Genomic DNA, 131,459 nt, shown 5'->3' with positions numbered 1-131,459 from the left:
GCTATGGGCGAGCTCATTGCAGCTTTGCCTGAGACCCTGGGAGTCAGAGGCACCCTGGGGCCCAGCAGGGGAACAAAATGAGGTGGACGCCTGCACAAAAGCTCAAAGTGTCAGGTTCAGTGAGCATCAGTCAAGAGTAAAGCAGCAGATGTACAGCCCACTAACACGCGTGTGTCCATCAGCCCACTAACACACGTGTGTCCATCAGCCCACTAACACGCGTGTGTCCATCAGCCCACTAACACGCGTGTGTCCATCAGCCCACTAACACGCGTGTGTCCATCAACCCACTAACACGTGTGTGTCCATCAGCCCACTAACACACGTGTGTCCATCAGCCCACTAACACACGTGTGTCCATCAGCCGTCTAACACACATGTGTCTATCAGCCCACAAACACAGTATGTGCATCAGCCCAGTGACACACGTATGCACATAAAAAAGTAACGTGCACATCTGGCATCACTGCGTGGCTCAAAAAGATACGTACACAGTCAACACCACAACCAAAAACACGGATCCTATACATTATTAGCTCAGCTGTCCAAGTGAGTCGGGGTTGGTGGTTCCAGAGAGCATCCAGTGGCGAGGTCTGGGTTCTGTCTCTGACACAGGAAGAAGCCGATGGGGCAGGCATTGCACAGCAGGCTAAGGCGCCACTTGGGACACCCCATCCCATATCCAAGTGCCAGCTCAGGTCCTGACTACACTGCTTGTGATCCAGCTCCCTGCTGAGGCATCAGGAAGCAGTAGATGCTGGCTCAAGTGTCTGAGCCGCTGCCACCGTCTGTTCAAGCATTTCAGCTCAGCTAACTTCTTCCCACAGCTGCCGTGTCCAGAGCTGAGGGGTCCGTGGCATTTCCAAAAAGCCACTCACGTGCCCCTTCCCGGAGGCAGGGCCTCCACCGTCCCCTCCACACCTCCCTCCCATCAGTCAGACTTCCTGGGACCGTCCAGGACCCCCACCCACCTCCTCCAGTCGGTGTCTCTGCTGAGGTGCCCCTGCTTCCACAGGCCTCCTGGCTTTCCTCTCCCACCCAGGGGCTGCCTCTGTGCCCTTCCGGGCTCTCTCCTCTGCCATCCCCACAGCTTCCACGGCCCCACCTGGCTCCGTTCTGTCGCCCTCACCCTTGCTCCTTATGCTCTGGCCTCCTTCCTGGCTGTTAAGACGTCACCTCCTCCTCTGCCCCAGGCCCTCCTCACTCCCCAGAGTTACCCCACCTGGATTATCTGTGCTTCCTCCTGTTTCCCCTTGGAGAAGAAGTCCCTTGAGCTCAGCAACGCTGCTCTGCCCCTGGTGAAAGCTGGGGCTGGGGAGGGCTGGGAACAGGTGCAGCCCCCCCAGCAGCCAGCGGCTCTGCGCGTCTCAGAACTTGCCGGAATGCTTCAGAATCGCACCACGGACAGCACAGCACCCACCCGTCTTAGCCCCTCTGGATTAGCTACATTTTGCTGCAAAGAAATTTTTAATTCACTTTTTTCCTTCTGAAGGCTCAAAAAACTTTAGTCTATCCTCGCAGAACAACCTACCAGACTCATTGGGGGAGTGTCCGTAAGCCCCCAGTGGGGGTCACCGTGCTGAGTGCAGGTCTGTTGAGGGCAGGCACACAGGTTAAAGCAGATCAGGTTTGTGAACTGGAAGACCACACCTTCACCACGCCCCTGTGTGACCTCATGTCCCCACCTGGCCACTCCTGAGTGCCCACCGGTTAACCACCCCCTTTGGAAGTGGATTAAAAGCCTGGGACACAGTATGCCTGCCCTCTCCTTTCCTGTAGGAAGATCCTTCTAGGCGAAGGTACATGCATCTCTGTCCCCTAAATAAATCCAACTGGATGGAAATTTCTTTACAGAAAGGAAGTCTTTCAGGGCCATTCCTGGGTCTGCAAGAAGTTGTGGTTTCTCTAAAGTCCCATCTGGAAACACACAGGAGAAAACATTTGGGGCAGTCTGTGTTGGGCTCCGTGTTGGGCTCCGTGTTGAGTTTTGTGTTGGGCTCCGTGTTGGTTTCCATGTTGAGTTCTGTGTTGGGCTCTGTGTTGGGTTCTGTCTTGGGCTCTGTGTGGGTTCCATGTTGAGTTCTGCGTTAGGTTCTGTGTTGGGCTGTGTTGGGCTCTGTGTTGGACTCCATGTTGGGTTCCGTGTTGAGTTCTGGGTTGGGTTCTGTGGTTCTGTGTTCAGTTGTGTGTTGGGCTCCATGTTGGGCTCCCACACCATCACACTTTCAACACGCGCTTCCTGTCTCACAGTTGCTGTGCATCGGAAACAGGATGCAGTCTGCAGGCTTCAGATCTACCCTCGGTTCCTATCCAGGGTCGTGGTCTCTTCTGAAGGTTTGTTAGGGGAACTCCACTTCTTCCTGAGACTCTGGCTGTGGTCGCATTGCTCCGTGATGAGACCCAACCCCTGCATGAGTGTCCCACAGCCCAGGAACGCTGTTCACACTCCTCCAGCGGAGCTGCACAGCGTGGCACTCGGCTTCCCCGGGGTGACAGGGGACCAAGATGGGGACTGTGGTCTCTGTGCAGCCTCTTCTCAGAAGTGAGGCTGTTCAGCTCGTGAGTCCCACTTGGCTGCAGGCAGGGGGCACTGCACAGAGCATGGGCACCAGGAGGGTCCCACTGAGTGGCAGAGCCGGAGGGGTACAGCCCGTAATGCCCCTCCCCCCACCCTTAGCAGAGCAGGAATCCTGAGACTGAGACGTGAGGAAGCAAGTTCCACACAAGAGCGCGAACGTTTATCAGCACGACTCACAGGGTCTCAGCTAGGGCCGCAGACAGCGGGGCACCGCTGCCAGTTCTGTGCAGGGCCCGGAGACAGCTGCACCGTCACAAACGCACGGGGAGCCTGGGGTTTCACCATCTTTCCTGCCCATCAGGCATCCTGCTGAGCAGCCCCCCCTGCTGGGGCTGGGGCTGGGGCTGGGGCTGGAGAGTGGCTGGCAGGTGGCCCGCCTCCCCCTGAGAGCAAGTAACACGAGACGGCCTCCGTTTGCTGCGTCACGGGCACCCAGTATTAAAGCTGAGTGAGCACACGTGTCTACCACATGGGCTGACATGTCCAACTCACTCGTCGGGGCCAGCCTCCCCACCCCACCCCACCTGCTTCTCCTCAAGGCCCAGCTCACACGCCCTGCAGACCCTGGAGCCTCAAGTTCAGGAGCCAGGGGTGATGCTCTGTGGAGACCCCGGCTAGGCCCTGTGTTGCTTATTTTTACAATAATTCATACAAATGTGAAGATTGAAACTTTCGCTGGAAAAAATGTTTCTTACAACCTCAGAGATGACGTGGATTGGGGTCCCAGGTCCCAGGCCTCTTCCTCAGCCTGTTGGGCAGAAGTGGCCACCAGAGGCCACTCATTGAGGAAGCAGACACCCAAAGAGCGTGGATCCCAGCTGCCAGGGCTCTCGGCTCTCGGCCACATCCCGTGTCTCTCTTTGAGGTCACCTTGGACGGTGCACAGTGGCCAAAGGCTCAGGGTACGTCCATGAGCACGGTGCTAGCCGTGGGGGATGCTGAACCCTGAACCCCAGGCCGGGGATTCCTGAAGCCAGGAGTTCAGCTGGGAACCGAAAGGCAGAGGAGCAGGGGAAGGCCCTGGCTTGGCGCCAACACACACAGATTTCTCCTGAGCCCCGTCCCCCCTCGGATCTGTTCCCAGGTCACCTGTCACTCCCACCACTCCACAGCTCGGCCTTTCTTCAGGTCACCCCCAAGAAACGTGGCCTGAGGCTCGGTTGGTTGGTGGGCCCCTGCCGCTTCCTGCACACGGGGGTCCCCTCTCCAATCCTGGGCGGTGAGCTTTCCCACACCTGCAGTACCCTCACTGAGGCCCAGCGCTCAAGGCCGCTACAACACAGAAAGCTCCAAGTCGGCCACCAGGGGTCGCCACTGCTCCTCCCTAGATGTGCAGACCCCGAGGGAAGCCCACGGCTGCGGTAAGAGCGCGTGGGCAGCAAGGGTGAGCAAGCAGGAAGCTTTTCCAGAAAAGGCAAACCCAGCAACGCCCAGGCTCCCATCGCCCCGTGCTCACCCCGGGCCCAAACCCTCGCATGAGGCTCAGGTGCCAGCAAGGGTCCGTCCTTGGACGTTTGGTTCTGACTTCTGCTTCCACGTCAGAGTGACATGCGTGGGACGTTGAGCAAAAGTCATGGCAACAATTTTTTGGAAAAAAAAGGACTAAGTGGAAGTGAGGTTTGTACCAATTGTGAGTGAAGTAAATGCCACTGGAAGCGCTATTTTCATGTTACATGGATTTCATTTCAATACAGTAAATAAATTAGCAATGCCAGCCACATATGCCTGCCACACTCAGCCGTCCAGCCGTGCGTGAGTCCCCAGAGCCATTTCCTGGGAAACTGGCCCTGTAGTCCTCACAGACAGGTCAGCACCCTCCAGATCTGCGCCCAGGGCTTCCCCAGCCTCCCACACACAGGGCCCTACCCTTGGCCACTTCCAGTCTCCCTCTGTCCTGCATCCAGCCCCATGGAGCCCCACAGGCCACACTGCTGTCAGTCTGCCCGCCCTTGCGTCTCCCTGAGCCCATGGTGGGACCCTCCCCGCCCCCACCACTGCCCTTCCTCCTCCCCTGCTCCCCACAAGTACTCCTGCCCTTGGCCTGATGCTAGGTATCCCAGCCCCTCCTAGGGCTCACCTTGTTCCTTGGGGAGCGTCCTTCTGAGACGTCAAGCCCTCCAGTGAAGAAGAACCTGGGTCCTGAACCAGCTCAGGTTGGAGAGGCAGCGACTCCAAGCCTCATCCACCCTGGCCAAGCCTCTCAGAGGAACAGCTCCCAGGTGCGTCTCACCCTAATGCCTCCTACTTACCCCAACCTCGCCAGCCCTGCCTTTGACTTCTGGGTGGCAGCTGGGGGGTCCATGGTCCAAGGCTCCCTTCCCAGAACAGCGGGCTCCCCTCCTCGGTGAACCCCCTCTTGCAGGGAAGCCTGGCATCAAAGACTTTACCTTTTCATAGGTGGGCCTGGTGGCCAGAGGAGGGGCAGGGGCAGATCCCGAGGGGACAGCACCTGCCTGCCCTTGTCACCCAGAGGGAGTGCCAGCTCGTGTGCGTCACTTCCTCAGGCTCAGAAATTCCAGAAGAGACAAGGAGTGAGAAATCTCGGGGGTGCCTGTGTCAGGCCTGACCTGAGCTGCACACCGTGGGCGCCCTGGTTGGGCATTGACCCTTGTCTCCACCACCATCAGCTGTGGCTTCATCACACGTGTGATGGTGTGTGCAGCCAGGGTGCCCACCATCAGCTGTGGCTTCATCACACGTGTGATGGTGTGTGCAGCCAGGGTGCCCACCATCAGCTGTGGCTTCCTTGCGTGCTGATGGTGTGTGCAGCCAGGGTGCCCTCCGTCAGCTGTGGCTTCATCACACGTGTGATGGTGTGTGCAGCCAGGGTGCCCACCATCAGCTGTGGCTTCCTTGTGTGCTGATGGTGTGTGCAGCCAGGGTGCCCTCAGTCAGCTGTGGCTTCATCACACGTGTGATGGCGTGTGCAGCCAGGGTGCCCTCAGTCACCCTGGCTTTCGAGAGCCCATTTCTCAGGTTTCCTGCTCAGCAGCATTGTGGGGTCCTGGGCCAGCAGCTGCCAGATAGACTCTGTCCACCTAGGAAGGGGCTGGACACTTGGCCAGCTCTCCAGCCCCTGACCCCACCAAAATGCCTGGGGGCAGGCAGACAGCAGAGGCCAGCTTCACAGGGGATGTCTCGGCCACAGGTTCAGGCAGCATCTGAGATGACACCTCTCCTCTTTTATTTATTTTTATTTTTATTTTTTTGACAGGCAGAGTGGACAGTGAGAGAGAGAGACAGAGAGAAAGGTCTTCCTTTTTCCATTGGTTCACCCCCCAAGTGGCCGCTATGGCAGGCGTGTTGTGGCCGGCATACTGCGCCAATCTGAAGCCAGGAGCCAGGTGCTTCCTCCTGGTCTCCCATGGGGTGCAGGGCCCAAGGACCTGGGCCATCCTACACTGCACTCCCTGGCCACAGCAGAGAGCTGGACTGGAAGAGGAGCAACCGGGACAGAATCTGGCGCCCCAACCAGGACTAGAACCCTGTGTGCCGGCGCCACAGGCTGAGGATTAACCTAGTGAGCCATGGCGCCAGCCGAGATCTCTCCTCTTACCACCAGGTCTGCCGCCGTCTCCCTGTCAGGAGACCCTGGTGGAGCAGCTGTGCGGGCTCTAGCACAGCTGGGCCGGTAGGAGCCGTTCATTCTGCCTGTCCTGGGTGACAAAAGTCCCAAGACTTTTCTGCCATCCCTGGTACTGGAAAGCCTTCTCTTCTTTCAAGATGCTCTTATAATTCTCTGTTGTGTGATCAGAATGCCACCCCCGTGTGGCAGTTCAAGCTGGCCTCTTATTTGATTGTATTTAGTTGAAAGGCAGAGTTACAGAGACAGAGAGAAGGCAAGACAGATATATTCCATCTGCCAGTTTGCTCCCCTAATGTCTGCAATGACTGATGTTGGGCCAGGCTCAAGCCAGGAGTCTGGAACTCCAGCCTGGTCTCCCACATGAGTGGCAGGTACCCAAGTACTTGAGCCATCTGCTGCTGCTTTCCCAGGCTCATTAGCAGGAAGCAGGATCAGAAGTGAAGCAGCTGGGACTCGAACCGGAGCCCATATGGGATGCCGGCATCACAGGTGGTGGCTTTACTTTGTGCAGCAAGAGGGTCTTGGCTCACAGCCAGTCTGCTTGGCTCCTTGAGGGTCGGTGAGGGGTAAGTATTGAAGTCTTTCCTTATTAGAGTGCTGAGTCAACATTTTCTGGCTCGGGAGTGTCTGGAGTCGACTCTTCCTCCAGAGGACCTACAGACACACCCCAGCCCCCAGGAGACCCCTGTCCTGCAGACAGCACCCTGGGGACCCATCTGATCAGCAAGGGGACTGCAGCTCCTTCCTCAGAGCCAGGTCTGGGCCACCTTGCCTGCCCTGGTGCCCTCCTACCTGGCCAGGACTCAGATCACAGGCGACTCCCAGTCGGAGCAGCAATGGAGGCACTTGCCCTGTTCCAGCCACTCCCCTCCACTCTCCCCAGGTGACTCTCAAGGATGCTTTCTTTTTTTTAATTTTTATTTTTATTTATTTTTTTTTTGACAGGCAGAGTGGGCAGTGAGAGAGAGAGACAGAGAGAAAGGTCTTCCTTTGCCGTTGGTTCACCCTCCAATGGCCGCCGCGGCCGGCGCACCGCGCTGATCCGATGGCAGGAGCCAGGTGCTTCTCCTGGTCTCCCATGGGGTGCAGGGCCCAAGCACTTGGGCATCCTCCACTGCACTCCCGGGCCACAGCAGAGAGCTGGCCTGGAAGAGGGGCAACCGGGACAGAATCTGGCGCCCCAACCGGGACTAGAACCCGGTGAGCCGGCGCCGCAAGGCGGAAGATTAGCCTAGTGAGCCGCGGCGCCGGCCCCGCAGGTGATTTTTTTAAGGTTTATTTATTTATCTGAAAGGCAGAGTTACAGAGAGAGAGGTTTCATGTGCTGGTTCACTCCCCAGGCCAGGTCGAAGCCAGGGTCCAGGAGCTCCATCCAGGGCTCCCACACAGGTGCAGGGGCCCAGCACCTGGGCCGTCCTCCACAGCTTTCCCAGGCGCTAATTAGCAGGGAGCTGGATGGGAAGTGGGGTGCTGGGGGTCACAAGTGGCACATTAACCCCCTGTGCACAGCACCTGCCCCTGCAGGTGAATCTTCTACACCTTGCCGTGCAGAGGGACTGGACATGGTCCAAAGGAAAGCAGGACCTACAACGGGTGTGAGAGTCCATGTGTGTGTGTGTGCCCATGTGTGCCTCTGTGTGTGTGCGTGTGCCTGTGTGTCCGTGTATGTCGACATGTGTGTCCGTGTGTGTCCATGTGTGTATGCCTGTGTCTCTCTGTGTGTGCATGTGCCTGTGTGTCTCTGTGTGTCTCTGTGTGCGTGTGTGTCCTGTGTGTCCATGTGTGTGTCTGTGTGTGCGTGTGCCTGTGTGTCTGTGTGTGTGTCCTGTGTGTCCATGTGTGTATGCCTGTGTCTCTGTGTGTGCATGTGCCTGTGTGTCTCTGTGTGCGTGTGTGTCCTGTGTGTCCATGTGTGTGTCTGTGTGTGCGTGTGCCTGTGTGTCTGTGTGTGTGTCCTGTGTGTGTCTGTGCGTGCTGTGATGCTCTGGGAGGCTGTAGGGCTGGAAGGAGCAGCCGCCAGGAAAGAGGAGGCTAGCGGTGGGAGGGAGAGCTGGAAGGCTTCAGCCACTGCTGGGAGGGGTCCCGTTCAGCCCCTCTTGCTGACTGGGCAGTGTGCGGGGCCTCTCGGAGCCTCAGCGTCCAGAAGGAAGGAGCGACTTCACGGAGGCACCCAGCACAGCAGCCCTAGTGAGAACCGCGCAGCTGGGAGGAAGCCGGGAGGAAGCCGGGCTGGGCCCGGCTGCAGAGAACCCTGCGGAGAAGCAGCCCTGCTTAGCCTGCAGCTCGCCCAGAGCCAGCTGGCTGCCGTGACTCCCCAGGCAGTGACCAAGCCCAGGTTGCCCTGGCTGCATGCGCTCCAATGAGGTCTGACCGCGCCGGGGAGGAAAGGGTTAAGCGCGCGCGGGCGGGGTGCCGCCGCGGAGTCGCCGCGATTGGCCCGGGCGCAGGACCCGGGGGCAGCCGCGGGCGGGCGGCCGCCCAGACTTCCCGGACGCGCCTGGCGCCTCCGCTGCCGCCGGCGGCCTCCGGGGACGCGCTGCCCGGCTGCCTGGGGACAGCTCCTCCGCGCCAGCGCCCCCTCCCTTCGCCCGCGCGGCTGGGGGTGGCGGGACGGCTCCCTTGTGCTTGTCAACCACAGGGGCAGTGAGGCTGTCAGCGCTGGCGGTGCCACTAGGGAGATGGGGACAGCGTCCTCCAGCCTGGGCAGAGGGGCAGGCAGCAGGGCTGAAAGTGGCTGTCCTGATGTCCAGTAGGGAGCCCTTCCTGGGGCATAGAGCCAGAGTAGGGGCCTGGGTCTCCATTCCCTGGGGACCCTGTGAGGTCCAGCACCGTCCTGCCCAGTCCTGCAGCCACCCACTGTGGCCCAGCACCTTGGAGCTGGGGAGCAGCCAGGCTCAGCTGCAGTTCAGCGTCCCTACCTGGAATAGCTGAAAGAGAGGCCCCAGAAAACTCACCAATGTCTGTGCAGGTGTGGATGGAGAATTCTACGCAGCTAACGGGCAGTTGGCATTGCTGGGAAAGGCTGGACGTGGCTCAAAGAATCTACTCCTCTGCCCCGGCATGGGGGTCACCCCCCCTGCTTGTCCCAAGACCCACACCACGGAGGGCCCTGTGGGCCTCCAGCCTCCTGGTGGGGACCCTTCCCTCCTCATCCGGCCCCTTCCTTCCTTCTTTTTTTTTTTTTTTTTTTTTTTTTTTTTTTTTTTTTTTTTTGACAGGCAGAGTAGACAGTGAGAGAGAGAGACAGAGAGAGAAAGGTCTTCCTTTGCCGCTGGTTCACCCTCCAATGGCCGCCGCTGCAGCCGGCGCACCGCGCTGATCCTGGCAGGAGCCAGGAGCCAGGTGCTTTTCCTGGTCTCCCATGGGGTGCAGGGCCCAAGCACCTGGGCCATCCTCCACTGCACTCCCTGGCCATAGCAGAGAGCTGGCCTGGAAGAGGGGCAACCGGGACAGAATCCGGCGCCCCAACCGGGACTAGAACCCGGTGTGCCGGCGCCGCAAGGTGGAGGATTAGCCTATTGAGCCACGGCGCCGGCTCCCTTCTTTTCTTTTATTAAGATTTATTTTGGAGCAGCCGTTGTGACCTACAGGTTAAGCTGCTACCTGTGCCACCTCCAACACCAGCATCCTCAATGAGCTCCAGTTCGAATCCCAGCTGCTCTGTTTCTGACCCAGCTCCCTGCTTAATGCACCCAGAAAGGCAGCAGAAGATGCTGCACCCACGTGGGAGACCCAGAAGGAGTTCCAAGCTCCTGGCTACAGCTTGGCCCAACCCTGGTTCTTGCATGCATTTGGGGAATGAACCAGCAGATGGAAGATCTCTCTCTCTCTCTCTCTCTCTCTCTCTAACTGCATTTCAAGTGATGAATCTATATCTGAAAGGCAGGGTAACAGAGAGAGGAGGAGAGAGAGATCTTCCATCTGCTGGTTCACTCCCCAAATGGCAGACAAGGCCGAGGCTGGACTAGGCCGAAGCCAGGAGCCTGGAGCTCCACCCAGGCCTCCGGTGTGGGAAGCAGGGCCCAGCACTTGAGCCTGCTCTCCATCTCTCCTGCCTTCCCAGCTGGATGGGAAGTGGAGCAGTGAGGATTTGAGCCTGGGTGCGACCTAACCTGCTGTGCAGTGGCTGGTCCCGCCCCCTCCTAAAAAGGCGACGTCTCCTCCCATCCTCCCTCTCCAAGGTGGGGGGGGAGGGTCAGTGAGGCAATCACCTGCCCCCACTCCCTCATCCATCACCCTGAACTGTGCTTCGTGATAAAATTACTCATCCTCAGCCAGTGATAAATGAAATCAGTCTAGGGACTGCCATGCAGAGTGGGGGCTGGGAGCTCCCCCTCAGGGTCTCCAGGCCCAGGTGAAGGGGACCTGGTGAGCTGTGTCTCTGTGTAAGTGCACAGCCTGGTAAGGGGCATCAGTAGGTCTGTGTGCCTGCTGCATGCCCTTGTTTGTAGAAGCACACACGTGTGGGGTTCCATGTGGAGGTTGGGGCCTGGACTTGGAGGGAGATCTGGGAATGGGAGCCAGGGTGGGAGCAAGGCCGGTTGCAGAGTGAAGAGGCTGGAGGAATCGGAAAGCAAGCGTGAGCCGCAGAGTGACGTGCTGGGGTCATGGTGCCCAGGGGGACACGGTAGCTCCTGGGGACAGAGGTGGGCTGGCCTGTGCCCTGTGTCTGCAGCAAGCTGGCAGCTTCAGAAATCAGGACAGCCCGCTTCCTGGAGCCATGGAGCCCGAGGCAGCTTCAGCACCAGCAGAGCCCGGCGGCAGTGGCCCCTCTGCACCCTGTGGACTCCTGCTTCCTCTGCTTGCAGCCCAGATGTCTCTGAGACATCCCTAGCTAAAGCTGTGTTAACAATCCCAGAACGGACTCTGTCAGAGCCCAGAGGTGCAGGAGGACAGGCCTCAGACCCACTCTGGCACCTGCCGGCTGCCGCCTGAGATTAGGCCTGTGAAATACCGGGTCCTGGGTGCTGCTGGCCCCGAGAGCCCCCACACCAGGGAGAAGGGGCTGTGTGGGCTACTCGTCTGTCCCCCTGGGCTCAAAACGCTGTGCCTGGCACCGAGGCGGCTGGTGATGGCTGAGCTGAACCAGGGAGGACTAATGAGTGTGTGCTGGCCCTGCAGGCGGCGGAGCCTGGAGTTAACGAGTTAGGAAATGACAGGTCGAGCAGTGCTGTGTGTGAGGCCAAGGAGAAACAGCAGGACGGCTGCCAGTAGTTCCAGGCCTCAGGGAGGACGAAGGCACACGGGGAGCAGCTGTGGGGCAGGGGAGGGCTCCTCAGAGACAGCACAACTGCGTCCTGGGCACAAGCTTCTGCCCCTCAGGACAGCGCCTGGCGGGGAAGGAGGCCACAGTATGGGAGTGACCCTGGGCTGCCCGCTCCTCTGAGATGGCCAGAGGCAGCGCTCCCAGCATGGCTCTGCAGAGCCCTTCACTCTCTTGGCTGCACTGAGGGTGGATGGCATTTTGGACGGAGGCCTCTTCCCAGGTACTCTCTGGGCAGAGTGTTGCCTGGGGGGCAAAAAGTGTCCCACCAGGGCCTTCCAACAAGAGAAACACACCCAGCTTAAGACCAATCATGAGGAGGACCGGCCTAGAACCAGGAGGACCAACCTAGAACCAGGAGGACTGACCTGGAACCAAGAGGGCCTACCAGGAACCAGGAGGACCAACCAGGAACCAGGAGGCCCAACCAGCAACCAGGAGGCCCAACCAGGAACCAGGAGGCCCAACCAGCAACCAGGAGGCCCAACCAGGAACCAGGAGGCCCAACCAGCAACCAGGAGGACTGACTGAGAACAAGGGGTGTGCCTCCATGCCCCTGCTCTATCTGTCCACTGCCCCCAGTCCTGCTCTGGGTACCATTCCTGACCCTCCTGCCAGTCTGTTTGCACAGCTGAGAGCTGAGGCCTGAGTCCCTTTGTCCATCTGAAGCAGACCATGCCCGTCCCAGGCTACACCTTTGGCCACAGCACTAGTCCTGGACAGCTCCCCCAGGCCCTGTGTCAATAACACCCTCTCCTTGAGTGCCTGGACATCTGAGCTGAGACCTGAGACCACCTGCTTCAGACGACATCTGCTCTAAGCCACAGCCAGACGCCTCCAGCCCTGCTCGTCTCTCCTGTGCACCTGTCCCAGCTGTGCCCTGCGGGGCACCTGCATGTGCTCGCCCTGCAGCCCACAAGTGCTCTTCCAGGCATCGGCCTCACCCCTGCACTGGGGTTTCTCCAGGACTCGGTTTGCTCTCCCATGGCAGCACCCATGACCAGTGGTGGAGCCATCCCTGAGGACAGAGGGATCCCGCTCCAGGGCCCACAGTACACCAAGCTCTACTGTAGGCCACCCAACCCTGGTCCTCCGACTCCTGCAGTAGTAGCCTCAGGTCGGCTCAGAGTCCTGGAGAGAGTGGCCAGCCTGACAGTGCTGCAGGGAGCCATGGCTCCCAGGCCCTTGGCGCAGGGTCCCCTCTGACTCCCTTCCCTGGGCCAGCATTCAGGATGTCAGAGTAGTGGAGGCAGCTGGCAGATGATGCAGCTGAGGGTTTGTTATTCGAAGCCATGGGGTCACTCAGAAAGCACTGGTGGGGACCCCTCTGTGCCAAGATCTGTCCCTGGTATAGGGATCCCGTGAGCACACGTGTGCAGACAGGAGTTCAGCTGCAGCAAAGTAGCCAGACTTACCCTGCCAGAAACAGCAGGGGAGAGGTGGGAGGGAGCCCAGGGAGGTGATTTCCAGCTGTGGTGCAGAGAAGGGGCCCCTAGGGGAGGGTGTGGAGTGGGAATCTAGGGATACCCAGGCAGGGAGCACAGCATGGAGTAAACTCAGGGTCCACAGAGCCCAGGCCAGCCCATGCTGTGCACGTGACAGGAGAGGCCAGGAAAGACTCAACCAAGAGGCTAGGAGGAGCCGTGGCCAGAGCCCGTGCAGGGCCATGCAAGGTATGCATTGACCTGCCAGGCCAGAGAGCCTGGGCCCACGGGCAAAGCTCCGCAGGGGTCAGTCCTCCCAGCAAGGTCACAGGCTGGACCTAGAAGGGCCAATCCAAGGGACTTCACGAAGCCCAGGGCATCCACTTGATCGAAAGTCACCAGGGGTGCAGAGTAGCAGATGTGACTTGTAACAAGAAGGAAAACCAGTTGATCGACGCTGGCCCAGAAGTGAGGAGGACAGGACAATGAGTGGATGGGGACACAAAGGCGCCCAGTACCACTGCATCCAGATGTTCACAAGCCAAGCACACATGGCACTGAGACATGTCTGCAGCAGTGGGGGGCTCCAACGGCCCCATGCCGTGGGAGGCCATGGCAGCCAGTACCTGGTGCTCAGGAGATGCCCAACAAACACTGGTTTTGTCTCATTGAATTCTCACTCCCAAGGCCACAGGCACAGGAAGTGCTGAGTGCAGAGCCCCGCCATGGCTCGCCATCCTCACAAACTCAAGGTTGGATTGGGGTTAGCACCAGTCTCCCCAGGGAGCAAAAGCTGGGTCTGGGAGGCCCCTGAGAGAAGTTGGGTCCTGCCGGTGTCTTCTCCCCTCCCAGTGTCCACCCTTGCCTTGGCCCCAGGGGACCGGCTCAGGCAGGCTGGGGACCCTGCTCAAGGGGCTCATTCTTGTAATTCCCACAGTTGCCTTAATCACCATCCTGATTGGAGTCCTCTGGGTCTGTGGGCTTTGGGTTCAGCCCCCACCTCCACAGACCTTGGCAGCTCCACCTGGGGGTGCAGGCAGCTGCACAGACCTCAAAAGGCTCCCGGCTGCCCCAGCCCAGACACGCCCACCCCAGCCAGGCACCAGCGTCTCCTGGGCACCAGCCCTGCCTTGGAACAGTTTGCTGGCTGCTCCCTTGCCGAGTCAAAAGCCAGGTCCTGGCACAAGAAGACAGAGAAGCCGTTCCTGCAGGTGCACACTGGGCACAGGTGCTCTGGATCCCCCCACAGGGGCACCGGCACGGGGACACTGTCTCACTCAGAGGCCACCTCTGCTTCTGACCTGGCCAGGGGTTGTGGGGCCTTGGAGAGCGGACATGTTGCTGTGTTGAGGACGAGTACTGCTGCCCTGCTCGAGCAGGTGCGGTGGCCAGGTGTGTGAGGGAGACTTCAGACAGGGATGGGCTTTGCTTACAGAGACGGTCTGCATCTCAGAGGACAGGGCTTAAAGCCCCAAAGCTTCCTGGTTTTGTGTTGGACCAGGGGCTCACTGCAGCCAGAAACCCCGGGCTGGACCGGAGGGTCATACCCGGAGGGCTTAGGGGGCCCTACCCTGAGTGTCCCTGACCAGCGGTGGCTGAGAGCCAGGCCAAGGCGGGTGGCGGGGTCTCCGCCAGCTCCTGCTGGGCCCTGGCAGCATGAGCGATGGCGGGCCGAGCGATAAGAAACTAATAATTTATGTTTCCAGCTCCACAGCCGGCGCCGAGGGAGGGCTGAGCCACAGCCTCTCCCTCACTGGTGCGCCCGCAATCTTTTATTGCACAAATTATTAACGACCAGAGAATGAATGACTCTGTAATCAGATCAGGGCTGCCAGCACTTTTTATTTCGTTTATTTGTATAAATTCTGAAGTCAGGGTCTGCCCAGAGCTCAGAATGCCAGCCTTGTGCTGGCAGGATGCCCGGGGAGCCCCTTGACGGAGCAGACCCACCCCCCAGGACCCCAGAGGGTGACAACGACAGAAGCTTGGGCGAGGTCTGAGCTGGAAGCTGTGGTTGGAGGCAGACCCGCAGCAGTCCTGTCCAGCGGTGGCCCTGGAGCCAGGGTCACAGCTCTGCCTTTCAGTTGCTCAGGGACAGCTCCCGCCTGTTCCAGAGCAAGCCTAGGCACAGGGAGAGAATGCACAGCTCCCTCTACTAACTCAGCTCCCCAGAGCCCTGGCCCAGCCCCAGCCCCACACGGCTCCCCTGGTGGCCCCGGCCCCACTCTTACCTGCCCCCCTTCCTGTCCTGAGGCAGAGCTGGGCTGTCCCCTCCCTTGGGTCTGGGGTCTCAGGCTGCGAGGCTTTCTGTGGTGGCGCCGCCGGGTGAGCCTGCCTGTGGTCCCCTCATGAGCCACTTTTAATCTCATTAACCTCTCGCTATGCTACAGAGCATAAATCCAGACTTGGAGATCTTATGTCCATCATAAATTGGGCTGGCAGACTTCCGATCAACGAGATAAAGCTGTCTCCTGTGAGGTGGGTGTTTTATTGGTCTTGGCCTCAGAGCTGCAGGCGGGGTGGGGGTTGGGGAGGGGCCTCCGCTCTGGAACCCTCCTGTGCTGCTCAGGGAGGCCAGATGGGGTCCAGAGCCCCAAGTGCCTCCTGTCATCACAGGCAGGACCCTAATCATGGGCTGCATCGATGCCAGACGCCCAGAGCGACCCACTCCCCGAGCGAGCGGCCAGGCTGGGCACCTGATACAGTGTGGTCAGGGCAGAGCCCACCCATGTCCACCTGCAGGGGGCAATGGCCATGCCCGGGAGCAGGGAGCCACTGGGCTGGAGGAAGGGGGTACGGAGGGGAGGGGGCTCAGGCCTTAGGCTTACAGCGGGGACCTCATCTAGCTCCACCTGCCAGGGGAGATGTCCCCCAGAGATGCCAGAGGAGGAGCCAGGAGCTCCTAGCAGCCACCAACCCAGGACTGGCCCTGCCTGCCACCTCCTGCAGGCTGTCTTTCTACAGAAATTCTGCCTGCTGGGGGTGGGCATTTGGCCTGGTGCTTGAGAAGCCTGAGTCCCACATCAAGTGCCTGGGTTCGATTCCTGGCTCTGGCTCCTGACTCCAAATTCCTGCCAATGCAGACCCTCCAAGGCAGCCCCGATGGTTCAGCGAGGTGTGTTCCTGGACGCAGCTCCTGTCTCCCAGCTTCAGCCTGGTCCAGCCCCAGCTGTTACAGACATTTGGGGAAGGGAAACAGTGTCTCTCTCACCCCTCAAATACATTAAAAATGTTTTTAAAAATTCAGCCCGAGGGGGCGGGGCCGTGGCTCACTTGGTTAATCCTCCGCCTGCGGTGCCAGCATCCCATATGGGCACCGGGTTCTAGTCCCAGTTGCTCCTCTTCCAGTCTAGCTTTCTGCTGTGGCCCTGGAGGGCAGTGGAGGATGGCCCAAGTGCTTGGGCCCTGCACCCGCATGGGAGACCAGGAAGAAGAACCTGGCTCCTGGCTTCGGATCGGTGCAGCGCCGGCCATAGCAGCCATTTGGGGGGTGAACCAACAGAAGGAAGACCTCTCTCTCTCTCTCTCTCTCTCTGTGTGTGTATGTCTATAACTCTACCTCTCAAATAAATAAATAAAATCTTAAAAAAAAAATTCAGCCTGGGGCCAGCGCTGTGGCATAGCAGGTAAAGCTGCCGCCTGCAGTGCCAGCATCCCATATGGGTGCCGGTTCGAGTCCTGGCTGCTCCACTTCTGATCCAACTCTCTGCTATGCCCTGAGAAAGCAATAGAAGATGTCCCAAGTCCTTGAGCCCCTGCACCCGTGTGGGAGACCCGGAAGAAGATCCTGGCTCCTGGCTTTGGATCAGCGCAGCTCCGGCCATTGTGGCCAACAGGGGAGTGAACAAGAGGATGGAAGACCTCTCTCTCTCTCTCTCTTCTCTCTCTGCCTCTCCTCTCTCTGTGTAACGCTTTCAAATAAATAAATAAATCTTAAATATTTAAAAAAAAATAAGAAGGAGAAGGCTCAAGTCCTTGGGCCCCTGCACCCACATGGGAGGCCTGGAAGAAGCTCCTGGATCCTGGCTTCGGATCGGCGCAGCTCTGGCCATTGCAGTCATCTGGGGAGTGAACCAGCAGATAACAGACCTCTCTCTCTCTCTCTCTCTGTTTCTGTCTCTCTGTAACTCTGCGTCTCAAATAAATAAATAAATCTTTTAAAAAAAAAAATTCAGCCTGGCTGTCACCGTGGTGCGCTAGATTAATCCTCTGCCTGCAGCGCCGGCATCCCATATGGACACTGGTTCTAGTTCCGGTTGCTCCTCTTCCAGTCCAGCTCTCTGCTATGGCCTGGGAAAGTAGTAGAAGATGGCCCAAGGGCTTGCACCCCTGCACACGCGTAGGAGACCAGGAGGAAGCACCTGGCTCCTGGCTTCGGATCAGTGCAGCTCTGGCCGTTGCGGCCATTTGGGGAGTGAACCAATGGAAGGAAGACCTTTCTCTCTGTCTCTCTCTTTCACTATCAATAACTCTACCTGTCAAATAAATAAATAAAATCTTTTTTAAAAAATTCAGCCTGCTGTCAACACTACCCACTACCTGCAGCTCACCTCTGGCCAGCCCTGAGGCAGAGGGTCCCCAGCAAGAGAGGGGACACCCAGGGTGGTTTGCTGAGCCCTCAGTAGGTGGTAGCAGGACCCACGTCCCCACCAGGTGCAGCGAGCATAGCACCTGGGCCTTAGGTTCAAATTTCTTTAACATCAGAAGAAAAAAGTATGTAATAATAGTGAATCTGGTATGGATGACATTTTTCTTTATATCAGTACAGTTGCAAAATATGATTCAGATTTTCAACTGAGTCAGAAATGCCACAGGAGTAATAAGGCCCCGGGCAGCTGCAGGACACGACACTGGGGGTAGAGCTTCTTGAAGGGGAACCACGCAGCTGTGCGGGCCCTGGGAGGTGCAGGAGGACCAAACCCCAGACCTTGGAGCAGAGGTGGGGCCTCGCTGCTCCCCCAAAGAGCCCCTGGATTCAGGTTGGTCACATGGGCCCACCAGGAGGCAAACTCTGGGGGCATCCCAGAAACAATGGGTGTGAGTGGGCTGGGTTACATCACTGGGGGTGGGGTTTCTAAGAGGCTTGCTGTGAGGGGGACTTAACATGGTGACAGGAGACAGACGGCTGGTTTGGGTAGGGAGCCTGGGGATGGGGAGATGAACACACACGGCTGGCTGCAGACTCACGATCTGTAAAGGAGACCACAGAAATGCACACGGAGAGAAGTGTGCTCACGCACCCCACTGTCCAGCCACTCCGCGTGTCGGTCAGCTTCCTGCCACTGCAGGGAAACACGGCCACTCTGAAGGGAGTCTACTTTGCTCACAGTTCTGGAGGCTCAAAGCGCAGGCACTAGGGCCTCTGGGACCCTAACCCATCATGGCAGAGTGTTCACGCCCGTCGCCTCTCCTGATAGAGCCCCCAGGAGTCCACCATGGGGCTCTATCCCAACAACCCAATCCAATCCAATCACTTCCCAAAACCTCCTGTCTAAATTCCATAGTTGGATTAAGTTCCCCCTTCTTGGTACCGTTAACATAAGACTCTGGGGACAAAATTCTGCATGAGTTCAGGGGCACAAATATTCAGATCATAGCACCCATCCATCATCCACCATCCATCCATCAATCATCTGCCATCCATCCATCTACCCATCCATCATCTATCATCCATCATCCATCAATCTACTCATCCACTCAGCCATCAGCCATCTATCCACTCATCCGCCCATCCAGCATCTGTCTACCCATCCATCCATCCATCATCTCCCATCCACCCATCCATCCATCCAACCACCCATCAACTCACTCACCCACCTACCCTCTACCCACTCATCCATTCACCATCTATCTATCCACCCACCCATCTACCACCCATCATCTCCACCCACCCATCATCTACCCACTTATCCACCCATCCACCAGCCCACTCACCCACCCATAATCCACTCATTCATCTTCGTCCATCCACCCACCTACCCACCCATCCATCATCTTCCACCCATCCATTCTTCTGCATCCATCCATCATCCGTCATCCGTCTACCCACCCACCTACTCAGCCAGTCTGTGCTGGAGGGTCACTCAAGCAAAGGCAGACCCTGAAGAAGGGAATGGGAAAGGAGGCACTAGGGGCTGAGCTGAAAGGGCATGTGCCCACCAGGGCAGTTCACTTAATAAGCAGTAAGCACTTAGTACTGAGTCCTCAGAAACATCCCAGTGTGCCCGGGACGGATCAGAGCAGAAAGAGGAAGCGGGCCATCAGCACAAGCAGCACCGGGAAGCTGGCTGAGGACCACGCTGCCAGCGGAAATGTGACGATCCAGCCCACGTGCTGGTTTTGCCCTTAGCACTGAGGAATCAGCCTGTCGCAGCTCTGTGGCCGGGGGCTCGGGAGGCTGCACACACCGCCACTGCAGCTCAGATCTAACTACCCAGCTCTCCAACGAGACAGACTGCAGCAGGGCTAGTCAGTCCAGGAAGGCACCTGCCTGAGCAGAGCATCCAACTCCTCCAAGAGCTAAAAATGCCTTCAGTCCAGCCCCTCTTGCTGGCTGCCTCGGCTTCCACACCTCAGGGGCTTACAAGCAGCCACCTGGTTCCTTGTCTGCAAGCAGGAAGCCCCGGGGGCCAATCTGGGGCTCCTGCACACCCTGCGGGAAGCACCGGGTTGTGATGGGCTGTACAGCCCTGCCCTGCCTGTGGTAGATTCAGGCACAGCCTCCACACAGGGATCTGGGGGGTCTCAGCAAACCCCAGGCTGCCTGGCCATGGCCCATCCCCTTCTGCAGCCGTGCCCCAGGCCACAGTGTGGGGGTTCTGTTCTCAACTAACAATATCCCAGGCACAGCAGAGAGGGTGTTCCCCTGGGAGAGCGGTCAGCCACAGAGACACCGGGACTCTCACACCCAGACAACAGTGACACCACCCACAAAGGACCCGTGCACCCTGAAAGCGTGGCACCGACTCAACCTGAGCCCAGGGAATGGGCCCACTGGCAGTGGGCGATTGGCACTCGGCCTTGGTCAGGGTCAGGCTTAGTCTGTGACCTTGGGAAGCCAGTCTGAGACTGGATAGACTTGTGGTAAGAAACAGAATCAAACTCATTGTCCACCCAAGCTTGCTGACCCTAAAAATACCTGCCTTGACCAAAAAGTCCCTGCCAGCCTCCAAGGGACCCCTCAGTGGAGTCTCAATCCCATGCCTCTTCCCGAGCTGTGCCAACGCCAACTACGTAGTGGAGCCTGTGTGCACTGTGTGGGTGCAAGTCTCATTCCACCAAGAATTAACGGGAACCCAACTGGGGTTCACTTCAGTCTCTTCAAGCAGATCCCACCAAGACCCCTGACAACAGGGCTGGGGCTCACAGCTGTGTGTGAGGCAGCGTGTCCCACAGCATGCACCTGTGTGCACACTGCCAGACTGTGCTGTGCATCCACGCACCCTTGCTGCTGCTGTGTCACATGCTGTGTGCCGCTCCCACACAGCCACGCTGGGGCCAGGGCTGTGCACCGGCAGGCTCCCTGGGGCTGGGCCATCAGCTTCGTCTTACACATCCAGGGACACAGCCCAGCAGGGAGTCACCAGGCAACGCTGGCTGTTTTTTCTTTGTCCTGAGGCGTCACACCCTTGCCTGACCTCTGCCCCCCAGAGCCCCAGAGAACAAGACTGCTCCACGGATCCTCAGTGCAGCTCAGAGGACATGCCAGGAGGCCTCAGGTCCTCAACACCGGGATGCTGGCGCTCAGGGGCCACAGCACGGGCCAGGGTCCGGTCTCTGTGCAGGCGTGGCCCCCAGCCACGTGGAGTCCATCACAGGGACGTCAGCACTGCTCCTGGGCTGCCAGCACTGTCCTCGAAACACAGCAGCCACGGCATTTGGCAGCCTTACCGCGCAGCGTGGGCACCACCAGGGTACTCCCGGTGCCGAGCAAGAGGAGACCTGTGGTCTACGAAGCTTCTGGAGCTGGGAGAGTCTGCTGGGGAAAGTGGTAGGAGCCACAAGGCCGGCTTGGCTGAGAATGGCCAGCAAGCCCAAGAGCCCTCTGTGACCTGGGGCCCCCAGATAGCATGGGGTGGTCCCCTGGTGTAGCCCTCACACACTGAGCACTGAGCACCGGCGGGGCCAGGCACGTGGGCGGTGGTGGGTGAACAAGAGCTCGCAAGCAGCGTGCACCCCAGCAGGAGACGCACAGCCACTTCTGGGGTCCCCTGGAAGCCCCTATGCAGTCTGAGAGTCTCCTGTGGCTACCTGACCCCACCCAGACTTCTCCCCCCACGCCCCCCAGTGCCAGGTCCCATCAGCAAGGTTTGCTCTGCGTCCCACCTGGACGTCTCTCTCCTCTTTCAGTGTCCACCTGGTGTCCCTGGGCAGGAGCCTTCCTGTGCTCATGCTCCCCCTTGGCAAGGGACAAGGACAGGAGCTGACTTCTGTGGCAAAGTCCAGCCTGGCCTCGCGGACTGTCTGGTGACCCGTGGTCCCGCTGCTTGCCGTTCTGCCCAGGCTGGGGCAGGGAAGCTCACAGAGTGGGCGTGCGACAGCACAGCTGGGACCGGCCCTCACCTAGGGTACCTGCGATCTGTGCTGGGGCTGTGGCCAAGGCAGGAGGAAGGGGCACACACGTGAGCTCGCAGCCTTCCCATGCAGGCCACCCCTGGAATGTGGGGGTGGGTGGCCCCGAGTGCTGGGCGCTGGCTGTGTGGCCTTCCTGGAGTGGGTGCAAGGATAGCGAGGTGCATGGAGTGAGGACCAGCAGGGTCCTCCATTGAATCCTCCACATTCACCCCCAGGGCAGCAGGGCGTCCGCGAGCTTTCCTGGCCCAGGGAGAGGAAGGGCTGAAGCCACGGCTCTGAGAGAAGTCCTCATGTTTGGCCCCTGCACTGCAGGCCCACTGAGCTGTGTGTCCAGATGGGCACGCATGTGTCGCTGAGCTGTGTGTGTATCCAGATAGGTACACGTGTGTCACTGAACTGTGCATGTGTCCAGATGGGCACGCGTGTGTTACTGACCTGTGTGTGTGTCCAGATGTATACGTGTGTGTCACGGAACTGTGCGTGTGTCCAGATGGGCACACGTGTATCACTGAGCTGTGTGCGTCCAGGTGGGCATGCGTGTGTCGCTGAGCTGTATGTGTCCAGATGGGTACACGTGTGTCACTGAGCTGCACATGTGTTGTGGAGCTGTGTGTGTGTGTGTGCGTGCGTGTCGCTGAGCTGTGCGTGTGTCTTGTAACATGGTGGGTTACATGTCAGCATCACAGCAAGGTCTGCATGGGATTACCTGGCAGGTGCCCACTGGAACCCCAACACGCGTGTGTCTCAGACCAGGCCTAACTGCATCCTGGACTTTGGCTCCTTTGGGAGGCACAGGTTAAGCTCAGTGGACAGACGGGCCCCAGAAACACCTTCCCATCTCCTAATGCCAGCTCCTAGCAGGCAAAGGCCAGGGGTCCAGCAGTGCAGTCCTCACTGGTCTGATCGGACATTCCTGGAGGTTCTGGCCACTTTGCAGGAATGTGTGAGGGGCCCCAGCTGGTTTACCACTGGGGTCTGGGTCTGCATGGTGCAAGGTACTTGCTGGGGGCTGCCGAGGGGCAGGCAGGCTGAGGGGGGCAGCTCCACCTGTGCTCTCAGGGGCTGGTGTCCTCTGCTCCTCCGTCCAAGTCCGGCATGGAGGGGGCAGTCTGCTGGGGGGAGTGGGAGGGTCAAGGCCGGCGGGCCTGAGCATGGGGCAGCAGGCTGGCCTCGCGCTCCCCCAGGACGTCTCGGGTCACCGTCTGTGCAGCCCGCGCCGCCCGCGGTTATTTATGACCCCTCCCCCCCTCCCCGGCGGCGGCAGCGGCGGCTCCGGCCTGAGCCCGGCGGCGGAGGGCTCCGAGCGGGGGGACCACGAGCAGCGACGGCGTGGCGCCAAGACCAGCGGTGGGCCGATTTGGTCCACACAGCCTGCTAACATGCAGGCCAATTCTAGGGTTAAACCCCCGGGGAAATTCTAGGGTTAAACTCTGCCATGCCCCCCCCTTCTGCCCTTCTGAGAGATGCCAGAAAGTGTGGCCCCCGCTGCAGGGGTTGGGGAAGGGGGGGCGGGCAGGCCAGGAAACAGGCAGGTCCCATAGGCAGGAGACCTGGGCCCTTGGGCAGAGGGTCCACTTCCTCTAGAGAGGTGCAGCCAGCAGCAGGAGGGGCATGAGGGAGCCCCACCCTGCCCCCTCCCCAGTGCTGTGGACAGGTGGCCACACAGGGCCTTCCACCTGGCCTCTGGTCAGTTCTGACCACTGGTTCCCACACCTCCTGGGAGGAGCAGCCATGGGGACATCACACCTGAGAGCGATGGCTGTCACATGTGGGGTCATGCACTGTCTCCGCTGACCCCAGACGCTCCAGGAGGAGCCCCAAGGGAAGCGGCATGGGGGAGGGAGCAGGCAGCTGCATTTGGGCTCCGGTTCCTGCGCTGAGGGGAGGTGGGCAGTGCCTGCCCGTGAGGAGCAGCAGAGTGGACACCATGATCAGCTTCCTGGTCACCAATGGCCACTTCATGTAAAGTGGGAGCTGCTGTCTGGGGCTGCCCCCTCACTCCAAGCTCCTCCCTTGAAGAAGGTGCTGGTACCCACAGGCTGTAGTCGGCCCAGTTCAGCCCCTGGGGCCCGGTGAGGCTGGAGGTGTGATGGGGTGGGCACAGCCAGGGGTTCACAGAGGGGAACAGAAACGTGCTGGCGCCACTTCAGGGACCCCTCCCACCTCTCGGTCCCATCTGCCACTGGAGTTCCCTCCCGGGTGCAGCAGCCCTGACCCGGCTGTGAGTAGGGGAGGTGCCAGGTGCAGGGTGAGGGGCAGCGGCCTCAGGAGAGGTCCCTCACCCGGGACCAGATGCCTCTCAACCCGGAGACCACAAAAGGCCCTCCCCAGCACCCAGGCTCCCGCCCACGCCCACCGGGGAGGTGGCCCCCCTTCCCCGGCCCCACAGCCAGAAGTTTCTCACTAGTGGGTGCCCATGTGGAGTCCAGCTGCCCCCAGCAGCGACACTGGCCACGAGGGGCATCCGCGCACTCACTCGGGTCCGCCCTGCTCCCGCCCTCGCCCGTCAGGGATGGGGCTGGGGGTGTCGCGCCGCGCCCCCGCCCGCGGGAACCCGGTCGGCCGTCACGCGCCCCCCGCGGGAGCCCGCGCCCGCCCGCCGCGCCGGGGCCGTTTAAATGGGCCAAGTTGTGGCGGCGGCGGCGGCGGCGGCGGCGGCGGGAGTCTCCGAGTCCCCGCCGGGCGGGCGCGCGCCAGTGGACGCGGGGGCGCGGCGGGCGTGTGGGGCGGGGCGGGGCGAGGCGGGGGCTCGGGACCCCCGAACAGGGCGGGAGCAGGGCCGGCGACTCCGGGACTCTCCACGGCCCGGCGCGCCAGGCCTCGGGCTAGCGAGCGGGCGCAGGTGGCCGGGACGCGGGACCCCGGGCGCCCCGCTGAGCCCCAGCGCCCCGGAGGCGGCGGCGCTGGGCGAGTCGGCTCCCGCAGCCCAAAGTCTCGCCTGCCGGCCGCGCAGTAGTGCGGGGCGTCGGGGCGCGGGGACAGGCAGCGTGGGTCCGCCGGCCGTGGCGACCCAACTCCGGCCCCGGCCCCGACCCCGGCCCCGGCCCCAGCCCCGACCGGCGTAAGTTGCGCCGGAGGCGGAGAGCCGGGCTCGCGGCCGGCGCGGGCCATGCCGGCGGTCAAGAAGGAGCTCCCGGGCCGCGAGGACCTCGCCCTAGCCCTGGCCACCTTTCACCCGGCGCTGGCCGCCCTGCCGCTGCCGCCGCTGCCCGGCTACCTGGCGCCGCTGCCCGCCGCCGCCGCCCTGCCCCCGGCCGCCTCGCTGCCCGCCCCGGCCACCGGCTACGAGGCGCTGCTGGCCCCGCCGCTCCGCCCTCCGCGCGCCTACCTCAGCCTGCACGAGGCCGCCCCGCACCTCCACCTGCCCCGGGACCCGCTGGCCCTCGAGCGCCTGGCGGCCCCCGCGGCCGCGGCGCCGGACTTCCAGCCGCTGCTGGACAACGGCGAGCCCTGCATCGAGGTCGAGTGCGGCGCGAACCGCGCGCTGCTCTACGTGCGCAAGCTGTGCCAGGGCAGCAAGGGCCCGTCCATCCGCCACCGCGGCGAGTGGCTCACGCCCAACGAGTTCCAGTTCGTCAGCGGCCGAGAGACGGCCAAGGACTGGAAGCGCAGCATCCGCCACAAAGGTGCGGGGAGGCGCGGGCCGCCCGCTCGCGCGCGCTCCCTGGGGACCCGCGGCCGCGACCCGGAGGGGGCGCTGCAGCCCCAGGGCCGCCCTCGCCCCGCCCTCGCGCGGATGCCGGGGTGGACGCGGGCAGCTTGCCCCGGGGCTGCGGACGACCGCCGGCCGGCCGCCCCGCCGCGTTTTCCCCTGCGAGGTTCCTGGGCATCGAGGCCCAGAGGAAGTTTGCGGGAACTCGGGAGCGCAGGTGGGAGGCGGGCAGGAAGGGACGCGGAGCCGCGGGTTACCGCGGGAATGGAGGGGCGTGCGCGCGGGGGAAGCTGTGAGAGCAGGTGCGGGCCGCGCGTTGTGCGCGCGCCTGCGGGAGTATGCGGGCGCCTGGCTCCCAGAGCGTGACCCGGGAGCGCTTGGAAAGTTGGGGCCCGTGCTCGCTGCTCCGCCGCCGGGTCCCCGCGGCTCCGCTCACCTGCTCCCCAGCCCGACCGACCTCCTCCGCCCGGCTCCCGGCTCCAGCGCGGCCGGCCTGGAGAGGGTGGAGCGCGGGAGGAGGGGCTCGCCCCGCACTGGAGTTTCAGAGCCCGCGGGTGGCGTCCGGGAGGGCGCGGCGGCGCGGAAGTTAGGAGGAGGCGGTGTGGGAGGCGCGGTGTGAACGCCCCACAGCAGCCCGAGGCTCCGCTGCCTGCCGGCCAGCCGCTCACCGGCACCGCCGCTCGCCTCGCAGGGAAAAGTCTGAAGACGCTTATGTCCAAGGGGATCCTGCAGGTGCACCCTCCGATCTGCGACTGTCCCGGCTGCCGCATCTCCTCCCCGGTGGTAAGACGCCAGCGACGCTCAGGGGACCTGGGTGTGGGGGGGGGGCTCCTGGGAGGGGTCGGCGGGGGAGGGGCCGGGCATTGTGCTCCCAGAGGGGGCGGGAAGCCCCTGTCAGGCTGGATGGGTAGTGGACCCTGCCTGCTCTGCGGCCTCTCCCCCTGTCCCCAGGACATTCGGGTTTCACCGCCCTCCCCGGGTGGCGACCTTGGAGCCGGCATCTGGTCCCAGGGTGTGATTGTCCTCTGGCCAGGGTTTGCCTTCCAGGTGGCGCCAGGATGGGGGTGAGTGATGTGTGTGTGGGTGCTGGGCCTGGTACCCCCGCAAGGGCTGGGGTAACCCAGTGTACTGTGGACACAGAGCCTCCTGAGTGTGGGGTCTTTGCATTGTGGGCCTTCAGAGTGCAGAGAACTGGAATTGTGGGCTGGCTCAGCCTCCTACCGGGGGCAGACAACCTGTGCACGTTGTCTCTGGCCTGGGGAGCATGCGGCATTGGGCTGCTGACTTCTAGGCAGGTGTGCCTGGCCCTGGGCAGGTGTCCGTGGAGCTGGGCAGGTGTGTGTGACTTCTGGACAGGTGTGCGTGGCCCTGGGCAGCCAGGCTGGGCAGACTGGTCTGAGAGTTGCTTCCCGGGGGCCAGGATCTGTGCCCTCCCAGGAGGTGAGGGAGGTCCCCTTGGCTTGCCTACTCTGGACTGGCGGTTAGGGGTGCTGTCTGGGTTCCTCATGGCAGCCTAGGAGCCACGGACGTGAAGAGAGGCTCTCAGACATTTGGCACATTGGTCGGGCACGCCCACAGCCGGTCTGACGCTAACAGCCTCGCACACACTGGAGTTCACGCGAGCTCATGACACACACGGGCGCGGCCCTGTGCCCTGGCTGTTCGATGGCTGTGCTGGAACTGTCACCACCCCTGCCTAGGCTGAGCTCCCTCTCCACTGGAGAAGGGTCCTGTGTGCTCTCATGGGCAAATCGTGGGGAAGGAGGGGGCAGAGCCTGCAGAGGCCCTGGCGCTGGTCTGCAGCGGGCGGGACTTCCCAGCACAGCGTGCTCTGCAGGCCACTGACTGACAGGCAGAGGCCCGGGCACAGGCAGCCCTCCCGCCTGCCGCCTGTGCCCTGCTGTCACTGGATATCTGGGCCCTTGGCCCTGGCAGGGTCTCAGGAGTGGACACTGGGCTGCAGGCCTCAGGCTGTGCTACCTCAGCTGCACCAGTGCTGCTGGCCCTGTCTCACTGAGCACTGCAGATAGAAAAATACAGGGGCTGCTCAGGTGGGCCCAGTGGGTTCTCGAGGCATGTGTGGGGGAGGTCATGGCTCCTGGACCCTGGAGAGAGGATTTCAGCTTCCAGGTTCCCAGACCCTGGCGGGGGGGGGGGGGGGGGGGCAGGTCCACCTGGAGGTGATGGTAGTTCTAAGTCGCAAGTGCCTTTCACCTGGAGGTCAGCACAGCGGCCACCCCAGCTGACCTCTGAGAGTGGAGTACACTAGCTCAGGTGGTGCTGTGGGGGATAGCGAGCCCCTCTCTGCCACCCCCTCCTCAAGCTCATGGGTGTGGTGAGAAGAGAGGGGTCCCAGGAGGCCCCAGTGACGGAACAGAGGAGACGGATTTAGGTGCCGGCAAGGCCTGTGCTGCCTGCCCGAGCCAGCAGCCCACTAGTGAACAGGGAAGCGCTGTTCTGTGTCTGCACCTGGGCTTTGAGCTGTGGCAGCTCTGTTCCTCCTAGCTCAAGGCACCCCAGCTGTTTGCACTCACCCAGCGGGGGCAGGGGACAGGGAGAAAAAAACCTACCCACCACAGCCTGAGGGGCAAAGGGTCTGGGTCAGGTGACCTGGTGGCCCTGTGACTGCAGAGGTTCAGCAGGTCCACTTTCCAGTCCTCCCAGGCCCTGGGATGGCCTGAGCTGGGCCCTGCAGGGTGTTCGCAAAAGAGGGGCGGGACTTTGTCCACATGGGGGTGGATTTGGGTGTTCACACAGAAGGCTGGGGTCGTCAGACTGGCACTCACTGAGACAGCTGTGGGCTGAATGGACATCCGCCAGGGTCAGCCCTCAGAACATATCCCCAGGGCTTTCTGAGGCTGTGCAGGTGGGGCTGCCTCACATGTGGGCCCAGAGAGTGGCCACACCCGTCCTTCCGGCTGGGCCCCCACCCACAGGCCCCCTGCATCTTGACCCAGCCCGGGTAGGGTGGGGCAGGGAGGAGCTGGTGTGTGTGCAGGGGTCCTGACTGATGCCTTGTCTCTGGCCAGCTGTGGCTCCTGATCAGGAGGCGAGTCCTCCAGACTTGAGGGTCCCCCCACTGTGGGTGGGGGTGGTGGGAACAGCAGTCAAGGACTGTTGCACACCTGAGCCCTGCGGGGGGCCGCACCTGGGGTGTGGGCCGGGGTCAAGGCCCAGGAGGCCGTGTCTGTGCAGCCCATCCCCCCTCTCCTCCCACCCACCCAGAACCGGGGACGGTTGGCAGACAAGAGAACGGTTGCCCTAACACCCACACGGGTCCTCAAGAAGGAACGGAACCCCAGCTTCTCCGCCAGCGATGGTGACAGTGATGGGAGTGGCCCAGCCTGTGGGCGGCGGCCAGGCTTGAAGCAGGAGGATGACCCCCACATTCATATCATGAAGAGAAGGTACTCACACCAAGGCTTGGTGGGACGCACTCCCTCCCCTCCTTCCGCCGTGCAGTGGTCACTTGGCAGCAGCAGCCCCCGGGGCCTGCACCGCCTGGTGGGATGCCCCACTCCTCCAAGCCAGTGGCTGCTGCAGACGTCACTCTGATCTGGTCCCCACCTGGCCAGAGCAGCGCCGGCAGCTGGAGTTCTGCTTCCCTAGCGGAGGGGCTGCAGCGCCTGCCTCAGCAGAGCTCAGCTCTGAGTGGAGCAGGAGGGGCAGTGAGTGGTCTCAGCATTGTCCTTGCTGGTGCCCCCGGGCCTGTCCCGGAGGAGCTGCCCCATGCCCGCCCTAGAGACAGGTCCCACCCACCTGTTGTCCAGCTGTCGGTCCCGGAGGCCAGGCTGACTCCTCTTCCTCTCTCTGTAGAGTCCACACCCACTGGGACGTGAACATCTCCTTCCGAGAAACCTCCTGCAGGTAGGCGTCCCCAGCCCGGGCTGTGCTGCTCACCCGCTCAGGGACAGGAGGCAGCTGGCTGAGGCCCCTCCGGGCTGGGAGTGTGCTGGACGCTCCAGGGTCTCAGTCATTTCGACCGAGTGGTTGCAAGCACTGTCTGCCCAAAGCCGTGGTCTGCCCTCCAGGAGGTGAGAGTGGTGGCGGGAGTGTAGCGGTTCGCGAGGGAAAGGCCACGTTTGGAATGAGGGAGGGGCATGGCTGGTTCACCTGGACGCTCGAGGCCTTGGTGCTGGGCTGTTGGACATCGTCCTCCAGGCGAGGGGCTGCTAGGAGCTCCTTGGCAAGGGAGTGACCAGCTTGTTTCGGAGGCATGCGAGTCCCAGGCCCTAGAGGGGCAGGGGTCGGTCAGTCCACCCGCAGAGCCCAGCTGAGGCTTCTGGTCAGTGGGGTCCTGTCTCTCCCCGTGGCCTCCAGGTGAACACAGCAAGGACCCACAGGCAGGCAGTGGGCGCCTGGCAGCAGGACCAGCTCTCTGCGACCCCGGCTATGAGGGGCCAGGTGCTCCTCCTGGCTGTGCACCAGATGTGTTATTATTTATGTCTCTGAGGTCTTCTGGATCCTGGAGCCAAATTACAATAAAAACATCTTTAAACTTATTTCCACCTCATTTTGGAGTTGCCAGCTCAACTGATCATTTTTATGAACTGTCATGAACATTGATGACATTTTATGAGCCTTTTACTTGGGATGCTATAGGATAAATTGGTTGGCAAGGCCTGTAGGGAAAGCCAGGGGCCATTCTGCTCCAGGAAAGCTGCTCCTGTCCCGGCCTGGGGTGTGAGGGCGGCACTGATGGCCGGAAACAGGGCCTGTGGCAGCCTGGGAAGAGGCCAGGCCTGGAGGGATTTGGGCCTTGGTCCTGCGTGCTGGCAGGGGCATGGCTCGCAGGCCTCAGAGGAGCTGGCTGACGGGTGGCATTGGGCCCCCTGCCTGGCTCTGTCCCCCACCTGTCTCTGTCCCCCACCTGGCTCTGCAGAAGCTGCCTGTCTGTGCCTCCTTCTTGTGCCCCACGGAGCCCAGCAGGTGTTCCCTACAGCTGTAGTTGGCAGGTGGGGACGTGGCCCCCTTCTGAGGTGTTTAGGTGGCAGGGACTGGGCAAGGGCTGTGCTGAGGGAGCCCAGGGTAGGGATGCCCGTGGGGAGTGGGGTCTCTGTCCCACCTCCCTCCGCTTCCCCACGGGGCCTCCTGCCATTGTCCTCCTGTCCCTCCCTTTCCCTGCACCGCCTCCCCCACAGCCTCCCCGACAGGACCTTGTGTGTGTCGGGCACAGAGGCTGTTTCATGGCTGCAAGAACCTACTGCTGGATGCCTGGGACGTCCCAACCTGGTGTGTGACAGTTTACTTTGTGGATGCTATTTGTCTATTTGTTTATTTACCTATATATATATATATAAGAAACACTGAGAAAGTCAGATGGACGGAGATCTCCCATATACTGGATCATTCCCCAAATGCTTGCAACAGCCAGGGCTGGGCCGGGAGAAAGCTGGGAGCCAGCAGCTCCATCCAGGTCCCCGAGCACTTGGGCCGGCACTGCTGCCTCCCAAGGGGCACGTTAGCAGGAGGCTGGAATTGGGAGTCGGAGCTGGGACTCGTGCCCAGGCGCTCCGGCCCGGATGCATCCTGACCCGCTGCACCACCGTGCCTGCCCCTTTGTGGCTCTTTGAGTAAAGCCAGAGAGTGCCCAGGTGACCAGAATAGGTTTCAGGACCAGGCCTTCTTGGGGCCCAAGGAGCAGACTCCCAAGATGGAAGCCAAGAACGTGGACGAGACGGTCGCCTGCACAGCGCCTTGGCCCGAGTGCCCACTCAGTGGGTGGCAGAGCCCCTGGCTGTGGCAGTGGCTGCTGTGGACAGAGAGGACGGACGGATGGGCTGCCCCCGGGATCTCAGAGGGGCCAGTTCCCCTCCTGCAGACCCTGGGCACGGTGGGAGGTGGTTTGTGCAGGGGTCTCTGGCAGGCATGGGCCTGCTTCTGGGCCCCCTCAGCCCCCTCCACCTGCTGAGGACAGCACTTCTGGCTCCAGCTTCCCCGCAGGGACGAGACTCCTGCCAATTAATCCTGTAAAGGACTTACCCCCACTTGACGTCCTGCTGCACGGGCTGTCTTTCCCGAGGAGGTGGGGGTGGGGAGCAACGGTGCATCTGGGTTTCCTCCGAGGCGCGGGGGCCCAGCCCGGATGGAGTCTTTGGTGCCGAAACTGATCTGCTTAGGGGCCAGCCCTGGATTAGCCCAGCTCCAGCCAGCCCCGGCCAGGGGGGCTGGGGGCTATTTAATGAGGTTTAGGGTCGGTGCCCAGGTCACTGATGGAGGCTCCACCGGGCCACTAGTGTCACTCAGGAGGCTGCTGCGTTACAGGTGGGCAGGGGCGGGCGTGTGCAAGGGAGGGGTGTCTGTGTGATGGGTGAGACACCGGCCCTGCTGCTTCTGGGTCCCTGACCCTGTGGCGCCCTTCTCTGCTGCCCGGGGTTGCCCACAGAACCCCAAGAGGGAGGCAGGTGGCCGCAGCTTCCTCCCTCTTCTCTCTGGAGAGTCTGTGGAAGAAAATCTGGGACAAGAGTTAAATGCACATTCATTGCTTCCCTGCGGCTGGCTGTTGAGGCTCCCACCTGGCCCCACACACCCTGGCCCCCGCGGCGGGCTGTAGGACCTTGGTCTGCACTGTTTGTTCATCTGAGGGGACTGCAGGTTCCACTCGCTGTGAGCACACAGGGGACACAGTCCTCTCTGGGCCTGTCCCGTGGGGGTGACCCCCACCCCCGTGCAGGTTCCCCTCTGCCTGGTGGGCGCCTGGCAAGGAACGGGGCTACAGCCGTTCCCTCTGTAGAGTTCCGTTCAGACGGGCCACCCGGCTCTACACACACCCTCTGGGGGCAGTGGTGGGGTTTGTGTGCGCGGTGCCACCTTGCTTTGGTCTTCTCCATGGTTGCGCATTCGTGTGGTATCACAGAGGACCCACGTGGCATTGCCTGCTCGCCCGGCCAGGCTGTCTGTCCACACTGGCCCCGGCGGCGCTCAGGGACTCTGCTTCCCATCTTGCTCTGCAGCCAGGACAGCCTTCCTGCCCTGCTATCCAGCGTGCATCGCAGCCGCCACCTCGTTATGCCCGAGCACCAGAGCCGCTGTGAATTCCAGAGAGGCAGTGTGGAGATTGGCCTGGGACCCGCAGGTGAGGAGCCTGCCCTGCCCGAGTAAGTGCTCAGAAGCCCTGGCTGCCCTGGCCGGCTGCCAGAGAGGCCTGCAGAGGAGGCGGGAGGTGTGAGGCCGGCTGTCCCCTGGGGCCCCGTGTGATGGTAATTGTGTTAATCCCAGCCAGCCAGCCTGGCAGGCAGGAGGCTCTACCCTAGCTGCTGTTGGGGTGGCTTTGGAATTGCCGCTGCCTCACAGGGGCTCAGAAATGCCCCACCCCCACCCCAGAAAGGCTCACGTGGGCAGGAGTGTGTTCACCCCCATGCACCAACCCCAGAGTTTGCCAGCTCCAGTCCTGCTCCTCCAGGCTCCCAGGAGGGAAGGGGCCTGTCCCCAGAGAGGGGGCTGCGGCCCGGACCTTGAGGGTGGGCAGGGGCACTAGCCCAGGAGCTCGGAGGGAGGGGCACAGCTCAGCTCCAGCTGAACGCAGGGCAGGAAAGGCGCTGGGGAGCTGGACTCGGAGACCCTGGGCTGGGCCGCTGCTGGCAGGAAGGCTGGGTGGAGGCCCTGCACCCCCACAGGACGCCTGGGCACCCCCACCAGGGGCCCCATGTGCCTGGGGAGGCCTCTGTGGGTGGAGCGTCTTGAGGCGGGTGAGCAGATAAAATCTAATTGCCCCATCGATCAGGCAGAACCAGGAGGGCCCCACATGATTGAGATATTCTGAGCCGCAGGCCCTCCCCTGCCGCCCACACACAGGGAAACCTACTCAGGTACACGGCATGTGCCTGTGTGTGTGCACAGACGTGTGCAGCTGCTCCCAGCTGGGGGCCGCATGCTCCATGCTGCAGACACACGTCATCCACACCCATGTCACCCTGCAGTGCTCACACGCGCATGCCCCATGTCAATCCCATGCCTGAGGCTTCAGTCCTGGCCCCGCCCCAACACTGATGCCCGGGACCCTGGGCAGGACAGGTGGGGCTGGGAGGGTCCTGACGCCACGGTCAGCAGTGCATCTGCCCGTGGGTGCACGTGTGCTGCTGTAACTGCAGAGCAGTGTGCCCTCCTCGTGGAGCCAGCCGGGGGGGCTGTGCCTCGCTGTGGGTCCTCTCCACCCCCCAGTGTCACCTCTTCCAAGCTGTGACTTTCTCGGGCTTTCTAGGAACAGAGAGGAAGCCCCCGGCCCCCAGTAGAAAGCCTAGGGGGAACTTCCACTGTGGAGAAAGGGAAACAGATTGTGGCAAACTGAGCTGTCTGGACCCTGCGGGTTGTGCGTGTGTCCAGGTTCCCACAGCAAGCGTGGGCACGGCCCCTCCTGCCCGCTGGGCTCTGACACCTGAGGCCGAGGGGCTGACACTGGCTTCCTCAGGGCCCCTGTGCAGCTCATGCCACCCCCGCCTCAGCTGGCTCCATATGCCCTGAGCTGGCGATGGGGTGGGGTCCCTGTCTGGGGCAGGGCCTGAGGCTGGGTCGGGGGCCAGTGGCAGTGAGGTGGCTGAGATCAATAAGTTATTAGCACCATTCTGTCAGCTGTAATGTGCAGATTGATCGGGCTCTCACTGCAGCAGCACTTCCCCAGCCTGATAAAAATGACAGATTAAGGGAATAAGAAGAAGGAATTAGGTTCTGGAGCTGACGGCAGGGCTTCCGGAGGGGGCCCAGGTTTGGAAGCCCCAACCTGCCGAGACCTCCTGGCGGGCTCGGGTCACACAGGGCTGCCCCTCACCCCACCCACTCGGAGGCCTCCTGAGGGTAGGGGGTGCTGGAGGTCAGACACCCAGACCCTGGGCACAGGGGGCTAGGAGCAAGCTGGGCTGTGGTCTGGGATGCTGGATGTATGACCTGAGACCTGGGGCGGGGCCTCGTGGCCAGGCAGGCTGGGGCTGTGTGGGCTGGGAGGCTGCTCGGGCTCCCTGCGGAGTTTGGAGTCTGGCTGAGCAGTGAGCAGGTATGTGACAGCCAAGGCCAAGTACTGGCTCTGGCAGGACCGAACAGAGAGGGACTGCGGTCTCCTGGGGGCCTCAGGGTGCAGGCAGTCGGGGTGCGAGCAGTCGGGGTGCAGGCAGCCGGGGTGCAGGCAGTCGGGGTGTGAGCAGTCGGGGTACGAGCAGTCGGGGTGCGAGCAGTCGGGTGTGAGCAGTCGGGGTACGAGCAGTCGGGTGTGAGCAGTCGGAGTGCAGGCAGTCGGGGTGTGAGCAGTCAGGTGTGAGCAGTCAGGGTGCAGGCAGTCGGGTGTGAGCAGTCGGGGTGCAGGCAGTCGGGGTGCAGGCAGTCGGGGTGTGAGCAGTCGGGTGTGAGCAGTCGGGGTACGAGCAGTCGGGGTACGAGCAGTCGGGTGTGAGCAGTCAGGGTGTGAGCAGTCGGGGTGTGAGCAGTCGGGGTGTGAGCAGTCGGGTGTGAGCAGTCAGGGTGCAGGCAGTCGGGGTGCAGGCAGTCGGGGTGTGAGCAGTCAGGGTACGAGCAGTCGGGGTGCGAGCAGTCGGGTGTGAGCAGTCAGGGTACAGGCAGTCGGATGTGAGCAGTCAGGGTGCAGGCAGTCGGGGTGCAGGCAGTCGGGGTGTGAGCAGTCGGGGTACGAGCAGTCGGGTGTGAGCAGTCAGGGTGCAGGCAGTCGGGTGTGAGCAGTTGGGGTGCAGGCAGTCGGGGTGCAGGCAGTTGGGTGTGAGCAGTTGGGGTGCAGGCAGTCGGGGTGCAGGCAGTCGGGTGTGAGCAGTTGGGGTGCAGGCAGTCGGGGTGCAGGCAGTCGGGTGTGAGCAGTCAGGTGTGAGCAGTCGGGGTGCAGGCAGTTGGGGTGCAGGCAGTCGGGGTGCAGGCAGTCGGGTGTGAGCAGTCAGGTGTGAGCAGTCGGGGTGCAGGCAGTCGGGGTGCAGGCAGTCGGGGTGTGAGCAGTTGGGGTGCAGGTAGTCGGGGTGCAGGCAGTCGGGGTGTGAGCAGTTGGGGTGCAGGCAGTCGGGGTGCAGGCAGTCGGGGTGTGAGCAGTCGGGGTGCAGGCAGTCGGGTGTGAGCAGTCAGGGTGCAGGCAGTGGGGTGTGAGCAGTCAGGGTGCAGGCAGTCGGGTGTGAGCAGTCGGGGTGTGAGCAGTCGGGTGTGAGCAGTCAGGGTGCAGGCAGTCAGGGTGTGAGCAGTCGGGTGTGAGCAGTTGGGGTGTGAGCAGGACTTTCTTCCTTGCCTCTCCAGCAGGCCCTGAGCAGGGCTTGCTGATTTGCCCAAGAGCCTGGATGGGCTGGCTGGGGACAGCAGGGCACCTGTGGGGCCCTGAGCTGCTGCCTGGGATTCCCGTGACTCCCCTCAGTTCTGCAAGCGCACCCCAGGGCCCAGGGCAGGGCCATCATGCTGTGGCACCCTGAGTAAAGGTGGGCACCCCTCAGGCTGAGCCAGGTCCCGCCCAGCCCAAGCCACGGTGGGGCCACTCTGCCCATCACAGGTGACCTGTTGGGCAAGAGGCTGGGCCGCTCCCCGTACGCCAGCAGTGACTGCTCCGCGGAGAAGAAGGCCCGAAGCGAGTCCCCTCCAGGTGGGAGCCTGACCCGGAGGCGGGGCACAGGTCACTGGGAGAGGGAAGGGCTCCTCACCTCACTCCCCTGCACAGAGGCCCTGCTGCTGCCGGACCTGGGGCCCAGTATGGCCCCCGAGGACCACTACCGCCGGCTCGTGTCAGCCCTGAGTGAGGCTGGCGCCTGCGAGGACCCTCAGCGGCTGTACCACCTGGGCCTCCCCAGCCACGGTATGTGCCCTGCCCAGGAGGGATCCCCACAGCCCCCAACACCCATGGGTGCTGGGCAGGGGCCGGCTGTGTGGATGATGGGGTGGGAGGCCGGACCACCTAGGGGTCTGCTTTATTCCTGGGGAGTCCAGAGTCCAGGAGGTGCAGGGTCAGAGCACAGTGTGGCCGTGGACTGTGGCCCCCAGAGTGAGACTGGGCAGGATCCACACCGGGAAGCCCAGAGAGGCAGCACTGGGCTGCGGTGGTCTGGCCGCTGCGGCCCCAAGAGTTCCCAGAGAAGCCCCAGCTGGAGGGGGGCTGCCTGGCCCCTCTGTGCTGTGGCAACCCCCTGGACGCACAGTGTCCAGGGCCCCAGCGCCGGCTGGCGGTGGGGAGGGGGCAGGAGTTCCTCTCCTTTCACAAGGCGCCGTCCCCCAGGGCAGCTCAGGCACCAAGAGCCTGAATAATTCACCAAATGTTAATAATTTAAAAATCTTCCTTTTTAATTGCTTTGCCTGCCCTGCCTGGGGCCGGCTCGCTGGCCCGTGCGGGGGAGGGGGCGCGGCCGCCGGGGAGCTGCGAGCCGAGCAGGCTGTCAATCTCCGTCCGCGCCGCCGCCCCCGCCGCGGAGCCGACGGTAAATAACCGCGGCCGCCGGGCGGGGGCCCCGCTGGGATCGGCGCGGGCAGCCGCGCCGGCCGGGCTCCGAGGGCTGGCAGCCGGCCCAGGGCAGGACCCACCTCCGCTCTCCGGGTAATTAATTTATAAACAGAGGCGGCGGCGGCGGAGCCTCGGCAGGCGGGGACTGCCGGGGGGGGGGGGGGGGGGGCGCGGGGGGCGGGGGCCTCGGCGGGTCGTGCTGGGCCGCGTGGTGACCGCGCCTGTTTGTGTGGGCTCGGGGGTCCCCAGGGAGGGTTGCCCGCGCCCCAGGCCCGCACCGCGCCCGCCTGTAGGCGGAACCCCCACGCTGCAGGCCCAGTGCTCGGCCTCAGAGCCCCCTTCATGTCCGGGCAGCCTTGCTCTGCTCGCCTCCTGACCCCGGCTATCGGGCACCGCCTGGCTCCTGTGCGGGGCGGGGGCTTTCCCTGCCACCTCGCTGTGGTCACCCATGCTCCCGAGCCCCTCCAATGTCTCCTCTGCCCTACAGCGCAGCCGGCGCCCCCTCTTTTCTCCTTGGGGTCCCTGGGCCAGGGATGGGGGAATCCTGGGAGGCCCCGCCTCTGGGTCACTGCTGCCCCCCCCCCCCCAAGATCTCCTGAGGGTTCGGCAGGAGGTGGCAGCTGCCGCGCTGAGGAGCCCCAGCGGCCTGGAAGTCCACCTGCCGTCATCCCCAGCAGGCCAGCGCCGGAAGCAGGGCCTGGCCCAGCACCGCGACGGCGCTGCTCCAGCTGCTGCCCTGTCTTTCTCCGAGAGGTACTGGGGTGGGGCTGCCCCTGACCTCCGCGCCGGCAGGCGCCCCGTGACGCCTGTGCCAAGCCCGCCTCGGCTGTTGGCAGGGGGTCCTGAGCAGGGACGGGATGGGGGGGAGGGGAGGACCAGCGTCCTAGGCGGGAGAGTCAGGGTTGGCTCTGGTTTCCCAGTGCAGCGACTGGGCGCCCCCCCACCCCCGACCTCGGTGGGGAAGAGGTGCTGAGGCTGACCGGGGCACCCGCAGAGAGGCTGCGGGGAGTGGCTCCCAGCCTGGGGACCTGCACGTAAGTCGGGGCTCGCAGACGGCGGAGCCGTTCACGGCACAGACCCCTGAGCCGCTACCTCCCGCCGCCCCCATCGCGGCTAATCGCGCACGGGCCCGCGGGGGTCGGAGCAGGCGGGCGGCGGCGGTAATTACTGCAGCAGCCGCCTCCCGCCCGCCGGGCCAGCGCCTCCGCGCTGCCGCCGAGATTAATTGGCGCCGCCGGCGGGGGCGGGGGCGGGGAGCGACCCGGAGCCGCCATGAGCTGCGCTCTGCCTGCCCGCGGGGCCAGCAATTAGCGGAGGCGGCGGCGGTGGGCGGGGGCGCGCGCCGCTGACCCGGCTACGTCCACAGGGAGCTGTCGCAACCGCCCCCACTGCTGTCGCCCCAGAATGCCCCTCACCTCGCCCTGGGCCCCCACATCCGGCCTCCCTTCTTGGGGGTGCCCTCGGCTCTGTGCCAGACCCCAGGTGAGGAGCGCACGCGGTCCCCTATGTTTACCCGACCCCGCGGGTCCGAGTGGCGCCGAGGACGCGCTCCCACGGCCCTAACCCTAACCCTAACCCTAACCCTAACCCTGCCCACCAGGCTACGGCTTTCTGCCCCCCACCCAGGCCGAGGTGCTCGCCCGGCAGCAGGAGCTTCTGCGAAAGCAGAGCCTGGCCCGGTAGGTACTGCCGCAGCCGGCAGACGGGTGGGTGGCGGCCTGGCTGCCCCGGATGACGCCCGCTGTCTCTTCTCGCGGCCAGACTGGAGATGTCTGCAGAACTGCTTCGCCACAAGGAGCTGGAGAGCACGCACCGGCCACAGCTGCTGGCGCCCGAGGCCACGCTGCGCGCCCCCGACAGCGCGGACGAGCTGCAGCGGCGCGGAGCCCTGCTGGTGCTGAAGCACAGCGCGGCGCCGCTGCTGGCCCTGCCGCCCCAAGGGCCCCCGGGCCCCGGGCCCCCAACCCCGCCCCGGGACCTGGCTCGCCGAGCACCCCGGAAGGCAGGTTCGGGCTCCGCTGATCCCAGGCCCAGTGAGTCCAAAGACACCACAGGGTCCGGACTCTGGGCTCAAGATGGGTCGGAGGATGAGCCCCCAAAGGACTCCGATGGAGAGGACCAGGAGGTGGCAGCCGCTGGAACCCAGGGCTCCACCCCAGGCCAAGCCCCAGGCGCAAGGATTGGAGCGGAGAAGGGGCTTCTCTCAGGGTCCTCGCTGCCCCCTCCATTACCCTTGGGCTTCCCCTACTTCCACACAGGTGGGCACCTTCTCTCTCTCAGTGGGGTGGCCCCGGGAGAAGTGGTCTAAGCAGCAGTCTGTGTGTAAACAGCCCGGCAGACTGGCTGAGGCTGGGTGTGGGAGTCAGCAGGACCTCCAGTAACACCACACACTCCTGACCCAGGCGCTGTGGGGGGGCTCTTCGCTGATGGTGAGGCCACAGCCCCCGAGGACGTCAGCAAGTGGACGGTGGACGACGTGTGCAGCTTCGTGGGGGGCCTGTCTGGCTGCGGAGAGTACGCCAGGGTGAGGGGGAGCCCCGGGGGAGGGGGTGGGGCAGTGCCAGACGCTAGTCCCTGGAGTGGAAGGTTTGAGGTAAGCCCCCTCCCCTCACCACGCATGGAGCACCTGGCCTGTCCCCACCCCCAAGCGTGCTGCAGGGGCGTGGCCCTTCTTGGTTCTGCCAGGCTGAGCAGAGTAGCAGGTTCTGAGCCTGCTCCCCACTCCCAGGTCTTCAAAGAACAAGGCATAGACGGGGAGACCTTGCCACTGCTGACCGAGGAGCATCTGCTGACCACCATGGGGCTGAAGCTGGGGCCTGCCCTCAAAATCCGGGCCCAGGTGAGCACAGCTGGGCCACGTGGGGCAGCCCTGCAGACTCCTTCCTGGCAGGCGCCCCATCCAGGCCCCTGTCTCTGCAGGTGGCCAGGCGCCTGGGCAGAGTCTTCTACATGGCCAGCTTCCCCATGGCCCTGCCGCTGCAGCCGCCAACCCTGCGGGGCCCCGAGCCGGAACTTGCCACAGGAGAGCAGCCTCTGTCCCCAGCAGCCACCTCCCCTTACGGGGGCACCCAGCCCTGCGCCAGCCGAGACTCACCCAGGCAGGAGAACGGCTCTGGGGCTTTGCTCCCTGGAGCCCCAGACCCCTCCCAGCCTCTGTGCTGAGCAGGGGGAGGTGGGGCCCCTCAAACTCCCCAGCGCCAACCCCTTCCCCCACCTATTTCTCCTGGTTTTGGACGAAAACACACAGAATCTTTGAGAAGAAAGGAGCACGTTGCCGAACACTTTCTGTGGTGCCTGCAGAGCCTGGCGCTGAGGCCTGGCTGGGTCTGCAGATGAACCAAAGACAGAGGTCGACCGGAGCAGGTGACGCCTCCCTCTGGAGCTGGCACTGTCCCCGGAGATTCCCGACCTCAGGGTCAGCTTCCTCCACGAGGCTGAGGGGCAGCCGGCAGACTGCTCGGTGCTGGTCCCTTCCCCCAAGTCCCCACCGGGTCTGTACAGCGCTTGGCCTGCTTGGTCTGTTGTGCTATGAAAATAAAGCCCTGTGCACCCTGCGCAGAGATGTGCCAGGGCCTCGGGGCACTGGGCCCTCAGTCGTCCTCAGAGAGCTGCAGCTCCTCTAGGTGGTCTTCAGGCCCCTGGGCCAGCAGCCACAGCTCCCCTGGGGCCAGCCCCGCCGCTACATCTGGGCCTCCATCTGCAAGGAGAGACCCAGGCCACATAAATTCTGCTTTATCAGGAAGAAGCCAGTCTTGGAGGTTACTCATCACTAATTAATCACAGCACTAATTAATTTATCAGGGCTGCTGCCAGAGCCAGTGAGCACACAGCAGCTGGCCTGGCATCCCCAGGGAGGGGCGTGGGCCTGGCTGAGAGCTGCCCTCCCCAGCCTGGCCCTGAGTCCCTGACAGCTTTGTGCTCAGGCAGCCACAGCCCCTCCTCCCCAAGGACCACTCACCCTCCGAGCTGCCGCTGCCCTCGTCCTCGTCCTCGTCTCCATCCTCACTCTCGTCCTTGTCCTTGTCCTCACCCTCACCCTGCGGGGCTCTCAGGGACACCAATGTCTCTGCAGGCCAAGGACAAGAGTCCACGTGTGAATCTGCTCCCAGGAACACCAGCAAAGTGGGGGCAGCTGAAGCAGGAGTGTGGGCTGGGCTCACGGCTGGGCTGGACCCCCACCCCCACCCCCGTGCTGTCAGTGGCTGGGGAGGCAAAGGCATGCAAAGGGGACCGACTGGTTTACTGGACACAGACTTGCTGGCCGCACAGCTGCGCACACCGTGGGCCCCACCTCTCTCTGGGTCCTGGGCGTCGTCTTCACTGTCCAGGTCAAAGAGGTCTTTAAATTCCATCCTGTCCTCGTGCTTCCTGTCTCCCACCTTCCGCCGTTTGACCTCTGGGAAGTTCAGGTCCTCCAGCTGGACACCAAAACCAGAGCCACAGGCTGGGGGCGGTGGGCGCGGAGGCTTGGGGGACCAGGCCCAGCCCCAAGTCTCAGTCCTGGCCCAAGGGTGGACAGCAGCTGCCAGGCCTTGCTCAAGTCCCTGGCCTTGCTCTTCACCCCCTCCTCTCTCAGGCCTTACCCCCACACACCCCCCTCACCAGCACCCTGCCTAGCTGCAGTGGACACGGGTGTGTTCCTCTCAGCACAAGGCTGTCCCCAGCCCACCTGCAGTTGGTCCAGGGTGAAAGACAAAGCCCTCCCTGCCCTCTTGTGGCCACAGGGTGACAGCGTCCGTCCAGCCAGTCCACTCACCGGAAGCCCCAGTCCACCAGGTCTGAGAGGGAGTGGCCCCTGGTCTGAGGCTCTGGGCAGTTGTGTATGATTCCTAGCACCCCACCAGCCCAGGCACTGGAGCCTCCAGGGACCCCAATCTCTCCCCAGCCACCCCTGCCCTTTCCCAACCTCATGGTCACGAGCAGCTGGCCAGATCCGAGTCCAGCCCTGCGTACCCGCTCCTTGCCGCTGATCTCCAGCTGTATCTCACGGTCCCTCAGCTTGCGCCAGTGGCTGTAGTACTTGGCCAGTGGGGTCCCCTCTTCCCGCATCTGCTTCTCCCAGGCATCCTACAGGAGGGCGAGTATAGGGTCAGGCAAACCCCCAAGCCCCAGCCACACTTCAGGCAGCACCACCTCCCAGGGCCCCCAAGGCTGGCTCCCAGCTGACCACCGCGTGGGGGCTGGACACGCCGAAGGAGACGGCCTGGCGGCGGCTGCACACATGCTCTGCGTTCTCCTGCAGCTTCTCCAGCAGCTGGCGTGCCTGCCGGCAGTAGTTGGCCACCTTGCATTCCCGGAGGAAGGACTTCAGCTGCAGGAGGGGAGAGGCTCAGCCACGTCCAGACACAGGGCTGTCCTGCACCAAGACTGGCCCGGGGGATTCAGCTGCCACTCGCAATGCTGGCACTAACGATCCAGCTCCCAGCTGACATGCCTGGGAAAGCAGCGACTCATGGCCCAAGTGCTTGGGCCCCCACCAGCACATGGAGAATCAATGCAGTTCCTGCCCCCCCGCCCCCGGCTCTGCCTGGCCTACCCCTAACCCTACGCCTGGTCTATGCCTGGCCTAACCCTAACCCTACACCTGGCCTATGCCAGGCCTAACCCTAACCCTGGCCTATGCCTGGCCACTGCAGCCACTTGGGGAGCGGACCAGCAGGTGGAAGACCTGTGTGTCTTTTCTGTGTCATCCTGCCTTTCAGATAAATAAAATGCATATTTAAGGAAAAAAGATTGGCCCAGGACCCATGGAAAACCATACTGTTGTCCACCCAAGTGTGTGTGGGAGGAGGGGCAGCAAGGGCAGCCCAGGCGAAACCGAGCCTCACTCTAGGCCAAATACTGCCGTTACCAAGCACCCTGAACAAAACTTTAGCTCATGGCTAGGGCCGCAGTTCACTAGGCTAATCCTCCACCTGCGGTGCCAGCATCCCAGGTTCTAGTCCCGGTCAGGGCGCCGGATTCTGTCCCAGTTGCTCTTCAAGTCCAGCTCTCTGCTGTGGCCCAGGAGTGCAGTGGAGGATGGCCCAAGTCCTTGGATCCTGCACCCGCATGGGAGACCAGAAGCACCTGGCTCCTGGCTTCAGATCAGCGCGGTGCACTGGCCGCAGCACGCTGGCCATAGCGGCCATTAGAGGGTGAACCAACGGAAAAAGGAAAACCTCTCTCTCTCTCTCACTGTCCACTCTGTCCAAAAAAAAAAAAACAAAACTTTAGCTCATGGCACTTCTACACCTGCCCCTGGAGAACAAGTGGCTAGACCTTGCTTGTGTGTAACCTGCCTTTCACAGACAGAAACATCAACAGGAAACACACAACCTGCAAAGCCTAAAATATTTCCTGTTTGCCTCTTCATCAAAAATGTCTGCTGACCGACGGAGCCTTGGGTCCCAAAGCACAGCTGTCCTGACTACTGGGCAACACAGGCCAGGACACACCGTGCGTGTGCACGGCTCCATGAGCCTACCTGAGAACAGGTGAGCTGAGCCAGGTGCAGCTCAGGCATGAGCTCTGACTTGCTGAGCCGACTCCACCCCCCACAGCTGCGAGGTCCACACCCCACCTCCTCAAGACGAGAACGTGGGGCCGTCAGAAAGGAGGGCCCCAATTCTGCCTAAAGTGAGGCTGACTCAATCCCCAGGGGGGCTGGCTGGGCTTCCCGAGCCTGCCCGGCTTCTCTCTCGCACCAGGAGTACAAGGGGCAGGTGGGCATCGTGTGCAATGGGTTAAGCCACCGACATCTGCATCCACATGAGTGCCAGCTGAGTCTGCTGCTCCACTTCCAATCCAGCTCCCTGCTCATGCCCCTGGGAGAGTGCTCGGCCCCTGTACCCACATGGGAGACTTGGACGGAGTTCAGGCTGCTGGCTTTGGCTTGTCCTGGCCTTTGCAGCCATTTTGGAAGCGAACCAGCAGATGTTAAGATGTCTGTCTGTCTCTCTCTCTCTCCCCATTCTCCCCCTCCTCCCCACATCTAACTCTGGCTTTCAAATATACCTTAAAACAAAACAAAAAAACTACTAGCAGAGTCATAGAGTCAGAAGAGTGGGCAGCCCAAGCCAGGGTCATGGGGGCTGGGGCTGGCTCACTCCATCCCAGTACCCAGGGAGGAGCCAGCACGTTCCTAGGACCCTCGGCAACTCACCAAGCCCCAGAGCCCCTTAGTGGCCACAGCCAACCCATGGTTCCTCCAGGAGGGGTCACTCCCCTCCCCTGTGGCCTCAGGGTGGAGTGCCCAGCTGCCCGGCAACATCAGCGTGGGAGCCCCAAGCTGGCCAGGCCGTGCTGCTGGCCCTGTGAGGCTGGGCCAAGGTCACCTCCTGCTTTGGCCCCTGAGCGTGTGAGCAGCTGAGCTGTTACACACTAGATGGTCAGCTATGAAGTGGGGCGCCAGGGGTCTGGGCAGAGGCAGGGCCACCAGGTAGCAGCACGCACCTGCAAGACAGCCGGCAGCACCAGCTCGGGGAAGGCAATGCTGTGGGCGTGGCTGTGCAGGTGCTCCAGGGTGAGGTCACACAGCTGCTCCACCAGGCCATCCTACAGCGCAAGAGAGGAGGGGGACGTGGCTTCTCAGGATATTCCCATCTCGGGCTGACAGGCAGGAGCCACAGGAAGTGGCCCACAGCTTCCCAGAAGCTACCACCAGCCTCAGGCAGCTGGGAGTGATGAACCCCTAGGGCCCCACCCTGGACACCCACAGAGACAGCCTCACCCGGTATGCCTTCTCCTGCAGGTTGACGTTCGACAGCTTCAGGATCACGGAGAAGTTGATAGGCCTGGAGCTCATGCGGCCTGGCCTTCGGTTGAAGTCAACCTGCTGGAAAACCTGCCCCAAGAGGGAGCTGTGTCGGCAACCCCAGCCACATGCTGGTCCTCAGGCCCGCACCCAGACCTCAGACCTGCACCCTGCCTGAGACTCACACCTGGGCCCCAGATCCGCACCCTCCCTCAGGCCTGTGTGGAGCTCATGCGAACCCCGGGACCTGCACCCGGGCCTCAGACCCATCTGGAGGTCAGGGACAGGCAGCCTGGCACAGCCCCATGGCCGTCCAGCATCTGCCCGGGTTCCCACTGCCACTGCAGCCTCCCTTTCCAGCGATGACAGAGGCCTGGTCGTGGGGTTCGTGGCCGCAGCCGGGGCTGCGGCAACAGAGAACACAGCAGGGTCTCTGAGGAGGCCCTGGCAGCTTCCCCTCTACATCCTCCCCAGAAACCACAGCTGAGCACCAGGCGTGGCCTTTCTGAGCGCAGGTCAGCAGCCCAGCCTGACCCTTCCCAGCCCCAGGAAGCCGTCACGCAGGTCCTGGGCAGGCGAACCTGGGAGGGCAGGCTGGTGGGGGAGGGGCCCACGCAGGAGGGCAGCTGCCAATAGCTAAGCCACGGATTCACACCCAGGCAGCGACTGATCCGCAGGGGTGCCCAGGCTGAGTGGAGGCTGGCTCCCCAGACCTCCCTGCAGGCAGACACAGAGGAGCAGGCTGTGCCCTGAGTGCTGCGGGGAGCCAAGCACACTTCAGGACGAGGGCTTCCAGAGCAGGGCCGAGACGGAGGGTGCAGGCCGTGCAGCCAGGGCGGCAGACGGGGTCTCTGCACAACTCCTGCCACTCGGGGGCCTTGGGGGAGGCGGAGGTTGTCTGGCCTGACTGCACACCACGCCCCTTTCCCTGAGTGGCAGGTGTGCACACACGGCCCCGGGCACTCACCTCGAGGATGAAGGGCAGCACTGGGACAAAGGTGCCCGTGTGCTCCGACAGCAGCGTCAGGGCGCGTATGCAGTGCATGCGCAGGGGGTAGAAGCGGGCAGTGGGCACCAGCCTGGGGGACAGAAAGGAACAATAAGCAGAGGCCCCACACAGCCTGACTCCTGGCCCAGAGGGGGCCTCCAGTGCTCCTGTCAAAACTAAGACACAGCCCCAGGGGCTGGCACCGTGGCACACGAAGCTTCCGCCTGCAGTGCCGGTATCCCATATGGGTGCTGGTTCGTGTCCTGGCTGCTCCACTTCCCAACCAGCTCTCTGCTATGGCCTGGGAAAGCAGCAGAAAATGGCCCAGGTCCTTGGGCCCCTGCACCCATGTGGGAGACCTGGATGAGCTCCTGGCTCCTGGCTTTGGATTGGCACAGCTCCGACCGTTGCAGGAGTGAACCAGCGTATTGAAGACGTTTCTCTGTCTCTCCCTCTCTTTGTAACTCTGCCTCTCAAGTGAGTAAATACAATCTTGAAACAAAAAGAGGGAGATGGGAGACCAGGAGAAGCACCTGGCTCCTGCCTTCGGATCAGCGCGGTGCACTGGACGCAGCGCGCCGGCCGTGGCGGCCATTGGAGGGTGAACCAACGGCAAAGGAAGACCTTTCTCTCTGTCTCTCTCTCACTGTCCACTCTATCAAAAAAAAAAAAAAAAGAAAAAAAAAGAAATAAAAAGAGGGGGAGGGCAGCACGAGTCCCCCAAACACAGCAGAGCCTGATTCAAGCCCCAGCGCTAAGGACACGCCTCCCCGCTCTGCCACTCCTACACAGGGGCCACTCCCTCCTGCCTCCCTTCCCAGCCCTGAGAAGCCAGGGCTCAGGAGGACAGAGACGCCCCCTCCTGGCCAGAGGGACACACAGGCTGCTGCTCCAGCCTCCCAGGCCCCCCCAACGATATGCTCTGGCCCACAAACCCCACAAAGCTCACTCGGCCTAGCACCAGCGTGCTGGCCCCATGGCTAAGCCACCTGTAGGAGGGTGGGGACCCCGGCCCGTCCTCCTCTCTGCCCTTGGGACAGCCCCACTGGCCCAAAAGACTCACTTGATACAGCCGATGATGACCTGGGAGAGGGGGTAGACCAAAGGCCGGAGGGCTTCGCCAGGGCCGCTGGAGCTGAGCACACGGCACCACAGGTAGAGGCAGTGCACGTACTGCCAGTTGTACACAGACTGGTACGTGTCCTGCTTGGGACAACGACACCCCTCAGCAGGGCAGCCCCACACTGCCACGGCAGCAGCCCCGCAGGGCGTCTCTACCTCGCACAGGGGTCCCGGCAGCAGCAGCCCCACCCACGGCCCCATGAACAAAGGCCAGCCCCCACCAAGGCCCCGGTGGGCAGACTCCTGGCCTGTACCTTCCTGCGTGTGGTCATGGCGTTGCGTAGGTGGATGGCAAGCTGGCGGATGTAGAGGAAGGCCAGCTGGTAGGCCAGGCCAGGGTCCAGGGCCAGCAGCTCGGTCAGCGTGCGCTGCATGAAGGTGATGAGCGGCAGGCTGCCGGGAGACGTGAACCTGCAGTTCCTCACATACGTGAGGTACATGTGCTGCGGGGAGACCCTGGTCAGACGCCAGCCCACACCTGGGCCCAGGTAGGGACCACTGCCTGGCGAGAGCCCAACACACGTGTGCCCTCCAGCCTCGGTCAGGTAGCCTGGCGTGCACCGTGAGGAGTGGTCTCGGGGAAGCGGGCAAGGAGAGGAGGCCCTGCACAGGCTGGGCTGTGCGGGGGCCCCGCGGGTCTCATGCACTGGAGGAGCCCTGGCTCGGGCCCCCTGCGATCCCCCTCAGTGCCCGACACCCTCACCCACCGAGAGCTGCACAGCAGACAGCTGGGCGGTGCCCGAGCAGGCCCAGGGGCTCCTCCCGTCCGTCCCTGCCCCCAACTTCTCAGTAAGCAGCCGTGACCCAGGGGCCTGTCCTGCCCCGAGCCACAGTGGGACCCAGCAAGGGGCATGGACTGCAAAGGCAGCAGCCGCAGCCCTCGAGCAGACCCCCCCCCCCCGACCCTGGCCCGCCTTACCTTGAGCACCGGGCTCAGGAACGGGTCCTTCTTGTGGCGGCACACCCTCAGCAGGACCAGGAAGGCCAGCACACGCAGGGACTCCTCACCCGTGCTCCACAGCACCACCATCCTCTGGGGGCAGGAGGTGTCAGGTGGCCCCCGAGCCAGCACCAGAGCTGGGCCCCTGCTGGCAGACAGCCCTTCCCCCACCCTTCCCAGAGCCTCAGAGAGGCTGGGCCTCAGGTTGGTCAGAGAGAAACCAAGACACACGACCCCACATGGACCGTGGGCGGGCAGGGGGAGGGTCGTCAGGGCTCTGCGGGGCCATGGGGCCCTGTGGGACGGGGACAGGCAGGCCCACCTTGAGCAGCATGCGGCACTGCTTGGGGAAGGTCAGGAAGTAGGGCACCAGGCCGCTGACGTGCTGCAGCACCGCCGCTGTCACCGTCGCTTCCGCCAGGCAGGTGGCCAGCTGGGGAGGCAGAAGGGGACAGTGAGGCCCACACACGCCCAGGCCCGGGACCCAGGAAAAGCCAGGGACGCTGTGCACCTGCACGACGGAGCTCAAGTAGGCCTTCACATCCACGCGGAGCTTACCCCACAGCGGGCTGCTGGACGGCTGCAGAGTCCTGCAGGGAACACCCCCGTCAGCACAAGGCCCCGGGCCTCAGCCCGCGGCGGCCTTGGCGAGCCCACACCTCGGCCCACACCCACGACACGCGGGCAGACAGGGCCTCTGAAGTGTGGCCAGGGAATGGAGACCAACCACACTGCGCACTCTCGAGCCCTGTGGGACCCCTGCCCTGGGGGCCTCTTTCCGATACAGCCTCTTCTGCGGTCCCTTTGCCCCACCCCCACCAGGTCAGGCACCCCAGCTCTGCAGGGGCCCTCGAGGGTGCCACCCGCAGCTGTGAGCCGCTGTCCTCGGCCTAGGGAAGCAAGCAGATGACCCCTGAGTTTCTTGGGGCACTGACAATACCCATGCACTGTGCTACATGAAATCCACGGAAACACGGGCACAAGGGCAGAGGCCCCTCCAGAGGCTGCACCGAGCTCTACATCCCAGCCACCCCCTCACAGTGACCGCTGCCCACTCAGCTCCTTGTCCCTCTGTGTGCCCTGCACAAGTTCACACCCTGCTGACGGCCAGTAGGGTCCAACCACTACCAGGTGCTCCCAGCTCCAGGCTGCTGCTGCTGCACCCCAGAGCCCCCGGAGAACTCTCATCCTCCCCTGCGAAGCCCCTGCTGCTGTGTGGCCGTGCACCCCCAGCCCACCACACCCTACTCTCCCAGGGCCATGGCCACGCTGCTACCCTCTCCACCTTCCACTGCCACTCCTGCGCTGGCACCAAGGCCCCTTGCACCCGTGCCGGCCTCCTGGGACAGGCCGGCACGAGCAACACGCAGCATGGAAGACTTGCGCTGTGACCTGGGAACACGCGACAGAGTTGAGCACACACCACCCTCTTTGGGAAACGCAGGGAAAGGAGAGGGTAGGGCCACCCCAGCCGACCCGAGTGCCTCTTCTGGGGGTCCCTCATGCCAACGCCCCGCCCCCACCACGCGCCCCTTTCCGCTCACCTGCTTCTGTCCCTGGGTGCCCTCCCGAACAGCAGCTTCTGCAAACAGCCACAAAGGTCTCGGATGCAGAAGGTGACCAGGGCGTTGAACACTGCAACAAGAGGGACCCAGACGTCACCGCCAGGACGGGGGTGACAGCGCCCGGCCCGGGGGCCCTGCCCGGCTCACCAGCGCTGTCTGTGACCCGGAACCTGCTGCCCTCGACAGCTTCCTGGTCGCCTTGAGTGGTGGCCACTGCTGCCCGGAACGCCTGCACCACTTGGCGGAACAGCTTCGGAGTGAGGTTTTGCTGGGGGAGGACATGGAGGACGATGGGCAGCCGGCCTGCAGGCCCTGCCCTGAGCAGCTCCCCACCCACAGCCAGCTCCTCATGAAGCGCCAGCAGGCCGGTGTGGCTGGAGTGCCCCAGAGCTCGTGTCCACAAGCAGAGCCCTCAAAGGTGCGGGTGAATGGGGTCTAGAGGGGCTAACGGGTTAGCAGCGGTCACGGGCGGCTTTGTAGAGGTCTGGTTTAGCACGCTCCCGCCGCCCAGGCCACGCCCCCCACCGGCACCGGCACCGGCACTGGCACCGACTCTGTCCCCGCGTCCAGAGCCGAGAGCCAGCAGCCTTCTTCCTGCCTGAGACGCTCAGTTACAGCAACAGAAGCCATCTGAGGCCACCCAGGGAACTGACCCCGGGGCACGGGGGCCCCGACACACAGTGAGGGCAAAGGCAGAGCCCCTGGACCCACCGGGCGTGGGGGGCGGGTCGTAGCCACGAGAGGACGGCACTGAATGGGACTGACTGGTGGGCTTGGGGCCTCAAGCGAGGCCAGGCAGGCTGCTCAGGGACCCCCGCTGCCCCCACCCAGTGCCGCTCCTCACCTTTGCTGCCTGCTTCCATCTCTCAACCAGGGCGAGGGTCACAGGAACAGAGCCCTCCTCCCCCTGCAGGCCCCTGGAGGGCCCACCCTTGTTTTCTTCCTCTTCTGCCCCGTCCTCCTCGCCACTCGCTTCCTGCAGTCAGAGGGCCAGGCTGGGGCAGGGCAGAGACACAGGCGCCCCCACCCCAGCCTGGGTCTGCCTGGGCCTCACCTCCAGCCTGTCGGGCAGGGAGTGGGACGGCTCCACCTCGTCCTCGCTGTCCGAGTCGCTGAAGTCCAGCAGGCTCCGGTCGTTTTCCTGTAGAAACTTGTAGAACTCGGGGTCTCTGCTCTCCAGGCGAGACAGCTGCTCCTTGTGCTCGGAGGCCCGGCCTCTCCCCCTCCTGAGAGGGTGGCGGTCAGTGGGTCCAGGGGAGACCCCCCAGCAGGGGCAGGGTGGGGCTCCTCGTCCCCCACACCGCCAGCCTCCCCGGAGCCTACACCTGCCCCTGGAGCAAGCACGCAGACAGTGCCCCAGGAAGTCAGTTTTCAGGGCGCAGACTCAGGGTCCCGGGCACTGCTTCAACACGGTCACCCCAAGCCCAACGCACAAACACCAAATGCCGCCCCAGGCAGGCTGTGCTGGCCTCGGACGGGAGCAACTCCTCCCTCGCAGGGTTCAGCCCACCACACCCCCTGCACCCCGTTCTCAGCGTCCCACCTCCCATGAGCTCCGGGATAGGGGCCTGGCCCCAGGTCCAGGCTCCTCCCACAGCGGCTCGCCTCCACTCTGCCATCCCCACCATCTGCCCTCATCCCACCTCCAGCTTCTCCTCCCACAGCCACGCGGGGTTGGGGGGCGACGCGCGGGGGGGGGGGCCGGCACTGGGGACGTCAGCGTCCCACGCCTGCTCCCTGCTGACGGCCCAAGTGCTTGGACCCCGGCACCGCATGGGAGACCCAGATGGAGCTCCGGCCTCCTGGATCAGGATCGGCCCAGACAAGCCTGCTGCAGCCATTTGGGGAGTGAACCAGCAGATGGAAAATCTCTCCCTCCCTCCCTTTCTTGCCCCAGCGCTCAGATAAGCGGCAGAAAGCAAGCAAGCAGAGAAAAGCAGCAGGAGCAGGACGCCCGACGCTGCCTCCACCGCCCGCTGTCTTCCCTCTCGTGGCTGCCGCTTCTCCCTCCCACCGGCCAGCCGCCACCACCTGCCTGAGACGCAGACCCCTGCCCGTCGCAGAAAAGGCCTGCCGTGGAGGGAGGCCGGGGGGTCGGGACCCCGGGCGGGGCGGAGCGGGCAGGGGTCGGGACCCCGAGACGGGGCAGCAGCCCTGGGGCGGAGCGAACGGGGATCGGGACCCCAGGACGGAGCAGCGTCCTCGGAGCGGAGCGGGCCGGGAGTCGGGACCCGGCGCGGGGCGGAGCGGACCGAGGGTCGGGACCCGGCGCGGGGCAGCGGCCTCGGGGCGGAGCTGGCCGGGAGTCGGGACCCCGGACGGGGCGGAGCGGACCGAGGGTCGGGACCCGGCGCGGGGCGGAGCGGACCGAGGGTCGGGACCCCGGACGGGGCGGAGCGGACCGAGGGTCGGGACCCCGGACGGGGCGGAGCGGACCGAGGGTCGGGACCCCGGACGGGGCGGAGCGGACCGAGGATCGGGACCCGGCGCGGGGCGGAGCGGACCGAGGGTCGGGACCCGGCACGGGGCGGAGCGGACCGAGGGTCGGGACCCGGCGCGGGGCGGAGCGGACCGAGGGTCGGGACCCGGCACGGGGCGGAGCGGACCGAGGATCGGGACCCGGCGCGGGGCGGAGCGGACCGAGGGTCGGGACCCCGGACGGGGCGGAGCGGACCGAGGGTCGGGACCCCGGACGGGGCGGAGCGGACCGAGGGTCGGGACCCGGCGCGGGGCGGAGCGGACCGAGGGTCGGGACCCGGCGCGGGGCAGCGGCCTCGGGGCGGAGCGGGCCGGGGCGAAGGGGGCTCTGCGCGCACGCCCTCACCTGACGGTGTTACCGCCGGGTGCACCCAGGCTCCGGGCAGCTCCGCGCGCCTCCCGCATCTCGGCTTCCAGCGCAGCCTCGGGCTCCGACTCGGACTCGGACTCCGACTCCGCATCGAAGCCGGAAGCCAGGAACTCGTCCACCGTCAGCTCTGCCAACCGCCTGCGGGCGACGCTGCGGTCACAGCTCGCCCCCAGCCGGGCTCGCCCCATCCCTACCGTGCCAGCACCGCCAAGGGGAGGAAGCTGCGCTCCCTTGCGCGGGAGGCGAATCCCCTCACCTCTTACGACTCCGCGATGCGGCCATGACACCGGCCCGCCGCGTGCGCCCGACTTCCGGCCCCAGAAGGCCGTGCGCCGGACGCACGTCCTCCGGACGGCCCCGCCCCGGCCCCGCCCTCTCCCCGCCCCTAGGGGCGGCTCTGTGGTTCTCGGTCCACGACACCGGCGGCCCTCGAGCGGGAGGGCGCGTTCGTGCCGCGCGCCTGGGGCCGGACTCCGACGGCCGCTCGCGGTTGCTTGTCCTCCTCCGTGGGGCGCGGCGCCCTGCGAAGGACGACGGCGGAGATCCCCATGCAAAGAGCGCAAACACATCAATAGCAAACGAGGGACGGGCGTGGACGAGCGCAGCGCGGGGCACCGGCGCAAAGCGCCTTGCGCCCTCGGGGTCCCCGACGGCCAAGCCCCCGCGGCGACTCTCTGGGCGCCCCGCCCACGCAAGCGCAGAGCGCGGGGCTGCGCGCGGGCGTCCCCCCCGCCTCCCTGTCGGTGCGGGCTGCGCCGGGGCCGTGACGCGGAAGCAGAGAGGCTGGGAAGCGGCCCAGACAGAACCCCGCTCGGGCGCGCCCCCGAGCCTGCGGAGCGGGTGGGCTCGCGGGCAGGCAGGCAAGCGGGGACCCTCGGCTCCCCCGCAGGGGCGCCCAAGCGGGGCTGCAGCCCGGGGCGCTTCCAGGAGGAGGCGGCGATCCCGCGTCCCTTCCCCGGGTCCCTGACGCCGCCGGGAACGCCGCGGCGGGGCGGGCGGCGCCGAGAAACAGCGGCTGCGGGCGCTCAGGCGGCGGCGGCGGCGGCGGGCGACGCGGGGCCGGCAGCCCTCCGGCCGGCGGTGCCTCTCAGCGCGCGTCCTCCGCGGTCCGGCGGCCGAATCCATGCAGCCGCGCAGCGAGCGCCCGGCCGGCAGGACGCAGAGTCCGGAGCACGGCAGCCCAGGGCCCGCGCCCGAGGCGCCGCCGCCCCCGCCGCCCCCGCCGCCGGCGTGAGTAGGGGTCGCGGCCGCGGGAGCGAGGGTGGCGGGCTGCAGGGACTCGCGGCGACCTTGAGCCGGGGCGCCGGGGGCCCCCCGCGCGCGGCGCTGACCCGGCCCTGCCCGCCCGCAGCCCTGAGGCGGAGCGCGCGCGGCCCCGGCAGCCCCGGCCCGCCGCCCCCATGGAGGGCCACAGCGTCGCGCACAACTCCAAGCGCCACTACCACGACGCCTTCGTCGCCATGAGCCGCATGCGGCAGCGCGGGCTGCTGTGCGACGTGGTGCTGCGCGTGGCGGCCACAGAGATCCGCGCGCACAAGGTGGTGCTGGCCTCGTGCAGCCCCTACTTCCACGCCATGTTCACGAGCAAGTACCGCAGGGGCGGCGCGGGCTCCCAGGGCTGTGCGGGACCCGCAGGGCTTCGGGGGGTGTGCGGGCTCCTGCGGGGAACGTGCGGGGCTCCCGCGCGCCCTTGACCCGCCATCCCCACAGACGAGATGAGCGAGAGCCGCCAGACGCACGTGACGCTGCACGACATCGACCCGCAGGCGCTGGACCAGCTGGTGCAGTTCGCCTACACGGCCGAGATCGTGGTGGGCGAGGGCAACGTGCAGGTGAGGGCGTCGGGCCGCGACCCCCGCGGCCGCCGCCGCCCCGGGCCTCCCCAGCTCCTCTCCTTGCCCCGCAGACGCTGCTGCCGGCCGCCAGCCTTCTGCAGCTCAACGGCGTGCGGGACGCCTGCTGCAAGTTCCTGCTGAGCCAGCTGGACCCCTCCAACTGCCTGGGCATCCGGGGCTTCGCGGATGCGCACGCCTGCGGCGAGCTGCTGCGCGCGGCCCACAGCTACGTGCTGCAGCACTTCGCCGACGTGGCCAAGACGGAGGAGTTCATGCTGCTGCCCCTGAAACAGGTGCGGGGCCCGGTCCTGCGTCCAGTGTCTGCCGGGGCCTCCGTGCGGGGCCGCTCCTGCCCCTGAACCCCCGCCCCTCCAGGCCTCCCTGGGCCGAGGAAACGCTTGGCAGCCTGAGGTCTGGGCGCCCCCAGGTGCTGGAGCTGGTCTCCAGCGACAGCCTGAACGTGCCCTCGGAGGAGGACGTGTACCGCGCTGTGCTGAGCTGGGTGAAGCACGACGTGGACGCGAGGCGGCAGCACGTGCCCCGGGTGAGGCTCCCACGGTGGCCCAGCCGCGTGTCCGGGCCCTAGGTGGGGAGCGCCCTGCTCCTGTCCCGAGAGTCCGTGGCGGGGCGGGTGTCAGCCCTGCAGCCAGCTCTGCCCAGGGTCCTGTCTGACCCTGGTGCCCCCACCCCCACCCCGCTCCCCAGCTGATGAAGTGTGTGCGGCTGCCCCTGCTGAGCCGAGACTTCCTGCTGGGCCACGTGGACGCTGAGAGCCTGGTGAGGCACCACCCCGACTGCAAGGACCTGATCATCGAGGCCCTCAAGTTCCACCTGCTGCCCGAGCAGAGGGGTGTCCTGGGCACCAGCCGGACACGGCCCCGGCGCTGTGAGGGCGCTGGGCCTGTGCTCTTTGCTGTGGGTACGCCGCCCCTGCCCATGTCCACCCAGGGGCCCCAAGCATGCACCGCACCCCGCCTCCCCCCGCGCTCTTCGCTGCACTGGAGCCGCATCACCACCCCTTCCCCAGGAGGCGGAAGCCTGTTTGCCATCCACGGGGACTGTGAGGCCTACGACACTCGCACTGACCGCTGGCACGTGGTAGCCTCCATGTCCACGCGCCGGGCCCGGGTGGGAGTGGCTGCCGTTGGGAACCGGCTGTACGCCGTGGGCGGGTGAGCACAGGGCCAGCCTCGGGTCAGGGCTCTGCACCTGCCCGCCTGGCCTTGACCGGTACCCGGCCCCTCCCCAGCTATGACGGGACCTCAGACCTGGCCACTGTGGAGTCGTACGACCCCGTGACCAACACGTGGCAACCCGAAGTGTCCATGGGCACGAGGCGGAGCTGCCTGGGCGTGGCCACCCTGCACGGGCTCCTGTATGCAGCAGGTGGCTATGACGGGGCCTCCTGCCTCAACAGGTAGTAGCTGGGGTGGGGGTGGGGGCCCTTGGCTTTCAGGCTGCCAAGGTGAGGCTGCCTCTGCCCAGGGGAACAAGGAGGGATTCCCGAGGCCTCTTGGGCCTGGACACTTTCCCGAGGCCTTTTCCACCACCTAGGGGCTGAGCACAGGTGCACACCCGGCCAGATCTAGTGGCTGTGCCCCCCGGTGGTTTCCATCTGTTAGCTCAGGTGGAAAGCTGGGAGCCGTGCAGAGGGAGAGCAGGTCCCAGGTGGGCCCGCCGGCTCTGCCGAGGGTCAGCGGTGCTCTGGCGCCCACAGTGCCGAGCGCTACGACCCCCTGACCGGAACGTGGACGTCCATTGCTGCCATGAGCACCCGGAGGCGCTACGTGCGTGTGGCCACTCTTGGTGGGTGACAGGGTCCCTGTGTGCTGTGCCTACCCCCTGCCCCCCAGGCTCCCACACCCAGCAGGAGCACCAAGGTCCATTGGCTTCCTGCAGATGGGAACCTGTATGCCGTGGGCGGTTACGACAGCTCGTCACACCTGGCCACCGTGGAGAAGTATGAGCCCCAGGTGCATAGCGCACCCCCGATACAGCTGCCCCGCCCATGTCCCCCAGCGGTTCCCTCCCCTGTCTCACAGAGACGCCAGGGAGGGGCAGGCTGCCCAGGGAGAGTCTGCCTCCAGCAGGTGCTGTGCCCGCCCCAGGTGAACGCCTGGACCCCCGTGGCCTCCATGCTGAGCAGGCGCAGCTCGGCGGGCGTGGCTGTGCTGGAGGGAGCCCTGTACGTGGCGGGGGGCAACGACGGCACCAGCTGCCTCAACTCGGTAGAGAGGTACAGCCCCAAGGCCGCAGCCTGGGAGAGCGTGGCGCCCATGAGCATCCGCAGGTGGGTCTGCGGGCCAGGGTCGGTGGTCAGGGCTCACCCTGCGCTGCCCCGGGGCTAACCCCCGCCACCCCCAGGAGCACGCACGACCTGGTGGCCATGGACGGCTGGCTGTACGCCGTAGGGGGCAACGACGGCAGCTCCAGCCTCAACTCCATCGAGAAGTACAACCCCCGGGCCAACAAGTGGGTGGCCGCGTCCTGCATGTTCACCCGGCGCAGCAGTGTGGGCGTGGCCGTGCTGGAGCTGCTCAACTTCCCGCCCCCGTCCTCACCCACGCTGTCTGTGTCCTCCACCAGCCTCTGAGCCCCGGCGCCCCGCACGGAGGCCTCCCACGTGCCTTACGCCCCCTCTCCCGGCCCCCCGCGCCGTCTGTCAGTGTCTCGGTGTTCATCTCTGTGTGTGCCGTTTATTTATTGGTTATTTATTGGTTTATTATTTATTTGCGGATGAGCCGTTTGTTTACTTTTAAAGCGTCGCCGTCCTTTGGGTCTGGGGACCGAACCACCCTGGGTGACCTCCTGAGAGCCTATGCTGGGGGGAGGGCCAACCCTGGCCTGCTCTGCACACCGCCTGCTCCTGGCCTCGGGGTGCCGTCCCCATGTCCTGGGTCTCGTGCCAGGCTGGGCACACAGATCCTACACAGCAATACAGCCGATGTGGACAATAAACGTGTTTCTGGGGCTCCATGGGCTTGCGGCTGAGTGTCCATCCCTGGCCCCCTCTGTCCCCATGTCCTGCTCTGTGGGTGGGGTGCAGTGGGCTGTGAGGCCCCAGTGGCTGGCTGCCCACGCCCAGGCCTGGGTGCAGCTGCCTGCGCAGAGTGGGCCCCGGCTCACCCTTACATCCTGGGCACCTTTGGGATATGGATTGCAGCCTGGGGTTGGGGGCGGGGGGACAGGTCCTGGTTTCCCCTCCCCTCCCTGCTGCTAGCACACCCTAACCCTATCTCCCCTCAGCAGTGACTCAGACCACCTGGGGTTTATGTGGAAACAGAATGTTGGGGGGCGGAGCTGGAGGCTGAGATGAGGCCTCGCCTCTCTGGGGAGGTGGCCCCTGGCCTCACACCTGAGGCTGGCTGCGGGAGCCAAGTCCCTCCCAGAAGGGCTCCTCCCAGCCTGGCTCTCAGGTAGGGGTAGGACCGCCCAGAGCCCCGCCCCCTGGGCAGGGTGGGGGCTGGAGGCTCAGGACAGGGACCCAAACTCGGCGCCCTGCTCAGCCTTGGCTGGTCACTGCCACCCATGGGGAACAGCCAGTGCGTCCCCCAGGCCCCCAGGAGGCTCCGGGCGTCCTTCTCCAGGAAGCCGTCACTCAAGGGAAGCAGGTGAGAGGCGGGGCTGGGGCCCCCTGGGTCTGTGCCCAGCTGGCCGGGCTCTGAGCCCCTGGGCTTGTCCACAGGGAGGACGGCCGCAGGCAGCTGGCCAGCCTGCTTGGCGCCGGGGACAGCGCAGCCGACAGGATCTTCCACTACCTCCCTGGGCCGGTGAGCACCCCTCTGTTGCCATGTCCCCGCGTGTGGGCGACTGTGTACTGTGCGGTGCCTGGCTGGGGTCGGCCTTGGAGGGGGGCTGTGGCCCAGATCACAGTGGGAGGGAGAGGCAGCCCCGCCCTGGGGAGCTCCTGTCCCGAAAGTCGGGAGAGCGAAACTGAGGCGGGGCTGACTCAGAGATGAGCACCCCGCAGGGGCGGGCTGTGGGCGGGGCCTCCCTGCCACTGTACCAGGGTCTGGACTGCAGGCAGCTCGGGCTGGCCAGTGCCTGTACAGGGCCTCACGTACTGCAGGCGGCTGTCCACAGACCTGGTGGAGGGCACTGAAGCCCCCGTGGGACCAAGGGCTCCTCAGCAGAAACCCCATCCCCAGGTGGTGGTGGACTCAAGGAGGAACCAGGGACACGCCCACCGGGTGGGCAGGTTCCACCTGGTGCCTGGTTTCCCTGGCCCCCTCCCACTGCCCCTCGTGGCTGGGGAGCTTCTGCTGGCCGTGCCAGCCCTGGGTAGGGTCACCCCCTGGGCCGCATCTCAGACCCCAAGTCCATCTGTCCAGACCCACATTACATGGTCACCCCTGAGGGGCTCCCATAGTGTGCGGTCCCTACTGACCCTACCTTGCCAGGTCACAGCAGCTGGAGAGGGGCCTGGACCCGGGACGGGGGCCGCCCGGGGTGAGGGGATGAGCTCTAGGTAGTTACAGAGTGTTTTCTCCTGGCTGAGCCTCGGCTCCTGTGGTCAGCTCTGTGCCAGGCTTCGTCCCCTGTGCGGCGGGGACAGCTGTGTGGCCCTGCCCACGGATGTCCTGTTTTTCATGGGTGCTATCCTGGCATGAGCCCCCACTCGGCATGGGTGCAGGAGGCCCCACCCACAGGCAGGGAGGCTGGGGAAGCTGTGTCTGTCCGGCTGTCCGCATTCCTGGGCTTGTCCAAGAGGCAGCTTAGTTTGACCAGAGCACAGCTGCTGAGCAGGTAGCCCTTGCCTACACCCAGGGGCACGTGACCCCTGGCAGCGAGCCCCTCGGCCTCCGCAGCCCCAGCCGGGGCACAGGCCCTGGGGAGTGCCCAGTGGAGGGCTGTGTGAGCACCACCCTCCTGCCCGCCACTGGACACGTGGGCCTTGGCACCCCGCACATCCCAGCCCTGTCCCAGGTCCTAGGGTCACAGCAGCCAGGAAGACGGGCAGAGTGCCCAGTTGCCATGGCGTCTGGTTGTCACGGTGCTCCCATTGCCATGGCCAGACCGACGATGAGACACAGGAAGTCAGAGTGTGGCTGCCACGGAGGGGACAGTGGGAGAGGGGCTTACTGGGGTCTGCAGAAGCGGAGAGGGGCCCAGGTGGGGAGCTAGGGCTGAGTGGGCCTGTGCCTGCGTGGGGAGGCAGTGGGGAGGGGCACAGCTCCAGGAGAAGCCCTCCGACCACTGCCAGGATCCTGGCCTTTGCTGAGACCTGGGGTGCCCCATGGGGAGCTGGAGCAGCGGCACAGGCCGGCAGGGGCTGACCGGGTGGCACCCTTACTGCTGCGCCAGAGGCTTGACCAGGGCTGTGCCAGGAGTCGTGGCATCTCTGTGTTATCTGTGGGACTCTCCATGTGTGTTGTGTACTTACCCTGCACTGTGCTGCGTGAAAGGTGGTGGATAGGGTCTGCACCTGCACGTGTGTCCCTGTGCAGTGTGTGTATTCCCTGTGCAGGTGTGTCCATGTGCACCTGCACGTGTGTCCCTGTGCAGGGTGCATCCTTGTGCACATGTGCATGTGTGTCCCTGTGCAGGGTGCATCCTTGTGCACATGTGCATGTGTGTCCCTGGGCACATGTATATGTGTGTCCTCATGTACATGTGCATCTTTGTACATATATGCACGTGTGTCCCTGTGCACACATGCCCTTGTGCACATGGGGTGTGTCCATGTGTGCATCTCTGTGCATTGTGTCCTTGCGCGTGTGTGTCCCTGTGCAATGTGCATGTGTATCTTTGTGTATGTGTGTCCTTGTGCAGGTATGTGTCCATGTACACGTGTGCACGTGTGTCCCTAGACACGTGTGTCCCTGGGCACTTGTGCACGTGTGTCCTTGTGCATGTACATGTCCGTGTGTAACGTGCATGTGTGCATGCGTGTTTCTGTGCACATTATTGAGCTGCAGGTTAGTGTCTGTGGCCATGTGTCCCCCTGCTGGGCTGCTGGCTCTGGTCAGGCCGCATCCCTGAGCTCTGCCCCCTCAGGACACCCTGGACCCGGAGGACCAGGAAGAGAACCTGGAGCCACCCTTCCTGAGCGTGTACAAGAAGGCCAGGCGGAGGGTGCCCGTGAGGGCCCTGGGCAAGGTCGTGCACTACGCAAAGGTCCAGCTGCGGTCCCAGCACAGCCAGGTGGGGGCCGGGCTGGGGGGCCGCGCCCTGGGGCCCAGATGCCTTGAGGCCGGGCCCTTCCTCAGACCTGCAGCACTGCTCCCCCCAGGACACCAGCGACTGCTACCTGGAGCTGTTCCCTGCCCACCTCTACTTCCAGGCCCACGGTTCTGAAGGACTCACATTCCAGGTGAGGGGAGCACCGGGGGAGGGGGCCGTGGCCTCTGGGAGCCCCTGCAGCCCCTCCTCCCTGTGCCCTGGCAGGGGCTGCTGCCGCTGACCGAGCTGAGTGTCTGCCCACTCGAGGGGTCCAGAGAGCACGCGTTCCAGATCACAGGTGCGGGGTGGGGTCTGGCCAGGGTCCCGGGTCTTTCCTGCAGGTGTCTGGGGGCTCCAGGCTCAGCCCACCCAGCCTGCTCTGCCCCCTTCCCCAGGCCCCCTGCCTGCCCCGCTCCTGGTGCTCTGCCCTGGCGAGGCTGAGCTGAGCCGCTGGCTGTTCCACCTGGAGAAGCAGATGGCCCTCGCCAGGGGGCTGCCCCGCTGCCATTCCGCGCCACCTCAGGTCAGTGCCAGGAAACCCTGCACCTGTTCCCCACCCCCACCCCTGCCTGGCCTGCCCTAGACCTCCCTCTCCCCAGAGCCCCCCTGGGGACGAGCCCCCCTGGACACTGCACCAACATCTGACCCGACTGCGGACAGCGCCAGGGCCGGGACCAGCAGGTGCCCCCATCTGTGCCTCCAGGGTCAAGCTGCAGCATCTGCCCTCACAGGTGCACAGCAGGGGACGGGGGGGTCCAGGTGGGGGCGCCAAAGCCCTCAGCCCTCACAGGTGGACAGGAGGGGATGGGAGGGTCCAGGTAGGCGGGCCCCCTCAGCCCTCACAGGTGGGCAGGAGGGGACAGGAGGGTGTGGGTGTGGGGTCCAAGCCCCACTCAGGGCCCAGAATCCTCTCTGATCCCCCTGCAGGAGCAATGGGACCGGCTCCTGGTCCTGTACCCAGCGTCCCTGGCCATCTTCTCGGAGGAACCAGACGGGTTTAGCTTTAAGGTAGGCCCCTCCCACCCGTGGTGGAGCCACCCAGGGAGGCGCCCGGTGTGTGGGGGTGGGAGGGGGCAGCAACTCAGGAGGAACCTGTATTTCGGGGCCTGTTGGGACAGAGCACACGGGCCCTGCCCACCAGGCCCCACTGCCCTGGTCAGTAAGTCTGGTCTTGGTTCCGGTGGGGAGAGAGGATCCTGATCTGAGTGACCCATCTCACTCTGGAGGGTGCCCAGCCAGCGGTCTGTCGTGCTGGGACGGGTGCAGGGGTGGGGCTCACTCCAGGTGCCTTTGAGTGATGTCTTCCAGGCGCCTGAGGGGCGTGTGTGTGTGTATGCGTGTGTGTGTGCGCGTGTCCTCTGGGGCCAAAGCCTGTTGGCGGTCTGCACTCACACCCAGGGGCTGCCGTACCACGGCCCCATGGGGTGGTGAGGCCCCACCAGGAGGCTGGGTGGGAGGGGGCAGCCTGGCCTCCTTCAGCCTCCATGCCAGGCTGAGTGCCCAGCCCGGCTCCAGATGGCAGGATGGAGGCCCTGCCCTTAGTCACTGCCCCCCAGGGAGAGCTCCCCCTGAGCGCCATCCATATCAACCTGGAGGAGAAGGAGAAACAGATCCGCTCCTTCCTGATCGAAGGTGGGTGCTTATCTGGACCCTGCCCCTCCTGGCGGGGCCACGGGCGGGAGGCCAGAGCCTGCTGGGGCCCCGGCTCTGCTGAGCGGGCCCTGTGTGGTACACCCGCCCTGCCAGGCTCTGGCCTCATGTGTCCATGCAGGCCACCTCATCAACACCATCCGTGTGGCGTGTGCCAGCTACGAGGATTACAGCCACTGGCTGCTCTGCCTCCGGGCAGTCTCCCGCCGGGATGGGGCCCCCCTGCTGTCTGGCCCTGAGGATGTCCTGGGGTCCCTGGGGCCTGCGCAGGTGAGAAGTCAACAGGGACCCTGCAGCCAGGTCCTGGACAGTGGTAAAAGCCAGAGGCAGAGGGCGGAACCAGACATAGGTAAGGTGGGGAGAGGGGTCGAGGCAGCTGGCTCCACGCCCTCCTGCCCGGGTCACGGGGTGGCCCAGATTCACGCTCCTGATCCTCCACGAGCCCCCTACCTTCACCAGCCACACTCTGCCCCCAAGGGCTTGGTGCTGTCCAGCCTGAGTGAGGACTCCAGGGGGTCAGGAATCCATGAGGCATGGAGGGGCCTGGGTCCTCCCCCATCTGGACTGGATTCCTCGGAGGGGGGAGCTTGAACTGGAGGGTGCTCTAGACATCCTCAGGGACTTGTGTGGGGAGGGTCCCACGGAACTTTGGGGAAATTTCTCAGTCTCCCCAGGACCAGGCCAACCCTGAGTGCACCAGCATCGGCTGGCGGAGAGCAGAGCTGAGACGTGCGGGCAGCAGCCGGTTACCCAGGGGGAAGGCCTGGGTGGAAGGGCCGGGCCCAGCCGCACCACGGCACCTGCACCTGGACCTGAGCAAGGTGGGCCCAGCGTGCAGTCCTACCCGGCTCCCTTGCACTCCGCCTGCTGGCCACTGTCTCTCAGACTGAGGCTGTCTTTCCCGTAGGTGAGCAGGCTGGGCCTGGAGGGAGAGCCCCCAGTGGAGGCACCACACTCCCCACTCTATGCCGACCCCTACACACCCCCTGCCACTTCCCACCGCAAGATCATGGATGTCCGCAGCCTTAATGAGGTCAGTCCTGTGCCGGCCGTGCCCACAGCCTGAGACGGGGGAGGATGTGGGGAGCGCAAGGGTTGGAGCCTGGGCTGGACGCTGCACGTCACCCTGGGCTCTGCTGGGAGGCCGAGCAGGTCAGAGTCCACGCTCCAGTCACCCGCGCTCTCCTGGCAGTTCCTCAGTGCCGCGCGGAGTTCGCCGGGACGTGAGCCCTCCAGCCCCTTCCCCGCAGTGCCCGTGTCTGTGCCTGTCTCTGGCCCTGGCTCTGGGCTCCCCAGCTCCCGTATGCCCTCTAAGAAGGGGGTCCTGCAGCCCCGAGTCCCTCAGAGGCATCAAGGCTCCACCAAGGACCGAGGGCCACGGCCTCCAGGGTCCCCTCAGCTCGTGAGTTGCAGCCCCAGCCTGGCGAGAGGAGGCCCCGGTCCCTGGGTGCTGGGGTGGAGCCATGGGGGCCTCCTGGGGCTCTGAGCAGCAGGAGAGGGGCACGTGGAGGAGGGGCCGCAGAGAGGCTGAGGGATGGGCAGGGAATTGCCAAGCGCCCAGCCCTGCCGGGGCCTCAGACTTGTGGTTTGGGTTCCCAGGATTCTTCTGCCAGGGAAGACCCGCCCAGCCCCCCACCGCCTCTCCCAGGTGAGTGAGGGTCCCACCCCGCTGAGGGTGGGCTCCAGGTGTTGCTACCCAAAGGCTGACTCATCTCTGCCCTGTCCACCAGATGGCGGGCCTGAGGGCACCAGCTACGACAGCGTCTGGGACCAGGCCCCGTCTCCCTCCCACCAGAAGTGGCCCCGGCTCAGAAGGCCTGAAGCAGAGGGTGGGCTCACCCAGTGGATCTGAGGCCCTCTGCAGGGGCACTGCCCACTGTTCCCAGTTCCCGGCCAGCCCCAGCCAGGGACATCTGCAGCTACTCCGCCCCTTCCACCTGCACCGATCCTGAGTCAGGCTCTGGCCCCTGAGTTCTGAAGGCTCTGCCGGGCTCTGTGGGGGAGAGGGGGCATGTCCTGGACACTGTGACTGACCAGGACTCGGGGGAGGCCCTGGACTCCCTCAGCTCTGCCCCCTACGCCCAGGCTCACCTGGAGCTGGGGGGCAGTGAGGGTGAGAAGCAAGGTGGGGAAGCCCAGAGGCCTCGGGGTGGGGCTGGCAGGGTCAGGGCCGGGGTTTGTGAGGTTAAAGGGCATGAGGGTGACGAGTGGGTGTGGTGTGACCTGAGGCACGAGGGGGGCTGGGCCCAGTGTTTCCCAGGCGGGGGCTGGGGGGCTGGGGGGAGATACTGATACCATAAACCAGGAAGAAAGAGATTTATTGGTGCTCTGTTCCCTTCCAGCAGCCAGGGGTCCCTCACTGCCCTGGGCCAGGCCCCACTCAGCCCCTGCTCTACCACCACGGCCCTCACCCACCTTCCCAACCCGCCTCCGACTCACCTAGACCCTCAGCCCCAGCAAGCTGCCCCGAGGGGCCCCTGGGGCCGTCCCAGGGATCCTTCCCCCATCCAATACCATCTTTTCTGCTCGCTCTCTCTGGCTGCAGCCCAGGGTCCCTGGGGATTCTGGGATGGGAGAGGCCTCAGAGGCCCCGGCCAGCCCAGCCCAGTGTGTGCAGGCAGAGTCCCTGGAACGCACCCATAGGCAGCTTCGAAGACACGGGCGTCCCAGCCCTGCCAGGACCCCGGGGGCCTTGCTGCTCTGCACCTCTGCCTGCCATCTGCAGGATGCCCAGCTAAAGTTTCTTTCAGATCAGTAACTGCAGGGACTCCCCAGCATGGCGTGTCTGGAACTCAGGTCTAACCGGACACCCGAGTTTCTGCTTGCTCATCTGGCCCCCCTGCTCCACCCCTCAGTGCCCAACTTCCAAACTGCCTCCCTTCCAGGTGTGAGGAGCAACCATGGCCTTGACCCCTGGCTGCACCCTTAGGTGGGATCTAAGGCCACTGGCCCCTCCTGGGGTCAGAGGGCAAGGACGAGGACAGCACCTTGTCCGGGCACCTGTGGTCGTCTTGTCCCCGTCTTCCTGGGATAGGGCTGGCTTCTAGGAGCTGGGGCTGCGGCCAGGGCTGGGGCTGCGGCTGCGGCTGTGCCTGGGGCTGGAGCTGGGGCTGGGGCTGGGGCTGGGGCTGGAACGCCCCTGCCCCACCTGCCGACGGAAGTAGCGGATGGCGGAGATGGTGCCGATGTTGGCCAGCAGGACTGCAAGAGGAGCACAGGTTCTGAGGGCCAGCTCTGGCCAGGGTCGGGGAAGGTCAGCCGCGCAGAGGCAATGGGCCAGCAAAGGCGGAGGTGAGGCCAGGGGAACCACGCCCCCCACTGCGTACCCGTCCGGCTCACAGGCACAGCGCCCTCTACCCCCCGCCCTCAAACCTGTTTTCCAGGCGTCTGGGGTTTGTAGATCTGAGGTCCTCACAGCCCACGTGGCAAAGGCCACAAACACTAGGCACATGTCTTTTTGGCTGAAGGTGAACGAGGTCAGGGGACCCCGGAGCTCCCCTAGGAGAGAGAAGCAACTTTCCAGATCAGCCGCTCTGCCCCGGACACGCCTGCCCCGCACTGCTCCCCAAGACACGTCTGCAGGGGACATGCTGTCCTGAGGCACGTGTGTCCTGGACACACTTCTGAGTCACGTCTCCTCCAGGATGGGTCATCCCTGAGACGCCGGGTGGTGACTCAGCAGTTTGGGGGAGTTGCCCTGGGTGCTGTTCCTGGCCTGTGGTCGTCTCGGAGGGGCTGAGATGTCCTCTCCTGGAGCCTGAGCCTGAGGCTGCTAGAGGCCGGGGCAGCAGGCCGTATAGACCAACCCCCGAGCAGCCACAGTGCCGGCCCTGGGCTCCCGCCTGTGTCCAGCAAGCAGCAGCAGCTGGTCCTTCCTTCCCGACCTGGCTCCAAGGCCCTCCCACTGGCGGAAGACCCAGGGACTTGCTCTGGCCCTCCCCAGTGGCCTCCTGGCTGAGCTCCCTGGACAGGGTGTTCCCGGGATCTGGACGGGGCTGTGGGGCCCCAGCAACACGCACCTGCCTGCCGGACCACCAGGCTGAGCTGCTCCGCTGCTCCAGGGCTGGGCTTTGGTGGGGGCCCAGGCCTCAGTTCCCAGGGGGCCAGCCTGGGGGGCTCCAAAGTGTGCAGCTGAAGTGGGCTAGATGGCCCCAGCACACCCCCACATCTGTCCTCTCCAAAGAAGTGTTCATAGGCCTCGGGGATGGACATGGGCACAGGGCTTCCGGGGGGCGGGGCCGGCACAGGCTCGGCCTTCGGGGCCGGGGCTGCCGGGGAGCCCTGCTGGGACTTCGGCCTCTGGCTGCCGCAGTCCCGGAAGAAGAACTCACACATGTCTGGCCACTGGGCCTCGGCCAGAGCCTGGCTGCCCACTGCCTCCCCCTCTGTATCTTCATCCCCCTCTTCGATGGTGTCGCAGAAGAAGAACTCGTAGGCTTCCGGGAGAGTCACCGCAAAACCCATCCCAGGCCCCGAGCCTCCCGGGGAGGAGGGGGCAGGGGGCGGCAGGTGCTTGAGGATCCGAGGCTGTGGGGGGTGGGTCCCAATGGCCGCAGCGTCCCAGGTCCCCAGCCCCCGGCGGCCCCCAGCCATGGTCCTGGCGACTGGCGAGCGTGGGCTCAAGACCCCTCCAGACCCTGGCTCCCCAGGGCTGGGCGTGGCCACGGAGAACCGCACCTTCTTCCTCCTGGGACCTGGAGCAGGACCCAGGGAGGGCCCCCCCGAGTGCTGTGCAGGAGCCTCTGCCGAGGGCGCCCCTGTGGCCTGCTCCCTGACAGCACCCCCTGTCTGCAGCCCGGCCTGGGGAGAGGGGGCTGGGGATGGTGCTGCAGCGTTTGCCCTGGGAGCAGCTGCAGAAACACCCACGTACGACTCCACCTCGGAAACGGAGTGAGGTGGAGCGGTTGGTAACGCTGCCACCGAGGCAGGTGTAGGTAAATCCTCTGGCTTGACCACAAGGCAAGCTGTGGGCAGATCCATATCCAGTTTAGACTCGGAGGCAGGTGTAGACCCAGCCACATCGGGTTGAGTCTTGGATGCAGGTGTAGACCCAGCCACATCAGGTTGAGACTTGGATGCGGGTGTAGATCCAGCCATGCCAGGTTGAGGCTCAGAGGCAGGTGTAGACCCAGCCACGTCAGGTTGAGGCTCAGAGGCGGGTGTAGACCCAGCCACACCAGGTTGAGGCTCAGAGACGGGTGTAGACCCAGCCACACCAGGTTGAGGCTCAGAGGCGGGTGTAGACCCAGCCATGTCAGGTTGAGTCTTGGATGCGGGTGTAGACCCAGCCACATCAGGTTGAGTCTTGGATGCGGGTGTAGACCCAACCATGTCAGGTTGAGGCTCAGAGGTGGGTATAGACCCAGCCACATTGAATTCAGTCTTGGATGTGGGTGTAGACCCAGCCACGTCATGTTGAGGCTCAGAGGCGGGTGCAGACCCAGCCATGTTGGGTTGAGGCTCAGAGGCGGGTGTAGACAGAGTGACATCTGGCTTCGGCATTGCAATGTCTGCGTGGACCTCCTTGACAGGTGTGGATGATGGACACAGCTCAGTCCTGACGGGGGCCCTGAATGGGCCTGCAGGGCCCTCCAGCACACAGTCTGGTGCCGGCAGCATCAAGTCCGGCTCTCGCCGCGTGCTTAGCTCAGGAGCTCCTCTGGAGTCTGTCTGCAGCCGGTCCTGCCCGGCTCCTGCTGTCAACGCTGCTGTCCCCGCCCTGAGTCCCTTCCCCTTGGGCCCAGTCAGGCCAAGGCCTTCATCCAGGCTGGCTTCAGTGGGCAGCAGGGGGCCCAGCTGGGCAGGACCTGGGCCCAGGGCTCCCACCCGCCCACCCCCCTTGGCACCCATGGTGCGCCTCTTCTTTCGGCCAGGGCTCCGGGGTGGGGGTCCAGGGCTGTCTGGGGGTCTCTGCAGGGTAGTGCTGCATCCAGTCGGTTCCGGACTCCTTGGGGGCTCGCCAGGGGGGCCGGGGACCGGGCCCTGCAAAAGCCTCTGCATCTCGTGTCCCAACGCTGGCCCCAGCAGGGATGAGCGCTGTCCGGGAGCAGTGGCGCCGGAGCCGAGGGGCGGCCAAGCTCTTGACCGTGCGGACGTGCCGAGTGTCTGCTGACCGGGCCCTGGAGCCAGGGCAGGCTCGCACAGAGACCTGCTGACCAGCCGCCGACTTGCCACGTCGTCTTCCTCCTCACAGCCCTGCCAACAGCTCCCCACTGGAGCCAACTGCCCAGAGAGGAGGGGCAGGGGCCCCGGGGGACTGCTGCCACTGCTGTCCCCTTGGTCAATGTCACTGGACAAGGGCTCGTCTCCAGAGGCCAGGCTGGCCTGCAGAAGGCCACATTCATCGGCAGTGGCTGAGAACTCAGCCCAGTCCTGGTCACTCAGCTGGACGCTGTACTGGAAGTTCTCCATGTCACATCAGCAGAGGTGTGCCAGGGGCGGCAGCCCCTGGGGCCGGAAGGGGGCTGAGGCCGCCCCGCCTGCCCCTGGGGGCTCCATCCCCCACCTGAAAGGAAGCAGAGCTGAGTCCCCAGGCTCGCCTGCTGGCTTCCGCCCAACTCTTTCCCTATTCCCAGCGACAGTGGCCTGCTGCCCGCCCCTGAGGTCAGGGGTCGCTCACGAACAGAGCACGGTCAGAAGAGGACTTTCATTCCCAGCTTTTGCTGCCAGAGGTATGTTCCCCGCCTCCCTCCCTCCATGTCCCCCTGGACCTTACAGGACAGGGCCAGTCTCAGGGACTGCCACCGGAGGCCGGTTCCCTTGCATGGGCTCCCCAGGTGTGCCCCAGAACAGCTAGCCACGGGGAGGGGTACAGTGTCCAGCAGGTGACCAGCCCTCCGTGACCTTGCAGCAGCCTTGGCAGGGACAAGCTGACCAGATGGCCCCTGTGCCAGGCTCCCTCTGAGCTCACTGAGGTTACGCTCGGTCTGGCAGGAACCAGCGCCGGGGTCGGCGGGAAAGGCCCGTGCCAGAGACCATGGAGCAAGGAATGACCCTGCAACCTGGGCCAGGCCTGCCCAGCTGTGCACTGCCCCTTTCTTGCCCCTGTCCATGAGTTGGGCCCCCTGCAGGGGCTGCCTTTTGGCTTTTGGTCACCCACCACTGCCCAGGAGGTCGGAGGTCACTCGAGACAGTCCAGGGGATTCCGGAGGCCCCTGGCCCCTCAGAGGCCTAGGGGAGGGGCTTTCCATTCCAGGGTGCCCTGGGAAGAAACGCGCAGCTGATGGTGTCCTACCTGGGTGGGCGGCCGGCTGGTGCAGTAGAGCCGGGTGTCTGAGACGTCCCAGGGCGGCATGGTGCTGGGCTCCACCCCTATAGCCAAAAATACCTCGTCCTTGTGGCCACGTGGGCCACGTGCCAGAGCCAGGGTGCAGGCCACAAATAGATGGCATTTGTGGGGCCTCCGGCTGAGTGAGGGACGTCCTCCCGGCACAGGGCCAGTCTAAGGTCAGCGCAGACATCTGTCAGAGGACACTGGGCAGGCACTGGCAGCCTCCTGTGCCCTGGGGTCACTCCAGGCCTCCCCACCTGCACCCAACCCCAGCCTCTGGAACTTCTCTGTCCTGCTGACCTGGGCCTCGGGCGGGGTGGGGGAGGGGAGGGAGCCTTTCTCCCTGGAAACTGGGGGTCTAGGCACGAGGCCCCCTCAAGCCCCTCTGTCCACCTGCTGATGGGGTCTGGAGCTTCCTCCTCGCAGAAGCTCCGCGCAGGATCGCAAATCAGTTCAGGGCAGGGCTGGGTCCCAAGCGGCAGAGTGGGCCCCTGCCCCCACCCCCACCCCCAGCACCCTGGCCTGGGGCTCACAGGCCCAAGCAGGGCCCAAGCTCAGGGCAAGAGGCCAGCACAGGGGTGTGGGGGATGGGGTGGCAGCAGGCAGTGAGCACCCAACAAGGGGTTGGAAGGGTGCTTTGCTGAGGAGGGGCCAGGAGGGGGAGGCCGTGGGGCAGAGGCTTACAGCTGCCACGGCATGACCCACCCCAAGGTCAAGTCCACCCCACAGCTGCCCACAAGCAGCCAGCTTGGCTTGGCCTGGAAGCCACACAAACAGGATGGAACCCATGAGGCCGTGCATATCTGTGCCCCTCACTCCTGCCTCACTGCCGGGGCTGCCCTGCTGTGGGTGCTGTGGCCTTCTCATTCCACCACAGATGCCCTCCAGTGGACACTACGTGGACACCCTCCAGTGGGCACTACGTGGACACCCTGTAGTGGACATTATGTGGATGCCCTCTGGTGGACGCCCTCCTGTGGACGCTACGTAGATGCCCTTCAGCGGACACTCTGTGGTGGACACTATGTGACACCCTGCAGTGGACGCCCTGCAGTGGGCTCTACCTGGCTGCACTGTTTTCCATGGACGAGGATGGAGTTGCTCCTCTCTGCAGCTGTGTCTGCAGCGGTGCTGGGGTGCTGGGTGAGCCTTGCTGCTGCCTGGGGTTTTCCCAGGGGTGAGATCTGATCAGAGGCCCTGGGCTTGAGACCGGCTTTGGCTCTGGACTCCCCTGCTAATGCAGACCCGAGGAGGCAGCACCAATGGCTCAAGGAATGGGTCTTTGCGCCCACATGGGAGTCCTGGACCGAGTTCCTGGGTTCTGGCTGCAATCCTGGCCCAACCCTCACCATTGTGGGCATCTGGGGAGTGAACCCGTGAATGAGAGCTCACACGCTCTTTCCCTGCCTCTCAAAGAAAAAAAAAAAAAAAAGCCAAAAAAGTCCCTGAGGCCAGGCTGTGATGCAGAGGGCAAAGCCTCCCAGACAGGCTCCAGCTCAGGTCCCGGCTGCTCCACTGCCGACCCAGCCCCCTGCTGTGGCCTGGGAGAGCAGCAGAGGAGCGGAGAGTGCCCAAGTGCCTGAGACCCAGGTGGACTCCTGGCTCCTGGCTTCTGCCTGGCCCAGCCCAGCTGGCTGTTGGGGGCACTGGGGAGTGATCCATATTCATTCATTCTCTCTCTCTCTCCCCCTGTGTAACTGCATTTCAAATAAATAAATCTTTTTTTAAAGGATAGTCCACTATACAAAAGCCTGAAATGATTTTCTCCAGCATATTTGTGGTGCCTTCTCCCTGGCTCGAATGTCCACTTTCTTTTGATGGACAGCAGCTTTAACCCTAACTCAGCCCAGGGTACCCCTTTTCCTCTGTGGACAGCACTTCTGTTCTGTTTGGAGTAGGAACCCTTTATAACTTTTTCTAAGCCCTTTATATTTTTAATTTTTAACAGGTTCAGTATGGTTTGTAGACACAATTCTGAGGACATAACACTCCTCCCTCCACCCTCTCTCATTCTTCTGCCCACCCCAAAGTGAAGACTTACATTTTGGGGAGTGCTTCCTAGTTTTGTGATGGGGCAGGGCCAGGCCACACATGCTTTTCCCATGTGGACCCCAGGGCTGTGTCCTGGGTCACAGAATGAGTGGGCTAGCCCCCAGAGTATCCATCCTTGGGCTGGCTGAGACCTGAAGCTTTGGGGGGTCTGATCTGATGTCCCCGTGGGAGAACAGGGGCCCAGCTGTGGGAGTTCTGGGAGGAGGAAGCAGAGGTCAGTGTGGGCCTGGCTGGGGAGACCCCCATGCTCCCAACCTAAGCAGGAGCCTTTGGCGGGTCGGGGGTGTGTTCTCAGGTTCACCCAGGCATTCGCAGGGCGCCACCGTGCGTTCTTGGCAGAGAGCAGAGCTGGTGCCGGGCTGTAACCGGTGGGTGGACAGGTGGACAGATGGACTGCATGGCCTGGAAGTGGGTAGAGAGATGGACAGATGGACCGCGGGACCAGAATGCTATAGGGACTCCAGGACAAGGCTGGAAAGGGGAAGAGGCGCTCACCTACGTTACCGCCGGGCGCCACTAGAGGGCAGCAGGACTCCACTGGGACTCGCCAGCAGCTCCCCTGGCCCTGCCCGGGTCTGGGAAATCCAGGGTCCTAACCCCCAGGGGGAGGAACAGAGCGGGATGGGCCCCCCATCATGAAGCCACGCGGCCCCTTTCACACCGCTGACCTTGAGACCAAAAACCCCAAACCAGGAGCCAGCTTCTCAGGACCAAGTCTTGGGTGCCAGGCACAGCCCAGCTGAACCTGTAGCCAAGGAGCCTCCTCCCCTGCAATGGTGTTACTGAGTGAGAAGCCAGAGACACTGTGCACGCCGGGGGCCCCACCCACGTACCCCTGCTCCTCCTGCCTGCCCTCCTGGGAAGCTCACGACATCCAGAATTGTATCCAGTGTTTCAGAAATGTGGAGAGTGGAGCTTGAAGTTGAGTTGCTTTGGATGGACGTGGACAGTCCTGTCCCTGGGTCCCACTTTGGGCAGCCCCAAGGTGCGGGAAGCCCCCCCAGAGAAGCCAGTCTGCCCACTGCACCATCATCAGGGCCGCGACTGGACTCGGCCTGGAGACCCAAGACGACCACACGCTATTCACTCCGATGTCCAGGGTGATGAGCACCGGCCAGGCGGGCTAGGGGCCAGCCACTCTGAGGGCCAGGGTCAGGGCTCTGAGGGGCCTGGAGCAGACAGGCTGGTGTGTGGGCCGTGGGCCTCCGTGTGTGAGCTGTGGGCCTCTGTGTGTGGGCCGTGGGCTCCTTGTGCGGGCCGTGGGCCTCCATGTGTGGGCCGTGGGCCTCCATGTGTAGACCGTGGGCTTCCATGTGTGGGCCGTGGGCTTCTGTGTGGGCCGTGGGCCTCCGTGTGTGGGCCGTGGGCCTCCGTGTGTGGGCCGTGGGCTTCTTGTGTGGGCCGTGGGCTTCTTGTGTGGGCCGTGGGCTTCTTGTGTGGGCCGTGGCCCCTGTGTGTGGTGCTCCAGGTGCTGCCAGTGAGCTGCAGTCACCCAAGCCGAGAGCGTGTGAGCTGCGAGCGCTCAGCTCCCAGAAGCAGCTTGGGGCCGGCATCCCGGTGCAGCGGTGCAGCTGCCCCCGCAGCACACACCGAGCCCGGCTGCTCCTCCCCCTCCGGCTCTGTGCTAACGGCCTGGGGAAGCAGCCAGTGCTCGGGCCCTGCACCACGTGGGAGACCCGAATGGCGTTCCCAGCTCAGCTTCAGCCCGGCCTGGACCTGTTTTGGCCATTTGGTGGATGGACTGGAGGGTGGAGGACCTCTGTCTGTCTCTCCCTGTCTCATCACTCTGCCTTTCAAATAAATCCATCTTTTCTGAAATGGAAGCAGTAGTAGCAGCAGCTAGGGGTGGAGAGCGACAGGGAGCCACCCGGAGCCCATCCCCCTGCCGCCCCTCGAGGGTGTGGGAGGGCCCTGTGGGGGGCACCACATTGGGGTCACAGCCCTCACCTCCAAAGCACCCCTGCAGAAGCCCACGGGGCCCGCCCCGCTCAGCCCAAGCAGTGGAAGGGAAGCAGGTCCCTCGGGGATCCTGGCTGTCAGAGACCCCACCACCCTCGACAGCTGACACGGGCAGCCTGGGAGGGGGCGCACACAGCCCCTCGCGTGCTCCCCTCAGGCTGCCCTGTGCTTGCTGAGCCCTCCCTGGGGGGCCCCAGAGCAACCCAAGCCTGCCAGCTCCAGCTCTCAAACTCGCCCATCCGGCAGGTTGGTCAGGACTGGGTTTTGCTGTCTAAGGCAGGTGCTGAGCACGAGGTGGGGGCGCAGCCGGCTGGCAATGCACCAGGGAGCCTGCAGGGCAGAGCTCTGCCGAAGAGCAGAGGTGAGGAGGTGCCGAGCACTGTGGCTCCCCAGAGCCTGAGAGATGACAGGGCTCCCCACTGCAGAGGGCTTTGGTGACAGCAAGCATGGGGCAGCCCGAGGGGCGCACGAAAGAGGCTGTGTGCCCCCCTCTGCAGGCAGTGGAGGGTGGCTGGGTGCCAGTGTCCAGGGCAGACTGCTGGGGCGACAAGGAAGGGGCACCCCTATCCCCGAGGGTGTGTGGAGCCCAGCCACGAGCAGGCCCAGACCACCCCATGCCCACACAGCTGCCCGGTGCCAGTGTCCAGGGCAGGGAGGGGATTGGTCAGACAGCTGGGCTCACCAGGCTCTTGGGGTGACTGCCGCTGTTGGGGGAGGCATGGACCAGCCCAGGGTGAGTGGTGACAAATGCCCCGTGGTCTCAGTGCAGCTGGGGTTGAGACCCCGCCCAAGCTCCTGTGCCTTGGAGGTCCTCATTGCACCTGCTGCCCTGGCCCATTCACGGTCACTGGCTGGGGGAGGGGCGGGACGCTGGCGCCTGGCCCTGTCTGGTACCCTCGCCACACCCGGAAGCAGGTGGCTCTGTGGAGGAAGCGGCCCCACTCCCTGTCTGCCGACCCGACCAGGGGATCCTGGCAGGCTCTGTCCTGGCTGTGCACGCAGCTGTGCTATCCAGAGGGAAAAGCAGGAGGCCAATCCCTAACCCTTCTCCTCCGCCCAGGACTGCGGGTCTCTGCCTTCCAGGGCCCCGGGGGCCCCAGCCCAGCCACACAGCCCTGCTGCCTCCCAGCACTGCACAGCCAGTGACAATCACCTTCTGCCCATCTGGGCTGCGGGGCGGGGTGAAGCCTGGGGGTGGCAGTGGCACCGCGGTCTGTCCAAAGACCACACAGCCCCAGGGGTGAGGTCCCGGCCAGAAACTTGGGACAGCGTGGGCCATGACCGCGGTCCCAACTCCAGCAGGAGCCCGGCTGCTGTCTGGTCTGAGGAAGGCGCCTCCACAGCCAGGCCCCGCCGAGTGTGCGGCCCCTCAGGCTCAGTCCCAGCAGGCCGCGCCGGCAAGGCCCGCAGGGAGGCGGGGTGGCCGAGCTGGCGGCAGCGCGCGGCGGCCCGTGTGCCCTCGAGGCCGGCCAGGAAGCGCTCATCGGGCAGAGGCAGGCTGTGCACCTGCCCCAGGCGGCTGCGGGAGCGGCAGGCGCCGGCGGTGGCGCGCACGAGCCGCGGGGTCTGCGAGGGTCGCACACGCCTCTCTGGGACCTCTGCCTTCTCCTGGCGCGGCGACCAGGTGGGAGCGGCGGCCCCGCGTTCCGGCTCCGGACGCGTCCGAAGCTGAGCGTGGCGCCGCGTCTTCAGGACCGGCTTGGAGGGCTGCGGGCGGGCGGTGGCTGAGCCCGCATTCCTCCGCCCTCCCCGCACGCCCCAACCCGGTCAGGTCCCCACCCGCCTTGCGGTGCGCTCTGAGGCTCGTTTGGGATCCTCCCCGCCGTCTGCGGGCCCGCGGAGCCCGCAGTGCCGGGCGTGCGCCCCGCCAGGAGCCCCCGCCCGGCTATTTAAGGCCGCCCGCCGGTTGTGAGAGCCTCGCTCCGCGTTCTTTCCCACACTCGCCAGCCAATGCGCGGCCGACCCTCGGCTGGCGGCCACCGCCGCCCGTCGGTCACGCCGTGGCTCCCCGCCCGAAGCCCCCGACGACAAAGCCGCGCCGCGCCCGCCCCCCGCAAGGCGGCCCCCTCCTCTGCCGGGGGCTCCGGGACGCGCGCCAGGAGGGGCCGCAGACCCCGCAGCTGGCGGAGGCTCGGGCTCCCTTCCGCGCTGGGCTGGCCGGACGGCGGCGACCCCGGGTTCCCCACCTCCCGCTCCGCCGCCCTGCCCAGCGCGGCCGCGGGCCTCCGCGCGCCGGAAGGTCCCTGGGGAGCGTGTGACGTGCACGGGGATACCCCGCAGCGGTGACCGAGCCTGGTCCCACGGAGGCGCTGTGGCCGCAGGGAGGGTGACGTCGCCAGCCGCGCCGCAAGAAGACGAGGCCGGCTCTGGGCTTTCTCCAGGGCCATAGTGGGAAAAAAGCAGCGCCGTGGTCTTCGTCGTGCTGTTTCACTTTGAAGCACGCCATGGGGGCGCCACCGTCTTGGGGTACCCAGGGTCGCGGTCTATCTGGTTTCCTGCAGGCCTCCGAGGGGAACAAGCCAATCGCAGCCCGCAAGGGGGGAAGGAGGTGGGTAAGGGGAGGGGCAGACGCTGCGCAAGGCCCAGGGGCTGCACGGGGTCTGGGGAAGCCTTGTGTGGGGGTGGGGGTGGGGTTGCTTTTCTGAGCAGGATCGCCGGGCCCATGGAGTGCCGGAGGGGCCCAGGGTGGCAACTCCGGGGTCTCAGGCAGTGCCTGGCCCAGCCCCAAGGTGCCCGAGACCTCACCTGCCAGTCATGGCCTGAATCCTAGGCTGAGCCCATGCTCCTGGACTTTCTGTGTGCTGAGGTAGGCAGAGGTGGCCAGCCCCCACCCCACCCCACCCCCGCACACACACCTGGTCTGCACAGTGGTCGGGGGTTCTGGCCACAAGCAATGCTGCCCAAGCCAATCTGCAGATGAACATGTGAGGTGGGGACCCCAGAAAGCATGGGGAGGGGCAGGGCTTGGCCAGAAACCCATGGAGGTGCCCCTGCTGGCACCCAGAGCCCAGGAAGTACCCGAGGACCTTGCTCGCTGGCGGAACCCTTGCTCAGGCCCCCAGCTGTCGGGTGGACATTTCAGGTGGCCCCACCTCCTTACCTGCAAGTGGGTTCCTGGGAGCAGGAATAAGATCCCCGCAGCCAGTGTGTCCAGGGACTGGCACAGAGCACAGGGAACCACCAGAGCCAGCGATCAGACTGTGGCCTGCAGCGGCAGCCAGTGCTCACCTCTGCCTCAGAGCCAGCGATCAGCCTCATGGGGCAGCCGGGAGACTGGCCTGCAGTGGCTGCCGGTGCTCACCTCTGCCGGGCACCTCCTGGAAGGGGGCAGATGCCTTCACCCTAGCACCAAGCTCTGGGCAGAGCAAGGTGAGCTCACCTCCTCCCACCTGCTTTCCTTGCTGCGCCACTGCTGGGATTCTGCCCAGGCTGTGCCCCTACCGTCAGCCCCTCAGCTCCGCCCTGGCCGCCTCTCTAGCCAGTGCTGGGAGGAGGGTCCTGGTGCTGACTCCCTGGGACCCAGTGTCCTTGGTGAGACTTTGCAGTGGCCTGACCAGTAAGGGCAGGGGCAGCAGCAACAGCTGACTCCTGAGGCTGCTTTTTAGATTGTTTATGTGAAAGGCAGAGTTCCAGAGGGAGACAGAGCACCATCTTCCACCTGCTGGTTCACTCCCCAAATGACTGCAACAGCTGGGGCTGGGCCAGGCCTAAGCCAGGAGCCAGGAGCTCCACCGGGGTCTCCCATGTGGGGGCAGGGGTCCAAGCACCTGGGCATTGTCCACTGCTTTCCCAGGCCGTCAGCAGGGAGCTGGATGGGAAGTGGAAAAGCCAGGACTTGAACTGGTGCCCATATGAGGTGCTGGGATTGCAGGTGGAGGCTTAACCTTCTATGCCACAGCGCCGGCCCCGAGACTGGGGTTTAAATTAAAGATGCTGCACACGTAGGCTTTGCTGCCACGCTGTGAGGAAGCCCATGGAGAGCCCTCTGCCCCCGACAGCCATTGGTGGTCCCAGCCAACAGCAGCGTCAGACCCAGACGTGGGAGGGGGGCTCGCCAGGGCTTCCTGGCTGTGGCTGCTGTCCCCACCTTCCAGTCTTCCCGGAGGAGGCAGCCTCTGTGCCGGTCCTGTTGTGTGAGCCGTGGAATAGGACTGTGGCTGGCCAGGATCTGGAGGCCGCTTGTTGGTGTCGATAGCTGGAAGGGGAGGGGTGATCCTCGACCCCCAGCAGCCATCCTCACTGCCTGGTCCCCCTTTCTCCAGCAATGTCCACTCCACCCTCTCCCACCTGTGCCCCAGAACCCGAGAGACCTGTGCTCTGCCCTCTTCACTCAGGGGCTGGCCCTCCTGCCGGGGCAGCTGGCAGTGGACCCGGGAGCGAGCAGCGCTGGATTGGCTCCGTCTTGGGGAGCAGGATGGATCCCAGCAGGGGCTGCGGGGTTTCCAGGAACTGTAAAGTGACAGAAGTGAGGGCTGAAGGAACCGGGGATGCAGGAGACAGCGCCAGGCCCCGGCAGCAGCAGCCCCAGGCGGCCGATGTCCAGGTTCCCTTTAAGTTCCCCAGTGGGCCGGGGGTAGAAACGCCCCTCCCAGCCTGCACAGCCTCTGAGCAGTGACTATACATCCCCCACAGCCCCTCACAACGGCCCCCCTGTCTGTGGGCTTTGCTGCCTGCTGCCCTGTGCTGGGTGCGAGTCCTCCTGCTCAGCCCACACAGGCTCCTCTTCCACATGAGCCCTCAGACCTCGGCCGCTTGGAGCCAACCCTGCAGGCCCCTCCTCCCCTGAAGGTGCTGTCCCTGGCCCCTGGCCGCTGTGCCCAGCCTTGCCCAGCCTTGCTCTCTGCAGCCTCGAAGCCCTCACAGGACCTCGGACGTCCTCTGCTCAGCAGCCCTGACCCCAGCCCCCTGCTCCCCTCACACCGAGCCCAGTCCCCAGACCTGAAGACCCTGCCCCAGGCCCCTGGTTACAAGAGGCTGACGCCTCTGCACATCCATGTGGCCAACCCAGCACCCTCTGCGGCTACAGTGAGTGCATCTGGGTGGTGCCAGTGGCTGCCCAGGGCCCCAGTCATGCAGCCGCCCCTGGCCACAGGTCAGCTGGGCCTGCAGGGGCCAGTGTGGCACTGCTGGGTGCTTGCTGCTGTCCCTGGGCCGCCCGGCTCCCCATGGGGTGTCCAGGAATCCTGCCGACTCCCTCATGAGGCTTGGCCAACATCCCGGGAGCCTGCAGTGGAGACCTGGGCTGCCACTCACACAGCGAGACTTTCTCCACACTCTGCCCACCAGAGCAGGCTGCAGGCCAGCAGGACGCCAGGGGAGGAGCCACAGGCCACCCCAGGCAGTGGCTGTGTCCACCACAGGAAGCCCACCATCCCTGCAGCTGCAGGTGCCCAGAGGGGCCTGCAGGCCAGCAGCGGCCTCCCGTCAGGCCACAGCTGTGACTGCACGGGATCGTGACTTCAGGACGGGGCCTCGGCTCCTGCCCCAGTCAGGAGCCCGCGGCTGCCCGGTGTCTCCGTTGCTCTGCCTCCGGCCCCCTGCCTCCCACCAGCACCAGCCTTCTGGGTCTGGATTGTTTTGTTTTTTTGTTTTTTGTTTTTTTTTTTCAATTTTTATTTATTTGCTTTTTTTTTTTTTTTTGAAAGGCAGAGAGAGAGATGGATCTTCCATCTGGTGGTTCACTCCCGGATGCCGGCAGCAGCCAGAGCTGAGCCAGGCACTCCACCAGGTCTCCCACCCAGGTGGTGGGGCTCAAGCACGTGGGCCGTCCTGTGTCCACGCACGCTGGGCAGACACGGCTCTTGCAGTGGGAGCTCCCTGTTGTCCTGGACACCAGCGCACCCTGGAATGAAGAGCGAGTGAGCGAGTGAGCGAGTGGGTAGAGGGCCGACGACGGAGCCGTGGTCCCAGCTCCCAGGCAGTGGTGTCACCTGGGAATCTCGGTGGAGACGGCAGCCCGTGGCCATCGAGCGAGGTGTGTGTGACAGCTGCGGCCACACAGGTCTGAGTCTGCGGGGGTGGCCAGGAGATGGCCGCTGATTCCCTGGGAGAGAAACTTCTACTTCATCCTGTCAGACTCGGGGCGTCCCAGTGCGGGGGGCTCCTGGCCTGGTGCTCAAGTCCGGGGTGATTTTCCCTAACGCTGGGCGCTACGGCCGCCTGCACGTCCGGCAGTGGAGACCTTGCCCCACAGCTGTGGCCATGCTCTAGGCTGGGGACTCTGGCCTGGGCCCCTCCTCCCAGGGGAGCAGGGCTGGCCCCCTTGTCTAGGGGCGGGGCTGGCCTCTGTGCTCCCATGAGCAGCTCTGGCCACGCCAGGCACCCCAGCAAGCACGAAGAGGCTGCAGGAGGCCAGGGGCAGGCGGTGCCTTTGTGGCCTGGGCTGCCCACTGTCCAAGCTGCAGCTCCCCACGGCAGCGCCCCCAGTGGAGTCCCCATGGGAGTCTGCATTCAGAAGATCCTGGCACCCAGTGATTGGGCAGGGTTTTGGGGGTGTGTGGCCCCCAGCTCAGCCTGTGCTCACATGGAGTCCGATGTCCAGTCTGGGTGTCTGCAGCTCTTCCCCCTCCCTGACCAGGCTGCTGTAGATCTGAACCATGGGTCCTCCTGCGCAGGGTCCTGGGCTCTGGGTACCACCCCCGCCCCACCCTCCGCACACCTCTGCAGCCTCCCCAAGGGCCAAGCCCCACCAGGGCCTGCTTTGTCAGGAACCAGACAGCAGGTGCCGGCCAGGGCCCCTCGCCCACCTCAGGGGCTGTGGCTGAGGTGCCAGCATGAGGGACCACAGGGCCCGAGACATGGACATGAGGCCCACAGGGCCCGAGACATGGACATGAGGCCCACAGGGCCTGGGACATGGGCATGAGGCCCACAGGGCCCGGGACATGGGCATGAGGCCCACAGGGCCCGGGACTGTGAGGCTGTGGAGTCAGGAAGGGAGTGTAGGCCAGCACCACCTCACGAAGGGCAGCACCAGCTCACGAGCAGAGGAGGCAGGGTAGGAGCCTGCAGCCGATCAGATCATTCAGAGCAAACAAACCCGCAGAGGTGAGCGGTTGCCGGCACACTCACGGACACGCGGCAGGAAGCCCAGACCCCAGGGCAGGGGCCGGGCGTCGCGATACCTTGGCGGGGGGCAGGCGGAGGTGGACTCCTCCACGCTGGTCTCTCAAGTGGCCACTGGGCCTCTGCACCTGGGCAAGAACGTGGGGGTGGGAGACTTGGAAGAAACCCCAGGGGCCGCGCTGTAGTATAGCGGGTGAGGCCACGGCCTGTAGTGCCGACATCCCATATGGGCGCTGGTTCGAGTCCTGGCTGCTCCACTTCCAATCCAGCTCTCTGCTGTGGCCTGGGAAAGCAGTGGAAGATGGCCCAAGTCTCCACGTGGGAGACCTGCAAGAAGCTCCTGGCTCCTGGCTGCGGGTCCACGCAGCTCCTGCCATTGCGGTCATTTGGGGAGTGAACCAGTGGATGGACGACCTCTCTTTCTCTGGCTCTGCCTCTCTCTATGACTGTGTCTTTCAAATAAATAAAATAATGCTTTTAAGAAGTAATGAACAAATAAATAAATGAATTCAAAAGTATCCTTTTGCCTCTCTGTTGAAAGCTACAGACCTAAGCACTTCGCCCTGGCTTATCTGCGGGTGGATCAGCATCCAGAAGTGAGCTCCAAGCCGCACTCCACAACCCACAGGGCTTCGCCTTTGTCTAATTCCAACCCTGGCAGGAAGACACTGAGGTTTCTCTGTTAAAGCAACGGCCCTGCCTCCCAGGAGCTGGGGTGATGCTCGGAGGGCTGAGTCCCGTGTCTGCAGGACTGGGGCCCCTGGGCTTTGGGGGGCATCTGAGCCGCGCTCATGGTGGCTGCTGTGGGGTCTGACCTCCAAAGCTCAGGTCCAAGGTCTTTCCCTCAGACGTGGGTCTGCCTTGCTTTGCCCATCAGCCACTCTGGTCTCTCATGGCCCCTGAGGCCCCCATCCCGGAAGGCAGCTGAGTAGCTGACGGTCCAAAGGCCACTCGGGTGCCAGGGCAGGGACGGCACAGCAGCGGTGGCAGGACGAGCTGGCCTGGGCCTCAGACCTCTGACTGCATCTTTGCTGCTAAAGAGAACGGGGCTGGAGACCCTGGGCTGGCCACGCTGCTGGGGACTGCGTCCCAGCTCGATGGGACAGGCAACCCCCACCCCCCACCACCTCCCAACCCCCCCACCCCACCTCCACTGTACGTTCTTGCATGGAGAAACGCCCCTCTCCCAGGCCCCGTCCGAGACCTGCCAGAACAGACGTAAGCCTCAGCCTTTCTCGCCCATCGCCGGAGAGAGAGGAAAATCCCCATTCAGCCCCTGAATCAGCTCGGCCTCACGCCCTGTTGTCTTTACACCCACCCCGCATTCTTGCCCGGTGCAGAGGCGCGGCAGCCACTTGAGAGACCAGTGTGGAGGAGTCCACCTCCGCCTGCTGCCCCCACTCCCACCCCCTGGGCTCAGGCCCTCTGCCATGTGTGGGCTGTGCACGCCGGCTGTTGGTTACCCACCTCTGCGGGTTTATTTTCTCTGAACGAATTCGGTCGGCGGTGACTTGCACGCTGTGTCCTCGCTGCCCCCTGGGAGGCGGCGCCCACCTGTGCGCTTTTCCTCACAAGCTTGACCTCTCGATGTCACGGGACCTTCTGTGTCCCCAGTGGTCTTTGTTTTAAAGATTTTATTTATTTGTTTGAGAGGCAGAGTTACACCCAGAAAGAGGGAGAGACAGACAGAGAGAGAGGTCTTCCAGCCTCTGGCTCACTCCCCAAATGGCCTCATTGGCCAGAGCTGGGCCGATCTATAGCCAGGAGCTAGGAGCTTCCTCTGAGTTTTCCATGTGGGTGCAGGGGCCCAAGCACTTGGGACGTCCTCCATTGCTTTCCCAGGCCACAGCAGGGAGCTGGATCAGAAGAAGTGGAGCAGCCGATACTGGAACCGGCCCCGTATTGGACACTGGCGCCGCAAGCATAAGCTTAGCCGACTACAAGCCACAGCGCCGGCCCCTTCGTGATGCTCTGTCCTCGAGATTTCTTTGTTGATGGGAGGTGAGACAGTGGACGTGGGCAGTGAGACGGTGGACGTGGGCAGTGAGACGGTGGACGTGGGCAGTGAGACAGTGGATATGGGCAGTGAGACTGTGGACGTGGGCAGTGAGACGGTGGATGTGGGCGGTGAGATGGTGGACGTGGGCGGTGAGACGGTGGACGTGGGCAGTGAGACAGTGGACATGGGCAGTGAGACTGTGGACATGGCAGTGAGACAGTGGATATGGGCAGTGAGACGGTGGACGTGGGCAGTGAGACTGTGGACATGGCAGTGAGACAGTGGATATGGGCAGTGAGACTGTGGACGTGGGCAGTGAGACGGTGGACATGGGCAGTGAGACAGTGGATGTAGGCAGTGAGACGGTGGATGTGGGCGGTGAGACGGTGGACGTGGGCAGTGAGACTGTGGACGTGGGCAGTGAGACGGTGGACGTGGGCAGTGAGACAGTGGACGTGGGCAGTGAGACGGTGGATGTGGGCGGTGAGACGGTGGACGTGGGCAGTGAGACGGTGGATGTGGGCAGTGAGACGGTGGATGTGGGCGGTGAGACGGTGGACGTGGGCAGTGAGACAATGGACATGGGCAGTGAGACTGTGGACGTGGCAGTGAGACAGTGGATATGGGCAGTGAGACTGTGGACGTGGGCAGTGAGAGTGCACGTGGGCAGTGAGACAGTGGATGTGGGCAGTGAGACTGTGCACGTGGGCAGTGAGACCGTGGACATGGAAGTGAGACAGTGGACGTGGGCAGTGAGACGGTGGACGTGGAAGTGAGACGGTGGACGCCTGCTCCCTTCACTAAGTGTCTGTGCTTTTTCTCTGACAGCTCAGCGGAGATGGTGCCCCAGGGAGTTCTGGGCCGGGGAGGCAGGGTCAGGGTTGATACTCAGAATCATGGCGGGCACACTTTGCTTTTCCATTCTTAAAAATTTCATTCACTTATTTATTTATTTAAATACCTCATTTTTATTTAGTCTCAGCCAACTTTGGTGTGTGCTGTTTGTGACAGCAGAAACTTGGGAACAACCTCGACTGGCCGTCCGGGGCTGGTGGGGCTGCACTCCTGGCCATCAGTCCCGTCCCGTCTCGGGAGCTCGGCCACGCGCTGGTGCCTGTCGGCAAAGGAGGCGGTTGATGACCTGCTGCTCCACAGGCGGTGAAAATGGCGAGAGCTCTTGTTTTGTTTTTTAGGTGAAATTCATGTAAAAGACATTAAAATGTTTGTTTATTTTATTTGAAGACAGGGAGAGAGCTGTTTCCCTCCACTGGTTCACACACCAAATGCCCACAAGAGCCAGGGCTGGGCTTGGCTGAAGCCGGGAGACAGGAGCTCTTCCTGGGTCTCCCTTGTGGGTGCAGGGGCCCAGGTACCTGAGCCGGGCACCAGCAGGGAGCTGGCACTGGAGGTGGCGTCAGGACTTGAAGCAGGCGTTCCTGTGTGGGCATCTCCACTGCTCCCTTTTAAATTGTGGTTTTTTTCATTGTTGAACTTGTAAGAATTCTCTACGCCCACAGAGACCCTTATCAGACACATGTGCAAACATTCTGAGTTCACTTCGAAAGGCAGCAAAATACACTTGGTCTTTCATTGAGAAACAACCTGACCAGAGGCCACGTCCTGAGCCCACGGAGGTCTCCGTGGGGGGGGGGGGGCTGGGACTGTTGGCGTCCTATGTAGTTCTGGAAGTGACCGCCGTGACGTTTCCTGGCCTCATCAATTTTGCAATCTGGCAAATGGAAACCGAAAGTCTCCAGTCCCCAGCCCACGTCCCTGTGAGCGCTGAGTGTCCTGCTGAGGACTCCGGGTGCTGGTGCTGGGCATTGCTGGGCACGGCTAGGCAGGCTGCCGGGGCACTGTGGGGGCCCCTTGCCGTGCCCCCACCCCTGGAGCTGTGCCAGCTCACATCGTCTTTCTGTTTTGTTTCTCCTACTCCCTCTGGGGCTCGCCCTGGGAAAAGGAAACCAAAACCAAAGCCTGCTTGGCCCCGGCACCAGCTGGGCGGCAGCACCGCCCCCTGACGTCCGCAGCCGAGGCCCATAAATGGGCTGAGGCTGGCCGGGAACGCGCTAGAGGCTGAGGGGCAGCGGCATTGCCAGGGACTGAGCAGCACCCAGAAGCAGCCACGGCCATGGTAAGCCGGGACGCGCGGTGTCGGGGGGCGCGTGGTCCGGCCGGTTTTCCTCCCCCTCGTCTGTCTGGTGGGGTTTCCCAGGGTGGGGACAGGAGGGGCGCATCGGCGGACGCAGGGGGCTGCACCTGCGGCTGGCGCCTGGTGTGCGGACCCAGGCCTGGCGCCGGTCTCTGAGCCCTGGTGATGCCCACAGGGGAAGGACCTGAAGGTGAAGATGCTGGGCAGCAAAGAGATCTCAGTGCCCCTGAGCGAGTCCCTGACGGCGTCGGAGCTGAAGCGGCGGATCGCCCAGGAGACTGGCGTGCCGGCCTTCCAGCAGCTCCTGGCTGTGCACCCCGGGGGGGCGGCGCTGCTGGAGGAGGTCCCCCTGGTCGCCCAGGGCCTGGGGCCGGGAAGCACGGTGCTGCTGCTGGTGCAGAAGTGTGACAACCCGCTGAGCATCCTGGTGCGCAATGACAGGGGCCGCAGCAGCGCCTACGAGGTGCTGCTCACCCAGACGGTGGCCCAGCTCAAGCTGCAGGTGGCCCAGCGGGAGGGCCTGCAGCCGGACCTGTTCTGGCTGAGCTTCGAGAACAGGCCCATGGAGGACCAGCACCTGCTGGGGGAGTACGGCCTCCAGCCGCAGTGCACCGTGTACCTGAACCTCCGCCTGCGGGGCGGATCTGCCGGGACCCGGCCCTGCTAATAAACAGAAGTAGCTGCCTCCCGGGTCCCCTCTCTGCCCATCACCCCTCCTGTGTCCCCAATTCTGCAGCCCTGTGGGGGCGGTCTGGTTGCCAAGTTATGGGACAAGGGCTTCATGGTAGGGTCATGACAGGGACAGCCTCACATAGGAAAGTCACGTGTGCCAGAGCTGACCTGGCCAGGCTGAGCCAGGCAGCCCCTCACTGCTCACCCCACAAGCTCCGGGGGTGGGGGGGCGGGAGCAGGGCGGCAGCTCTGCTCAGGGCCCATTGGCCACAGGGCAGGCCCCACCCCCAGAGTCCCTGGAACCAGTGAGGTGGGGAGAGGTCCACACCCCATGGGGCAGGGGGCCAGGAACCTTCTGGACTGCCCAGTCCTGCCTGCCTTGGTCCTGGGAGGTGTAGGGCGGGGCCTGAGCACTCACCATCAGGGTTCACATCACCCCCTCAGGAGAGTGTGGACAGTGCATGAGGGCACCTGGATCTGGGACTCACCTGCCCTGATGGGGCTTGGGGGTGGGCGGCAGCTAATTAGGCAGAAGCCACAGGGGACGCTCCCGGCGCCCTCCCTCCCCAGGGGGAATGCCCGGGGATGGCGCAGGACACAGCCGAAGCAGGCAGGCCCCGAGATCCAGGGACCACGAGATCCCTCGGGAGCTGGCTGGAGAACCAAAGGCCACTTTTCTGATCTGCGGGGGTTCGTGTCTGGGCCGGGGACCCCAGGCCTGGCCGTGCCAGGACCGCTCCGCAGGCCCCAGGAGCAGACCCTTGAGGCCCGCACGCGGCTGCGGCTTCCCAATCCTCGCCTCTGGCTCCGCCACTGCGGGCCGGCCCAGGGGAGGGGCGCGGAAGCAGCCTAGGAACACAGCGGGGTCCCCTCCATCTTCAGGGGGTCGCCTCCGACTCGGCTCCCCAGAGCCCGAAACCACCCAGCCCTCTCCCCACCCCGCCGAGCCGGGCCGCAGAAGCGCCCGCAATTGCGCCGCGGGACGCTAGGAGGCGCGCGCCTCCCCGCGGCGGGGCCGGGCCGGCCAGGCGGGCCCGCGCCCGGGGGACCAATCGCCGCCCGCACGGTCCTTGCGGCGGGGGCGCGGTCAGAGGCGGCGGACTCCTCGCCGGGACCCGCCGGGGGTGCGGCGCCCCGCTCTCTGCGCCGCAGGAGGGGCGGTGGGGTCCGGGCCCTCCGCGCCGCTTTGCGCCCGGGGACCCCCGCTGCCCCCGGCTGCGGCGCCTCCTAGGACCCCTTGGGAGTCCGGTCACGTCGCCGGCAGATTCCGCATTAACCCGACTGCAGCCGCATTTCCTGGGGTGGGGATACGCGGGCGGGGGCGGGGGTCGCTTGGGCCCGCCCCTCCCCCACGGCCCCCGCCCCGCGCCGCGGCCCCTGCGCTTTGTTCGCGGCCGCCGCGGGTCTGCGGGCGCCGGGCGAGCCGGGGCCGCCGGGCCGGGGAGGGGGCGGTGGAGCGGGGCGGGGCCGTCCCGCGCCCCGCCCCCGGCCCGCCCCGCGCCGCCGCCGCCGCCGCCACCGCCTCCCAGGCTGCGTCCCGTCCAGTCCCGTCCGCGGTGCGGCCCGGCCCGCGCGCTCTCCCGGCGGTAGCTCGCCGACCTCGGCTGCGCCATGGCCAGCCCGCAGCCGTCCGGCCCGGCCCCGCTGCGGCCGCTGCTGCTGCTCCTGCTGCTGGCCGCGTGCAGCCTGCCCGGCGCCCGCGGGACGTGCCCGGAGCGCGCGCTGGAGCGGCGGGAGGAGGAGGCGAACGTGGTGCTCACGGGCACCGTGGAGGAGATCCTCAACGTGGACCCAGTGCAGCTCACCTACTCGTGCAAGGTGGGCCGCGCGCTCCGCGCCCCGCCGGGGGCTTCCCCTCGCCCCCGGGACCCCCGCCCGGCCGTGGGAACCGGCCCCGGACGCCCCGCAGCCCCCGCTCGCGCTCCCTCGGCTCCCGCAAAACTCGCGAGCGCCCCGGAAAGTTCCTGCTGTGCCGCCGCGGGCGCCCTGCGCCGCCCGGGTCTGGCGGACCCCCCCACCCCCGAGCCCACCCCGCCTCGGGAGCGTGTGAGCCCCTCCCCCGCGGTTGGAGGGGAGCGGTAGGGACGGGTGGGGGGCTCGGCCGGGGTCGGAGCGGCCCCTGCCCCTCCCGGGCCTTTCCAGGGCCGAGGGGTGACGGGGTGGGGGGGGCGACCCGCAGTGGCTGGGGGCGGGGCCGCAGCAGAAGGGGGCGGGGCCGGGTTGAGCCCCGTGTTTAGGGGGTAGGGCAGGTGCCCCATCCCACTCTTGGGGGGGCCGTCACCCCTTCTCCGGGAAGGGGGTCCTGGGACCTCCTGGGACGCCTTACTGGTTCATCCCTACCCCGGGCTGTCCGTAGGGAGGGCTCGGGGAACCCAGGGCCGCCCTCCATTGACCCCCCCAAGCTGCGTCCTGGGACCAGAGCTCTAATCGTTCCCCCTCTGGGGAGATGGGGAGGGGTAGCAGCCTGTGTCCCAGAGGCCTGTGCTGGCCACAGCTGGGATCCTGCCGCCGCCCCCTCCCCTCCGCCACCAGGGCACTTTGCCAAGCCCCTGCAGGATTTTCCCGACTTCCTCCCCGCTGCTCCTGGGTGTGGCTGGGGTGGGGGGAGGTGATGGAGGCATAGGCCCTCCCCCATGCCAGTGATACCCCTTCTTCCTCCCGGGCTCAGGACTGGACGGGTGCCCACAGAGCAAGTGCTGGGCAGGTGGACAGGCCACCCATTGTCCCCCATAGCCTGTCCCAGTAGCCCCAGCCACCAGAAGGGGGCTTCTTCCCAGGCAGTGCCAGGACCCCAGTCTGCTGGATGGCTGCTCCAGGGAGGGCTGCCTGGCCCCGGGCGTGTCTGTCAGAGCAGGTGCCCTCAGGGGCCCCAGAGCAGAAGGTGGAGGGTGGGGCTGCCTGTGCTGCCCAAACTTGATTCTGTGGCTCATGGGCGGCCTGACTGCGCACCCCACAGGCCTGTGGTGGAGGGTGTCCGAGCACCCACAGGGCTGGCTCCTCACCCTAAACCCCTACATGTAGGGTCGGTGTTCCTAGCATTGGCCAGGGGGAGCTCCATGTTGGGGTGGGGGCAGGGGGAAGAGGAGGAGAAGGTATGGAAGGCAGGCCCCCCCTCCCAGGGCGCTGGCCACGTCCCAAATGCAGCCTGAGTGGAGATGTGGGTGTAGGAGTTGAGGTGGGGGGAGCTGTGTCCCAGAGGAGCGGTCAGAGGCTGCACGTCTTCATGGGCGACTGTCCCCCGCCCGTGGGTTCCTGCAGCTCTGCCCGTCTCTGAACATTGGCCCTGAGCCTGGACCCCCAGCCCCAGGGCGGGAGAGAGGGAATGACACCTGCCCCACATCCACTCCAGGTTCGGGTGTGGCGGTACCTGAAGGGCAGAGACGTGGTGGCCCAGGAGAGCCTGCTGGACGGCGGCAACAAGGTGGTGATCGGCGGCTTCGGAGACCCCCTCATCTGTGACAACCAGGTGTCCACCGGGGACACCAGGATCTTCTTTGTGAACCCCACGCCCCCCGACCTGTGGCCGGCCCACAAGAATGAGCTCAGGCTCAACTCCAGCCTCATGCGGATCACACTGCGCAACCTGGAGGAGGTGGAGTTCTGTGTAGGTGTGTGTCTGTCGGGGCGTGGCAGGGGGGCTCTGAGGAGCTGGGGTGGGTGCACGGGGGCGGGGGTGAGCTGCCGACCTGGTTCCCTGCTTCTCGGCCGTGCCTTGTCTTGGCGCTGAAGCCCAAGGAACCTCTGCTTCCTCCCCCACCCAGGCGCCCAGCCCCACCTCCCGGGGGCCAGGTGAACGCATACCAGCTGTGTGAAGCCCAAACATCTGTGTAGCGTTTGTGGGGGGCAGGGTAGGGATGGGGGGCAGAGGAGCCTTCTGTGGAGCAGTGCTTCCAAGGAGGGTCACAGGTGCCTCCTCTCAGCTCTGGGTCTGTTCAGGAGAGCCCTGAGCTACCCCCCGCCAGTCACGTGACCAGCACAGTGGTGGTAGGGCTGAGACCTGACGTGGGGGTGGTGGCAGGGAGTTGCCCCCACATCCTGTCTTCCCTCATAGCCGCCCGGGAGGGACAGAGCAGACACTTCCTCCCCAGGGCAGTGACAAGGGTCATGACTTCCTGTCCCTTGGATCTGTCTGATCGGCTGCTGTCCACCCCACTGCTATGGTGCTGGCTCTGTGGGGGTGCCTGGAATGGGCAGCCTTCGGCCTCCCAACCAGGGTGGCCCAGGATCAGCAACCCGGTCCTGCTCTGGGAGCTTGTGGCCTGGGGTGTAGATGGGCTGAGGGAGGCCATGCCCGGTTTGGGATGAGGGGTGGGGCCGAGGGCTGCTGGTGAGAGCCAGAGGAAGGCCAGGGCACTGCGGTCTGCGCATCGGAGGGCCAATCATTAACCAGGAGCTGGGCGGGCCCAGCCTGAGGGTCCGTGACTCAGTAACTGCGCCTCGTGTGGGGTCAGAGGGCGTGAGGGAGGGTCAGGCCCTGGCCTGTTGCAGATGTCTTTGCCCAGGCTGAGCCGAGGCAGCTGGGACCTAGCCCCCAGCCAGACCCCCAGCTTGCCTCGGTCTCCCAGGCCTGTGTGCAGCCTTTGGGGCACCTGGGAGGGGCAGGCTAGGGGGGGCACCAGACTGGAGGGGGCGGCAAGGTGTGGCCTGTAGGGGCCCCCAGGCCTGAGGGACATGGTTGCTGGAGCCAGGGCCAAGCTGGAGAGGGGACAGTCCCTGGATGGGAGTAGGAGACAAGGACATCCAGCCCCAATCCTTGTGGAGGGGGCCGGGAACCAAGCCTACCGCTCTCCACCTGACTGTGACCCTGCACTGCCCAGAGGGTGCAGGCTGAGGTGTGGGTAGCCCAGCCTACCAGGTCGCCACGAGGCTCACCTGGTGCGGGGAGTCAGGGCTGGTCGATGGGGGAGGGGCCCCTCTAGGAGCTGGCCAAGGGGCACTGCTGCTGGACCACACACCTGGTACCCACTCTGCTGGGACTTCCCTAGCGGCTCCCTGGGTCCTGCCTTGCCCAGGCCCCTCCCCCAGCTCCCAGGAAGGCTCCTCCTCCTCCTCCTCCTCCTCTCTGCCTGGGGAGCCACATTCCTGGCATAACTGAGACAGGTATGTGCCCCTCCCTCTGCGCCACCTTTGGATAAGCTGGGGGGGGGGGACAGCCCTGCTTCTTCAGGAAGGAGACCACAGCTCCTTGCTGGGGCAGGGAAGCGCCAGCCGCCCATGAGGGAGCTGGCTCTGGGCACCTCCCCCAGCCTCTGCCAGGCCACCTTGTGCTTGTCCAGGCGCTGCCCACACACTCCCTCTCCCACCTCCTGAACGCTGGTCTAGCGCCCCCAGCAGGGACACCGGCTGGCTGAGGACCACCAGGGCAGCCTGGGGCCCCTTCTTCTCCACAACAGCAGAGAAAGGAAGTGTTGTCTAACCCCGCCAGGAATTGGCACGGGGACAGGGCAGGGGGCCAGGGTCGGAATGGGCCTGGCGCCTGCCCTGCCCTGCCCAGCTCTGTCCTACAGCAGGGGCCAGGCTGATGGTTTCTGACCCTCACCCTTCCTCCTTTCTCGTCAGGCCAGCTGTTCTGGCAGGCCTGGGCTTAGGTGGGCAGAGTGCTGGATCCCCGGCCTCATGGGGCAGGGCAGGTTTCTGAGATGTCTGAAGCCTCCCTCTGCATGCCCTGCCCCCTGCACCCCCCCTGCCTGCACACACGAACACACATGCCTGCCCCGCCCCCTGCATGTGCACACACGCCTGCCCCGCCCCCTGCATGTGGGTGCACACACACACACACACACACGCGCGCGCGCCTGCCCCGCCCCCTGCAGGCGCGCACACACGCACACACGCCTGCCCTCCCCTCCACAACCCCCCCCCTTAAGCTCCCTCTCCCTCCTGAGCCAGATTCTCACTCTGCCCCTGTGGACCCCACCCAGGCCCCATGAGCCCCTCCCTCTCCCTCCCCTAGGCACGTCTGACTCTGGGCGACTGGGATCTCTCTGGGGGCGGGGGTCTGCCCAGGTGGGGATGGCATGTGTCTGTCTTCCCCCTACGTGGGGGTTCTGGGGGAAGCTGGGTGCTTCCAGCATGAAGGGACTTGTCCTGCCCTTGACATTTGGGCGGCTGTGCCTGGGCCGGCTCTGGGTGGGGTGGGGGATCCTGTCCATTCCGGGGGAGATGACCTCCCCCCTCCCCTTGGCGGGTGACTGCTGTGGAAACAGCTCCAGGTTTTCCAGACCCACCCTGCCCGTTCTCCCCTGCAGACTGGAAAGGGAAAAATGGTTTTGAAACTCCCCTCGCCTCCCCCAGGGGTGCTGTTGGGACCTGCCTGTGCCCTCACAGCACCCCGCTGGGTTCTGGTGGGAGATGGGGGGTGCAGCTGCACGCAGGAGCACGGTCAGGGCATGCTGGCCCCTGGGCACAGCCAGGGGGAGCAGGCTCCACAGGGGACTGGATGAGGCTGCAGCCCCGGGGATGTCGGGGGCAGGCCCCACACTTCAGGACCCCAGGCCTGGGCCAGGTCCACCAAGCCTCTTCCAGGAAGCTTCACCGTGGGGGTGAGGGACAGCTGCCCCCACCTCAGCTCAGAGCTGCAGGGGCTCCCAGACTTCCTGCCCACTGGGCTGTGGTTGAGCTGGGGAGGGGACTGCGGAGCCCCCAAGTTCCCCACAAATGCCTGTCACTCACTGGGCGTGGGGTCTCAAGGTGGGGGGTATCAGGGCCTCAGATTGGGGGCTCAGGAGTGGTCCTGGGAGAGGCGGAAGTGTGCTGGGGGCTTGGGCGGAGGTGGAGCCTCCAGGGAGGGCCCTGGGAACTTCCTCTGAGGAAGGCCCCCTGCAGGGCCTGCTTCCAGCTGGACCTGGGAAAAGGGAGGGCCCCTCCCCCGCAGCATGGAGGCGTGGGAGAGGGGGAGCTTTCTGTCCGCGGAGGCAGCCAGCTGTTCCCAGCTGTGTGCGCATGATGTGTGGATGCCCAGGGCTCTACGTGTGTCCCCACGTGCACTGGGGGTTCTGGGTGCTGCCGCCTTCATGTCTGGCTTGGCCCGGGTGGGAGGTGCAGGCTGGCAGTGGGCATTCTGTGTCTGTGTCCGAGCCATCCTGGGACTGGGGCTGGCCTCTGTCCTCAGGTGCCTGTGAGCAGCCAGCCTGCTTGCTGTTTCGTCCATCCCTGCCCGCCCCCTGCCCGCCCTGTCCAGCCAGTGAAGAGAGGAGCGTCCTGGGGGCCTGCCCTCCCCTGCCCCCTGCCCCCTGCCCTGAGCTAGGTACCTGGAGTTTCGCTTGCCCCTCGCTGCAGCCCGGTGTCGGGGCCTCCATGCCCACAGGTGTGAGTGTCCACTGGGGACAGGCTGTGGCTCATCCTGATGTGTGGGCTCTGGGAAGGGGTCACTTACTCATTACTGTGCACCCTGCTGCTGTGCCACCTCCACCTCCCGCTGGGGTTCCCCAGGAGGCCAGGGGTGAGGGTGGGAGCCCAGCCTCTGGCTGCCTCTGTCTCTGCTTCCTTCTACCCTTAGTTGTTTATCCTGGCACCCAGCTGGCCACCACCTCTGTCAGACCTGGGGGCCGGGCTGCCTGTCCCCAGCTGCCCAGCTTTGCAAGGCTAGACAGCAGCCACTGACCACACCTGGGCACTCACCTGGCTCCACCAGCATTCTCTTTGTTCTCAGAGGAGGGGCGGGACAGAGGCAGGGACCTGCCCCCCCACAGGTGTCCCCTCTTCACCTCTCCCCTCAGCTGCACCCTCTGCTGGCCACAGCCCTGGTCCCGGCCACAGACTGAAGCTCAGCCCAGTCCTTGAGTTCTGTTCTTCCGAAGTCACACACTTGCATTCCCTGGGCCACCATTCTGACAGCAGATACCACCCGCTTGAACCCGCAGTCCAGTGCAGCCCCTCCCCCCACTGGATGGCTAGGCTACTGAGGGGGCCCTGGGTACCAAGGGCTGCCCGATGAGCCAGGCTTGCTGAGCCCCCTCCCCAGATTCGCATTTATGCCCCAGCACCTGCAAAGCAGGTGAACTGGCAAAGGTGGGGACCTGAAGGTGGCAGCGCGCAGGTGGGTGGACCCAGGCTCTGACCTGGGCACCTCCGGGGATCACCTGGGAGGGCGACTGACCCTGGGCCCTGGGCACAACGGCTCCGGAAGGAAATGTCTGGCGGCTGGCTCAGGCCCAGCAGCAACGTGCAGGCGCGAAACGCCCATTGTCTGCGAAGGCCGCGGGGGCGGGGAAGGCGCAGCCCGAGACCGGACACCGGGAGGCAGGCTGCGGTCTCCGCCTGGCCTTCCGCTTGCTAGTAGGGGAGCCGGACACTTGTGCTCTGGCTGGCCGGGCCGGGCTCCACCGCGGCAGCTCCGTTCCCCTCCGGGCAGAGCAGCCCGCTCTTGGTCCTACAGAGGTCCGACTGCAGGTGGCGGCCGGCCAGGCCCCGGCGGTGGGGCCCTGTGTGCGCATGCGCGGCGGGTGCCTGCGTGCGGGATGGGCGGTGCCCCTGGCGGACTCCCGGAGACTCTGCGGGATCCCCAGCGCCTGCGAAGCGAAGGGAGGGGTCGTCTGCGTGGGAAGGGGACCCTCCGCTCGCCCCAGGCTCCGTCCCCCTCCTCAGGGCTTTGGGGGACGTCCCTGCGCAGAGGCGCCTGAGCAGGTGACCCTCGCCGGAGACCTGGCCCGCCCGGGGCGAGAGCGCAGTTGTGTGACCCAAGAACGGGAGCTGATTCCTACGCTCAGGACTCTGCGTGCAGCCGGGCGGGAGCCTGCGTGGGTTTCTTGGGGCCGAGTTTATCTGAGGATCCCAAAATAGCTGCAGTAGCCTGGGCTCCCCTCCCCCGCTGGGCCTGGGGCCTCAATGGCCCTTTGTCTCTCCCAGGGCATCCCGCCCCTGCGGGGTGGGCGGGTGGGGGGCTCGGACTCCGGAGAGGAGTTGGGCGGGGCCGGGCTCCGGCTCCGCCCACTGCGCCCTACACCGTCCTGGTGTGGCCGGCCAGGTGGGGTTGGGAGCGATGGCTGAACCCAGGGTCTTTCCGACGTGGGGTTTCCAAACTGTCAGGCAGTCTGTTCTCGCACGCCCCGGCTCTGCCGGAGGCTGCACAGGCTGGGGCTGACCCCGGCTGTGTCTCTGGGCCTCTCTAAGCCGGGCAGTGAGCGGCCACTGGGAGGACGTGGTAACGTCGCTGGGCTCCACGCCAAGTCCTTTCCTCCTGACTCTGGGCCAAGCCTTGCCCCAGGAGATAAAAATTCAGGCCCTGCCCTGGGTGCTGTGGGTGCCAGCACCTCCCGGCCGCCGCTGGCGTGGCGCGGCAGTGCCAAGGTCCAGTGGGAAGCCGGGAGGGGCAGGACTTCTAGGGTCCCAGGGCTCACACCCTGGCAGATGCACGGTTTCATTGGAACTGTGGGTTCAGGGCAGTTAGAGATGTGAGGACCCCTTCTGTGGTGGTGGGTGGTCCCACCCTGCAGGAAGGACTGCCCCTGAGAAAGGTGGGGTCTGTGGGAGGGGTCCGGTTGGGGGCCAGGACGTGGAGAGGGGGGACCCAGGGAGGGCGGGGGCCGGGGCTGCTCAGGGTGGTGGGCGTGGTCAGTGCTGCTGTTTGTGTGTGTGTTGGAGGGACTGAGAGGAGGCCACAGTTGGGCTGTGTGTGGCAGAGTTCACTTTGGGGACTGGCAGTTAGGGGGCCTGGGATCCTGGTGGCTGCCACCTGTCCGGGGGAGGGGGCCTGGCTGGGCCCCTTGAGACCCCTGCAGGGGCGGAAGGGGCTGTGTGACCAGATCCTGGCTGCATGGGAGTGGTTGCAGACAAGGCGGATGCTCTGGGTCTCCTGAAACACTGTAGGTGGGAAATGGGGACCCGGCTGCGGAGGGTGGACTGTGGGGACGGAGCTCCCGGGCCCGCGGTGTCCCCAAGTTTGCAGCGACCTCGGAGGTCGAGGGGGGAATGTGACTTCTGGACAGGTTCCCGGCGGGCGGCGCCCCAGCGCTGACATCACGGGCCCCCGAGGTTCCCGGGACAGCCTCTGGGGGGCGCTCCAGACCCGCGGCACCGCCGGGGAGGCCCGGTGGCTATTTGCATACGGCTCATTTGCATGGGTCTCATTTACATGTTTTCTCACCACCCCCGGAACGGAGCGGGGGGGGGGGGGGCGGCGCGCGGTGGTTTCGAGATGTTGCTGTCAGCTCTTAGGGGAAGGCCGGGCGATGTGATTCCCGGGCCCTCCACGTTAGCTGAAGCTTCCGGCGTGCACCCCATGCGGGGACCCCATGCCGCACCCCACAGGGTGGGTCCCACTGGAACAGGAACCCCGCGGGCGCGCGCAGAACCAGCCCCTGCGGCGGCTCCGATAAACCTCGCCGCCACGCCGGCCCCGCGCACAGGGTGAGAGGGGCCAGGACCCGGCAGCTCGGTCCAGCCCCGGCCTCGGGCCCCGCCTCCCGCTGCCACTCCCACTGCCCGCCGCACCTGCCTCTGCACAGCCCGGGCTCTCCTCTGGCTCCCGGCCCCCAGCCCCACCTCCGACCCCTCCCTGGGCCTCAACTCCTGCGCGCGCCCCCAGCCCTACCTCCCGCCCCTCCCTCGGCCTCCGTTCCTGCGTGCCGCCCGCCTGCCCCGCGCTTCCTTTTGTGCGGTTCTCGCGGCTCGGGCTCGGTCTTCGCCCGCACCATCTCGGCTCCGTGAGCTGCGCTCCCCGCGGACGGACGCCTGGGTCCCCGGAGGCGGCTTCCTTTGTCTTGCTCCGCAGCGCCCCTCGCCCGCAGCCCCAGCCCTGGCCAGGGCGAGCGGGCCGGCGCCGCTGCAGGAGGTGGGAGCGCGGCCTGGGCGGCGGCTCTGCCCGCGCTGTGCGCCCGCCGCTCCGCCCCCGCCGCGGGACCCCAGCCCCTCCTCCGGCTGCCTGAGCCCGCATTTGGGCTTACTGTCCGCGGGGAATCCCGCCCGGTCTTCTCATGAGGCTGGCGGGCCGGGCGCGGGGTCTGCTGCCCCTGGGGCTGTGACAGGCCACAGCTGCCGGCCGCAGTCCAGGGGTGCCGCGATGGGGAGAGTAGCCCCGAAGAGGCCCAAGGGCGCTCCGTGAGGACTCCCACGCGCGGAACGCGCCATGCCTCCGCTGCAGCTGGCGCGGGACCCCCGGCGGCCGCCTGGCGTCTCCCTGCTGGTGCGCTACTTCATGCTCCCCTGCAATGTCTGCCTGATCCTGCTGGCCTCCTGCACCCTGGGCTTCGCCGTGCTGCTCTTCCTCAACAACTGTAGGTGGCCGCTGGGCGAGGCCACCCCGCCGCCCGCGGGCTGGGGGCAGGGTGTCCTAGCGAGGCTGGGGGCTGTCCCTGGCCCAGGTGGGTCATCCAGGAACCCGGGGCCCTTGTGGGGCAGAAACCGCTTAGCGTGTTGGAGGGGAGCACCGCTGCGGCCCTGCCTGACAGGTGACAGGTGTCAGTTGTGACAGGGCCACCGGAGCATGAGAGAAAGGCCAGGGTCTCTGCTTTCGTCTACCCAGGCCTCAGCCAGTCTGGATGCTGGGCTGGACGCCTCCACAGCCCGGTCTCTGACCCACTGGGGGTGTGGCCAGGCGGGTGTGCAGGTGGAGGAACTGCCCAGAGGTATCTAACTTCCAAATGCAATTTTTTTTTTTTCAGATAAACCGGGGACTCACTTCACACCAGTGCCCCCAACACCTGCTGATGGTGAGTTGGCTGGATGTGGGTCTGTGCTGGGGTCTGGAGTCCCCACGTTGGGACCAGTCGGGGTGGTGTTGAGCTGCGCATACCATGGAGTTGGGGGCTGGGATTGTGGAGGAGTGGAGGGCCTCTGACCCATGACAGCTGTCCGAGGGGCCTGGAGGGCTGGAGTCTGTCCCTGGAACTGAGCAGACCCAGGTAGGGAGGGCACAGAGATGGAGGGGCGGGCGACCTTGGTGACCTGCCTTGTGGGTGGGTCCAGAGCCCCAGCTGCCTGCTGGCGGGTGAGCCACTGTCATTAGGCTAATGGAGGGGGGTCACGCCAAGGCCACATGCACTGCAGGGGAGGAGCACAGCCCTGGCTGCCCTCAGAACGGCCCCATCGCGGGCAGGAGCTGTCTGTGTGGGGCAGGGCTGGGGGCCTGCTCTCCTCTAGGGCGTGCCCTGAGCGGCACCGTCTGGTCACGGGGTAGAGGCGGGACTTCCCCTCCCTGTCCACAGCCCTGTGCTGAGAGGGGAGGGCAGCACTGGGGCAGCCAGGGGTCCCCCAGGCAGGCAAGGTGAGGGCTCTCCCTGGATGTACCCGGAGCAGGAGCTGGGTTCAGGGGTGTGAGATGGAGGGGTCTCTCTGTCTTTGGTGGCCATTGGGTCATCCCTGAGGCCACAGTCCTCACAAGCTGGCAGCGTGTCCCTGACACCTGGACCCGGGAGCTGGGCTGTGGGGGCTCCTGTCCTGGCCCTCGGAGGGCTGCTCCCCAAAGATCCTGGGGACGGCCCCACACGGTGCCTGGGCGTGGGGAGGGGCGCGCTGGCCCTCCCTGAAACGCAGGCGCACTTTGGGTCAGAGCAGCATCTGCAGGGTCTCGTGCTGGCCAAAGAGGTGGACACGTGAGCCGACTGTCCCATCCGATGCCTCCAGGTGCGGCGGGCAGGTCTGCGCTGGGCTGGAGCCAGGACTGAGTGTTGGCCTCCTGGAGCAGCATGGACTTGAGGGCTGGGCTCAGGTGGCAGCGTGTTCCCCGCGCAGTCTCAGCTCTGCTTCCTGGAGCCCTGAAGGCTGCAGTGTGTCCTGCTCTTACACCCACTCGCCCTCTGCACAGCCGCACTGGGGGGTCCCCTATCCACCCCCTGCTGCCCCCCTCTCACCTCACACATCTGTGGGCACAGGCAGGCCTCAGGGCATCCACTCCATCCCCCCAACCCATCCTAGCCCCAGGCGGGCAGGGGAGTTAAGTATACCCATTCTAGCGGCAGCTATGCAAGCCACCGCCGCCTCCAGCATCCCCACGAGAGAGCTTGGGAAGCCGAGTGGCCAGGGAGAAGCCTCCAAGGAGGCTGGACAGGGACAGGTATGGCATGGCAGGGTGCCCAGAAGTGACCTGGCTGGGACACGGGCTCGCAGGGGCCAGGTGTGTCACCTGCGCATCTGAGGGGCAGCATGGACAGTGACCTGGAGCATGGACTGGAGTCAGCCTGGTCTGCCAGGCGTCTGTGGTGTGAGGGAGCCTTCGCTCCCCCTGCTGTGCGAGCTTGGGCCGGACGCTGTGTGCTCTGGCCGTGGGCGTCCCTGCCCGTGCTCGGTTCTGTGTTCCAGGACCCGTCCCATGCCCGTGTGGTGGACCTCAGCCGTGCGCAGGAGCCTCTCCCTGTTCACACCCTTGAGTGTGGGGCAGGAGGCCTCCTGGAGGCGGTGGCTCCTGAGCTGAGGATGGGTTCCTGCCTGGACTGGGGACAGAGCTGCCAAACCTGGCTGTGGCCACCAGGTCCACTCCCTGCGCACCCTCCACACGGACGAGAGGCTGGTGCTTGGGCCTGGCTTGGTGGTCTCCTCGTGGAGGATCTAAGCCACGTGCAATGACCCATAGTTGGCGCTGCCCTGAGACCGCCTTGGATCTCATGCCCCACCCACCTTCCACGAACCTGCCCAGTGCCCCAGCCTTGTTCTCTGTGGGCTAGCGGCCACCCACCACCTTCCTCTCCAGGTCTCTGTGCGGCATGTGCAGCCAAGGCTGGGCCGGGCTGTGGAGGGACATCTGGGAGGAGCTGCCCTTGGTTGTGGGGCCAGGACCCCGAGGGCTGAGCCGGGAGCCTGGGTAGGGGAGGTGACCCACTCCTCGGCAAGAGGGCCAGGACCCTGGCTGAGCCTCTGGTCAGAGGACAGTTGGCCAGGCATCAGCCAGCGCCTGTTGGATTTGGGTCTGGGAGTCCTAGGGGCCGTGGGCAGGAGAGGAGGGGCTGTGGGTGGACATGGCTGGAGTTCCCTTTGTGCCGAGGCAGACAGGAGGCCGATGGCAGCAATGGCTCCTTTCCTGTGCTCATGGTGTGGATGCTCCCAGTGGTGCTGTGTGCTGGACGCCCAGCAGACGCTGGCCCAGTAACCCCCTAGCTCTGGGGCCCAGCACGGGGGTAACCTACCCACCGTCAGAGCCAGGGGCAGGCTGAGCCCTCTGGGGTGGGGGTGGGGACACCCAGACAGACTCACAGAGGCTGGGGGAACAGCTGGCTCCAGGTCCCCTGCCTCCTGCCCTCGTGGGAGATGGGGCGTGCTCCGAGCCTGCTGCCCTTCCTCCCTACAACTTGGCGAGGCTAAGTGGACTCCACTTAAGCGTTTGTTAGATGCAGACAGCTGAGCCCCAGATGCCCCACCCCATCCCTGGTGCGGGGCCTCTGTGCTGGGGGGGACTGCTGCAGTGGCCACAGCCAGCAGCCCTGGGTTCAAATGCTCACCCCGCCTTCCTGCTGGGGGGACCCTCACCAGGTTGGCTTTGGGAGCCAGTCCAAGTTCTGGTGGTTCTGGCACCATCCAGAAGCCAAAGTGATGGCCACAGTGCCCATGTGAATGGTGGGGGAGGCTGCGCGGGCGGCGGCTGGACCAGAGTGTCTGTGTATTGTGTGTGTGTATAGTTTGTATGTATACAGTATATGTCTGTGTGTGTATAGCATGTGTATAGTGTCTATGATGTGTGTATGTAGTGTATGTATAGTATGTGTGTATAGTGTGTGTATAGCGTGTGTATAGTGTGTGTATAGCCTGTATACAGTGTGTGTATAGTGTGTGTATAGTTGTGTGTATAGTTTGTGTGTATACAGTATATGTCTGTGTGTGTATAGCATGTGTATAGTGTCTATGATGTGTGTATGTAGTGTATGTATAGTATGTGTGTATAGTGTGTGTATAGTATGTGTATAGTGTGTGTGTATAGCCTGTATACAGTGTGTGTATAGTGTGTGTATAGTGTGTGTATAGTGTGTGTATAGCCTGTATACAGTGTGTGTATAGTGTGTGTATAGTTGTGTGTATAGTGTCTATGATGTATGTATACATAGTGTATGTATAGTGTGTGTATAGTGTGTGTATAGTGTGTGTATAGCCTGTATACAGTGTGTGTATAGTGTGTGTATAGTTGTGTGTGTAGTGTCTGTATGATGTATGTATATATAGTGTATGTATAGTATGTGTGTGTGTAGTTTGTGTGTATACAGTATGTGTCTGTGTGTATATAGTGTGTGTATATAGCGTGTATATAGTCTGTGTGTCTGTGTATGGGTGTGTGTATAGCATGTGTGTAGTTGTGTGCGTGTCTGTGTATAGTGTGTGTGTTGTGTATGTGTATGCAGTGTGTGTGCGTACCATGTGTATGTATAGTGTGTGTATGGTGTGTGTAGTATATATATTGTGTGTGTACAGTGTGTGTATAGTGTGTGCCTAGTATGTATAGCATGTGTCTAGTGTGTATAGAGTGTCTAGTGTGTGTGTGTGTGTGTGTGTGTGTGTGTGTAGGAGCCTGGGTGATGACACTTCCTGAGCCTGGGCTCAGAGGACAGAAGCACTGGGAGGGAAGCCACAGTCAGCTTGAAGTGGGGGTGGGTTTGGGGGCAGCAGTGGGGTGTGGCTGTGGGCCCTGCGAGCTCTGGGGGTCATGGGAGCAGGGCCACAGAGTGGGGTCTGGGGGAGAAGAGGTGGTAGCGGGCTCCTGTGGTCCCATGCCAGCTCCCAGGAAGCCCCCACCCCACCTAAGCTCATCAATCACCTGGGGCATGCAGGCTATGTGGGAGAGGGCACCTGCTACTGGGGTGCCCGCGGGGGCTCTGGGCGCGGGCGGAGATCCTGTGAGGACACTCTCCTGGAATGCAGTACATGTGCAGACACTCCAGGGTGTGCAGGAGGCGAGCGGGGCCTCCTCTGTGATGCAGGCCATCCCTGCGCACCCATGGGCATGCGTGGAGGAGCTGTGCGCCCCCCCACCCAGAGCTGGTGCACTGCGGGTGGCCGCCGACCCTGACGCCCCCTGCCCCTGCCCCGCAGCCTGCCGAGGGATGCTGTGCGGCTTTGGCGCCGTGTGCGAGCCCCACGCTGATGCACCGGGCCGGGCCTCCTGCGTGTGCAAACAGAGTGCGTGCCCCGCCGTGGTGGCGCCCGTGTGCGGCTCGGACGCCTCCACCTACAGCAGCGAGTGCGAGCTGCAGCGCGCACAGTGCAGCCAGCAGCGGCGCATCCGCCTGCTCAGCCGTGGGCCCTGTGGTGAGCGCCACCGCCAGGGGACCGGGACCTCCCCCCTCCCTGCCCTGGAATTCCCCCCATGGCCCCGCCCCGCCCCGCTGGGGTACACCCCCCACGGCTGCGCCCCGCCCCAGATCCCCCAGGACCCCTGTGACTCCCAGGACCCTGCCTGCAGGGTCCCGGGACCCCTGCTCCAACGTGACCTGCGGCTTCGGCAGCACCTGCGCGCGCTCTGCTGACGGCCAGACGGCCTCATGCCTGTGCCCAGCCGCCTGCCACGGGGCCCCCACCAACACCGTGTGCGGGAGCGATGGCGCTGACTACGCGGGCGAGTGCCAGCTGCGGCGCCAGGCGTGTGCACGCCAACGGGACATCACCAAGAAGTTCGATGGCCCCTGCGGTGAGCGGGCTGGGGAGGGCGGTTCCGGGAGGCGGGGCTTGTAGCGCACATGGCCCTGACCCTCCCTCCCTCCCCGCAGACCCCTGCCAGGGCGCCCCCAGCGACCCGAGCAGCGTCTGCCGCGTAAACCCGCGCACGCGGCTCCCGGAGATGCTGCTGCGGCCTGAGAGCTGCCCCCCACAGCGGGCGCCCGTGTGTGCCGACGATGGCGTCACCTACGACAGCGACTGCGCCATGAGCCGCTCGGGGGCCGCCCGGGGCCTCCTTTTGCAGAAAGTGCGCTCTGGCCAGTGCCAGCCTCGAGGTGGGCAGCGACCCCGGAGGGCCCCCGCCAGGCCTCCCGCTGACTGCCGCTGGCCGCCCCCTCACCTCCCCAACTCTGCCCCCAGACCAGTGCCCGGAGGCCTGCCAGTTCCACGCCGTGTGCCTGTCACGCCGTGGCCGTCCCCGCTGCTCCTGTGACCGAGTGACCTGCGACGGGGCCTACAGGCCCGTGTGTGGCCAGGACGGGCACACGTATGACAGCGAGTGCTGGCGCGAGCAGGCTGAGTGTCGGCAGCAGCGGGCCATCCCCGTCCGGCACCAGGGCCCCTGTGGTGAGCACCGCCGCAGGGTCAGCTGGAAGCCGTGCTGGTCCCAGCCCCGCCACCATCACATCCCATCCTCATCCCCGGTCATGCTCCTCTTGGGATCCTGGGCTGGGGGGGGTCACTCGGGACCCCTGGTGGGGCCGGGGCACCAGAAGCCCTTGTGCCGCTGCCCTGGTCCCCACTGGGCCTCTCTGGCCCCTGCGCGTCTCCTGGTCCAGCCTGTCCACTCAGGTGGCTCTGCAGATTCTCTCGTACCACCTTAGGGGCAGAGTCTTGGCTGGGGCTGAAGGCCTGCCGAGGCCCCACCTGTCTCTGTGTCCACCCGGGGTCCATCCGTCTGTCCGTCTTTCTGGTCTTTCCGTGGTCTGTCCCCTGTCCTCCTCGGTCCTGCCTCCGCCTCTTGTGTCTTCCAGTCTGACCTGCTGGCAGGACGAGGCGCCGCGCCTGCCCGGGAGCCCGCAGCCCGAGGTCTGCGCCTGTGGTGGGGTGGGGGGTGGCTTGCTGCTGCCTGGCCATGTGGTCCTCAGAGCAAGTGGACAGACACCTCCTGCCCCGTGAGGCCCTGGATGTGGCTCTGGGGTGCAGGCTCCTCCCACCTGCGGAGAGAGCCCCCCACAGACTTCCCAGGGCTGTTGGTGGTCGGGGAGCCCCGGGCCGGGAGAGCCGGGTGGGCCGTGGCCTCGGGGAGCCCCGCCCTCGGTGGGTCCCTGTCCCTGTCCGCATCCCTGTGTGTCTGTCCCCTTCTCAGCTGTGTCCTGTGCATCTGGGCCCCCCCCACCACCCCACCCTGGGAGAGGCCTGCTGCGAGGGGCCAGGGGCCTTGCCCGCCGCTGAGGGCAGCACAGGGGCCTGCTGACCAGCTTGTCCTCCCCAGATCAGGCCCTGTCCCCGTGTCACGGGGTGCAGTGTGCGTTCGGGGCTACCTGCGCTGTGAAGAACGGGGCAGCCGTGTGCGAGTGCCAGCAGGCCTGCTTGGGCGTCTACGACCCCGTGTGCGGCAGTGACGGCGTCACCTACGGCAGCACCTGCGAGCTGGAGGCCACAGCCTGTGCCCTGCAGCGGGAGATCCGGGTGGCACGCAGAGGACCTTGTGGTCAGTGGCGGGCCGTGGGGCCAGCAGGGGGGCGGCTCCCGGTTGCTGTAGTGACCACAGCCCCCTCTCCAGACCGCTGCGGGCAGTGTCGCTTTGGAGCCCTGTGTGAGGCTGAGACAGGACGCTGTGTCTGCCCCTCTGGGTGTGTGGCCTCGGCCCAGCCTGTGTGTGGCTCCGACGGGCGCACGTACCCCAGTGAGTGCGAGCTGCACGTCCACGCCTGCACCCACCAGATCAGCCTGCACGTGGCCTCGGCCGGACACTGCCGTGAGTGAGGCCGTGGGGGTCGGGGGGCTGGGATCCTGAGCCTCCCCCTCAGAGGTTGGCTGAGCCCCGCCTGGCGCTGTCTCCCGCAGAGACCTGTGGTGACACGGTGTGTGCCTTCGGGGCCGTGTGCTCGGCAGGGCGCTGCGTGTGCCCCCGGTGTGAGCACGCCCCTGCCGGCCCCGTGTGCGGCAGCGACGGCCTCACCTACCCCAGTGCCTGTGAGCTCCGGGCCGCTGCCTGCCAGCGGCAGAGGCACATCGAGGAGGTCCGGGCAGGGCCATGCGAGCAGGGTAGGCCTGGGGCGGGCAGGAGCCACGGGGAGGGCAGCTCCAGACCGGGACCCCGTGGTGACCCGGCCCCCTGCCCACAGCCGAGTGCGGCTCGGGCGGCTCCGGCTCCGGCGCGGGCGGCGAGTGCGAGCAGGACCTGTGCCGGCAGCACGGTGGGGTCTGGGATGAGGACTCAGAGGATGGGCCGTGCGTCTGTGACTTCAGCTGCCAGAGCGTCCCGAGGAGCCCGGTGAGCCCCGCCCCAGCCCCGGGCTGGCAGCGAGGGAGGGGCTGGGGCTGCCCACGCTGATGCCAGTCCTGCAGGTGTGCGGTTCAGATGGGGTCACCTACAGCACAGAGTGCGAGCTGAAGAAGGCCAGGTGTGTGTCCCAGCGCGAGCTGTACGTCGCGGCTCAGGGAGCCTGCCGTGGTGAGTGCACGTCCCAGGTGTGGACGCCTGCTGCGAGTGCATGTGTGTGGTTGTGTGTGGCACGTGTGCACCTACTGTGTGCCAGGCTGAGAGGCAGCAGTGACCCACATGGCCCCCACCCGTCCTTCCTGTGTTGGTGGGGGGAGGCGTAAGTGGTTTGTGCACCTGCCAGCCACCGAGTATTCTGGAGGGGCACTTGGAGAAACGTGGGTGAACACGCGTGTGTGTGTTTGCAAACACACTTGCTGGGGTGAGTGGCTCTGGTGTGTGTGTGCATGGGGCTGCATGTCTGATCTACAGACGTGTCCTGGTACATGACTTGCCAGGGCCTGTGCACAGTTGGTGGGCGTTGGTGTTGGGAGGGTGGAGCGGTGATGACCACAGAGATGGGGCGGTGGCTGGCACAGGGTGGGCAGTCGGCCCCTTGTAAGCCCCTGACCCCAGCCCTCCCTCAGGCCCCACCGTGGCCCCACTGCTTCCCGTGAGCCCCCAGCACTGTGCCCAGACACCCTACGGCTGCTGCCAGGACAATGTCACTGCTGCCCGGGGTGTGGGCCTAGCCGGCTGCCCTGGTGAGTACTTGGGCCCAGCCCTGACCCTTGGCCTACGGGAGCCTTGCAGCTGTGGTGAGCCTGTCCCCCTGGGCCCTGCAGGTGCCTGCCAGTGCAATGCCCACGGCTCCTACAGCAGCACCTGTGACCCAGTCACCGGCCAGTGCTCCTGCCGCCCGGGCGTGGGGGGCCTCAAGTGCGACCGCTGTGAGCCCGGCTTCTGGAACTTCCGTGGCATCGTCACAGACGGCCGGAGTGGCTGCACTCGTGAGTTGCAGGGCGCAGGGCAGCTCCCCCTGTTGTGGGCCCTGGCGGGGGCCTGGGGGCTTACAGTTTGTCCTCCCTAGCCTGCAGCTGTGATCCCCGGGGTGCCGTGCGGGACGACTGCGAGCAGATGACCGGGCTGTGCTCCTGCCGGCCGGGGGTAGCTGGCCCCAAGTGCGGGCAGTGTCCCGGTGGCCACACCCTGGGCTCCACTGGCTGTGAAGCAGGTGAGGGCGGAGGCTGGGGCCGACCTGGGCGGGCAGAGCTGGGCGGGGCCACCCTAGCCGGCAGGGGTCTCCCACGTCCCTGTCACAGACTCCACAGTGCCCACTTCCTGTGTGGATTTGCACTGTGAGTTCGGTGCGTCCTGTGTGGAGGAGGATGGCTCCGCCCGCTGCGTCTGCCCGGCGCTCGCCTGCCCGGAGGCCGATGCCACCAAGGTGAGGGGCGAGGACAGCGGAGGGTGCTGGGGAGGGGGAGGCCTCCGCTGAGCACCCTGCCCTGTGCCACAGGTCTGCGGGTCGGACGGCGTCACCTACGGCAATGAGTGCCAGCTGCAGGCCATCGCCTGCCGCCAGGGCCTGCACATCCGCGTCCAGAGCCTCGGCCCGTGCCAGGGTGAGGCCCGAACGCCTCCGCCCCGGAGCTGGCCGGGAAGACCAGGCCCTGCCTTGACCCCAGCCCCAGCCCAGCTGGCCCCCACCCAACCTCCCTCTCCTTGCAGAGACTGTGGCTCCCGGCACCCGCCCACCACCTGTGTCCGCGACCCCCCCGGGCCTCGTCCCGAGCGAGGCGCAGCCGCTGCAGCCCCCCGGCACCCTCCCCCTGGTTCCCAGCAGCACCCTCCGGAGCCAGCCCACCCTTCCGCCCTCATCACAGCCTCGGACCACCGCCAGCATCCCCAGGACCACGGCGCTGCTGGTGCTGACCGTGCCCCCCACAGCACCCCCGGTGGCAGCCGGCCTCGCCACATCTGCCTTTGGTGGATCCGGCAGCGCCGACGGGAGTGGCGACGAGGAGCTGAGTGGGGACCAGGAGTCCAGTGGCGGGGGCTCAGGGGGTGAGCGGAGGCTGGGCGGCGGGGCTGGGGGAGGAGCAGGACCCCAGAGGGGTCCCTCAGGCCAGGCTCAGACAGTACCTCCCTAGGGCTGGAGCCCCCTGAGGGCAGCAGTGGGGTGACCCCCGGGCCACCGATTGAGAGGGCCTCCTGCTACAACTCACCTTTGGGCTGCTGCTCGGACGGCAAGACACCCTCGCTGGACACTCAGGGCTCCAACTGTCCCGGTGAGTGGGCGGCCGGGCAGGGTGGAGCTGGAGGAGCGGCCTGGACACGGCCCAGGGTGCCACCCCCACTGTGGCAGCAGGTCGGTACTGGCCTCGACACATGCGTGTGCAGGTCTTGAGGACTCAGCACACGCATGCACACGTGTGGGTGCCCAGGACCCTATGCCTAACCCGTCTCTCTTGTTGCAAGCCAGCCCGGGGCACCTGGTCCCAAGGAGTCCACCTGGTAACTGGTGCCAGCCCTGTCCCAGGGTCCCCACTAACCTCATGACCATCTGACTAACCTCCACGGCCTCTGCACCCACCTGGCCTGCTGCTGGGGCCTGTGCCCGGGGCCAGCCTGGGAGGCCAGGCAGGTTCCAGGCGGATGCCCGGCTGGGCCTAACTGCTGCTCCCCCACAGCCACGAAGGCGTTCCAGGGCGTGCTGGAGCTCGAGGGGGTGGAGGGGCAGGAGCTGTTCTACACCCCGGAAATGGCCGACCCCAAGTCAGAGCTGTTCGGGGAGACAGCCCGGAGCATCGAGAGTGCGGTAGGCAGGCGTGTCCTCCCAGCTCGGCCTGGGGGAGGGGCCCACGGGGCAGGACGGCCCCCAGAGCCCTCGCCCACTCCCTGCCCGCAGCTGGATGACCTGTTCCGGAACTCCGAGGTCAAGAAGGACTTCCGGAGCGTCCACCTGCGGGACCTGGGGCCGGGCAGGTCCGTCCGCGCCATCGTGGACGTGCACTTTGACCCAAGTGAGGCCCCCACCCCACGTCCCTCCTGGGAGGCAGTGGGTGGGGGCTGCTGGGGTCCCCGCCAGGCTCAGTGCCGGCTCCTCCCCAGCCACTGGCTTCAGCGCTGCCGACGTGGGCCGAGCGCTGCTGCGGCAGCTCCAGGCGTCCCGGCGCCGGGCTCTGGGGGTGAGGCGGCCACTGCAGGAGCACGTGAGGTTCATGGACTTCGGTGGGTACCTGTCCCCTGCCCCCATCCCACCCCGGCCCCCTCCCACAGACCTTGACTGCTTCCCTTCCCCTCAGACTGGTTCCCTGCCTTCTTCACGGGAGCCACGGCAGGAGCCACGGCTGTTGCAGCCACAGCCAGAGCCACCACTCTGGTCCACCAGCCACCCTCTGCTGCCACGCCTCGGGCTCACACCAGCCGGCCAGTGGCCCGGGGCACAGCACCCCCCACCACGCGCCGGCCCCCCGCCACCGCCCCTGGACGTGTGCCTGGCCCGCGGCCTCAGCCCCCAAGGCCCTGTGACTCTCAGCCCTGCCTGCACGGGGGCACCTGCCGGGACCAGGACTGGGGCCAGGGCTTTGCCTGCAGCTGTCCGGCAGGCAGGGCCGGCGCCCTGTGTGAGAAGGGTGAGGATCACCCCTGCTGGGGGGGCGGAGCCTGGGCTCTGGGAGGGGAGGGGGGAAATTTCAGGGCGATGGGGTCCTCGCTGTGCCTCCAGCCTGCCCCCTGCCCCCTGCAGCTCTGCACCCCCCTGTGCCAGCCTTTGAGGGCCGCTCCTTCCTGGCCTTCCCCACGCTCCGCGCCTACCACACGCTGCGCCTGGCCCTGGAGTTCCGAGCGCTGGAGCCTCAGGGGCTGCTGCTCTACAATGGCAATGCCAGGGGCAAGGACTTCCTGGCCCTGGTGCTGCTGGATGGCCACGTGCAGCTCAGGTGGGCAGGGCAGGGCGGGGCTTGCAGCTTGGTGATGAGGGCACAGGCAAGGTGCAGGCAGCTCGGGTGGGGTGGGCAGGGCAGGTGCAGCTGGGGGTGGAGGCGGGCAGGGCGGGGGTTCTGAGCACTTGCTTCCGCCCCAGGTTTGACACAGGTTCAGGGCCTGCGGTGCTGACCAGCTCAGTGTCCATCCAGCCGGGCCGGTGGCACCGCCTGGAGCTGTCACGGCACTGGCGCCGCGGCACACTCTCTGTGGATGGTGAGACCCCTGTTCTAGGCGAGAGCCCCAGCGGCACCGACGGCCTCAACCTGGATACAGACCTGTTTGTGGGAGGCGTCCCAGATGACCAGGCTGCCGTGTGAGCAGGGGGACAGTGGTGTGGCCTGGCCCTGACTTTGGGGCTGGCACTGCTGGTGTGCTGAGAGGATCTGCCTGGCCCTGACCCCTGACCCCTGACCCCTGGTCTTGATCCCCTTCCTGCTTGCAGGGTGCAGGAGCGGACCTCCGTCAGGGTCGGCCTGAAGGGCTGCGTCCGCCTGCTGGACGTGAACAACCAGCGGCTGGAGCTGGGCGGCGCTCTGCGGAGTGCCGGCGTGGGCGAGTGTGGGCCACACCCCTGCCTGCCCAGCCCCTGCCATGGCGGGGCACCGTGCCAGGCGCTGGAGGCCGGCGCATTCTACTGCCAGTGTCCACCTGGCCGATTTGGTGAGGGTGGGGCTGGTGAGGGGGTGGGAGGCCAGGTGCCTGTGGGTGGGTCTTGGGCCACCTGGGACCCCACCTGTCTCCCTCCAGGCCCCACCTGTGCTGATGAGAAGAACCCCTGCCAGCCAAACCCCTGCCACGGGGCCGCCCCCTGCCGTGTGCTGCCTGAGGGCAAGGCCAAGTGCGAGTGCCCCGTGGGGCGTGGGGGCAGCCTCTGCCAGACAGGTGGGCTGTGGGCTCTCGGGAGGGCGGGGGAACTGGGGCCGTGTGTCGGGTTGAAACTGTGTTGGGTTAAACCGTGTGTTGGGTTGGGCTGTGTGTTGTGTTGGGACTGTGTGTTGCACTGGGCCGTGTGTTGGGTTGGACCGTGTGTTGGGTTGGGGCTGTGTGTTAGGTTGGGGCCATGTGTCGGGTTGGGGCTGTGTGTTAGGTTAAACCGTGTGTTGGGTTGAGGCCGTATGTTGGGTTGGGCCGTGTGTCGGGTTGGGCTGTGTGTCCGGTTGGGCTGTGTGTCGGGTTGGGCTGTGTGTTGGGTTGGGTGGTGTGTTGGGGCTGGGTATTGGGGCCGGCATTTGGGCACCAGTTAGGTGGGCTCAGGGCAACTAGGGTTAGGGTTAGGCTAGGTCTCCATGACCTTGGACCCCGTCTCCCCCACAGCCTTGGCGCAGGACAACACCCGGCCCTTCCTGGCCGACTTCCACGGCTTCTCCTACCTGGAGCTGAGAGGCTTGCACACATTTGACCGGGACCTGGGGTGCGTCGGGCCGATGGGGGAGGCGAGGGAACAGTTATGGAGGGAGGGGCCCTGCTGACCCCAGCCCCACGTGAGCCAGGGAGAAGATGGCACTGGAGGTGGTGTTCCTGGCCCGCAGCCGCAGTGGCCTGCTGCTCTACAACGGGCAGAAGACGGACGGCAGGGGCGACTTCGTGTCCCTGGCACTGCACGACCTCCGCTTGGAGTTCCGCTATGACCTGGGCAAGGGGACTGCGGTCATCAGGTGGGTGGGCGTGGCCATGGGGTCTGACAGGTGTCGCTTGGGCCCTGGGATAGTGGAACGAGAGCCTGCTCATGGTGCCCCTCCCCGCCAGGAGCAAGGAGCCAGTCACTCTGGGCACCTGGACCAGGGTCTCGCTGGAGCGAAACGGCCGCAAGGGTGCCATGCGTGTGGGCGACGGACCCCGTGTGCTGGGGGAGTCCCCGGTGAGTGCCCGAGCATGGGGGGGTGAAGGTCTCTGGTGTGAATGGCCACCTGGGTGTCATGGGCGACGGGCCCCGTGTGCTGGGGGAGTCCCCGGTGAAGGCCCTGGTATTGGGGGGGGGCGAGGGTCTCTGGAGTAAACGGCCATACGTGTGTGGACGATGGACCCCGTGTGCGGGGAGTCCCCAGTGAAGGCTCCGGTGTTGGGGGGGGTGAGGGTCTCTCTGGAGTAAACGGCCATACGTGTGTGGACGACAGGCCCCGTGTGCTGGGGGAGTCCCCAGTGAGGGCCCCAGTGTTGGGGGGGGTGAGGGTCTCTCTGGAGTGAATGGCCACCTGGGTGTCATGTGTGCCACGTGTGTGGGCAAGGGGCCTGGCTGCCGCGCCTCTCACTGGGCTGTTCTCTTCCGTCCGTCCTGGGCTTCTGTCTGTCTCCTCTCTGCCCACTGCTCTCTGGCTCTTGCTCTGCAACCCCCACCCGCCCTGCGGATCAGAAATCCCGAAAGGTACCGCGTCCTGCCCGCCGCCTGCACCTGCGCCCCTAGAGCAGCTCCCCTGCCCCGCCCTCTGCGTCCTGCGTTCTGTGCCCCCTCCAGCCTCCCCTCACTCACCCCATGCCCCCCGCAGGTGCCCCACACCGTCCTCAACCTGAAGGAGTCTCTCTACGTTGGGGGGGCCCCCGACTTCAGCAAGCTGGCCCGAGCGGCCGCCGTGGCCTCCGGCTTTGACGGTGCTGTCCAGCTGGTGAGCGGGCAGGGCCCCATCCCCCCGGGGCGAGCACCTGGCCGGACAGGTCGGGGCCCTCACCGCTGTGCCCGCCTAGGTTGCCCTGAACGGCCACCAGCTCCTGAGCCAGGAGTACGTGCTGCGGGCCGTGGACGTCTCATCCTTCCTGGACCACCCCTGCACGCGAGCCTCGGGCCACCCGTGCCTCCATGGGGCCACCTGTCTCCCCAGGGAGGCTGCCTACGACTGCCTGTGTCCAGGGGGTTTCTCAGGGAGGCACTGTGAGACGGGTGAGGCTGGGGGCTGGGAGCTGCAGCCGGCGGCAGGGCTGGGGGCCCACAGCTGCCTGGCCCGTCTCACCCCAGCTGCCCCGCAGGGCTGACGGAGCGGTCAGCGGGGGACCTGGACACATTGGCCTTCGACGGCCGGACCTTTGTCGAGTACCTCAGTGCTGTGACGGACAGGTAGCGAGCCCCCTGGACGCCAGGCGCACGTGTCCTCTGCTGTCCGTCTGTCCTGTCTGTGTGCCCCTCGGCCCAGTGTCCACCCACCTCCTTCTTTCTCACTGTATCTGTCTTTGTTTCCAAGCGAACTGGCCAATGAGATCCCAGTGTAAGTAGCACCCGGTCCTGCGTCCGCCCCTCACGCTCATTCTTCACCGTCCCCGCTGCGCCACGCCTGGGTCCTGAGCCCACCCGGGCCAGAGGGTCCTGCCCTGGCGCAGGAGGGGCTGGGGCACTCCTGCTGAGTGGGCAGCGGGGACGGTGCCATGGCTTGGCCACTTGGAGCCCTGCGTCAGGCGGTGTGCGTGTGCTCACATGTGCATGCGTGTTGGGCACCTGGGGCCATCCTAGGCAGGCGAGCCCTCGGCTTCCATTCCGTGCCCCCCCATGCCTCACTCTGTCCACCCAGCCTGGGCCATGCCTACCGGCTGTGTGCACACGCGTGTTACATGTATGTCGTCGCCAGGCTCCCTGGTGGGTGGGGCCAGTGGGTCATGCATGCCTTCGGTGGACTCCTGCTGGTGCCCCTTCCCGTGTGGGGTCCGTCCCCTCCTCACTGCTTCCCTCTCTTCCTGCCTCGAAGCCCTGAGACTGCAGATTCCGGGGCCCTCCACAGGTGAGCCCGTGCCAGTGCGCGGCCTCACCCTGCCGCCTGCCCGTCGCCATCACCCTGGGTCACCTCTGCCGCGCCGTCCCTCTGTCTGTCCCTCTCCTGGGCCGCGCTGTCCCTTCGCTCCCCCCGTGGCCTCTGCCTCCTGCCCCCGCCCACCCAGAGGCCTGACCGCCCCCTCCCACCCGCAGTGAGAAGGCGCTGCAGAGCAACCACTTCGAGCTGAGCCTGCGCACGGAGGCCACCCAGGGGCTGGTGCTGTGGAGCGGCAAGGCCACGGAGCGGGCAGACTACGTGGCCCTGGCCATCGTGGACGGGCGCCTGCAGCTGAGCTATGACCTGGGATCCCAGCCGGTGGTGCTGCGCTCCACCGTGCCTGTGAGCACCAACCGCTGGCTGCGGGTGCGGGCGCACAGGTCAGTGCAGAGCCCCGAGCACAGCGGGGCGGCAGCGGCACTTGCCTGGCCCCTGCCTGGCCGCAGGCGCTGCCACGGTACCAGGCAGGGCCGAGTGGAGCGGGGAGAGGTCGAGGCTCCTGCTCTGCTGTTGCCCCGGCGCGGCCTCTGCCTGAGTCTGCCGGGCGCTTCCCCCGCCGCAGCCACCAGGGCCTCTCTGGGATCAGGCTCTGAAGGAGGTGGGAGTCCCGATGGAGCCCCTGACCGTCTCATCCCCCCCCCCACCCCGGCCAGGGAGCAGAGGGAAGGTTCCCTGCAGGTGGGCAACGAGGCCCCGGTGACTGGCTCCTCCCCTCTGGGCGCCACGCAGCTGGACACAGATGGAACCCTGTGGCTCGGTGAGTATCCGGGAGAAGCCAGGGGACAGGAGCCAGGAGGGACTCTGGTCCCCTGGGGTGGGGGCGGAGTCAACCCCGTCTGGACAGCTGATGGGGGCGGGGCTGTCCTCCCTACCGTGGCCTGCAGTCCCCAGGGTCCTCACACGGCCGTCTGGGGGCAGGAGCATCCGCCTGCCCACTCCCAGGAAGGTGACTTCCTGCTGTCTGTCCTGCAGGGGGCCTACAGAAGCTGCCCGCGGGCCAGACCCTGCCCAAGGCCTACGGCACCGGCTTCGTGGGCTGCCTGCGGGACGTGGTGGTGGGCCAGCGCCCCCTGCACCTGCTGGAGGACGCGGTGACCAAGCCGGAGCTGCGGCCCTGCTCCGCCCCCTGAGCTGGCCCTGCAGCTGCCCCTCCCTTCTGTAATTATTTTCTATTTTTGTAAACCTGTTGCTTTTTGATATGATTTCCTCGCCTGTGTGTGGGTGGAGGGACTGCTGGCGTGGGCCGCCTTCCGTCCAACAGCTGAGCCACAGAGGCGCCCGGTGCCGGGGACCTGCGGGGCCGGCTCGCCACAGCCTCGGCACAGGGCTGTGTCCCCATGCCAGTCATGTGTTCTCGGGCCCCCACGTCACCACCACGTCCCGGAGCAGGCACAGCCACACCAGCCCTGATGCACCTCCGGGTTCTCGGTGAAGCTGCTCCTCCGTCCTCCATGGGCTGTGGGCCAGCCTCGGCCCCGGGCAAGCCTAGACCCCAGGGCCTGGCTCTTCCCTGGCTCCTGTGCCAATACTGTGACCTGGAAACGGCATTCCTGTCGGGGTAGCACTCCACCCGCCTCGGTGCTGGACAGCCGAGCCCTAGCCCAGCCACTGGACGTGTCCATGCCCCCCACACACCCGGGAGCCCTGAAGGGAGTGGGGATGAGAACCCTGGGCCGGCTGGCATCCTTTGAGGGACCTCGGCCTGACCACCAGCCGTGGTGGCTGTGGGTTGGTTTTGATTGACACCTGGAGCAGCTGAGGGACAGTTGTCCTTGTGGCAGGATTACCAGGGGCTATGGCAAGGTGGCAGCACTGGCTGCAGAGTCCCGTCCCCTGCCCCTGCCCTCGATCCCCAGTCCAGTGGTCTTGGGAGCAGGCAGGAGAAGGGGGGCGGGGCAGGGGTGGTGGGGGCCGCATGGTATCATGTTACTAACACCCCCCATATGTGTCTTTGTGAATCACCGTGAAATAAAGTATGGAAACTTGAGAGGTGGGCTTGCGTCTCCTCCCGACCTCCAGGCCCCTGTCCGTGGCTTTTTGCTCGGCCTCGTGGCACGGCTATGGCCTGATGGACGCGGTGGCCCTGTCCTGGTGGGTGCTGGGCGCCCTGCTGTGGGCACCCCGGGGGCCTCCCAGTGCACACAGACCCACCTCGGTCTGTCTGAAGGGGGGCAGTCAGGGCTTGAGGGGTGGCAGGCAGCCTTTCCACGGGCCTTGCTGTGCAAGTGGACACCTGTCCAGGACTGGCCTTGACCTGCTCCCAGTGGGGGAGGGCTGCCCTCAGACTCCTGTGAGCCGAGCAGCACGGGTTCAGTGAGATGCCCGTGAGCCGAGCCCCCGTGACGTCCTCTCCCCTTTCTTGCTCCTTCAGTGACTGCTCCGAGCAGGCAGGTGTCAGGTGCGGGGGCGGGGGGCAAGCAGGAGAGCCCAGCAGTGGGCACCGGGCAGTCAGCTGCACTCCAGGCAGCTGGGCACAGGCCGACCCTGGCCTCAGGGAACAGCCGACACTCAAAGCCAGACCTCCGTGGAGAATGGCAAGTACCCATGTCCTGAGGCTGGACCCGGTGTGCCTTTGGCATGAAGAGGACACACAGGAGTGGCCACCAGTCAGGGCAGGGATGGGGCGCAGACCCCAAGGTGGGAGGGGGCTAAGGGCCCCAAGGAAGAGGGCACCTGCTGAGGGCATCGAGCAGGAGACCGGCCCAGACGTGGCCTGCCGTGTGAACGGGTGGCCAGACAAGGCCTGTGTCCTGGCCTGGAGGGGTCCAGGTGGATGGGCGTGTCCCCTGCTCTGGGTGGGGCCCCGATGTGGCTGGGGGAGCTGTGAGCCCCAGTGTGGAATCCAGGAGCTGAGGGCACAAGGAGAAAGGCGGGGCTGGCCCGAGGCCAGGGGAGGGGCTCCAGCCCAAGGGGCCACCACGGCAGGTGGCTGCAGGGCCCCGTGAGGACCTGCAGTGCTCCTCCAGAACCCCCAGGGGCTCAGGGCAGGGGTGCGTCCCGGGCTAGCTGGCGTTCCCAGCCCCATGAAGGGGCCCTGCCCCTGGGGGGGTGATCCCAGCACACAAGCAGCAGCTGCAGTGTGCACGCGGAGGTGTCAGGAGGGGGCACCTTGTTTGTTTGGCTTTTTTAAATATTTATTTATTAATTTACTTGAGAAGCAGTGTTAGAGAGAGAGAGGTCTTCTATCTGCTGGTTCACTCCTCAAATGGCTGGAATGGCCAGGGCTGTGCCAGGCAGGAGCCAGGAGCCAGGAGCTTCCTCCAGGTCTCCCACGTGGGTGCAGGGGCCCAAAGCCTTGGGTCATCTGCTGCTTTCCCAGGCCACAGCAGAGAGCTGGATGGGAAGTGGAGCAGCCGGGACTGAACCAGTGTCCATATGGAAGCCGGTGCTGCAGGTGCAGCTTAACCCACGGCGCCACAGAGCTGGTCCAAGGAGGGGTCACCGTATGACTCTGGGGGCCGTCTCCCGGGTCGTCTCTGGGTCCTTGCAGCTTCTCCCTGCCCAAGCTCAGGCAACGAACAAGATCCCTGCCTCCCCACCACCTCTCCAAGCAGCACCTGAGAAGTGAGGGTCTTGGGGTCCTTAGAGGGCGGGGCTGGGGCTAGACGGGTAGCTGGCAGCCTGACACGGTGGCCTCACAGGGACTTGAACCCATGGAGTGGTTTTGCAGTGGAGACAGGTGGGGTGGGTTCTTGTCTTGGCCCAAGAAAGAATTCAGATGTGGGGCCGGCGCTGTGGCTCACTTGGTTAATCCTCCACCTGTGGTGCCAGCATCCCATATGGGCGCCAGGTTCTAGTCCCGGCTGCTCCTTTTCCAGTCCAGCTCTCTGCTGTGGCCTGGGAGGGCAGTGGAGGATGGCCCAAGTGCTTGGGCCCTGCACCCCATGGGAGACCAGGAGGAAGAACCTGGCTCCTGACTTCAGATCGGTGCAGCGCTGGCCATGGCGGCCATTTGGGGAGTGAACCAACAGAGCGAAGACCTTTCTCTCTGTCTCTCCCTCTCACTGTCTGTAACTCTACCTGTCAAATAAAGAAATAATTCAGAAGTGAGAGAGCAGTGGTCAGCAAGGCAGCAAGGTTTAACGGGGCGGGGCATCCTCCAGAGCAGATGTGGCGGAATCGGGGGCGGGGAGGGAGCGAGAGCAAGCCTGCTCGCTCAGACCAGGGACAGCAAGGCCGCAGGGCTAAATGGGCAGAATGCACCTGGCAGGCCAGGCGGGCGGCTCAGCAGAGCTGAGTGCTGAGAGACTGTTCAGACCGGGCTCACAAGGGCATGGGGCCAGCTCTTCCCGCGTTTCTCCTGCAGGACACAGGGCTGGCTGAGTGGCAATCCGGAGAACGTCTTCCCAAGGGTCAGTACTCAGCGCTGACAGACTGGGGGCCCACCTGGCAGAGGTGTGCCAGGAGGGCCAGGGAGGCTGAGCGAGGCCGGCAGGAGCTCCGTGCGGCTCCAGCCAGCCCGGCCAGGACGCCACCCTCGCTCAGGGCACGGGGCTGGTGCCCGCCAGGGAGGCACACGCGGCTCTCGCCCTGGAACCAAGGCTTCTGGTTCGTGGCCGTGTGGGCAGATGCAGCGGGTCCGAGCGCAGGCCAGGGCCGCTGTGGGAGCCGCAGTAGAAAGTGCAGCCCCCCCCCCCCCGCCCCCCGGGCTCCATGCTACTCTGCTGCTTCGGCGGCTGCTGTGTTCTGCCCCTCCCCCCAGGGGCACACTCGGGCCTGGCTGGGCAGTGGTCACTGAGGTGGAGGCCCCGCGTTGCCGCACACGCTGGGATGCCAGCGTCGATACTGCCGTCCCAGGTGGACCCTGCGCCCAGCTGCCCCGGGGCGGATCTTCCCAAAGCTCAGGGTCTCCGAGGCCGGCCCCGGCGCCTGCGCACCACGCAGCCGCCGCCGCGACCACGCGTGCGGCCCCACCACCCGTCCGCGAGCCGCTGCGGCTACGCACGCGGGAGGCGGGATCAGCGAGGCGTCGCCATGGTGACCGGAGGCCGCGCGCCCGAGGTGGGCGGAGCCGTCCAGCCTGCGGGGTTGCGGAGCCGCCCCCCAGCCCCGCGTCCCGGGCGCTAAGGCCTCGGGAGCCCGCGTCGGAGCGCGCCCGCAACCCCCGCCCAGGCCGGGCGCCCCTGGCCCTGCCGCTTTCAGACTCCCAGGTGAGGCGAGGACGGCGTCGCCCGCTGGGACGGGCAGCCCGGCTGGCGGGGCCTTCGGGAGCGGCTCCTCGTCTGGGGGCCGGGGTTAGCGGGGTCCCGGGGTGTGGCCGCGGCGAGGGCCTCGGCGGGATGCGGTGATCGGGACGCGCCCTGCGCCTTCGCTGGCCTTGGCCCCGCGGGCCGCCCCTGCCCGCTTTCCCAAGCCATGCGTTCCCGCGCCGCAGTCAGCGGCGTCTCGGGGTGCGGCCGCAGCGAGCGGGGCAGGGAAGGCCCCTCCCTCCCCTGGGCCAGGCTGGCCCGCCCTCTGCTGGGGCAGGCGCGGGCCCCAGACTGTCCCCGCACACCCGCAGTCCGCATAGCGTGGGAGTTGGGCTCGGAACTCGGCAGTCTTACCCGCAGGATCCCTCAGCAGCTGACCATGGCCTACGCACGGGTGAGAACCACTCCCCAGATGTGGATAAAAAACAATTTATTTAAAAATGTTCAGTTCCCAGGCGGGAGGGCGCGGGGGCTGCCCCGTCTGGCAGGGAGGGGGCCAGCCCTGCCTGGGGAGGGGTCTGCGGCGAAATGTGAGAATGGAAGGTGGTTCACAGTGTGCACGGTGAGAGGGGCCGGGGCAGGCTCTGGGCCCGAGAGCTTGAACTTCTTGGTGCTGGGAGACCCTGCTGTCCATCCCGCCGCGTCTCCGTGGATGTCGGGGCTCCCTGGCAGTCTTGGAGGGGACTGAATTCCCGCGGCTGCCAGTTCGGAGCTGAGGAGGGGAAGATTGAGCTGTCCCAGGCGGAGCGGGCCTAGGTGTTGGCCAGAGGCCCGAGAGAGAGGGCTGCGGTGGCGGCGGCGGCTGCCGGGTGCCGGGGGAGGCAGCGCAGGCTCCCGGTCTTGAGCGCGCACTGCACGGGCCAGAGCACCACACAGCTCAGCAGCAGCAGCAGCAGCGACACCAGCGCCAGGCGCCGCCAGCCCCAGCAGCGCGCCCAGCAGCGCGCCCGGCGACCGCGGCGGGGGGCGGGGCCGGGCACCGGCGGGGCGCACTCGGGAGGCTTGCGGAGGCCCACGTCCACGCACACGACGCCCGGGGCCGCGCGGCCGGGCGTGGCGGGCAGCGGCCGGGAGCAGAGCTTGGTGCCCTCGAGCCACACGGGCTCCTCGCGCCGCAGGTGCACCGGCATCTTGGCCTGCAGCTCCTGGCTGGTGCGCAGCGCAGGCGCCCCGGCGGCCGGCACGGCCGTGGGCTGCCTGCAGAACGGGCAGGGTACGGCGTCCCCGCCAGGGCGGCCAGCGGGCTGGGCGGCCGCCAGCCGGGCCAGACACTCCAGGCAGAAGACGTGGGTGCAGGCCAGCTCCTTGGGCGTCTTGAAGACGTTGTCGTAGCCTGAGAAGCAGATGGAGCACTCCAGCGGCGAGGCCACCTTCTCTGAGCCGGGGGTGCCAGGGGACCCGGGCTCCCCCGCTGTGCAGCTGCTCTGGCGCGGGGGTGGCACTGCCGTGTGCCACACCTGCTGGCCTGAGGACATGGCTCTGAGCTAGGGACAGAGAGCACCGTGAGTGACCACAGGCCGCCCTGTCCCCCCTCACTTTGCTCAGCACCAGCCCCGCAGATCCCACCTAGGGGCACCCTGGAACATTCTGCCTGCAGGATAAGCTGTATCCTGCCCTTGCCACACCGTGGGTCCTGTGCTGTCCCAGCAGAGAGGCCTTGGGGATGGAGGAAGGGGGCGTCGTGCAGATGCCCCCGCCAGCCCTGCCACCCAGGAAGTCCTGGCTTTACCGTCCTCTGAAAGGCTGGGCCCAGGTCATGGCGCTCACAGCTTGGGGAGGGGGGGTGCCTCAGCGCAGGACCACCAGCCCAGAGACAGCTGGCCGGGGGCTGCTGTGGGGTGTGGCTCACGGGCATCCTGTGGTTCTGGGTCTGATTAAGTCTGAGCTTGGACTCCGGTGTGGGCCTGGCTTGCAGGCAGCTGTGTGTGGAATGGACCTGGGGTCCGAGCTGAACAGGGGCGAGCGAACGGTTTAAGCCTGGAGCCCACAGGACCAGCTGGACAGGCTGGCTGTAAGGGTCTGGCACCAGCGAGGGGTCAGGCCATGGTCACAGAGCTGCCTGTCGAGGACGGGCTTCCCCCTCCTCTGAAGGGTGCCCCCAGTCCCCTGCCCGTCTCCACCACTTCCTAAGGAGATCCCCAGGGCAGCCCTCACACTGCCCACTCGCTGGGAAGTCCCAGGTGCTGCCGAGTCACCACCGTGACTTCACGTGACGTCACTGGTGTCACGGGGCTCCAGGCATCCAGCATGTGGAGTCACCACACCCTGGGGACAGCAGCAGTCACCTCGGAACTGTCCCCAATCCCCCCACCCTCAGCCTGCACAGGTGAAGGGGGGGGGGGGCACGGGCTGAGCTGACCTTACCTGGTGGCTGGGGGTCAGTGGCTCCTGGGCATTGTCTGTTCTGCGGGCCACAGCTGGGCTTCGAGGCTCTGGGCTCCTGGGCTCCCTTGGCCCAGGCCTGGCCTCTGCTCCACCTGGCAGGTGTCCCTCCAGGAATGGCTGGCTGCCAGCAGCTGTCCTGTGGCACTGGTCTGGCGAGCCGCCCTCTGCCGTGTGTGCTCTGCCAGTTCCGGGCATGCGGCTTGTATCCGAGCCAGGTGGCTTCTCGGTAGGGGTATTTATACCCTTCGGGTCACGCCGGCCAGGGTGCGGCCCAGCCCTGTGATTGGCTGCCACCTGTGCTCTCCCAGGAGGGAGAGGCGGGGAGCCGGCGTGAGGATAGGCACCAGGGCTGGGGCCAGCACAGGTGCGGGAACAGCATCTCCCAGAGTGGACACCCCTGGGGCAGGCCCCTGCCGCCCACAGGCCTCCCCGCTCTGGGAGTGGGGGTCGGGGTCAGGACTGGCTGGTGACCCAGAGCCTGAGGAAGCCCCCTCAGCCAGTCAGAGCCCGGGACTTCCTGGGGAGGGACCGGCCCCAGCCAGAGTGGGGTCCTGGTAGGCCAGGGCGTGCCCCTGCTCCCCGGGGTTGCTCTGCTCCACCAGGCATGGCGGCCCCCGCACGAGAGTGGCCCGACTCAGCTGGGGACCCCACACGTGGGCCTGTGGGGGCACACACTGAGTGGAGCTGCAGATGTCGCGACTCCCAGGAGGCAGAAGCAGGCTGGGGAAGGACACCCTGAGGGAACTGGGATTCCGAAAGAGGCTCCCCTGCCTGTTCCATGGTGGGGGGGGGGGGGTCCCAGGGAGGGGGCGGGGCCTTGCTCCCATGACCCTGGTGACTCCGGGTCAGGTGCTGCCTCCAGGAAGGCCCCGGGTCCCCGGAGCGCTGGGAACATTGTCCCGAGGTTCGTGGGAATAGCCGAGCTCTGAGGTCACCGAGCTCCTCAGTGGACAGTCAGTGCCCTGGGGCAGCGCTGGGGCTGAGGAATGCACTGAGGCCTGCCCCGCCCTCCTCCACTCCCGTGGTGACAGGGCACTGGGGCCTGCCGGGCGGCAGCCAGAGCGTGTGGGCGTGTGCCCGTGTGCAGGCTACTGAGTCCTCACGAGCCCTCTTCAGACGGGGAACTGCACACCTCTTGCTGCGCCGCCGCAGGCTGCCCGCGTCCCCGATCCGAGTCCTCGGTCCAGGTCCCTCTCCACTCTCCACTCCAGCTTCCTGCTAACGACACCCTGGGCGCAGCAGGCGACGACGCCACGTGGGGACATGGACAGAGCCGAGCCCCAGCTGCTGCGGGATCCGGTGAGTGAACCAGCGGGTGGGAGCTGTCTCCAAATTCAGTAAATTGAAACAGTGAGGGGCAGGTGGGCGGTGCAGTGCTCTGGGCTGCTCTCTGGGACCCTGTGCCGTCAGTGCCGGCTGCAGTCCAGGCTGCCCCCAGCTTCCCACGGGTGGCCTGGGGAAGCAGCAGGGGAGGCCCAGAAGAAGCTCTGGGCTCCTGGCTTCAACCTGGCCCAGGCCATTGCAGCCATCTGGGGAGTGAACCAGCAGATGGAAGCTCTCTGTGACTTTCAGTAAATAAATCTCTTTTTAAAATAAAAGGTGGACCAGTCACGGGGGCCTCACGACTCCCTGGGGGTGGGCCGCCCTCATTCTGTGTGCACCAGGCCAGGTGCTCACGTGGGGCCAACTGGAAGCACAAACCTGCATCTGCCAGGCAGGGGCTCCCATCCGCCCGCGCCGGGGTCGCGGCTCCCGTCGCTGGGTCACTCCCGAGTGCCCAGCTGAAGGCAGGGGCTGAGCACGGACCATCACTGCTGCCTCCCACAGCGAGTGTAGCAGGAAGCTGGGCTGCAAGCCCCGGCCGTGCCGGCCCCAGGCCCCCTTCTCACAAAAAGGGCCAGAGAGGGTGGTGGTGCCCGCACGGGGCTGAGGGCTCTGCTAGCCGCCCTCCCCTAAGGATAACGGCCTGAGGGGCTGCATCTGGGGAGGGGTCCTGGGAACAGGTGATCCTGGGAGCCGTGAGGAGAGGGCGGCTCCAGTCTGCCTGACGCCAACCTTAAATGGCGCCCCCTCCCCACTGCTGGGTGAGCAGGTGGTGGACACAGGGTATGGTGGTGCGTACGGTGTGGGGGCCCTGACCCCTAAGGGACACAATGCCAGTGGCCAGCACCCAGTCCAGTGCCCGGAAGGCAGCGTTGAAGGCTCCGTCCTCTGCAGGAACTCTGGCTGCTGCCACCAGGTCTGGGCTGAACACCTCACGGCCAAAAGACCACCAACCTACAGGCCCTGAGGCTGAACGTGTCTTTGGGTGCTTTGGACACGGGCTCCAACAGCCTCAGGCTGATGTGCACAGGCCAGCGCCTGCTTTGGGGTGGACGAGCGTCCACCACGCCTCTAGCCCCCCCGCATCGTGGAAGACTTTCCGCTCATTAAGATGCCAATCAACCCAGGCAGCTCAACTCCGTGACTCCCAGAAACGTGTGGTCGCGGGTTTGAGACGGCCACAGCAAGAGTGGGAGGGCATCTGTCGGGCAGCTGGTTCCCAGGCCACATCCTCCCTGCTGGCGGGGAGGAGCTGGAGGAGTGCAGCCTGCCCTGGGCTCCCAGAGGGCCAGACCACTCACTCCCAGCGCGTTCAGGCCAAGTAGCACGGCTGGGCATGGCTGCACTCAGCACCTGTCAGCAGGAGGCACATGGACGCCAGTGCTGGGCTTGTCTCAGATGGCTCCAGGTCACACGTTGCTGACGCGGGCCTCCACCGAGAAGGCAGCAGGGTCCGTGGTCCTGGCCAGGGGCCGCTCCCGCCTGATGTAGCGTGGCTTCCGCACTGAGACAGAGCAGAGCCAGCCGGTCAGAGGCGGGGATGGCTTGGGCATTCAGACAGGGTCAGAGCTGGGCTGGGCAGAGGCGGGGACGGCCCGGGCGCTGAGACAGAGCAGAGCTGGGCTGGGCAGAGGCGGGGACGGCCCGGGCGCTGAGACAGAGCAGAGCTGGGCTGGGCAGAGGCGGGGACGGCCTGGGCATTCAGACAGGGTCAGAGCTGGGCTGGGCAGAGGCGGGGACGGCTCGGGCTCAGCAGGGCCAGAGGCTCAGAGCAGTAGGTGTGGAGCCACACCAGGGTCTCTTCTCCGCAAGCTTGTGGAGGTGCTGTTTCCTCCTGCTCCAGACGCCCCGGGAGGCTGCGTCAGAACCAGAGGAGCCACATGGGTTGATCAGAGGGCGGGGGCTGTAGGGCATCCACTGAGCCAGGCCCTGGCGCTGGCCGTGGAACACCTCCCTGGGATGCCAGGATGGCGGCTAGGACCTGGAGACGCCACACACCCCAGGTGGGCACCATGCCCAGGACAAGAAGCCGAGACGCGACAGCAGCCCTTACCTGAGGACAGTGGTGTGGGGATCATGGCGGCCTGGAAGGGAGAAGCGGCGTCGTGAGAGCTTGGGCGGCCCTGGACGGCCTGCATGGCGCAGGAGGCCCCGCCCGGCCCACGCAGCACAGGGGGTTACTTACAGCTTCGCCAGGCTGCAGGGCTGGGGCTGCTGGGGGGAAGCCACAGTCACCCTGGACCCTAAGCAACTGCGCCCACCACTGCCCGGGCCCGGCCACCGGTGCTGTTTCTCCCTCGCACACGGTGATGGTGCCAACTTGGCTTCTCCCTGTCGCGAGGCCCTGGGGCTCCAGGGAGGCAGAGACACTGAGTAGGGAGAGGGATGGAGCTGCCCACGCCAGCTCTGGGCGGTCCAGCCTCTGCCCCTCAGGGTTTGGGAATCACAACCACCACCCACAGTGCCCTGAGTTGGCTGAGGTAGGCTGGACAGGGGTCTCGGGCTCTGATGGGCCCTTGCCTACTGGCCCTGGAGGGGTCAGCCCTGCTAGCTGGACCATAGCCCAGCAAGGACGCAGAGGGCAGGGCCCCGTGTCTGGAACCCCGGAACTTCTGAATGGCGGGGGCCCAGGCCCAAGGGGGTAGCAGGTGCAGCATGGACCCTTAAGGAAGGCCCTGGGTGCTGGGACAGCAGCCATGCCCTCTGTGCAGTGCCCTCCCCCATAGGAAGTATCTCCCAAAGAGCCCCGCCCCTTCCTGCCCCGGGCCGCACCCCAGGAAAGCAGTACCTTTGTCTCCTCGGAGGAAGATCCGGGGGAGCTTACTGGAGCGCTTGAGGTAGAAGAAGCCGGCCACGGAGAGGATGAGGCCCGAGCTGACAAAGAATGTCCCCAGGAAGAGGGAGGCAGCCACGGGGGGGCCCCCTGCGGGAGAACAGGGGCCCCTGAGGAGGCATGGCCCAGAGCTCCCGGCCCCCCACCCTGCACCTTCACAGTGGCCGGCACAGCAGGGCTCAGGCCTGGGGGCCTCGGGCTTTTCCAAGGCTTGGGGCAGAGTGCTAGAGGCGGCGGCCCTGGCCAGTCCCATCCCAGGAACACCGGACCCTCCCTGCTGTGGCCCTGGACAGGCTGCAGGCCGCCCTGGCCTTGCCTCTGGGCAGGTGATCTGGGGAGGACCAGCTGAACCAGGGGCGTGGGCCTTGCTGTCTGGCCAGCACTGGACGCAGGAAGCCAGGGCCCTCTCTGAACTGACCCCACCCTAAAACGCTGCTGCTGTGTGGCCACTTTGGCCGTCCAGGCCTAAAGCCTCCCTGCATGAAGTGAAGGGAGGAAGGCTGGTGCCCTCGCACCCTGCCTACGTCACAGGCTCCCCAGGAGATGGCTCACACCCTCCGAGGACCAGGCCAGCAGCGTGGCAGGCGCTTCTGTTCTGCCCCCCAGAACGGGACAGCAGAGACCTCAGAGCAGCCTCCGTCCCAGTGACCAGCTTGTTCCGTGGTCTGGGGCCAGCGCCCACCTGTGAAGCTGGTGTGGACAGAGGATGTGGGCAGTGGGCTGAGAGGTGTGGCAGGGATGGACGTGCCCCCCCATGCGCACTGGCCCCAGGGCTCTGGACCCTGCTGGGCCTGGCTCATGAACCAGCTCCTGGCCAGGGTCCAAGGTTGATCTGGACCCTGGACGTGCCCTGCCATGGCCACATCAGCAGGGGTCTGACGATGCCCCTTCCTCCAGGACTTACCGGGACATCCCTGCACTCCTGGTCGTGGGGAGTCGTGGGAGGCCCAGCCAGGCACCAGACCCACCGAGAACCCCGTGTACAAAATGAATCAGCAACTCGAGTGGGGACCGTGGGCAGAGCAGCCCTCACCCCCGTGGGGCATCCCGAATGGACACAGGACCCGGGGTTCACCCTCCCCAGGTGTGCGAACCCTGAGAGGGGGCGGGGCACGTACAGCCTCTGCACGCGGAGCCACCGGGGGCCGGCACAGTGGCGTTCCTGCAGCGGATGCAGCTGGCACTGCCGTCGGCATTCCAGCGCTGGTAGCAGCCTGTGCGGGCGGCGAGAGCAGAGCCCTTAGGTCAGCGGTCTTCTGGGAATTCCTACGTATTCTGAGTTTGTAGAACTCATTCAGAACACGAATGCATTCCGGGCACTCTGGCTGACCCGCAGGGCCCAGTGCCAGGACTGGACGGCTGGAGGATGTGGGAGCCCCGCCCTCGCAGCAGCCGTGAGAGGAGCTGGGGGGGCTCATCCCCCCCCCCGGCTGCTCCCTGCCCCCGTCCCCCTTCCCACCAAGGCCTCCCTGCCTTGGCTAGACGTGAACACCCACGAGGCGCCAGGAGCCACCACCCCTGACTGCAGTGACCACCAGCGCCGTCTCCCGAGGCTGCTGGACGGGGCTGCAGGGAGGGCGGCCGAGGGCATGGACGCTGCACAGCCTGCACAGGGCACAGGCTCCTCACCCGCCAGGTGGCCCAGAGCCCGGGGAGAAGAGGCCCCGACAGGACAGCCCCACCGAGCCCTCCGCTGCTCTGGGACTCACCTGGGCCACAGAGGCTCGTGCCTGGGCAGCTGGTGTTCACGTCCACCACGTCCACACAACACTCGGGCTGCTGGGCCTGGGGACAGGGACACGTCTGTGAGGTTCCAGCGTGGGCCCGCCCAAGGGGGCCCCTTGCTGGCATCTCAATGCCCAGAGGCAGCGTCAGGACAGACCTAGGGAGAACCTCAGCCCCGGACAGAACCCACAGGGCCTGCCTGACGGAGGGGGGCTGGGCTGGCCCTGCGAGCCTGGACGACGGTCTGGTCACCTCACAGTGTTCATGTCACGGCCCTCACCCCTCCTCGTGAGCCTGTGGCCAGGAGCATGGGGGCGAGGCCTGTCCAGCAAGACTCCAGGGCTGGGCCAGAGCAACCCCAGGGGCTGGTCCAAGCAGCAGCTCTGCGTCCACCCAGAGGCTGGACCACACTGGAGGCTGGGGCTCAGGCCCCCACCCCCACACACGGCCTGTGGGCCGTGAGCAGGTGCAGGAGGGAGTCGGCCCCTCCCACCCATCTCCTCAAGCAGGCTTTTGACCTCTGCCTGACCCGGGGGCCCAGCAGGAAGCCCCTGGCCTCAGCTCCCAGGGTGCAGGATGCAGAGACAGGCGGTCATTCCTGCGTCCATCGCTGGGCTGTAAGACCCGCAAGCGTCCCAGAGTCCCACAGACCCGGTCTTGGTGAAGCTGGCGTTCCTGGTGCTCAGCCCTGGGCCGGGTGCCGGGGGAGGGAAGAGGTGTCCCCCCAGCAGCCCTCAGCACGGGGCAGGGAGTGTCCCAGCCTCACCTGGGAACCTTCGGGGTGGGGTCTTCCTGCCCCACCCTCTAAAGTCCCCTGGGGAGGGTGGAGCTCAGGGACTTTCTCCAGTATGTGGGTCTCCCTGGCCTGGGGCAGAGCTGCCTGCAGCCACGGCCTCCCACCTGGCGGGACCCCAGTGGGCAGTGCTGTGAGCAGGGGCGGGGGGCTGCACCCAGTGACCACGGGGCTGGCTGAGGCTTCAGCTCTGTGGCTCCCAGGACCTGGCTTCTGTCTGATGGTGATGGGCATCGGAGGGGGCCCAGCCAGGGAGGGGGCCCAGCCCTAGCTCAGGTCCACTGCCCGCCAGCCCCAACAACAGCTACTCGCAGGCAGCATTGGCTCTGGTCAGCCGTGGGCGAGGAGACTCCGTCTTGGCCAAGGCAAGAGGTCAGGTTCAGGGGCCAGAACTGTGGCCCAGCGGGTAAAGCCACAACCTGTGATGCCGGCATCCCATACGGGCACCAGTTCAAGTCCCAGCTGCTCCACTTCCCATCCAGCTCTCTGCTAACACACTTTGGGAAACCACTGGAAGATGGCCCAAGTGCTTGGGTCCCTGCACCCAAGTGGGAGACCTGGAAGAAGCTCCTGGCTTCAGCCTGGCGCAGCCCCAGCCGCTGTGGCCATTTGGGGAGTGAACCAGCAGATGGAAGACCTCTCTGTCTCTGCCTCTGCCTCTCTGCATCTTAGACTTTCAAATAAATAAATCTTTTTTTTTAAAAAAAGTCAGGTTTAGCAGAAAGAAGCTTCCCCAGGGTCGAGAGGGACTCATGCGGGAAGAGGAGCCAGCGTCTGCTGCCCTGAGCACGGTCCAGGCCCCTGCGTCCAGGACAGTGAACCCAGTTCGCGTCCCTGGAGCAGGGGCTCAGGTACTCCCGCGGCTGAAGGGAGAGGCCCTGGGGGAAGCCCACCACCCCACGTGGAGGTTCTAACCCACTCGTGTCAGCGACTGGGGCCACAACGGTCACTCACCATGCTTTCGGTGGACTTGCCGGCCACACCTACCAGAAGGCCAGCCAGGAATACAAGGCACCACAGAGCCATGCCAGGGGGCGCGAGGAGGCGGGGCCTGCGAGGAGGAGGCGGGGCCTGTGAGGGGGGGAGTGCCATGCGGACTGGGCCTGTGGGGCAGTGGGTGGGCACAGGTGCAGGGGCCCCTTACCTGCCCCTGCAGGACGAGAGCTACAGACATCAGATCCTCCCCGCCCCGGGCGGTCAGTGGTCAGCGGTCAGCTATGCTGAGAGGTCACGGGACGGGCCTGTGGCCACCATGCCTAGCTCCAAGGCCTGCAGATCAAGCGAGAGGTGAAGCCCACAGCCAGCAACCAGAGGCCCCACAGGACTCCTGGTAGACCACACGCATGTGGACACTGGACTCGGCCTTGTGGACATCTTCCTGTCACCCCCAGGTACGGACCATGCCCTGCCCTTGCGAGGCCCCTCACACTGGCCACCCACCCCCATCTTGTGGGGGGCTCAACCCCAAGAACGCGGAACTCGGAGACCACGAGACCCAGCCCCAAACTGCATCTGCAGCACTAACAACGCTGACCCACCTGTGTCAGTGAGAGGCAGATGGGCAGAGAACTCCACCCACTGGGTCACTACCCGGACGCCCACAGTGCCTGGGCTGGGCCAAAGCCAGGAGCCAGGAGCTCCACCCAAGTCTGCTGAGGATGGTGGGACCCCCACACTGGGGCCATCACCTGCAGCCCCCCAGGGCGCAACGAGTCAGGAGCCAGAGCCTGGAACCCAACCCAGGCACCGACCCACGCGGGCTCCGACCACTAGGCCACACGACCACTCTGGAATCTCCAGTTTTAACAGGTTTCTGTCTGCCCACAGGGTGTGGCTGGAGAAACATCTCAGTGCCTGGGGGTGGGCGTCCAGCCCGCCGGTTAAGTCACGGACCCCCGATGGGGAAGCCCCTGGCTTGCAGCTTCCAGCCAGTGCAGGCCTGGGCAAGGAGCGCTGATGGCCCAGCCCGGCTGCTGCAGGCATCTGGGGAAGGGTGAGCAGAGGGGAAGCCTGCACAGAGGTCAGCCGCCCGGGGCCTTCCAGAGGCCTCTCTCTGCCTCACTCGCTCCCGCCACCTGCGGCCTGTCCCTGGCTGGCCCATCTTGGGGTCTGGGAAGGGCTGTGGGCCCCTGAGCCAAGGTGGACACAGACTCCAGCACCCACATCAGAAAGGAAGGCGGGTGGGGATTCACACACTGCCCGTGCATGAGGGGCCCCACCCTGCAGGAGGCCGGGCTGGGAGCCTGGCACAGCTCGGGCCTCTGCAAGCGTCAGCGTCTACCCCCACAGCCCCGCTGTCCCCCCACAGCCCCGCTCTCCTCCCTACAGACCCGCTGTCCCCACCACAGCCCTGCTGTCCCCCCACAGCCCCACTGTCCCCCCACAGCCCCGCTCTCCCCCCCACAGCCCCGCTGTCCCCCCACAGCCCCTCTCTCCCCCCACAGCCCCGCTGTCCCCCCACAGCCCCTCTCTCCCCCCACAGCCCCGCTGTCCCCCCCACAGCCCCGCTCTCCCCCCTACAGCCCCGCTCTCCCCCCACAGCCCCGCTCTCCCCCCACAGCCCCGCTCTCCTCCCTACAGCCCCGCTGTCCCCACCACAGCCCCGCTGTCCCCCCACAGCCCCGCTCACCCCCCCACAGCCCCGCTGTCCCCCCCCACAGCCCCGCTCTACCCCCACAGCCCCGCTCTCCCCCCCACAGCCCCGCTCTCCCCCCACAGCCCCGCTCTCCCCCCACAGCCCCGCTCTCCCCCCCACAGCCCCGCTGTCCCCCCCACAGCCCCGCTCTCCCCCCACAGCCCCGCTCTCCCCCCACAGCCCCGCTCTCCCCCCCACAGCCCCGCTGTCCCCCCCACAGCCCCGCTGTCCCCCCCACAGCCCCGCTGTCCCCCCACAGCCCCGCTGTCCCCCCCACAGCCCCGCTGTCCCCCCCACAGCCCCGCTCTCCCCACCACAGCCCCGCTGTCCCCCCCACAGCCCCGCTCTCCCCCCACAGGTCCGCTGTCCCCCCCACAGCCCCGCTCTCCCCACCACAGCCCCGCTGTCCCCCCCACAGCCCCGCTCTCCCCCCACAGGTCCGCTGTCCCCTGGTGACAACACCTGCTGTCCCGGCCACCTCCCGCCTTCTACCCTGCGAAGATGGCCCCTGGAGACCCACAGGAAGTCAATGTCGCAGAGACCACACTCGCCATGGGTCAGGGACCACTCTGTGCTGAGAGGCGTCCCCAAGGCCACGTCAGGACAGCAAACCCAGCCCAGGCACCAGAAGCCCAAGGTTGGGCACCCGGATCTGAGCGCTGCTGCACCCAAGGGTGACCTGGAGGGAGCTCCAGGCTCCTGGTTGTGGCCTGGCCCAGCCCTGAAGCTGTGGGCACTTAGGGAGTGAACCAGCAGACATGAGACCTCTGTCTCTGTAGCTCTGGATTCAAATAAAATAAATACATAAACAAACTTGAACAAAAATCAGGACCTCAGCTCGCACACAGGAAATGACAGCTGGAGCAGGAGGCTGAACCCAAGAACCAGAACCACAGAAACCTCTGCGCCATCGTGGGGCGGCGCGGGCCGACACAGCCCCTGCTAACGCACCTGGGGAGGGGTGGTCCCGCACTGGGGCCCCGCCAGGGACGGCCCGGCCCAGGCGCATTAGCGGGAAGCTGGGCTGGCAGGGGGGCTCGAGCTGGGGTCCACATGGGATGCCGGCAGTGCAGGCAGCGGCTTCACCCCGCACCTCAACACTCAGACCCAACCCGATCTGACTGTGAACACGCGCGCGCGGGAGGCGCCCGGCCTGGAGGCTGACAGCCCAGGGGGCGCTGGGGTCCCCAAGGGGGGTGCAGGCGGGGCAGGGTCCTGCAGCTGTGGAGTTGTTCTCTGGGAAAACTTGGTCTCTGCAACTTCTCTGAACCTGAAGCAGTGACATCCTCAGGCGTGGGCTGGGTCGCCTCCCCTCAGGGACGGATGGCTCCCCCCACCCGAGGGACAAGAACGCCCGGATCCCACACTCGCCAGGGTCACAAACGCTAGCAGCCCACCCGATCAGCTCTCAAAACCAGGGCCCGGCACTGAGCAAAGGGTGGGAGACACGGGGGAGGGGCACCAGGCACCTCTGCTCCTTCCTGGGGGGGGGGGGGGGCTGATGGAGCAAATCCACCTGATGTGACACCTGGACAACCCACACCGCGCCCCACCTGTTTCAAAAATCTCACCCCAGACAAAAAGATAAACCGCGGGGCAAAACGAATTCCTACAACGCTCTGGAAAGCTGTGCGTTCCCACGGCTCCCACGGGTGACGGGTGCCCACGAGGGGTCAGGGGCTGGCAGCTGCAGCCGAGACGCGGAAGCCGCTCCCAGCCCCAACAGGCAAAGGCCTCCTGTCGCGCTTTGATGGAAAACCGATGCATCGGCTCTGGCTGCACAGGAACCGCGCGGCCCTCCCTGCAACTTCCCCCTCCCGGCACGCTGGACCACCCGGAGCCCACCCAGAGGCAGCCCGGACAGCAGAGCCAGGCGGACAGTGGGCGAAGCAGCGAGGGCCAGGACGCGCGAGGCAGGAGACGCCCCGCGCCCTCCGCTCCCGGCCGGGCACGACCCCGCGCGGCGTCTCTCGCGGACAGAGGGCCCAGCCCGGCCCGGGGACCGGTAGCGCCCCGGAGGGTCCCGCGCGCGAAGCTGCGTTCCTCCCCATCGGGGCGCCCACCGCGCCGGGGCCTCGCCAGAGGAAGCGCGCAAAGCCACATCCGGACAGCCTGGCCCTCGCGTCCGCACCGGCGCTGTCCGCAGCCCGCGCCCGCGCGGGGACCGCCCGGGGGGCTGCTTTCCCTGGGGACGCGGGCCCTGCGCTCCCGCAACGCGGAACTCCGCCCACTCCCCCGAGCAGGGGAACGCAAGCGGAACGCGAGCGCGCGGCGGCCCAGCCGGCCGCCCGCCCCACCTGGGCCGTCCCCAGGCGCCGGCCCAGAAGCAGACCCGCCGAGCCCCTTAGCCTCTCGCCCGCCCCGGGGCCCCACACTCACCTCGCAGCCCTTCGGGGTCCTGGTTCGTACCCCCCGCCCTTCTGGTGACCACGCCGCGCCCCCTGGGACTTGTAGTCTCGCCTCTGCCCCAGCCTGGGTGCCAGGGAGCGAGTCTTCCAGCAAGAAACTACAAGTCCCAGCAGGACACGCGAGAGCCCAACCCATCAGGTGGGTTCCGGCCAAGAGTCTCGCCAGGACGCGAGAAGCACGCGCAGAGCACCCAGGGAAGTGTAGTTCAGCGCGACTTAGCTGGATGCAAAAGACTACATTCCCCAGGAGCCCTCGCGGAGCGGCCATGTTGGGCGTTGCTAGGAGACCAGGCTGCAAAGGTGCCGGGGGTCAGCCGCGGGTCCTGAGCTGCAGGAGCCGGGGTGTCCTGGGTGGCGGCTGCGGGGTCCTCCTGGGACTCCTCCGCGCTCTCTCCTCAGGGCGGCTGTGACGGAACCTCTGGGGCGCACGCGCTGTCTCGCAGTCCGAGCGCGTTGGCGGGGTTGGGAAGCTCGAGTCCCGCCGGGCAGGCAGCGCCCGCGACCTCGGCCCCGGCTTCCTCCCGCCGGGCCCCGCTGCCCACCCGAGCCCGTGCGGGGGCAGGGCCGGAAGGGAAGGGGCGGGGCCGGGGAGGGGAGGGCGGGGACGGGGAGGGGCGGGGCGTCGCCCGGGCGGGGCGGGGCCTGGGAGTCGAGGGGCGCTGCCGTGGGGCGGGGCTGGGGGACGCGGCGCGTGGCCCTGGCTGGTCCTGCGGGGTGACCACGCGGTGCGGCCTCCCGCTGCCCGCCCTGGAAGCCGGACATCAGGCAGCGCAGCGGAAGCGACACCTGCGCTCTCTGGGTGCGGGCGACGCAGCGGCGCTGCTGGGGAGACACGGCGCCGACAGGACGCGAGACGGCCCCGCGCTTGCCCGCCCGTGAGGAGGGAGCGTCCCCTGCCCTCTGCGTCTCCCAAGTCCACGCCTGGCCAGCTGGCCGCTGCCACGGGGACGCTGGG

The 131,459-nt window shown here is 65.5% G+C and overlaps 9 protein-coding genes and 1 long non-coding RNA gene across 36 annotated transcripts; 6 read left to right on the top strand and 4 right to left on the bottom strand.

Moving 5' to 3' along the window:
• Positions 1-24,062: 24,062 nt before the first annotated feature.
• SAMD11 (sterile alpha motif domain containing 11) lies at positions 24,063-42,209 on the top strand. Of its 4 annotated transcripts, XM_051839496.2 has the most exons (14): positions 24,063-25,051; positions 25,769-25,860; positions 28,303-28,484; positions 28,894-28,944; positions 32,031-32,152; positions 35,540-35,629; positions 35,705-35,839; positions 37,069-37,231; positions 37,845-37,960; positions 38,079-38,157; positions 38,240-38,736; positions 38,881-39,002; positions 39,207-39,317; positions 39,398-42,209. In XM_051839496.2, the coding sequence occupies exons 1-14, from the start codon at positions 24,535-24,537 to the stop codon at positions 39,638-39,640; spliced, it is 2,520 nt and encodes an 839-aa protein (XP_051695456.2). In that variant the 5' UTR covers positions 24,063-24,534; the 3' UTR covers positions 39,641-42,209. The 4 variants fall into 4 exon arrangements, 3 of the variants coding, with proteins under 3 accessions (XP_051695456.2, XP_051695457.2, XP_069935536.1); XR_011390931.1 differs by having other exon boundaries at positions 35,540-35,839; positions 38,881-38,992; XM_051839497.2 differs by lacking the exon at positions 35,540-35,629.
• Positions 39,730-52,801, bottom strand: NOC2L (NOC2 like nucleolar associated transcriptional repressor). The gene is made up of 19 exons (XM_051839499.2): positions 51,933-52,801; positions 51,653-51,814; positions 49,883-50,054; positions 49,673-49,804; positions 48,976-49,096; positions 48,808-48,898; positions 47,775-47,853; positions 47,586-47,696; positions 47,243-47,356; positions 46,578-46,766; positions 46,265-46,404; positions 45,181-45,292; positions 44,190-44,303; positions 43,913-44,014; positions 41,646-41,789; positions 41,432-41,545; positions 40,770-40,896; positions 40,437-40,544; positions 39,730-40,175 (listed from the first exon to the last, which is right to left on the bottom strand). The coding sequence occupies exons 1-19, from the start codon at positions 52,799-52,801 to the stop codon at positions 40,069-40,071; spliced, it is 3,108 nt and encodes a 1,035-aa protein (XP_051695459.2). The 3' UTR covers positions 39,730-40,068.
• Positions 52,773-56,502, top strand: KLHL17 (kelch like family member 17). Of its 8 annotated transcripts, XM_051839501.2 has the most exons (12): positions 52,773-52,906; positions 53,028-53,260; positions 53,387-53,508; positions 53,583-53,804; positions 53,939-54,055; positions 54,217-54,430; positions 54,539-54,683; positions 54,761-54,928; positions 55,229-55,317; positions 55,411-55,484; positions 55,620-55,801; positions 55,876-56,487. In XM_051839501.2, the coding sequence occupies exons 1-12, from the start codon at positions 52,800-52,802 to the stop codon at positions 56,102-56,104; spliced, it is 1,902 nt and encodes a 633-aa protein (XP_051695461.1). In that variant the 5' UTR covers positions 52,773-52,799; the 3' UTR covers positions 56,105-56,487. The 8 variants fall into 8 exon arrangements, with proteins under 8 accessions (XP_051695461.1, XP_069935538.1, XP_069935537.1 ...); XM_070079437.1 differs by lacking the exon at positions 55,229-55,317 and having other exon boundaries at positions 55,365-55,471; positions 55,876-56,502; XM_070079436.1 differs by lacking the exon at positions 55,229-55,317 and having other exon boundaries at positions 55,365-55,471; positions 55,602-55,801; positions 55,876-56,502.
• Positions 56,503-56,989: 487 nt separating this feature from the next.
• PLEKHN1 (pleckstrin homology domain containing N1) lies at positions 56,990-64,245 on the top strand. Of its 2 annotated transcripts, XM_051839502.2 has the most exons (15): positions 56,990-57,122; positions 57,197-57,281; positions 59,509-59,655; positions 59,744-59,824; positions 59,899-59,971; positions 60,069-60,196; positions 60,273-60,404; positions 60,601-60,681; positions 61,230-61,305; positions 61,445-61,593; positions 61,989-62,144; positions 62,231-62,356; positions 62,516-62,725; positions 62,923-62,971; positions 63,054-64,245. In XM_051839502.2, the coding sequence occupies exons 1-15, from the start codon at positions 57,040-57,042 to the stop codon at positions 63,173-63,175; spliced, it is 1,698 nt and encodes a 565-aa protein (XP_051695462.1). In that variant the 5' UTR covers positions 56,990-57,039; the 3' UTR covers positions 63,176-64,245. The 2 variants fall into 2 exon arrangements, with proteins under 2 accessions (XP_051695462.1, XP_069935544.1); XM_070079443.1 differs by lacking the exon at positions 62,516-62,725 and having other exon boundaries at positions 59,875-59,971.
• PERM1 (PPARGC1 and ESRR induced regulator, muscle 1) lies at positions 63,625-67,734 on the bottom strand. Its single transcript, XM_002724255.5, has 3 exons — positions 65,343-67,734; positions 64,696-64,821; positions 63,625-64,524 (listed from the first exon to the last, which is right to left on the bottom strand). The coding sequence occupies exons 1-3, from the start codon at positions 67,732-67,734 to the stop codon at positions 64,367-64,369; spliced, it is 2,676 nt and encodes an 891-aa protein (XP_002724301.5). The 3' UTR covers positions 63,625-64,366.
• Positions 67,735-83,147: 15,413 nt separating this feature from the next.
• ISG15 (ISG15 ubiquitin like modifier) lies at positions 83,148-84,505 on the top strand. Its single transcript, XM_070079434.1, has 2 exons — positions 83,148-83,802; positions 83,996-84,505. The coding sequence occupies exons 1-2, from the start codon at positions 83,800-83,802 to the stop codon at positions 84,485-84,487; spliced, it is 495 nt and encodes a 164-aa protein (XP_069935535.1). The 5' UTR covers positions 83,148-83,799; the 3' UTR covers positions 84,488-84,505.
• Positions 84,506-86,014: 1,509 nt separating this feature from the next.
• AGRN (agrin) lies at positions 86,015-113,200 on the top strand. Of its 5 annotated transcripts, XM_051839504.2 has the most exons (37): positions 86,015-86,310; positions 87,842-88,100; positions 96,093-96,140; positions 100,441-100,656; positions 100,811-101,035; positions 101,115-101,339; positions 101,425-101,631; positions 102,500-102,718; positions 102,791-102,985; positions 103,075-103,275; positions 103,356-103,504; positions 103,579-103,684; positions 104,140-104,256; positions 104,338-104,502; positions 104,583-104,726; positions 104,815-104,939; positions 105,012-105,117; positions 105,224-105,559; positions 105,646-105,783; positions 106,186-106,313; positions 106,404-106,518; positions 106,607-106,726; positions 106,801-107,130; positions 107,244-107,436; positions 107,580-107,795; positions 107,925-108,142; positions 108,230-108,364; positions 108,797-108,893; positions 108,973-109,137; positions 109,229-109,340; positions 109,966-110,082; positions 110,162-110,354; positions 110,441-110,528; positions 111,151-111,183; positions 111,369-111,593; positions 111,867-111,970; positions 112,186-113,200. In XM_051839504.2, the coding sequence occupies exons 1-37, from the start codon at positions 86,104-86,106 to the stop codon at positions 112,341-112,343; spliced, it is 6,135 nt and encodes a 2,044-aa protein (XP_051695464.1). In that variant the 5' UTR covers positions 86,015-86,103; the 3' UTR covers positions 112,344-113,200. The 5 variants fall into 5 exon arrangements, with proteins under 5 accessions (XP_051695464.1, XP_051695465.1, XP_069935533.1 ...); XM_051839505.2 differs by lacking the exon at positions 111,151-111,183; XM_070079432.1 differs by lacking the exons at positions 86,015-86,310; positions 87,842-88,100 and adding an exon at positions 92,977-93,117.
• A 3,615-nt stretch (positions 113,201-116,815) lies between these two features.
• RNF223 (ring finger protein 223) lies at positions 116,816-118,982 on the bottom strand. The gene is made up of 2 exons (XM_051839508.1): positions 118,767-118,982; positions 116,816-117,886 (listed from the first exon to the last, which is right to left on the bottom strand). The coding sequence occupies exons 1-2, from the start codon at positions 118,980-118,982 to the stop codon at positions 117,155-117,157; spliced, it is 948 nt and encodes a 315-aa protein (XP_051695468.1). The 3' UTR covers positions 116,816-117,154.
• Positions 118,983-119,946: 964 nt separating this feature from the next.
• LOC127488852 (uncharacterized) lies at positions 119,947-128,921 on the top strand. 3 transcript variants are annotated; one of them, XR_007916717.2, is made up of 4 exons: positions 119,954-120,086; positions 126,170-126,312; positions 126,618-126,852; positions 128,534-128,921. It is a non-coding gene; the product is annotated as an uncharacterized lncRNA (long non-coding RNA). The 3 variants fall into 3 exon arrangements; XR_007916715.2 differs by lacking the exon at positions 126,170-126,312 and having other exon boundaries at positions 119,947-120,086; XR_007916716.2 differs by lacking the exon at positions 126,170-126,312 and having other exon boundaries at positions 119,947-120,086; positions 126,618-127,454.
• Positions 121,257-131,082, bottom strand: C7H1orf159 (chromosome 7 C1orf159 homolog). 10 transcript variants are annotated; one of them, XM_070079429.1, is made up of 8 exons: positions 130,476-130,489; positions 126,606-126,730; positions 126,416-126,532; positions 124,653-124,728; positions 124,062-124,157; positions 122,899-123,033; positions 122,164-122,194; positions 121,257-121,614 (listed from the first exon to the last, which is right to left on the bottom strand). In XM_070079429.1, exons 2-8 carry the CDS (start codon positions 126,633-126,635, stop codon positions 121,467-121,469), a joined length of 633 nt encoding a protein of 210 aa, XP_069935530.1. In that variant the 5' UTR covers positions 126,636-126,730; positions 130,476-130,489; the 3' UTR covers positions 121,257-121,466. The 10 variants fall into 10 exon arrangements, with proteins under 10 accessions (XP_069935530.1, XP_069935532.1, XP_051695476.1 ...); XM_070079431.1 differs by lacking the exon at positions 130,476-130,489 and adding an exon at positions 122,296-122,324 and having other exon boundaries at positions 126,416-126,512; XM_051839516.2 differs by lacking the exon at positions 130,476-130,489 and adding an exon at positions 122,296-122,321 and having other exon boundaries at positions 126,416-126,512.
• Between the last annotated feature and the right edge of the window lie 377 nt (positions 131,083-131,459).

This window comes from Oryctolagus cuniculus, chromosome 7, assembly GCF_964237555.1.
Source record: "Oryctolagus cuniculus chromosome 7, mOryCun1.1, whole genome shotgun sequence".
Lineage (NCBI taxonomy): Eukaryota > Metazoa > Chordata > Mammalia > Lagomorpha > Leporidae > Oryctolagus > Oryctolagus cuniculus.
Note: the sequence above shows the minus strand (reverse complement) of the source record. Positions and strands in the feature narration are given on the sequence as shown.

What these genes read in the sequence shown, in the direction of transcription:
- RNF223 (XM_051839508.1), bottom strand. Translation starts at nt 118,982, where the DNA reads ATGCCCGGAACTGGCAGAGCACACACGGCAGAGGGCGGCTCGCCAGAC. An exon ending in CACTGACCCCCAGCCACCAG is followed by an intron (nt 117,887 to 118,766) that starts GTAAGGTCAGCT and finishes CTCTGTCCCTAG; the next exon opens with CTCAGAGCCATGTCCTCAGG.
- NOC2L (XM_051839499.2), bottom strand. Translation starts at nt 52,801, where the DNA reads ATGGATTCGGCCGCCGGACCGCGGAGGACGCGCGCTGAGAGGCACCGC. An exon ending in GCATCGCGGAGTCGTAAGAG is followed by an intron (nt 51,815 to 51,932) that starts GTGAGGGGATTC and finishes CGTCGCCCGCAG; the next exon opens with GCGGTTGGCAGAGCTGACGG. An exon ending in GATGGAAGCAGGCAGCAAAG is followed by an intron (nt 49,097 to 49,672) that starts GTGAGGAGCGGC and finishes GTCCTCCCCCAG; the next exon opens with CAAAACCTCACTCCGAAGCT.
- AGRN (XM_051839504.2), top strand. Translation starts at nt 86,104, where the DNA reads ATGGCCAGCCCGCAGCCGTCCGGCCCGGCCCCGCTGCGGCCGCTGCTG. An exon ending in GGCACGCAGAGGACCTTGTG is followed by an intron (nt 102,719 to 102,790) that starts GTCAGTGGCGGG and finishes CCCCCTCTCCAG; the next exon opens with ACCGCTGCGGGCAGTGTCGC. An exon ending in CTGCGGGTGCGGGCGCACAG is followed by an intron (nt 111,594 to 111,866) that starts GTCAGTGCAGAG and finishes CACCCCGGCCAG; the next exon opens with GGAGCAGAGGGAAGGTTCCC.
- SAMD11 (XM_070079435.1), top strand. Translation starts at nt 24,535, where the DNA reads ATGCCGGCGGTCAAGAAGGAGCTCCCGGGCCGCGAGGACCTCGCCCTA. An exon ending in GCGCAGCATCCGCCACAAAG is followed by an intron (nt 25,052 to 25,768) that starts GTGCGGGGAGGC and finishes CTCGCCTCGCAG; the next exon opens with GGAAAAGTCTGAAGACGCTT. An exon ending in GATTGGCCTGGGACCCGCAG is followed by an intron (nt 32,153 to 35,539) that starts GTGAGGAGCCTG and finishes TGCCCATCACAG; the next exon opens with GTGACCTGTTGGGCAAGAGG.
- PERM1 (XM_002724255.5), bottom strand. Translation starts at nt 67,734, where the DNA reads ATGGAGAACTTCCAGTACAGCGTCCAGCTGAGTGACCAGGACTGGGCT. An exon ending in CCTGGTGGTCCGGCAGGCAG is followed by an intron (nt 64,822 to 65,342) that starts GTGCGTGTTGCT and finishes TCTCTCTCCTAG; the next exon opens with GGGAGCTCCGGGGTCCCCTG. An exon ending in CCCAGACGCCTGGAAAACAG is followed by an intron (nt 64,525 to 64,695) that starts GTTTGAGGGCGG and finishes CTCCTCTTGCAG; the next exon opens with TCCTGCTGGCCAACATCGGC.
- KLHL17 (XM_051839500.2), top strand. Translation starts at nt 52,800, where the DNA reads ATGCAGCCGCGCAGCGAGCGCCCGGCCGGCAGGACGCAGAGTCCGGAG. An exon ending in CCGCCGCCCCCGCCGCCGGC is followed by an intron (nt 52,907 to 53,027) that starts GTGAGTAGGGGT and finishes GCCCGCCCGCAG; the next exon opens with CCCTGAGGCGGAGCGCGCGC. An exon ending in TGCTGCTGCCCCTGAAACAG is followed by an intron (nt 53,805 to 53,938) that starts GTGCGGGGCCCG and finishes GGGCGCCCCCAG; the next exon opens with GTGCTGGAGCTGGTCTCCAG.
- PLEKHN1 (XM_051839502.2), top strand. Translation starts at nt 57,040, where the DNA reads ATGGGGAACAGCCAGTGCGTCCCCCAGGCCCCCAGGAGGCTCCGGGCG. An exon ending in TGCGGTCCCAGCACAGCCAG is followed by an intron (nt 59,656 to 59,743) that starts GTGGGGGCCGGG and finishes TGCTCCCCCCAG; the next exon opens with GACACCAGCGACTGCTACCT. An exon ending in CCCCCCACCGCCTCTCCCAG is followed by an intron (nt 62,972 to 63,053) that starts GTGAGTGAGGGT and finishes CCTGTCCACCAG; the next exon opens with ATGGCGGGCCTGAGGGCACC.
- C7H1orf159 (XM_051839509.2), bottom strand. Translation starts at nt 130,772, where the DNA reads ATGGCCGCTCCGCGAGGGCTCCTGGGGAATGTAGTCTTTTGCATCCAG. An exon ending in GGACCCCGAAGGGCTGCGAG is followed by an intron (nt 124,729 to 130,475) that starts GTGAGTGTGGGG and finishes CCCTGTCCCCAG; the next exon opens with GCCCAGCAGCCCGAGTGTTG. An exon ending in CACGAGCCTCTGTGGCCCAG is followed by an intron (nt 124,158 to 124,652) that starts GTGAGTCCCAGA and finishes CCGCCCGCACAG; the next exon opens with GCTGCTACCAGCGCTGGAAT.